The sequence below is a fragment of the Primulina tabacum genome, chromosome 1 (genome assembly GCF_025594145.1).
Source record: "Primulina tabacum isolate GXHZ01 chromosome 1, ASM2559414v2, whole genome shotgun sequence".
NCBI lineage: Eukaryota > Viridiplantae > Streptophyta > Magnoliopsida > Lamiales > Gesneriaceae > Primulina > Primulina tabacum.
The window spans coordinates 13,977,919-14,122,097 of NC_134550.1; the positions used below are offsets into that span (position 1 = coordinate 13,977,919).

The window sequence follows — 144,179 nt, forward strand, 5'->3', positions numbered from 1 at the left end:
AGAATTTCCACTCCTCTGTCATCTCAGGTCTGAATCTGACAATCTTGTGAAAACAGTCTACGGTGGCTCTGTACTTAGTCAACATGTCAATCCCGACAATACAATCAAAATCAGATAAACCAAGTACAACACATTCTAAATCGATCTCATGCCCTTCAAACTGTAGTATACAATGTCTAACTGAAGTTACAGATATCAGACCACTTCCCAACGGAGAAGAAATAGACACTACAGTAGACAATGACTCTATAGGCAATGCATGCGTCAATGCAAAACGTTTTGATATGAATGTATGTGATGCACCTATATCTACCAATACATATGCAGGATAACCGCAAAGAAAACAGTTACCTGCAATCACATCGTCTGGTGCACCTTGGGCTTGCTCTTCCATCAATGCAAATACCTGAGCTTGTTGTCTGGGAGGTTGGCTCACTGTCTGGCCACCTCTGGCTCTAGGCTGGGACTGTGTAGGCATGGGCTGGAAGGAATGGACAGACGAAGCTTGCCTCTCAGGCTGAGTCACTGATGCTGATGACCCTGCACTCTAAAATCTCTGGGCACCTCTCTGGGGACAAACTCTGGCGAAATGTCCTTGTTGCTTACATATGTTACATCTGTCCATCACTCCCTGACACTGCTCTGTGGCATGTCGGCCTCCACAAGTAGTACAATATACACTTGTCACATCTGTACTCTGGCCAGGACCTCTCTGTCTTGACCCACTGGATCTCGATGAACTGCTCCCTGCTCTCTTGAACTGCTTACCCTTAGCCTTCAAAGAATCTTTCTTCTCACTACCACTGATTCCACTATCAAATCGAGGAGGAGGAGGTGGAAATTGTGTGGCGAACGGTGACGGTCTCTGACCCTGAACACTATAGGAAGCTCCTCGCTGCCTAATCAAGCCAGCCTCTGCTCCCTTCGCTCGATTCGCCCCGTGTTCACTAGGGTAAAGATATCCGGATTCAAACCATTTATGAATTGATCGGCCACTGCCTCATCATTCCCTGCTACGTAAGGTGCAAATCGAAGTAAGGACGAGAATTTGGCAACATACTCCTCTATGTTCCATTGCCCCTGTCTCAAGTTGGCGAACTCGACCCCTTTGTCTTTTCGATACGACACTGGAAAGAAACGTTGATAAAATTCATCTTTAAAGACTTTCCAAGTAATATCAATACCTCGATGTTCTAAGGCTCGTTTCGCCGTTAGCCACCAACTCTTGGCCACTTCTTGCAATTGATGCCCAACCAGCTTCACTCTACGTTCATCTGTATAGGCAAGTGATTCAAATAACATCTCTATATCATCCAACCAGCTTTCGCAATCCACTGCATTTTCTGTGCCTTTCAAAGTCGGGGGTCGGAATGACTGAAACCGTTTCAACAGAGTCTCCATCGGGGTAGCGGTTACGTCCATCTGGGTACCTGACGTACTCCCCTGTTCTGGCACTTGTCTTGCAGCTGGTTGCGGTATCCTTCTAGGCGGCATATCTGATTATCAAACAGATTAAGATACAATCTATACAATCTGTCTCAGCCCTCCTCTGATCATATACCTCTGATCCAGAATCGGTTCTGATTCAGTCTTTACAAGTATATGCTGTAAATCAACTCAGATACAATACAACATATAATAGGGAAAGCATTGAATCATGTTAGCACATCAAAAGCAAGGAAGAAGACTCAATCTACCCCGCTCATTCTATGCTATCTCAGTCTATAGAACCTACTGCTCTGATACCACATGTTGTGGGGACCCGGGCTCTAACTCAATTCCTTTCGGGATTAATAGGATCTTTATTCAAAAATGTGGGTCAAAATTTTGCTTTTTAACATTAATTCAAATGTAAACACTAAACATAATATCTTTCTTTATTTAATTACAACACATATAATATACATGTCATGTCTTACTACCAACACATCACTAGGGTTTAATACAAACCATAAACTACGAGTAGTACAAATCTAGTACAACATCACTAGTGATCTTCTGCGCCCGTGATCACCACGCTATGTCCATCTCTCATCTCTGTCGTGACCCTGATCCTGCCCCACCTGTTGTTATGCACACATACAGACATAACAACAGCCGGAAACTCCGGTGAGAACAAATCCCAGTATAAAACATGTATACATGCTGATACAAAATCATAAATCATGCATAAAAGCAATAACAATGGCTACATAGTCTATGAAACCGATCTATCTAAACATGCAACTCAAATCAAATCATGTCCTGACTCGAATCGACTCTACTCTAGGGATCCCGGTGTGAATAAGACGTCACTATCTGTCACCTACCCTCCCAATCGGGGTAATTGTACGTCTTATTCCTAGACTTCGGTCAAGTCTGTATCGAATATCTGCAATCGGAGTGAATCTGATCCGAAGCGTCGATACCACCGAACATCTAGTTTGGCAAGTCTGCCAATGACTCTCCTATCTCAAAGGCTTGAATATAAATCTATAAACAAGGCATCATCATATCAAGAGATTTGAATATAAATCTATAAACAAATCACAATCATATCAAAAGATAAACGATAATTCTAGTATGTGATTTTGTTGGGAAACTCAAACTAAATCTCATTTGAGTTGTGTCTTCCCCAAACAAAACATGAGTTATACCTTTCGTCGCACAATGTCTGTCGATGTCGAAGTCTCGATGACGAATCTGTCACTATCAAATCTGAAATGGAAATGTTGATACATATTCTATCAATCTCTAATCTCAATCAACACATATCCAATTCAATACTTGATCTCGGTACAATTTGACGGCATAAAGACGTAATTTCTCAATACCGGTCAATCCAACTCCCACATATATCAATAATTCATAGGTCTCAACTCATAATCATCATCATAAGCATATGATAGTACTCAAAATCTGCACAAGTTAACTTTAAACATGCTGGAAAATAATAACTATAGCATACAACATCCGTTCTTCGATCCGGTTGCATTTCCACGATATCAATCATCTCAAGAACATATTATCACAAGTATATCAGCATTTCTCCAACATGTATACTTCAAAACATGTTAAAACTTACCCAAACTTACATCCTTTTGCAGCCCTTAAAGAAAGGAGCAAGGTTCTATGCTTGGATTAAAGTTTGGATGTGTAATTCTTGTACAAACTAGCTTTAAAAGAAGAGAACTTTCCCTTTCCTTGAACTTTTCCCCTTTCTCTCGGTGGTCTCAGCTGTGCTAGGAGAGAAATGAAGACACACACTATATATATCTTGCATGTGGAGGGGTAAGTGTCATATTTTTCAAGTAACACGCATGACCGCGGGTGCGGTAGTTCAGGAACCACGGGTGCGCTCAAGCTTCGGCGGTTCATCCACTTTCCAAAATCGACGACCGCGGGTGCGCTACATATAAAACCGCGGGTGCGGTGACATCAACGCAGGTGCGGTTACGTTTGAACCGCGGGTGCGGTGTCATTTCTGTAAATACTTTCCAACTCTCTGTCCATCAACCGCGGGTGCACTCTTTCTTGGACCGCAGGTGCGGTGACCCTACTGTAAAATGACCAATTTTTCTGTCCATGCACCGCGGGTGCGGTGCTTCTCTAGGCGCGGGTGCGGTCCCTTTCTTCAAGCAACACTTCATCTTTTCATTTTATCCACATACAATCTAGGGCATTACACCTACTTTCTGAAATCTACTCACCAAAGTCACGAACACACACGCACAAATTAGAAGAATAAACGGTGGAAGCTTCAAGGAGATTTCAAGCCACGGTTCTTGCTCCGTTCTTCGCAATCGTCAACGGTTTTTCGTGCGTTTAAAACGCAAAGGCACGCCATATTCTTTTTTTACTCATCCATCACACCATAGTATTTATTTAATTGTGTTTTGCATGAAAAACAAATTGCACATCATGATATTTTCGTAACTATGTCTATGTTTGTGGTAAACTCTTGTGTTTTGGTTCAAAAATCATATTTGATTTGTGTTAAAGGGCTGCCATGGTTAGGGAATGGATTAAGGGTGTTTTACACAAAGTTTAGGGTCCTAGAAACACACCAAATAAGCTGCAAACTTGAATAACAAAAGCTGGACAAAAAAAAAACACGTAGGCAGCAACTAGAAAGAACTGTGAGTGTGGGTTGTTGTTCAAGGGGGTTCGGCTTTGGGGCTTGAGGGCTTGGCTCGGTCTGGGCTTGGAGCCAGGGCGAGCTAGGGACGGTTATGGGTCAGGGGAAGAGTCCTAGCCATGCTAGGACTCGAGACCATGGGTTGGGGAGGAGTCCTTATCAAGGAGGACTCCACCCGAGAGCTTCTATGGGCAGCGCAGGGGGATCGGCGTGTGCAAGGAAGAGGGGCTCGGCCAGAGGGTCTGGGCTGGGCTAGGTTAGGTCCTTAGGGTCCTAGGAGGGTTCTTGAGGGGATGGTTCAAGGAGTGGCTCGATGGGTAGAAGCCTAGCATCAAAAACGTGAGATTGAGGCTCATGACAGCAAGTAGGCGAGAGGTTGCTGTCCATGTTCAGTGGGTTGCTGATCACGTCCAGGGGCTTGGGTTGGTCTGGGTATGGTCTGGGCGTGGTCCAGGGTCAGTTGGGGTCAGGGTGGCTCGATGGTTAAGGGTTGGGAGGAGTCCTAGCCTAGATAGGAGTTCAATGGTTCAAGGACACTACACTCACACACTTGCAGAAACATGGGTCGACTTCCAGCAAGAATTTGAGCGGGTTAGGTTCATGTTTTGGGGCTGGGCTTGCACAGTAGGTTCCCTAGATGAGTTGGCTAGGTGTTGGCTTGAGGCGGCTCGGGCGTGGCTCGAGTAAATTAGGAGATGGATCGGTGTGGGCGATAAGGTGTCAAAAACAAAAATAATAAAACTAAAATTAAATCCAAGGGTCCACGGGGGTGGCTCATGACTTGGAAGGGTAGAATAAATATTAAAAAGACCATGTTTAAAATTTGGGATCAAAATAACGAGTTTTGGATTTATTCGTGATTTAATCGCCGCACGAAACGCTAATTAACGAGATAATTGAAAAGCCTAGTTTTATACTTTATAAAATTATGAAAAATTAGGTCTAAGCTTAAATAACTATTATAAGTCTAAGTTTTTAATTTGGGAATTTTCTATTAAGATTTGGTTTAATTCGGGATTAAAACGCATTAATACGTCACATTTAAATATTAAATTAAAAGTCATCGATTTAAGCCAAATAAAAATATAGAAAAATTTATGTAGGCTTAAATAATTATTTGGGACATTTTATAGTCAATGAAATTAAGAAAATGTCAAAAACGGGAAATTTTATGTCCAGGGGTAAAACGGTCATTTTACACCTAGAAATTAGTAAACGTCATGGCAGTGCCCTATTTGCTGTTGAATATGCTAGTATGATTATTTCACATGCTTATGAATTTTTATACGTTGATATATGATTTTAAAAATGTTCATGGATGTTTATGATTTTTAATATGTTAAGTTATGATTTTTAAATGTCTATGATTTTTTTTATGATTTAAATTGAACATTTAAAAGATATGTTGCATGCTTGGTTTCAAAATAAAAATGATATTATGCATGTTTTTATTAAGTGATGATAACCTGTTGAAGGATGTGAAGGGATTGTGACTACTGAATATGTTGGAAATATCGTGAGGGTTATGGTCCCAGTGGGAGCCCGACGATCGTGTTTCCTTGGATACGGATACGAATACGAATACATGATACGAATACGAATATGTTAATACGTAGGTCAAGGCCCAGTTGACCCGTGAGAGTGTTGCTGGTGTCCCCGCCGCCCAGTACTGTGGTTTTCTTTAGATGGATTCATCGCCCAATACGTTTAAGAATACGAGTCACAATCACGATCTGAATTCAACATACACGAACATGAATTTGAATATGTTAATATGAATATGAATATGAGGACATGAATATGTTGATATGAATATGGATATGAATATGAATATGCTTACGTTTATATGAAAATGTTTATGCATAATATTTTGAAAATGTTTTTATTTAAAAATTTTATGCATCATGAAAATGTTTACGAAAAATGTTTGAAGTTTATGCATCTTCATGAAAACGATATTTTAAGTACAAGTATTTTTCACTGTTATATGTTAACTGTATTATGTATTACTCGTTATCAAGAATATGACGTGTTGAGTTTTTAGACTCACTAGGTGTGATTGATGCAGGTGATATTGATTATGAATATGATAATGGAGGTTTTGATGGATGACTTTGCTGGACTGAAGGTGCACATAACCCGAGGACCGACGCTAGTTTTCCGCACTAGTTATTATTTCTGATTTTAAGTAATGTTAAAAATATTTTTACGTCTTTTATTTATGTTATGAGAGATTTTTGAGAGGTTATAGTATGGGCTATACTTTTCAAATAAAGTTTTTAGATTGGTAAAATGTTTGACGATTTTATGCTTTAAAATATTTTCCTTTGGATTTTTAAATGGCAGTTGGATGTTTATTTTTAAAATGATGTCAAAAATATTTTATGGTTCGGCCGATGCTAAGTGAGGTTTAAAAAAAAAATTTCTAGTACTTTTAAAGCAATAAAAAGGGCAGGACGTTTCAGTATAGTTGCGACACATATATGAGCCAGTGCATTGTAGTCGAGGATTCACCGCTCACCTGCGGGTGTGGATATCTTATGTGATCTGATGAAATTATAGTGCGTGGAATCTCTGGCCAGAGTATCAGATATACGTTAGAGAAGGAGTTCTCCAACCGTACATGCGATGCCACTATTTATAGTTATCACATAGTTATCGAATTAAAATATGCAACCCTCGGTGAACCAATGGTTGCAGATTCGATCGGGATATATGAGATGAAGGGACCGTGCTGTACGCTAATCATAGTCGACTGGTTCTTGCAGGCACTATCAGTGATACCTAGGGGATCATGGGGCGATGCTACTAGACGCTCTTACCATAATCCGATGGGTGCAATCAGAAATGAGTTCTGACATTCTTGATCAAGGTGTTGATGAAAAGAATGGGGCTAACAAGGGTAAGCCCGAATAAGAATAAATATTATTCTGAATCACAAAGAGTTGAGAAAATAAATTCAAGGAGTAGAATTTATGATATAGTAAATTCAAGAAGTTGAATTTATGAAATTTGGAGATAATAAATTCAAGGAGTTGAATTTATAAAATTTGTGGATTTAATTTATTAAACTCAAAAGTTGAGTTTATTAAATATTAAATTTTGGAGGTGATAAATTCAAGGAGTTGAATTTATAATTTAAATATTAAATTCAAATTTTGAATTTATAAGCTATCTAAATTAAATGTAATGGGTATATATATAATGAGCTTGTAGGAGTATAAGACCAACATACATATTATTAAGGTTTTTAATTGGACTTTAAAAGATTAATTAATTATTTAAATTAGTTGGACTAGAATAATTAATTGATTAAGCCCTTTTAGTACTTAATTTAATTAATGGACTCTAAGCTTATATATGTGTATTAGGCTTAGGGTGAAAAAGAATTCATTAATAATTTAAAAAATTCTAGCCTCCACCACCACATTATTCGAAAATCCTCCTTCTTCTCTCTACAAAATTTCGGCCACTTCATTCATATGTTACGTCATAATCTGTATTGACGATGCAAGCAGTCATCAAGCCACATGAGGATTTTGGGTACATGGGAACCATTGCGGCAGAGATCGGAGAGTTGAGCAAGGGTCCAATTGTATCACATCTATATTATATCATATGATCGGCTAACGCGGTGGCACATGTTATGGTAAAATTTTCAATTTCTTTTTCTACACTTCTATTTTGGGCGTCTGTTGATTTTCCATTATGACTTGACAGACTTTTGTATATGATAACTTTTGATTATTGAAAAAAGAATGTTCCTCGTAAAAAAATGTGTTGATTTGGACACTTCTCTATCTAAAATATTGACGGTCCGATTATTAATATTAATTATAAAAGGACCATTTCAAGGACTCTGGCTATCTCTACTTGGCCCTTTTTGTTATGTAGTAATTTCAAACTTAAATCTATAATTATATACTCTCATCATCAATACATTATAATTATCGAAGCATATATGTCCCTATCACTTCTTAAAAATCTTTGGTACGTGGTTTCCAAAAAATATGACTTTTGATTTAATAATGTGATCGAATGACTCGACTCCACACTTATAAAAAGTAGTCGATTTCTTCAAGCCCAAAATCCAAATATGGTAGGTTATGTGCTCGTCGAATTTTATATAATTCCAATCTTGAGCCTATTCGTAAAGAGATCAACTTTGAAAAAGGCACTTTTAAAAAAAATCCTATTTACTTTCATAATTAATTCGGGTTTTGTTTATTTATCTAGTCGAAATTTATTTTTAGTAAGCTGATTTTTTCCTTTCGTATATTTAGTAATTTTTGTCGGAGTACTTACGTGTCTCTCGATATTGCTGATGTGATGAAAGTTAGCGCTACACAGGGGTGGAGGTACAGCCTCCTTTAGCCCGGGTGGTCCAAATTTTTTTAAAAAACTTTGTATGTAATTTTTTGTATAATTTTGAATAAATTTGATATTAGTTCGGGTAGATCAATTTAAAATATTAAAGAATGTTAGAGTTTAAAATTCTAACTCGAGTAACGTTAGATTCGTGGCTTTGCCACTGACGTTACATCAACACTCCAATGAAAACGGCTCAATATCATTCTCAAGCAAAAAAAAAAAAAAAATTGCTCCATTTCCAAGCATTTTGATATGTGAAAAATGCTTTTTTTTCAGATCTTATTATGTCATACTGACATAACACCGAAAGATTGTTGATCGTTGCACGGAATATTGTTGAATTTGCGCTTGGATATTGCTTATATGTCTAGTCTTATTTCAACACTGGTAATGTAAAAAAAAAAAGAAGAAGCAATATTACTATATTAACATCCATTTTTGATGAATTCACGGATAAAATTAAATCTAAAACCCTTATCCAATGAAATTGTGGATTGCCCTTTTCAATCATTGTATAATTTTCTTGTTTACTCTTTTCTAGGAAAAAAAAAAGAATTATAAATTGCTAGTGTAAAAATAAATATCTTTCACAAAAAATATGTTTTTTTATTAGTTAAACTCGATTCATATTTATAATGAAAAGTAATACTTTTGACATAAATTTTTTTATGAGTTGTGTTTGAATCGGAGATTCGTCTTAGAAAATTAACACGTGAGACAATATATATATATATATATATATATATATATATTTATAACTATATGATATTTTTGGGATTCTTGGCCCTCCAATTGCGAAAAATCTCTGTAATTCTACGCGCGTAAGGACAATGCTTAAAAGATCGCCTACATATAACAATATGATAATTTTTAAAATTTTCATATAATATAAATAGCTAAATATTTCCAGATCACGGATTCGTATGATATTAGCACAAGAATTCCTCGTACAATACTCTAATATATATAGCTAACGAATCAGTCAAAAAAAAGTTGAGGTTTCTTGAATCACGACAGGTGCATCCTCGATGTGAGTTCGACAAACGCATTCACGCTGCAGGGGATCGTCAAGTCACCCGCCGGATGATTAAACCCGAATTCTTCTTCCGCTCGACGCAACAAGTCTTGGAACCAAGGGTGATTTAGGTATGATATGGGCACCACGAATCTCTTCCTCTGATACTCTCCTACATAGACCGCAAGATGGCCCTTCGGCACATCCGACTGGTTTCTATTCAGAAGGGATTGAAGCTTGTGAAATTGCTTGGCGTTCGCAATCAAAGAAGGGAACCGAATCGCCATGTATGGCTCGTGCGAAGGTGTTCGAATGAAAATTAAGTGTGCGTAATGTTTTGATCTTAATGGATGTGTATTTTGTACGGATGAGTGTATATATATATATATATATATATATATATATATTGGAATCGTATCAATTCGGGGACGGAGTGGATGATACCTTAAGAAGGGGTCTACCAGAAGAAGAAGCACATGGCCTTTGTCATGAAATATATGATATTAAAAAAATTTCTCGTATCTGTACGCATCAGCACATGTACCAGAAGCCCACTTGAACGTAATTATTAAAGTTCTCATTAAACATTAATAATGCGAAGCAAAGATATATATATATATAAATAAAAGATGCACATGCGTTGCATGTGTTATTATTATTTTTAATTTGATCAAATAATACTAAACAATTCACAAGAAATTATTTTTAATTTAAAAGAGTTGTTCAAATTAAAAAGAAAATTTTGTTTAGATTTTTTATATGTAAAATATAGAGTGATTTGATGAAGTTTTTCGTAGGATAAAAAGGACAATTATGGAATTAAATATTTTGGTGTCTTCTAAGATAGTTATTCTAAAAAACTCACATTTACTAATATAGTATATAATAATGTTTATATATATATATATATATATATATATATATATATATATATATATATATATATATATATATTATAAAAGATATGCGACTCAATTTTTCCGATTTAGGGCGGTCCGTTCTAAGATATAAAATTTTATCATTCATGGACGTTGAATTGATCCATTTGTAAGTAAAACTGATGATTTTCACCTAAGTACTAATCTAAAGTTTTTATGAAAGGATGATCGGAACATGAGGAAACGAAGGAATTTTTCCAGGAAGCATGTTCTCGGATCCTTCGATTTTTGGGTCTAAAGTCTTGAGCAAATAGGTACGTGGGAGGGCGTACGAAGATAGGCAAAACATGTAGGTTTGATGACCAGTTATCAAACCTTATTTCTCAGCGTAAATTACTTAGCTGTGATATGAACACTCCCCTCCCCCTATTATTACTATCTTTGTCCATTGGACAGGATTTATTAATGATCAATCGTGATAACCCGAAATTTTCAAGACGTTCTCTGTTCAAAGAGTCTCGTACGATATGCACCATTAGTCGATTTGACAAAAAAACAGTTGAATTTCTAACTATATTTCTCATTTCGTTACGTCTAAGGTGTCGGGAGGTTAGGCCTATATGTTGGGTAATACATCAAAACCACGACGATTATGATTATAATATAGTATAAAAAATACGGAATAAAATAATCAACAAGAATATAAAGATTTATGTGCTACTGCAAATCTTTATAGTAGGGAGAAAATTACAAGTATATACATAACACTCAATATCTCATAATCTAACCGAGAAATAATATCTCAAACTCACTAAAAAATAACACTCAATTTTTCTTCTCACTTGAGTTGCTATCTTGAGCTTGAGATGCTTAGAAAGCTTTGATGATATATTTAGCAAATAAGTTCTATATATAGCAAACTCTACGAATATGAAAGCCAAATGTAAATTCAAATTTTGCTAACCATCACTTGGACGGTAGTACGGACGTTCGCATTGGACAATATATTGAACATATGTACCATTTTCTTGCTTACAATTTTAGTCAAAAAACACATGTCCAAATTTTAACAATTCTCCAACTAGAAGATTTGATTTCAATCATGTCTTCACGTCATCAATGCAGTAGCTCATATATCATCTTTTATACTTATAGTCTAAACTGAAGTTGAACACAAGTTTGTCAATGGTAACAGGCTTTGTAAGCATATCAACTGGATTTTTACTTCTAGGAATCTTTTCAAGCATCAAGATTTCATCTTCCAGCACTTATATAATGAAATGGTACCAAACCTGTATATGCTTTGTCCTAACATGATAAACATGATTTTTTGCTAAATGAATAGCACTCTAACTGTTATAATGTAAGTGTAATTATCAAGCTTCTGACCTAGTTCTTCTAGAAAGTATCTCAACCATATCATCTTCTTGTTATCTTCTGTAACTGCAATGTATTCATCTTCAATAGTCAAAAATGCAAGCAACTATCTTTTGCAACTTAGATACTCAGTTTACTATCGTACCAGCTAGTGTGAACACATACTCAATATCTCATAATCTCACTCGAGTATAACCGAGAAAATAATTTCTCAATTTCACTCAAAAATAACACTCAATTTTTCTTCTCATTTGAATTGCTCTCTTGAGCTTGATTGCGTAGAAAAATTGGATGACATATGCAGCAAATAAGCAAATGAGCTCTATATATAGTAAACTTTTCAAATGTGAAAGCAAACATAAGCAATATTTTTTTGCCTGTAATTTTAGTAAAAAAAAACAAATTTCTAAATCTTAACATTATAGTCAATACTCAATCGACATCTCGAGGATTTGGTTGTATTTTTCCCGAAATTTGAGTTGTTTTCTGACCAAGGATGAGCGCGTCTGAAATTGATGGAGTGTGCTGTAACAATTAATTTTGGCTCAAACTTTTATTCATCAATACACATATATTTAATGCACCTCATCCACGGTTTTCCATGTGAACCTAGCAGATATATATACAGTACAGATATTTTAGAATGAAAAAATATCATTGAAATCTCAAGTCTTAATTTTGAGTTATTTTCTTTTTTTTTTCTTCATGTAATTTGCAGTAGTTACCTTTAGATGTTCACTTAATAAACTCCTAAACTAACATAATAGCATATAAACCATTTTAGTCAAAAAAATCGTATTGAACAAATCACGTGAGACACAATGCTCGCTTAATGTACTAACTCGAACATCTTGGAGACCTTAATTTTCAATTCTTTGTAGTTTTTTACGAACATCTCATATTACATCACATTTCCTACATCAACTTCTCAAGATCAAGCTTTGCAGTTTATATATTTGCATACTAAATTTTAAACAAAAACATCTTCTATTATAAAATGTATTATATAAATAACAGTTATTAAATAAGGTTTTACCAAAAATATATTATATTATAATTTCACATGCATGCCCATTACTTTAATATTTTCTGGTATACAAATAAATAGCAATAATTGTTCTTTTCGTTTTTTCTCTCCCCTATTTGCAATTTTAGGTCATATATATATCATTTTTCTATACAAGTACTTACATGATGTTGGACACATTAACGTCATATCCATGTCACACGAAAAATGACAATTTTTTTTTAAAAAAACTTAAATTCGACAAAATAAATTATCAAAATCGCAAAGAGCTAAACTTAAAGAAGAAAATTGAAGTTTTTTTGGAACTCGTATGATATGATTGTTGTGAATCGTGTTTTTTTTGCCCAAATGCAGCGAAAATTTTAAAAAATTTTGAATCTTGACATTCAAGATATTGTTTTGGACACTCGTATGCTTTCAATAAATATTCATAGGGCGTTTGAAACTTTTACCTCTAGTGAACAATTTTTACTTGACTCCAACTATTCCGGTATAAGCGGACATAGCTCTTGTTGTATATCTCTATGAACTTTCTTCAATCTTCTAATCCGGTCCATGACTGGTTTACTTGTTCCTCTTCCATCTTGCACTACAAAGTATAGAAGGATTTTACGTTGAGATGGTGGCCGAAAACAAGAAGAGTGAAAGAATGTGATTTTCGAAAAACTTTTGGCTTGGAGGCTAGGGTTTTCGAAAATTATGAGTATTCAATCCTATTAACCCTAAATCTAATATACATATATATAAGCTTAAGGCCCATTAATTAAATAAAATATTTAATGGACTTAATCAATTAATTATTCTAGTTCAACTAGTTTAATTAATTAATTAATCATTTAAAGTCCAATTAAGAACCTTAATAATTTGTATGTTAGTATTGTACTCCTACAAGCTTATTATACATACACCCATTACATTTAATTTAAATCCTTTATAAATTCAACATTTGAATTTAATATTTAAATTATAAATTCAACTCCTTGAATTTATCACCTCCAAAATTTAATAGTGATAAATTCAACTCCTTGAATTTATTTCTCAATGTTTTCTATAAATTCAACTCCTTGAATTTATTATCTCAATGTTTTATATAAATTTAACTCCTTGAATTTATTATCTCAATAGTGACAAAATAATCCAGTACTTGTGTTACCCTCAATGGTTCAGAAATACAACTAGCCGTGGGTTCACAACTGTGGGGCCCCGGGTCCGATATCTAATACTAATAATTATAATTGTAACAAACCAAATGATTTAGTAAATACATAATTTGTGGTTCACAAATTCACATAAACATCGTCAAAATAATTTAATGGTCTCAAATGTTTGAAATATAATTTTCAACATGCCAAAAAAAAGTAGTGAACCAAAGAAATCCAAACATCATCACATAACTCCTAAGACCCGAGAATCCCACTCTAACTCGTATCTCCTCGCCTGGAGCTGGACTCTGGCATCCCAAATCTCGCCTCACCTACCGTCAAGCACATGAAAACAAGAGGTAGCCGACGTGCCGGTGAGTATAAACTCAGTATGATACAATCAATAACATATGAGAATTAACATTTCAAATATCTCATATAAAATTCATAAAGATGCAATATAATGCAATGCATGATCAGAAGCTGTGAGCTATCAATAAATCTCAAGATCAAGTGAATCATCTGGTCATAGGGTACCCAAGGGAATAGAATCACCCAGCAACATCCACCGACTCATCCGCTCGGGGTGGGGTGCTGTGTTCTACAATCCCAGGACTATGGTGCGCCTATAGAGAGTGTTCAAGCCATAGCAGCGACCTCCGCATACACTATGCCAACTCAACTATAGCCCCATACGTCCAACAAATCAATAAATCAAGGCGACCTCCGCCATATCAAATCTGAATCAAAAAGTGGCTCAATATGCAATGTAATGATGCAAATCAATATCATCATTTCGATATCATAATCAACTCATCTCAATACAACAATCATCATCAAATCACCAATAGTTCATCGAGCCATAGAGTGTTCAATTTAAAATAAAAATGATACTTTTACCTCGTATGTTACCAACTGTAACATACCTTTCAAATATTACAAAAAGAAGATCGAAATGTGTAGGTGAGAAATCTTGAACCTTTGAATTCTACTATAACTCAAGAACTTTGATCATCTATCAAAACAAAGTAGTTTCTGTTCAAAATTCATAATTAATTCAATACTGCTTCGAATCAAGATCCTATGCCATAAAAACATTTATTGAATCATTTTATCAAACACATGACATGCGTGCTAAAGAGTTAGCTCATTTACTTTGCCCTTACCTTCAATTTCATTTCTTTTCAAAATATCAATACAGACAATAATAATACCATCAATCATTATATTAAAAACTTTACCTCAACACTCAAACCAAACAACACATTTTTTTCCCTTCAATCACTAAACCAAGTAAATAAGCTTTCTTACCTTGCTTATAAACTCTTGAGGAGAAGAACTTCTAATCTCCAAGCAAATATTAAGGCTTCAATCAAAGATTAATGTCTTGGAAGAAATTGGATTGAAGGAGAATGAAGAACCCTAGCTCTAAACCAATGGAGAGAAAAGAAGGAGAAGGAAAATGAGTAAAAAGATGATCCCATTCGACTTTATGCCTTCCCAAACCTCAAAACACGCGGCGCTCGGGCGGTCACATATTACCGCCCTAGCGCCGAACTTACTGTGCTTTTGGCTCGTCTTCCCTAATGATTTGAACAAAACTCGAAACAGGAAAGTTATAGCTTTATGTCTTATCTTTCTAATGAAAGAGGCCTAACATCAATTGGATCAATATACAAAACATTATGCTAAAAACCACAACTACTGCCACATTTTTCATACCGTTTCTGCACTTCCATTACCTATTTAGCTCAAATTCCACCTTTGATTCTACCCCTCCATTATCTATTCCATTCTATAACATTCATTACCATTCATACCATAATGTAAAGCCAAGAACCATCACAACTACTGCCACATTTTTTTTAAAATTCAGGCATTACAACAACTCTTTGTGATTCAGTACATAATATTTTATTCGGGTTTACCCTAATTTTCCTCATTCTATGTATCAACAATTGATCATGAGAATATCAGAAATCATATTTCTAATTAAGCCCATCAAATCATGGTAAGACCGTCTAGTGACATCACCCTATGATTCCCTAGGTATCATTGATATTGTCTGCAAGAACCAGTCGGTTATGATTAATGTACAGTGCGTTCCCTTCATCTCATATATCCCAATCGAATCTGCAACCATTGGTTCATCGAGGGTTGCATAAGAATTCGATAACTATGTGAGACATATTTGAGAATAAATAGTAGCATCATATGTACAATTGGAATTCTCCTTCCCTAATGTACATATCATACTTTGACTGGAGATTCCATGCACTATTATTCATCAGATCACACAGGATATTCACACTCGTAGGTGAGAGGTGAATTCCCGATTACAATGCACTGGCTCCTACATGTGTCGCAACTGTATCAAATCTCGGCACCTGATGACCCTCCTGGAGTCAATAAACGAGTCAAATCACAGCCTTATCATATAGAGCCTCATTGTTGTCCCGGGTCGTAAGGACTAATGATGTACAATCATAACCACAGACTTATCTTCTCGATGAATGATAACCACTTGGAAAGTCCCAAGGAGAGCAGTTCGATATAATCATCATATGACTACTCATCTGCATGTTTGGATATCTCTATGCCATTACCAAGAAATGCGGTACACAACATCACATATGCTAGTCTCGAGATCAAGCAACTTTTATCCATGTTTTATGCGGATGAATCGACTATGAACGAATTTAGATTATAGAGCGTTTACAAATGAGTTTCAACATCGAATTACGATTCATTTGTATTAAAGTAAAATCAAGGTCTTTATCTATGTTGATCACATGAGTATACAGATAAAGAAATAACAAACAATGAAATAATGAATTATATAAAAATAAAGATCGTTTATTACAACTGAGTTAATAAATTCTCTAGCCAACAGTTGGATTACAAGCATCTACTCTAACAATAATTGCTCCTTAATTTTTTTTTTATTTAACAGGCAGAGATCATCATCATAACTGAAATTGTCATACGCGCAAGACGTAGTTTATACATCGCCATCTTGATAATGATATTTAAAGGTTATTGCTGCTAATTGAGCCTAATTGGAAGGCACCGTCGGGCATAGGGAGTGAGAGGGGGCCGCTTTAAAATTAATGCTCCTGTCTGCTAATCATGCTTATATTGATAAATCATATGTAAATTCCATGCCGTTGGTTATAGTGCATGGAAGCTTCGGCATACGGTCCTCTCATTGTCTCAAATGTTTTCTTACTTAATTTATGGTCTTTTTTTTCCATCCACCATTTTTCTAAATAATTTATTCGAATTAGAAACCCTAATCCGAAATCCCATTAACTCATGATGATCAATCTTCATTTGGATGATTAAGCGGAAGCATGCATGGATCCATAATGTTTGATTGCTCAAATTTCACACCTCAATTTTCGAAATTCATCTCCAAAATTCTGCTGCAGTCATCAAAGTTCTGTCCAAGTTCAGAAATTCGTTTCTCTTGCTCAGGTGGTCAGAATCTGATCTCACCGTCCAAAATAAGCTTTCATATGTTTTGAATAACATATCCGAATTGCAGCAAAATCCAACGGTTAGTTTTTCGTTTATAGCCTTCTCAAAAAAACTGCTCAAATTTTAGGCTAGAAACAACATACCTACGATTTTTCGTCCATAGGCAAGTTAAAATGATTTCCAAACCCGATCTCCACCGTTCATAATTTATTTAACGAACTTGTGAATGTACAGTAAAATTTGAGCCCGATCCAACGGTTCAATAAGGTGCAAGGAATTTTAAAAAGAGACTGATTTTTCGGTATATGTGCTGTTGCGTTTTCGAAGCATGATTCTTCTCTGGTTTTCGAGTTCTTTACATTTTCTTCCAGTCTAAGATAAGTGGGCTTGTTTTAAAGATTAAATTTCGTTTATGAATATTTATTTCGTAGTTATAAACGCTTCCGCAGATTTGTATCGTTTTCAGAGTTACTATTGTAAAGACGATTCCATTTTTGTGGCATTTATGAAATAAACTGGTTTTGGTTTATACTGTACTACAAGGCTTGTTGTTTAGGAGTTATGTGATTGTTGAATAACGCCGGTGTCGACTAACCCCGGTCTCGGGACGTGACATTTAAGTGGTATCAGAGCCGTCAGGTTCATAATCCAGTTGGGAAAAAAAATCGGTCAGATTTTGGCAAAGAGTCGATCTTGACCCCTTCGGAACGGCCCAACAAGTAATGTTCACAACTTTGTTGTGAAGCGTGGTCCGAAAACGCGAAAACATTCATTTAGATCTCCGAAATCACGTTTTTGCTATTTTAGAAAACTTTCGTAAAACTCACAACTTTTCATAGGAAACTCAGAATTTAATTCCGCCAACTGTTCTGGAATCCTCTCGACGTATTCTTTCTATCAATGGTCAACATACAAAATTTTTATTCTCGGAAAATTTCTCGAAAAATCTCATTCAACACGTTTTTTTTGTGCTAGTTAGAGGATTTTTATGGAATTTTATTATGAGAACAATTAGTATTTGTCTATATTGTTAGGAATATGCATATAAGAGATATATTGGCATAAGCTTTCAATTTAAGATTAAATATTTGACTCGGGAATGCTAAGTTAATTATGAAAAACTAACAAGAGTATATCTGATATAAGAATTATATAATAAGTTTTGGGTATTTCAATAGAGAAGTTGATTTTGTGTTAACAGTTTACTGTGTGGGCATTAAGTTTGAGTTATTAATAATGTTAAGCGTTAACTTTAAATATTTAGGACCATGGAATATCTTATGAGACAATATCCTCATATTAATAATTTTTATTGTTTTGGGATAACAAGTAGGCTACGACCTTACGTAAATAAAAGAAGTTATGAGATATTGATTGGTATCAAAAAAAGTATAGTACAATAAGTTTTGACTTTTTTATGATACTAAAAATGATTCAAAGAGAATGAGATTCAATGAAATCTTTTGTGTTAGAGCGTGATAGGCTCATGATCTTGATGGAAGTAAGATTTAGTAAAAATAATTATTTGAGATAACGACTAGGTTATAATTTTCGGGATTTAAGTCAATAAGCTATAAATCGATATTGTGTTAAGTTCAATATTCTATATGGGTTTTAATTTTTGAGATTGTAATCGGGATAATTTAAGATAAGATAAAATTAGTATCAATTCGCATATGTTTAGTGTCAACTTGATTCAACTCACTCCGGTAGATTTCGACGCCATCCTAAGGATGAACTGTTTATCTAAGAGCAATAGTAGATGGCCATAGTAAGAATGTCAAACTCTAAACCCCGAATCAAGAAGAAATCAGGTACCATAGCGATGCCAAGGAACAGAAATACATTTTTTCTATTACCCAGACTTGGAAAGCTATAATATCGAGAGAATATGTTTATCTAACAATGGTGAACAAAGTGCAAGAAGGAGATGAGCTGAAGTTGAAAGATATTCCAGTAATAAAAAAATTTTCAGACGTTTTTCCAGAAAGACTTCTTGGAATGTTCTCGGACTAAGAAATAGAGTTCGAGATAAATATGATACCGGTGATGCATTAATCTCTAATACATTGTACCGAATGGCTCAATGAACTCAAGGAGCTAAAAGAATAACTCCAATAATTGTTAGACAAAAAAACGGATTAGGCCAAGTGCATCTCTTTGGGGAGCCCCGGTCCTATTTGTAAAGAAGAATTATGAAATTATGAGATTGTGGAGAACTCTATAAGATCACAATCAAAATTAAATATCTTCTTTCAATGATAAAAGATCTTTTCGATCAATGTAAATGAGCTACAATCTTCTCCAAGCTTGACCTGAGGACATGCTATCATCAGCTATAGGTCAGAGCACAAGACACCCCAATGTCAGCATTCAGAATAAGGTCATGTAAGATCAAAATCAGGAGTATAAGTGGACCCAAAAAAAGTACAGGCAATTTTAAATTAGCCGAAACATAAGAATGCAACCGAAATTAGAAGCTTCTTTGGATTACCAGGCTATTAGCGGAATTCGTCGAGGGCTTCTCTTCAGTAGTCGTATCACTGACGAGACTCACAGAAAAGAACTATGAATTCAATTGAAGAGAAAGATGTGAAAAGAGTTTTCAAACATTAAAAGAGAATCTAGCATTTACACCGATGTTGGTATTATCTACTGTGGACTTGGATTTTACCATCTGTGGTGAACCATCAAAGAAAGGTCTCAGATGCGTACTCATGCAAGACAGGCGAGTCAACTGTAGCTGCATGAGCAAAATTTTCCTACTCACGATCTCGAGTTGGCAGCAGTGATCTTTGCTTTGAAATTTGGAGACGACATCTCTACGATGTCAAGTGTGAAATATTCACAGACCACCAAGCCTCAAGTAATTTTTTCCATCAAAAAGAATTAAAAATGAGGCAAAGAAGGTGTATATAGTTACTCAAGGACTATGACTTGACAATAAGCTACCACCCCGGCAAGGCAAATAAGGTAGTCGATGCTTTGAGCCGGAAAAAAAAGATGGGTAAGATAACCTAACACTACTCTCTGCGCAACCATGCCTTCGGGAAATAGTCAAGTTAAATCAAAGTCGAGACACGACACTAGAAAAGTTCAATGAACAAGTTAAGGAAATAAAGTCGTCAGATTTTACAGTGGATCCAGACGGAATCTTAGGGATGAGAGAACGATTGTGTGTGCCAGACATCGACAATCTTCGATAGGAAGTTATGTAAGAGGCGCATGAGTCAACATTCCAGATCTATACCGTCAGTACAAAGATGTATAAGGATTTGAAAGAAAGTTTTTGGCGAAGCAGAATGAAAAGAGACGTCGCCGAGTTATATTTAAGTGACAAGTATGCCAACAAGTGAAATTCGAGCATCAACGACTGGAAGGACTACTGCAACCGTTAGAATCCTAGAATGGAATTGAGAACATATTTACATGGATTTTGTTGTAGAATTGCCAAAGTCAGTACAGAGTCACGGTGGGGTACGTATAATCGTAGATAGACCCACAAAATATGCGTCCTTTCTGCTCATCCAAAGGAATTATAATATTGACAAGTTAGAAACTCTATACATGGATAACATTATACGGCTACATAAAAAGCCTCCAATCATAATGTCGGATAGAGATCCAAGATTTGTGTCACGTTTGTGGTAGAACTTTCAAAAAGCTATGAGAACAAAAGTTACTCTTAGTACGACTTATCACCCTCAAAATGATGGTCAAACAGAGAGAATGATTCAAACCCTAGAGGGTTTCATAAGGGCATGTGCCATAGACTTCGGTAGTAATTGAAATAAACATCTACCACTGATAGAGTTCGCTTACATTAACAGTTATCACGATACTATTGGAATGACTCCATTTGAAGCCTTTACAGACGGAATGTCAATCACCGCTGTACTAGAACGAAATAGAGGAGATATCCATAACATGCCAGAACTATTCCAAGCGACAATGGAAAAATTGGCCATTATCAAAGACAAACTCAAGGCTGCATAGGACCAGCAAAAGAGTTAGTCTGATATTAAAAGAAGACCAGTGGAATTCACAGTGAGTGAAAAGGGCTTATATAAAGGTCTCACCAATGCAAGGAACCCTTAGATTTAGTAAATCTGGAAAAGTGAATCATCGGTAGTAGGACTATTCGAAATTCTGGAGAGATAGACACATTGGCTTGCAGAATAGCATTGCCACCAGATATGTCTAGAATCCACATTGTATTTGACAAGTCCAAACTAAGGAAACACATCCCGAACCCAAGCCATGTTGTGAAAATTAAACCGCTCATGATCAAAGGCAACTTGGGGAAAGAGATGAAATATGAAGATGTCTCTAATCATATTGTGGACATCAATGACCAAGTACTGAGACGACGTATCATTCCCTACGTCAAGGTGCAATGGTCAAACCACACAGAACGAGAAAAATGCTTGGGAGTTTGAAGAGAAAATGCGCAAGAAATATCTCTACCTTTTTGAAAGTCAAGCCGACTCAAGTTTCGAGGACGAAACTTCTAATAAGCAGGGAGAGATGTGAGAACCCAAATTTTTGGGCACATAATTAATTAAATATAGACGTATATAAGAATTTATTTTCGAGTTATAATAAATTCGAAAATATAAATAATAATGAAAATCGAAATCCAGTGCAAGATACACAGTAAATTAAGGCTGAATATCCACCCATTTGGAAGGAAATATTACAAACAAGGTAGTTTTTTCTCAAACAGGAAGCATCCCAATATTTATGTAAGGAGTATCTCAAAATTTATGGAAGGAACATCTCCAAATTTTGGAAAGAATATCAATCGAATTATGGTAAGATTTTCAACTCACCCCTATAAATATGAGTACCCTCCAATTCAAATTTCATACCTCAATTTTCGAATTTTTGCTTCAAATTATCGAAATTCATCTCCAAAATTCTGCTGCAGTCATCAAAGTTCTGTCCAAGTTCAGAAATTCGTTTCTCTTGCTCAAGTGGTCGGAATCTGATCTCACCGTCCAAAATAAGCTTTCGTATGTTTTGAATAACATATCCAAATTTCAGCAAAATCCAACGGTTAGTTTTTCGTTTATAGCATTCTCAAAAAAACTGCTCAAATTTTAGGCGAGAAACTACATATCTACGATTTTTCGTCCATAAGCAGGTTAAAATGACTTCCAAACCCGTTTTCTACCGTTCATAATTTATTTAACGAACTTGTGAATGTACTGTAAAAGTTTGAGCCCGCTCCAACGGTTCAATAAGGTGCAAGGAATTTTAAAAAGCGACTGATTTTTCGATAGATGTGCTGTTGCGTTTTCGAAGCATGATTCTTCTCTGGTTTCCGAGTTCGTCACGTTTTCTTCAAGTCTAAGGTAAGTGGGCTTGTTTTACACGTTCTTCTTCTACTCCGTTCTTGTGTTTGTCATACGATTTTGAGCACTGTGAGGAGTCGACTGTATATGGGTGGGAATCCCAACCATGACGCACCCTTGCGCGGTAGGAGATATAACCGCTATACGGCCTCGCCCTCTTAGAGGAGTAAAAATTAGGGACTGATATCAGTAAACCATAGAAAGTAGATGAATCTCAGTGCTGGACAATGTTATACATGTGTTATGAATGATGTTATGCAATATACCAAGGTTAGTTACTCTAAATCTTTCAACTTTATTAATATAATAATAATAATATATATAGTATAGACATTTGCATGTATTCAATCTTCCCGTCTTCCCTCGTCTATCGAAATCTTAGCAAAATTATAACATATATATCTCCCATTGTCATCCTTACTCTTTCGTTTTATATCTCGATCGATCCATCGATCTTTGTATAATTATTGTTTCTCATATGCATATGTATTCTCGTATTGATATCTATTCATATTTTATGGAGCATTGAACAATGGTGGTGAGTTTGTGGGGAAGCAAAATGAGGCATTTTGTGGTAATAATGTCCCAACCTACCCATTCAACCCCACAGGACATATGCAATGTCCTTTGAAGTACTCACTACTTGTGGGCCTCTTTATATATAATTGAAAATTATATGTATCCAAATACTATTTGATGCAATTTGCAAATTATTGGATTCTCTCAGAGAGATATATATATATATATATATATAATATAATTTTATCGTTGATCGATCAATTCTGTGTGGTCGGATTTATTTATTTAGATTTTTGTGGGCAAGGTCACATGCCACTTAAACTCTAAAGGTCCCCTTTTATAAATCTTTAAAAAGAAAAACATAATTCTGAAGGTTTAATTTACAACTTTTTCAAATTTATATGATCAGTCTTTTCAGGCTACATTATATATTATATTACTGATAAACCATCGGAAAATGAATATATACTTTATAAAAAAAATATATGATATCCAAACATGACTATGTATCTAAACATTTGATAGCGAATTATGAATGCTATATATATAATTTTGTTTGTAAACCACCACATATTATTACAATATTAGATAAATTTGTTTTTTTTTACTTTATTCAAGAAAATATTATATTATACACAATAAAGTCCTGTATAAGCATTGCGCGCGCATGCATAAGGCCGCTCGTATAAATTAAAATTAGAGGGAATTAAAATACATTTTTTGTTTATAATATTTGGAAGACGATTGATTCATTGGCATCAGTTCGAGTAATTATTCTTTTCAGATGAACAAAAATGGATCTTCTCAATATTTGGAGAGAAAAAAAAATAATTATTCCTATCAAAATGCAATTTCATTCAATCGTTTTCTTAACACGAACATATTTGATCATTTAAAAATTTTGATGGAAACATAATTTTTTAATGAGAGAGACTTAATTTAATATGTGAAAATATAATGTATAATCTTTATAAAAAAAATGTGATTTTGGTGTAATTTTACGTAAAATGATGAAATATATGATTACTTGCGAAAGATTTCGGGATAGCGCGCAAAAGAAGATTGATTTATGTCGCATTCATCAGATGCGCCTCTGATTTGATTTACAATTCTTTCCCACCTGATGTATTTTAGTAGTCAACCTCAAAATCGGAATTTGGATCACGATTGCTTCACCATTACACTAATAATCCAACGACTTTACAGATGAAACAATGGACTACCAAATTAGAAAATAACAAAGAAAATAAAACCCAAACCTACAAGAATCTTACAGGAAGGAAAAATACATACTAACATATCTTGAAAATTCTTATGATGAATTTAGTAAGGCGACGAGATTTCGAAAATAATCTTCGGTACATGGTATCGTGAGATGTCCCAACGGGTGATGATACCCGAACTCTTCTTCCGCCCAATGCAGCAGTTCTTGGAACGATGGTTGGTTCAGATACGATATGGGCACGACGAATCGCTTGTGCGATTCGCCTACGTAGACCGCAAAGTGCCCTTTCGGGACGTCGTGACTTGCTGTCGAATCCGGACGTAGCTTTCCCTTGGCTTTCGACTTGATTCCCATCTTGATGATGAGAGTATAGATGGCAAAATCTTGTGAAAATATGCTAATCGGGACGTGGGTTTGTGAAGAGAATTTGTATGTGGGGAGAAAGTCTAAGCCTTGAATGGAGTTGTCCAAGTATGAAGCCTGGGAAGTTGAGTAGATAAGGAAGTTGGGCGACACATTAAGTGAGGAAAATGGCATGCAATCACATGGTTTTGACTAAACTGTTGCAAGACATTGTGGCCTACCACTTTAATTAGGGAAGCAACAATTAGAGCTGCGAAGTAACATGAATTAATGTGTGTGTAATATAAATTATTTACATTAGGTTGTTCAGAAATTAGACTAGTTAATAACATCTAATCGTCGAATAGTTTTTGAGGAAAATGAGTGACTTTGATGTCCGTCGGATCTTCTACAAGTAAGGTTGTATTTGGATGAACGTTGGATCAAGCTCTTCTCGCTTTATTAATTATACGTTATAGTCAGCGTTTACACGATGCAACTGATATTTTTGACGTATAACAGCTCAAGTATTATGTTTCAATCTTTTCGTTTCCAATGGTACATTCAGATTGTTTAAACTGCTGTGATCGTTGTGTTAGATATTTAACATAATGAAGAACTAAATTCAATCTACATACAAACATAATAATTGAAGATTGATATTCAGAAATATAAGTAAGAACGAATTCTAGCTAATGATCATTGATGTTGAATTTGATATAGGAACTGTAGAGTTTACACAAACTGGAGAAAAAGATATCTAAATATTTATACAATTTTATAGATGATGCATTTATGAATAACTGCATTGATTCATGGACCTTGTATGCCACTATTTATATATTTCTCTAAGCATCATAAACAAACTCTAGATTTGACAAATTTTGATGATGTTCATTTGAGATATGGTAAAACAAATATCGAAATATTTACCATATTAACATAGATAATGTTTCACGCCTTTAGGTCAAAAGATCATTAATTTGGTAATAATGTGTTTAATGACCACTTTATTTTTCTTAACATATTCTTCAACAGCTATAATACTTTATGTCGATATACTTAATTTGACTATTGTTCTAGTCAAAAGGACTACAATTGATTTTTTGTAATATAATCTTTATGACTTAGACATGATATTTAGAATTCTAAGCTCAAATAAAACTCCTTAAAATAAATTATACAATAATGATTAAAAATAAGAAACAAATTTAGACTCCGTTGGAAAGTAATAAATTACTTCCAAATTGTCATATCATTAATATATAGGCATGTAAAACTTTAGTAACATGAATGTATCTCATAATATTTTTTATTCTTTCAGTTGTCAATACCTTGATTACTCTGATAATTCTCTTATAAATTCGGCTCCCACTAATCTTCTGATAAACATAATGACTCACAATGTTCTCAACAAAACTCAATGTAATGTTAGACTTGTTCCATTGTATATTCTTTTCTTAAGTGCTAACTTCAGCTCAAGTGGATAATCGATCAAATCAATGAGATCCTCAATTTCAGAAATCCACGACCAAGCTTTTTCGATGCATTCAATACCAGAATAATGAGGTGGATGCAAGGTATGGAAACATGAAACTAACTCATCCATCATAAGCTTCTCTAACTGACCAACTGCTTGGTTCACATTATCATTATCAACACGAGTACGAGGTCTACCACGTCCATGACCTTGACCACGAATCCTACCAATAAAGTTTCACTACCTTCTTTCATTCTATGAATATACCAATTACTGATTAGACTGGTAATACACAAACCACATAAACACATACTCATGCTGGCAAGTAGGATACACAAGCGCAATGAACATTTTAGTGTCAAGACTCCAGTGTCCTAGACTCTAGATCGAGCGTATCTCAGTTTATGCTTTGATACCATGATGTGAGGCTCAATAATTAGAATTAGAATTAATTGTAAACAATATTAATTTAATTAAAATCTGCAGAAGAAAATGATTTAAAATACTTAAAAATGGATATCAGTGCTTGGAAAATGTTCGGCATGACCTCTCGTAAATAAGACATACCAAAAATTTAAAATACTTGTAAAGAAAAATGACTCAAAGATGACGTTGTGGTATTCTTAATGTGAGGCCCGGGGCCGAAGAGGGCGGGGGTGATCGCCGGTGCCATGAGGTGGCACGGACAATGAGCGGCTCTTTGCAGGCTTCTAGGTGGAGGGAACATGGATGAATCGTTCTTACACCGGAAATAGAGGATTTTGAAATTGTTCAGGTATGAGACTATGTAGTTGAAAAGGGCTTAAAAAATTTGATTTGTAATACTCATATCAAGAAGGTGCATTTTCTTTTCGGTAGCTCATCACATAAGAATTCCAAAGTTAAGCGTTCTTGACTTGGGGCAATTCTGGGATGAGTGACCTCCTGAGAAGTTTTCTAGGGCGCGTGTGAGTGAGGACATAAGCACGCTGGAAAGACTTGTCTTGATACAGTGATGACAGTCATCGAATCTAGAATGTTACACTTAAACAATCAGACATAAGTGCCAAGCAGACACAAATCAACAATTCATATGCAGCAATTCAAATATAACATACAAGACTTACATCAACATAAAATAAATCTAAATCCACCACAAGCTCAACTTTGATATCCTCGACCTAACAAATAATAAAATAAGCCGAATAATTCCACAATTTAGTAACAAAACTAAAATAATCCAACTTTTTTAAAAAAAACTACTAAATTTGAATTTATTTTCTAAAATCAAACTTTGACGATTTAAATTATTAAAACCTCGTTTCAATATTCTACCGAGTCGCATATTATTTCGAATAATTCTCAATTTTACGATTAAAACTAACATTCCCAAAAAAAATCAACAAATCGTTTAAATTTCCAACGTAGCGATTTTATTCAACTAATTATAATTCAAATCAATTCCAACAACTCTAATAATCAAGATATTAGTCATAATTTCCCAATTTAATCGCAAAAATCAATCCGACCAAATTTATAGGCATCATCGAATTATACCTTAAAGAATTCAAACAATCGAACATACAACATAAACCCGATATATTCGTCAATATAACATATTACAATCAACGAAACGAAGTTAAAGCAGAGCGGTTGAAATTCTCACAATCAGCCGCTTGCTAAAGAAGTTTACAACAATTAGAAAATACAAAAAAAAAAAAAAAGAAAAAGAAAAAAAAGACTATTCTACCATTAAGCTCCAGAAATAAGAAACCTGAAGATAACAAAAACTGGCACATTTTTGCACCTAATCTGGGCAAAAAATTAAATTTTTATGTGAACTATATCGAAGTTAAAAAATTTTAAAGTTATTAATTGCGGTTTTATTTTATCGAGCTGTATTTTGTTTCATTAAAAAAAATAGAATTGTCGAGAAGGGTTTCTTCGAAGAAAAATTTGTTGTGTCATGAGAGATCAATTAAGATGTTCGTACTTTATATATCATGAATTAATAGATAATACAATCTGTGATATTTTTCACACACATATAATAAATGTAAGAATTCAAAGAATTCATTTGTTTATTATATTAATCCTTAAACTTTTAAGGATATACAATATAAAACTCGCACTCGCACTCGCACTCGACCATAAGTGAATGTCGTTGGAAATTTGAACATCTACTAATAATTTTTTTCCCAAATTCATCTTTAAATATAAATTTCATACTCACGAGAAATTTAAGATCCGATTCCAGCAAGTGTCACTAATCCAGACGCAGGTTTCAAAATTGTCCCGAGCCTAAAATCACGAATAAGACCATTAGAAAGGGGCCAAGAGGGTGTCCTCGCGTAGCCCCTCCAACGCTCAAGTCAGAGACTGAGGATATGAATGAAGAGCAGCTAGGGGTGCAGTTGGAAAACAATATAGTGAATGAATTATCATACTCTCAAATCTGGTATTTATAGGAGAATATCTGGGCCCTTGATGGGTATGTCTTCCATTTAGGCTAGAGATGGACAGGGGGCATTGGGCCCATCCATGGGTATCACCAGTCTCCTCCTCCCGAGTCGAACTGAATCGTAGCTTCAAAGTTCGATTAATTGTTCTCGGTTTACAACGTGAGAGTTGTGCACTTTTTCCCTGCTGCTCTTAGTTTCCTTAAGTTTGAAAACATATCAAATCGAAACCATGTCTGCGGCTCGCCCCTCAACAGCTGGGCCCTCACGCCTGCTCAACCCTCGGCATCCGAGCTCTTGCCCTCGCCTTGCACACCAGCTCGCCATAGCAGCCTCGCCCCATCGCTTTCCCAGCCGCCTCGCCATAGTACTCCCTCGCCCCGCAGCCTGCACGGACGCACATCGCGCGGCCTCGCCCCTCCTCGCCCAAACACCCCAACAGCTTCGCCCTTGCCTCGCCCCTCACCCCAGCAACTCTAGCCCCTCCTCGTGCAAACACCCCAACAGCTTCACCCTTCGCCCGAATGCACCCTCACTAGCACGCTCGCCCTTGCCCCAAAGCCTTGCCCTCGCCGATCACCGTGCGCCTCGCCCCAAGCCACGCTCCAAGCTTCACCCTCGCCATCCCCCGCGCACGCCAGCGCCCAGCCTCATCATCACCCTCGCCCTCGCCATGCACGCCAGCGCCCAGCCTCACCCTACAGTTTCTCGTCCAAGCGCACCACGCTCGCCCTGCCGAAGCGCTCGCCCTGTCGAAGCGCACGCCCCAGGGGTCATCGCCCTCGCCCACTCGCCCGAGCGTGCGCCACGCTCGCCCGGTGCGCCCTCGCCCCCAAGCCTCGCCTCTCCCTCTCGTCCCCGCGCCTCTCCCCTCCTCGCCTAAGAGCCAGCACGCTCGCCCTCCTCCTTCGCAAGCCCTCGCCCTAAGATCTCTCGCCTCGCCCCTGCACCAGCCTAGCCCAGCACGTCGAGCGCTCGCCCTGCATAGCCTCGCCCTCCGCCCCTTGCGAATGATTGCGAGGTTTCTGAAGAGCTTTTGGGAACTTTGCCCCCAAACCCCCGGTTAGTTTGATCCCCGCGACCTGACCGGGCAGGTCGATCCCCGTAATTTTTGTAGCGTCAAAAATCGCTCGTTATCGACAAACCAAATAATTTTTTCTAATAAGGTATGCCTTTGACAAGGTCCTCTACTAAGATTTTGAAAGAAAATAATTTTCACTTTCCCGTGCCATTGACTCCTCTGCTAAAATAGTTCTTAGCAGGAAAAATTAAACTTCAATCTTCTCAGTACTAACTCCTCTGCTAGGCGATGACTTAGCATGAAAATAAAACTCTCGCCTCATCATCTCGTAACTCGTCTGCTAAACCGGGTCTTAGTGTGAAAATAAAACTCTCGCCTCATCATCTCGTAACTCCTTTGCTAAGCCGGGCCTTAGCAGGAAAATAAAACTTCTACCTCCTCACCCTCTGAGTCCTCTGCTAGGTGATGACTCAGTAGGAAAATAAAACTTCCACCACCTCACCCTATGACTCCTCTGCTAGGGGATGCCTAGGCAGGAAAATAAAACTTCCACCTTCTCACCATCTGACTCTTCTGCTAGGGGATGACTCAACAGGAAAATAAAATCTCCATCTCCTCACCTTCTGACTCCTCTACTAGGCGATGGCTCAGCAGAAAAATAAAATTTTTCTCTACTAGGCGATGCCTTAGTGGGAAAATAAAATTTTTCTCCTCTACTAGGCCATGCCTTAGTAGGAACATAAAATTTTTTTCCCCAACTTTACTCCTCTATTAGGCGACGTCTTAGTAGGGAAAATTAATTTTCTCCTTCCCAACTCTGGTCCTCTGCTATGTGATGCTTTAGCAGGAAAATTTAATTCTCCTTCTCCACTCTGCTCCTCTGCTAGGCGCTGCCTTAACAGGAAAATAAAATTATTCTCTTCCACTCTGCTCCTCTGCTAGGCCATGCCTTAGCAGGAAAATTTAATTCTCCTCTTCCACTCTGCTCCTCTATTAGGCGATGCTTTAGCAGGAAAATAAAATTTTTCTCTATCCCAACTCAGCTCCTCTGCTAGGCGATGCCTTAGCAGGAAAATTTAATTTTTCCCCTCCCAAACTCTGCTCCTCTGTTAGGCTATGCCTTAGTAGGAAAATTTAATTTTCTCCTTCCTAACTCTGCTCCTCTACAAGGCGATGCCTTAGTAGGAAAATTTAATTTTTCTCCTGTACGCTGCTCCTCTACTAGGCGATGCCTTAGTAGGAAAATTTAATTTTCTTCTTTCCCATCTCTACTCCTCTACTAGGCGATGCCTTAGTAGGAAAATAAAGTTTTCTCACTTTCATAATACAACAACATTCATGAAATGAAATGAAGAACTTGATTTTATTGAATTCCAACTATTTACAAGAGAAAATTCAAAGATGAAATACATCAACGATAAATCCAGAATGATATTTCCTAAGGTGGTAAGCATTCCAAAGCCTTGCCTTGAGCATTCTCCAAGTAATAAGCTCCAACATTAAATTTCTCAATAACTCTAAAAAGACCCTCCCACTCTGGGTCCATCTTTTCCCTCTGCTCTTCTTGTACCTTCAACAATGCCAAGTCACCCACTTTTTCTTTTCCTAATCATGTTAACCTCCACACGCGCCCTTTATTCATCCTCCCTAACTACCGCTTCATAACACCGACGCGTGACTTTTTGGTCCTCGCGCAAGACTCCAACTCCTTTTCCCACAGGAAACTTAAGCTTCTGATGATAAGTGGAAGCTACGGCTCTAAAATTCTTCAGGGCTGGTCGTCCTAGAATTCCATTATACGCTGACGGGATATCCACCACGGTGAAGGCTATCATTTTTGTTATCCGCCGAGGATCAGTCCCCAAGGATAGGGGAAGAACAATCTGACCCAAAGGTGGGATGGCGTGTCCTGCAAACCCATACAGCTGGGTGGAGATCGGCTCAAACTCAAATCCTTCCACCTTCATTTGATACAACGTGCTCTTGAACAAGACGTTTACGGAGCTTCCATTATCAATAAATATCCTCGCCACATCATAATTGGCAATGATGGTCGTCACCACCAAGGCATCATTATGTGGAGTCACCACGCCTCGGTGGTCTTCCGGCCCAAAGATGATGACGGGGTCTTGTGGTGAGTCTGCACCCCTAGATATCTCAAAGTTCTCCATCCTTCTCCCATGTGCCTTCCGAGCTCGCCTAGAGTCTTCATTAGGAGCACCCCCCGAGATCATATGAATCATTCCTCTCGTAGGGTGGTTATCCTCATTCATTCTCATCTTCGGTTCGACGGGCTCCTGAGGGACATCTTGATCTCGACCTTCCCCTCTCCGCTCCCCGAACCTCTGATTTATCCACGGAGGGCCTTGACTACGCCTAGGGGACGGGCGAGACCTTTGTCGACTCCCGGATGAGGATCCTTCTCGTCTATCCAGCGAAGGCAATCTAGCACTGCTCTCAACCCTTTGCGACTTCTCCAACCTCCCATCGGGCTCCTTCACCTCCATCACCTTGTCACGACTCCTCTCTAGAGGAACATGGGATGAGAATTCTCCTCTGCCCCTAGTTTTATCCTCCTCCCTCTTGCGCGCACCTCTTTTCCTACCTCCTCTTTCCGCTCCCTCAACTCTAATTCCCCCAGGCCGCTGCTCCATCCTCTTATGCCGCTGGGCATCTTCTAGATTTACATATTTTTTCGTCCGAGATAGCAGATCATCATAACTTGATGGAGGTTTCTTGACCAATGATTTAAAGTACTCCCCTCCCCTTAGTCCTTGGGTAAAGACACTTATCATGATGTCAGGGGAAGCATCTGGTATATCCAGCTCTGCATTGTTGAAACGCCTGATAAATTCTCGCAGAGTTTCAGTTTCTTGCTGCTTCATCACAAACAAGCTCAAATAATTTCTTTGGTGCCTCTTGCTGCTAGCGAATCTATGCAAGAAAGTAGCGGAAAAATCCTCGAAAGATCGTAGAGAGTTGGGCTGCAAGGTGTTAAACCATTGTTGAGCTGACCTCACCAACGTGCCCAGAAACACCTTACACTTAACTCCATCTGAATACTGATGCAACAGAGCTGCGTTCTCAAACCTTCCCAAATGTTTTTCTGGGTCAGTAAGACCATCGTACTCTCCCACATTTGATTGTCGGAAACTTGGAGGAAGCCATTCCTCCAAAATGGCAAGGGAAAAAGGACTCTCTTTCCTGGACACTGGAGCTCTGTTTCTCAATTACTGCCTCAACATTCTTATCTCCTTCTACATCTACACCATCTCGGGATTCTCCCCGCCTTGGAGGGGTTGCGTCTCTTCAACCCTGCTCTGATGACCCTGGGCATTCTCCTCTCGCTCCTGGCGAGTGGCTTGTCCTTCAGCCAGCGTAGACTCTTGGTTCCTCTTCATGGCCTTGTCCACTATCTGAGTAATAAATTGGCCCAATTGTTCCAGGGTCAAGTTTCCCACGTTCTCATTGGGAGGGGGTTGCTCGGCCTCGGTCTCGTGACGAGGCTGTTTGGATCTTGTCTCCTAACGAGGTTGTTCGGTTCTTGTCTCTTGACGAAGTTGTTCCTGCCTCGTCTCAAGACGTGGTTATTCCTGCCTCGTCTCAAGACGAGGTTGTTCTTGTCTCATCTCAACATAATATTGTTTGGATCCCATATGAGGACGCGACAATGCTGTGTTAGTTCTTCTGCTCCCTCTCCTACTTGCCATCTCTAGGTCTCAGCTCAAACTTCCCACAGACGGCGCCAAGTGATACTAACGGAAAATTTAGGGTCCGATTCCAGCAATTATCACTAGTCCAGAGGTTTCAAAATTATTTCGAGCATGAAATCCCGAATAAGATTGTTAGAAGGGGGCCAGGAGGGTGTCATATCGTAGCCTCTCCAACGCTAAAGTCAGAGACTGAGGATATGAATGAAGAGCGGCGAGGGGTGATGGTGAAAAACAATATAGTGAATGAATTATCATACGCTCAAACTTGGTATTTATAGGAGAATATCTGGGTCTTTGATGGGCCTGTCTTCTATTTGGGCTAGAGATGGACCGGGGGTAGTGGGCCCATCAATAAAGTATCAAAATTGAATAATTTAAACGGTTTTCAGTAAAATAATAATAATGATATAATAGCCATTAATCAGTTCACTGGGCATTTTGTTAGTTGATTACGGACATATTGGAGAGTTGAAGACATTTTGTTCAAAGGAAAAATCTAAAGTAATGATTATATTCTTCCACTACTACTTTATTATTGAAACTTGGGAGAAACATTTGACATTTAAAAATGAAGTAGCCCATTATCTTTGAGTCAATAAGAGGTCCCTTTTGTACTCGCAAACCTACTAGTTAGCTAGTTCATCCATGGTGGAGGCTTAATTGAGATAAAACACTTTGATTCATGTTGCCATATTATCATTTGGTTGTTTTAAGTCAACCCTTTTTGGAGGTACCTATTCTAGTGCAAAAAAAAAAAAAAAAACTTTTTTAAGAATCGGTACTTATATTTTTTTCACTTAATCGAGAGAATGGTTTGTTAATAATTAAGTTTTGAAGTTGATATTTCGTCTTAAACTTCTTACGTTCTGTCATATAAAAAGTTGGTTTTCGTTCCCTATAGCTTTTGAGTTTTTTTTGCAAATTTTACCTGATTTCGGCCTAAAATTTCAATGCCGAGTGAGATTGTTGAGTTGACTCAGGCGATCACCGATGTAGCACATTAAAAAAAGAGAGGAGGTTTTTCCGAATTGTGAGAAAAATTGTTGTGGTTGCCATATTGCCATGCCATGATAAAATAAATAATACAAATAACAATATAGCAATAAAATTTGAAACTTATTGATATGGCGTCTAATTTGGGCCAAATAGAGGACCAAAAATCTATATAGCCGGCTAACTTACAATATGATTTTATCGCGGTTTTATATTTAAAATTAGGAAAATTTGTATTTTTTGTGTTGTATTTATGTAATTTTGTGATTTCGATTCCCTATATTATTGAATTCAGTTTATTCATGCATCTTTAGATTTTTGTCAATTTTATCGCTACATTAGTGTCACATTAGCACTACGTCAGGAAAAAGACTAAATTTTTCAAAAAAAAAAAAAAACAAAGATGATGAACTAAAACTGAAATTCGACAACCTAGAGGACCAAAATCGTAAAAAAAAAAAAAAACACACACACACATACAAAGCTAAACAAGTAATTTTTCCTTAAATTATATTTATAATAACGATTATATAATTTGAAACCATTAACTAAATCGTATAATAAAGTTCTTTCATCAAGTCTCCGCTATTGTGTCGCCAACTTTGACAAGCCAATCTCTATCCCGGAGCACATATCAATCTTGTTCCCTTGCTTCATAAACTAATTTTAGGACAGCACCGAAATATAATATAGCTATAATTACAAATATTAGTTTAATTCAAATATTTTCAACCACATATCTTATAATTTGTCATGTAAAACCGAACGTTTGTCACTTTACCAAAAGTTATAGCTGGTAGTAATTGTACAACTCAAATATTTTAAATCGCACAACAGTTCAAAAAACACAATTCAATCGCTCTTCCTACAGGAACAATTATTGCACCCAATAAGACATGATCATGTGTCGGCATGTCCGAGTGACTCACATTTCTACAAGGGGCAGCAAAAATAGTCAAGATCATTTCATCCACACAAAATATATCATGCTTGCTCAAAATTACCTAAAATTGACTTAAGCCTAATCTTAGAATATTTCTCCAAATGCCCTGTACCAATTTTGTTACACCAAATAGGAAGGTGACGAGCACTAAATCTACCTCGTTCTGTATCAAGTAGGACCGATCGTTCCAAATCGGATTCATTGAATCGTATCGAAATATATATACATACGCAAGTAAATGGTAGGGACTTCTGTTCTTCACCAAATATGCAAGTCTAAATTAATGGTCATGAGTTGGAAACCAAACTCATGTGATTCCTCATGTGCCAAAGTCCCTCACTTGGAGCCTTTTTTTATATATCGAATATTGATATTGCGTATGTGCCACGACTATAGTGTTTTAATATCACAACTTTGATCAAAGTTATTGTCCAAATCCATATATATAACTCTCAAGAACTGAAGCCGATGTGAGGCATTTGACATTATATGCAACTCCATATGATGCGATGCAGCAAACCTTTTTGACACGTCGGGATCACTCCAAAGCAAAATAAGGCGTGTTTCGATTTTGAAGGATTTTTGGGGGATTAAAATTACAACTCTTTGGGTGCAAACAAAGCCAACATACAAAATTCATTTCTTTGCCAATATTTTTGCAGTGTTTTTCAGTCAAATTTCATCGTTCGAGTTACAAATTTAGTGTTCTACCCTTTTTGGTAAATTTTAATTTGGTAATAAATTGGATGAGGAAATTCGAAAATTCGTTTCAGAATTCATTTATTTAATTTTATATTTCCTAGGTGTAATATTATCTTTTCATTTCTCCTCTCTCATTGTTTTATTTCCTTGAATCAAGTTATGACATGGATGCTTGATTGTTCGGACGGTTATTTCCAAGTTTGGGGAAAAAAAGAAAATGGATTTGTAGGTGATGGGATCGGGTTGGGGGAAAATCGTTAAACTACAATAGCTCGATTTTTGAAATATTGAACATCGATGAATTAAATCGAGTTTGATTTTTAAACTAAGCGGAAGACAATTGAAATAATCCTTCGTAGAAACCGATTAAATATTTTGTAAAGTATTTAAAATATATTCAAGTTGAAGGTGTGAAAATATTTTAATTGAAGCATTTTATCAAATATTTGATACGCAATATTTTGGTATTTGAAGAACACATAAATGCTTCAACAATGCATCTTTAAAATAATGGAAATGATAAGTAAGTGCAAAAAATAAATAGACACAAATTTGTTTATGGATGTTCGTAGACTTGAAATGCTCCTACGCCACTCCTTCTTCCCCTTGGGAAGGATTCACTAGAAGACTTTGATTTATACAACTCTTTGTATAAACCCACTGAACTTAGGACTTACACTACTGCCTAACTGAACTCCTAGCACTCAACTAGACTGAAGGCAGCACCTCTTAGCCAGCATTTGTTTAACGTCTTTGTGCAAAGAATACATACACAAGTTTAACGTCTTTGTGCAAGAATCATTCAACTAATCTTTGAAGTTCAACTCTCTTGTATATGTGTGAGTGATTGTGTGTGAGAAATTTATCCTTTACAGTGTACATATCAAATGTATCCTCACACAAGGGTTTGTGCTCTCAACTAGCTGATATCTTCATACTAACTGCACATGCTTTGAATCCTCTTCAAAAGCTCTTGTTTGATCTTCAAGATGTTGTATGTATAGGCCCACAACACTGATATATAAGTTAGACACAAGAATATGACCGTTTGGAAAGTATTTGTACTGTTTCTGAGCTGAACATTTCCCTGAGCCAAAACTGGTCAGCTAGTCAAATTTGGTCAATTGTTTCACGCCCCGAGACCAAGGTTAGCCGACACCGGCATTGTTTTACAACCACACAATTGAAAACAACAAGCCATGTAGTATAGTATAAACCAAAAATCGGTTTATTTCTCATAATCAATCATAGAATTTTCTTTACAATAGTAACTGTGAGAACCTGAAATTCCAGCAGTAGCAGAGCTAGAAAAATTCCAGCAGCAACTCATATTTCAGAAGATGGTATTTTCCAGCAGACCAAAATCCAGGAGACAAAATCTAGCAGACGGAAAAGATGGTATTTTCCAGCAGACCAAAATCCAGCAGACGGAACCCAGCAGCAGAAGAGTTCAGTAGCGAGATTCCAGCAGATAGCTACTGGTTCTACTCAGGACTTGTAACTGAAGCATTTAACATGGAATAAAAGTTGTTAATGGAAGATTATGGTCATTAATTGGAAGGCTAACAACATATTTTGGCCTATAAATAGCACCCTCAATCTCTGAAATAGTTGTTACCAAAATCTTGAGTTATCACTTGAAATTAGAGCTAAGAGAGTGCATTTATCGAAGCTGTAAAATCCAGTAGCGAGGCAACCAGATTTCCAGACTTCAACCGAAATTCTTTAAGCAAATTATTGTAAGTGAGCTTATGTATAAATATCTTGAAATCCGTTTGATAACTCTGTTTTAAAGTTCAGTTTCTGTATGTTTAATTTCTGATATACGATTTTGAAGCACTGAAACTCCCTAGTAAACTAATGGTAGGAATATATATTCTGAACATTTCTGAATTCTGATTCTGATTCTGGCCTCACCCCTTAAAGGAGAGAACATTTAGGGGACTGATATCAGTTTAGCCATGAAATTCACTAACGTACTCAGTGCTTATTAATTCTGATTTCTGTTTTGAAACCTGTGATTTCTGAATTCTGATTCCTGTCCTGTTCTGAAAATACGAGTTTTCTGTATATTATTGTATTACTGTTTCTGTTGAAAACGATTTCGAAAACTGGGAGTTATTCCCGCCCATGCTTACTGAGTGACAAACATATCACTCACCCACTAAACCCATCTCAGATAAAAGCGAGGAGGAAAAGTTAGAGGAAGAAGAGCAAATTCAGTTCTGGGGCTGGTGAAGAAGACAGTTGTTTATTAGTTCTAGTTTATGTTTATTCCGCTGCATCTTTTAAGATACTGTTATATTTGGTTTTACATTTCCGCTGTAAAACATTAATGATTCGAGTTGTGTCAGACAATGAATTATTTCGCATTATGAATAAAAGACTGGTTTCTGAATTTTTTACTTCTGAGGCTTGTTGTTTTCGAATGTAAATTTGAGAGCAACGCCAGTGTCAACCAACCCCCGTCCCGGGACGTGACATTGAAGTGGTATCAAAGCAGGTTTCATAATCTGGGGAGGAGGAACTAGAAATAATAAGTTCTGATAGACTTCTGGAAAATAAGTCCTGAAAGTTACTGAAATAAGCTACTGTAATAGACTACTGAAAATTAACTACTGTAATAGACTACTGAAAATATAGACTAACTACGTACAGTTGGGAAAAATCAGTAGGGGGAAACAAATCAGAATGCAGTAGAGCTGTGAGTATTTCAGCAGCATGTCTGAAATGAAAAAAAAAATTTCAGTAGAACGAAAAAAAAAACAGTAGGATCAGACTAGTAGTCTGAAACCAGAAGCAGTAGATGGAAACCAGTAGATCTGAATGCAGAAGACTGGGTTAGTAGACTCGGAATGCAGCAGACTGGTTCTAACAGTGCTGGAAAGCAGCAGACAGTGCTGGAAAAGCAGCAGACTGATTGCAGTAGCATCAGAGTTGCAGTAGATAGGGAATTCCAGCAGGCGAATGCAGTAGACCTTGCAAATGGCATGGAAGTTGAGGTGTTTTTCGCGCAAACTTCAAACGGCCATAACTTTTGATCCAGGAGAAATTTTTACTATTAAAAGTAGGCGTTGGAAAGCTCTCGACGAGGAGAACCTAACCTAGAACTTACAATCATTCTAGCACCGCCGACGAACCCCAAAATCCTTCGTTTAGATAGGGATATCATCATTTCCGTAAAATTTTCCAACTTTTCAAAACTTTGAAGAATTTTCATTTCCAAATGGCTTAGCATTTTTACCCCAAACTTGGTACCATTCATGTTCTTGATGTGAAGGATTTTTAGTAAAATTTTCACGCCATTCTGAGACCAAAAAATTTTTGATCCATTTTCTTCTACTAAATGTTATAGGCATACTGATTCTGTTCATTCCAGTAATTGTCTATAGTTCGACTTGTATTCTTGATATCATTTCTGAACCTTCACTCTCATGTTTTGGATGTAGGATATGGCTGACCAAAGTAGCTACATTAAGAGCTTAGAAAGGAAGCTAGAGAAACTAAAAGAACATAACTACTGCCTAGAGCTGGACAAAGATGAATTAGAGCGTCGAGCAGAACACTTGAGAGGTGATGTTCAACGTTATGCTCATTATTTGCATGAGGCAGAAGAGAAGAATAGGAGAACTCAAGAAGAATTCGAAACCTCCCAAAAGACTGTGGCAGAATTCATCGAATTACGTGATACACTAGTTGAGAAGATCCAAATACTCAAGGATCAAAATCACCAACTTGTGCACCAGCATAATCAGTATAGTGAACAGACTGATGCAAAGATTCATGAGTTGCAGAGTACTGTTGAAGTTCTTAGTGACCAGAATGCAGTTCTGCATGGTCATATTGAACACCTACAAGCAGTAATAGCCAACCAAGACGAACCTGAGGAGGATCTCGAAGAAGAAGAAGAAATCGAAGAGGATCCTATGGATTTGGGATTAGGAGAAGTGATAGATTAGAACATCAGTAGTGGTTTTCTTTGTAATATCACTTGTTCCTCGCATTTCTGTTTTCAATTTCGATGTTTCGTTGTAATTGCATTTTATTGAGAAATCAATGAAAATTTACTTCTATCCATTGGTTTCATATTTAATTTTGAGCAATTACTTAATCATTTTGCTTCCTTTGTTTAGTCTCTATTCTGCCATCAACCTTAGAACTTTCGAATTGTAGGAAATGGACGGACGACCTATGAGAAACAACAGTAACCCTCGTTACAATAACCGCAAAAATAACCGTAATGATGAGGATGCACATCAACAACCCCCACAGCAACCACCAGCAGTTGGCCTCAGTCAAGCGGACTTGATGGCTATAGCCACGATTGTGGCAACCACACTACAAGGGTTGGTGAACCCCAATGCGAACCAGCCACCGCCACCACCTTCAGCTCAGAATGGGACTAAGCAGCACTATGAGGCTCTCCGAAGAGCAAGAGTCCCAAACTTTGATGGAAGTTCCGATCCCGAGGTCGGACATAATTGGATGAAAGAGGTGGAGAATCATCTTCGACTACTTGAGATTCCACAAGGGATCAGAGTAGATGTTATTACACCTTTTCTTGTGGATAAAGCAGCCAAATGGTGGGAAGGAGTCTCACCAGCTATGGTAAGGGCGGGACCTATCACTTGGCAAAGGTTCCTAGAGGCCTTTCTGAAGCAGTACTTCCCGACAGCAGTTCGAGTGCAGAAGCTGTCAGAATTTGAAAGCTTGCTTCAAGAACCAAACATGACAGTGGTGGAGTATTCATCTAAGTTCCACTCATTGGGAACTTACTCCCCAACCATCATGGGAGACGAGGCCTTGAAGATGCATCGCTTCAAGAAGAGATTGAATAGCCGTATTCAATCTGCCCTTGCCGTTATCGAGCCCAACAGTTTTGATGAATTGATGGGAGCCGCCATCAGGGCTGAGAATGACATCAAGAGGCGTGAAGGTGAGAACAAACTCAAACGTCCTCAGCCAAGCCAGTACCAACCGAGCCAGCAATTCAAGAGGCCTAGGTTTTCAAGCAACCAATTTACCAATGCTCCATCCAAAGGAACCACTTCTTCTCAATCAAGCAAAGAAGGAGTCAAGTGCCAAACTTGCGGATTCATACACACTGGTGAATGTCGTAGGAATTCTGGAGCTTCTTTCCGTTGTGGAAAGATGGACCATCGCATTGTTCAATGTCCTCTTCCAGATCCAAGGAATGGACCAGCAGGAGGAACAACTCCAAACAAGCCTAAGGAGAACAAGCCAAATGCTCAAGTTTATGCTATCACTCAAGAAGAGGCCGAAAACTCAAATGATGTCGTGGCTGGCACCATTCTTATCAATAATATACCTGCTTATGTGTTATTTGATTGTGGTACTACGCATTCATTCATGTCTAAGAGATTTGCCAAGAAGTTAGGAGCTAAGCCTGATAACTTAGAAGAACCATATAGAGTAGCAACTCCTGCAAATCCAATTTTAGAAACTCGCACTCTATATCGGGATATTGATGTTCTCATAGATAATCAGAATTTCAAGGCAAACCTGATTCAACTAAACATGGTGGAATTCGACGTAATTTTTGAAATGGATTGGTTAGGCAAGAATCATGCTTTAGTAGACTGTCATGGAAAGACGGTAACTATCCAAGCTCCACGCCAAGAGAAACTTTTATTTCATGGCAAGACAAAAGAACGAAAGACTCTTCTTTCTGCTTCTCAAACTTGGAAAGCCATGAAAAGTGGAGAAGAAGTTTACCTAGCTATGTTAAGCGAGGTAAAGAAAGAAACCACACTTACGCTAGAAGAGATTCCGATAGTACAAGAGTTTCCGGATGTATTTCCTGAAGAACTCCCTGGTGAACTTCCCGACCGCGAAGTGGAATTTGAGATTAATTTAGTGCCCAATGCTACATAAATCTCAAAAGCACCATACCGAATGGCTCCGGCAGAGTTGAAAGAACTCAAAGAGCAACTTCAAGAATTGTTGGATAAGAAGCAAATCCGACCAAGCGCATCACCGTGGGGAGCTCCTGTCCTATTTGTAAAGAAGAAGGACGGAAGCATGAGGATGTGTAATGATTACAGAGAGCTGAATAAGATCACAATAAAAAACAAGTATCCGCTTCCAAGGATAGATGGCATGTTTGACTAACTCAAACGAGCTTCAGTCTTTTCCAAGCTTGACTTAAGGTCAGGCTACCACCAACTGAAGGTCAAGACAGACGATATTCCGAAGACAGCCTTCAGAACAAGATATGGACACTATGAGTTCATGGTAATGCCATTTGGGTTAACCAATGCTCCGGCAGTATTCATGGATCTCATGAACATGGTGTTCAAACCATTTCTTGACAAGTTTGTTGTGGTATTCATCGACGATATTCTGGTATATTCGTCAAGTGAAGAAGACCACAAAGAACATCTTCGTCTCACCCTCCAGACGCTGAGAGAAAAAGAACTCTACGCCAAGTTCAAGAAATGCGAATTTTGGCTAGAGAGCGTCACATTCTTGGGACACATAATATCAGCAGCAGGAGTATCTGTGGACCCTAAGAAAGTAGAGGCAATCTCAGATTGGCCTAGACCAAAGAATGTGACAGAAATTCGAAGCTTCTTGGGATTAGCAAGCTATTATCGAAAATTAGTTGAAGGATTCTTTTCAATAGCCATACCCCTCACCAAGCTCACACGGAAGAACTCTAAATTTCAATGGAGTGAAAAATGTGAGCAAAGCTTCGAGACTTTGAAGAAAAAGCTTACATCCACGCCAGTGTTGGTATTGCAAACTGAAGGCAAAGATTTCACCATCTAGAGTGATGCATCTAAAGAAGGTTTAGGATGTGTACTCATGCAAGAGGGAAGAGTGATAACATACGCGTCAAGACAGTTGAAGCCGTATGAACATAACTACCCAACGCACGACCTCGAACTAGCTGCAGTGGTATTCGCATTAAAAATTTGGAGACATTATCTTTATGGAGCCAAGTGCGAGATTTTCACCGATCATCAAAGTCTCAAATATTTGTTCACTCAAAAGGAACTAAATATGAGACAAAGACGATGGATCGAACTCATGAAGGATTACGACTTGACGATAAGCTACCACCCAGGCAAAGCCAACAAGGTAGCAGATGATTTAAGTCGAAAGAATATGAGTAAGGCGATCCTGACCTCACTTTCAGCACAACCATGTCTTCGAGAGATAATCAAGATAAGTCAGGATAGAGATTCCGCTTTGGTGAAACTAAAAGAGCAAGTTAAAAAAGGGAAAGCACCAGATTTCGAGACGGATAACAAAGGAATCTTGTGGATAAAAGGACGACTGTGCGTACCAGACATCGATAACATTCGACAAGAAGTAATGTCTGAGGCACATAAGTCGAAATTTTCAGTCCATCCTGGCAGTACAAAGATGTACAGAGATTTGAAGAAAAATTTTTGGTGGAGTGGAATGAAGAAAGACGTGGCAATGTATGTTTCCAAGTGTCACGTGTGCCAGCAAGTCAAGGCAGAGCACCAAAGACCTGGAGGACTTCTGCAACCTCTAGAAATTCCAGAATGGAAATGGGAACATATCTCCATGGACTTTGTTGTCGGGTTACCAAAGTCTAGACAAAGTCATGACGGCATCTGGGTAATCGTAGATAGACTCACAAAATCTGCGCATTTCTTACCTGTCCGCATGAATTATAATTTGGACAAGCTAGCCACATTGTATATGAATGAGATCGTACGATTGCATGGAGTTCCAGCTAGCATACTGTCAGACAGAGATCCGAGGTTTACATCCCGCTTTTGGAAGAGCTTTCAACAAGCTATGGGGACCAAAATTACTCTTAGCACGGCCTATCATCCTCAGACCGATGGTCAAACAGAGAGGACAATTCAAAATTTAGAAGATATGCTGAGAGCATGTGCTCTAGACTTCAGTGGTAATTGGAGCGAACATCTGCACTTAATCGAGTTCGCGTACAATAATAGTTACCACAGCAGCATTGGAATGGCACCATACGAAGCTCTGTATAGACGAAAGTGTCGATCACAACTGTATTGGAATGAGGTAGGGGAAAAAGCAATTGTTGGACCCGAAATGATCCAAGAAACAGTGGATAAAGTCGCTTTGATCAAGGAGCTATTAAAGGCATATGTGAAAGTGTCACCCATGAAGGATGTAATCCGATTCAATAAGGCTGGGAAACTGAATCCCAGATACGTCGGACCATTTGAAATTCTTGAGAAAGTGGGAACACTTGCTTATAGATTAGCACTTCCACCCGACATGTCAAGAATTCACAATGTATTCCACGTTTCGCAGCTGAGGAGATATATTTCTGATCCTAGTCATAACCTTGAAGCTGGACCACTGTTGGTTGAGGGAAATTTAAATGAAGGACTGAAATATGAAGAGATTCCAATTCGAATTGTGGATAACAAAGACCAAGTACTGAGGCGAAGAGCTATTCCATATGTCAAAGTACAATGGTCCAACCATACCGAAAGAGAAGCTACTTGGGAGTTGGAAGAAAAGATGCGAGCACAATACCCTTATCTCTTTGAAGATCATGCATAGCCAAGTTCCGAGGACGAAACTTCTCATAAGGAGGGAGGGATGTGAGAACCTGAAATTCCAGCAGTAGCAGCAGCTAGCAAAATTCCAGCAGCAACTCATATTTCAGAAGATGGTATTTTCCAGCAGACCAAAATCCAGCAGACAAAATCCAGCAGACAGAAAAGATGGTATTTTCCAGCAGACCAAAATCTAGCAGACAAAATCCAGCAGACGGAACCCAGCAGCAGAAGAGTTCAGTAGCGAGATTCCAGCAGATAGCTACTGGTTCTGCTCAGGACTAGTAACTGAAGCATTTAACATGGAATAAAAGCTGTTAATGGCAGATTATGGTCATTAATTGAAAGGCTAAAAGTCAGATTTTGGCCTATAAATAGCTCCCTCAATCTCTGAAATAGTTGTTACCAAAATCTTGAGTTTTCACTTGAAAATAGAGCTAAGAGAGTGCATTTATCGAAGCTGTAAAATCCAGTAGCGAGGCAAGCAGATTTCCAGACTTCGACCAAAATTCTTTAAGCAAATTACTGTAAGTGAGCTTATGTATAAATATCTTGAAATCCGTTTGATAACTCTGTTTTAAAGTTCAGTTTCTGTATGTTTAATTTCTGATATACGATTTTGAAGCACTGAAACTCCCTAGTAAACTAATGGTAGGAATATATATTCTAAACATTTCTGAATTCTGATTCTGATTCTGGCCTCACCCCTTAAAGGAGAGAACATATAGGGGACTGATATCAGTTTAGCCATGAAATTCACTAACGTGCTCAGTGCTTATTAATTCTGATTTCTGTTTTGAAACCTGTGATTTCTGAATTCTGATTCCTGTCCTGTTCTGAAAATACGAGTTTTCTGTATATTATTGTATTACTGTTTCTGTTGAAAACGATTTCGAAAACTGGGAGTTATTCCAGCCCATGCTTACTGAGTGACAACCATATCACTCACCCACTAAACCCATCTCAGATAAAAGCGAGGAGGAAAAGTTAGAGGAAGAAGAGCAGATTCAGTTCTGGGGCTGGTGAAGAAGACATTTGTTTATTAGTTCTAGTTTATGTTTATTTCGCTGCATCTTTTAAGATACTGTTATATTTGGTTTTACATTTCCGCTGTAAAACATTAGTGATTCGAGTTGTGTCAGACAACGAATTATTTCGCATTATGAATAAAAGACTGGTTTCTGAATTTTGTACTTCTGAGGCTTGTTGTTTTCGAATGTAAATTTGAGAGCAACGCCGGTGTCAACCAACCCCCGTCCCGGGGCGTGACAGTAACTCTAGAAACGATAAAAATCTACGGAAGTATTTATAACTTGAATTAAAAACTCATAAGAACATATTCTTAATTAAAATTCTTCATGTGTCCACTGTCAGCCCAAAAATGGTGTATGATTCTTCTTTCTCAATTTCTTCTTCTGATTTATCTGGGAGGGTAGAGTAAGGGTGAGTGATATGGTCGTCACTCAGTAAGTGGGGACCGTTCGAGCGCAACATAAAGAAATGCATAAAAATTCGAAACACATACCATACATAACGTGAGACCCATTTACTCTAATGACAATTACTTTATCAAACAATAATTATTTGATTTATAGCAGCAGCGAAAAAAGGCTTTAAAATACTTTAAAATGGACCTAAGGGCCTAGAAAAATTTTGGCATGAACTCTCTATAAGTAGGACATCCCGAAAAAATCAAGCAGTAGTTTATATCAAAATATACTCCAACTAGAGTCATTAAAACAAAAACCAAAGTCTAACAACCTATAGCCGCACTGGTCAGGACTAAGAAGAAATTAGAACTTACCAAGTACTCATCAGATCATAAAAACCATAGAGTTGACTCAGAACATCAAAAAAACAACAAACTATCATTACAGATACACATGGCATCTCCTCAGAAAATAAACTACAACACAAGACTGAAACAAACTTCAATACATACATATAGACTAATTGGGAGACTCCACTGAACAGAACCAAGCAATCCAACTCAATCCCGAGCTCCACTGGCGAAACCTCGGCTTGATGCTGCAAAACGACTCGGGAGATCTACCATGTTGCCCAAAAGCATCCACAGCAGCCCCCGCAGTCAACAACTGAGGTTAGGATTCTGGTATGAAATATTTCAACAATAACAACAATAAACATAAATCATGCATAATCATATAATAAAATGTAATATGCAATGCATGAACGGCTCAACGATAATCGGGATAACAGAAGCCAATAAACGATACGATAACAACTGGAATAATGCTCGACCAATAACTCAGTGGAGCTACATCGTCATGCAGCTAAACCGCCCTGCTAAGTATACGAGGTATGCCAGGCTGTGCTGAATAGCACCCCTGACTCGGCCTCCATACAACTGATACGATACAAATGGACGGCACAACAGAACGAACTAGACGGCACAATCCCAACGCGTTCACCTCAAGAGACTACACTAACCACGGGATTGTTCAATCACATCTATGGTCTCATGTGTATAGGCCTATCAGCCACACCATAATCCCGAGTAACAACAATGCCAGATAACAACAGATATCAACAACGGGCTAACAAGAACGATAGGACTCAACATGAATGTCATAACATCATGTCCTACACTAAATGCCTATAACATGTCACAATAATAAACATATACCGCAACAAAGACATTTAATAATTTACAACAGTCAACAAGTCATAGATACGATCAGTGCAACACATAATGATAATTAAACATAATTTATGTTTTACTGTCGTATGTTACCGAGCTGTAACACACCTATACAAACTTCTCCAATCCAATATCGACTTTACTTCATGATCCTCAGCCTGAACAAAACAACAATAAGCCGGTCATGAAAACTACATTCTATTCCAATGTCCGATTTGGCACTAAAGAGCATAAAATTCATATCTCGCTTACTATTAACTCAAATCTATATCCTCAAATTGGACATGAAAGAAAACTCAATTATCTAAGTTTTGCCAGTTGAAACTATCTTCTGAATATCAGTAGATTAATCTCAGAATTTGCAAGAACACACTGCCACTCACCAATTCTCGGACAGAAAATCTCCTACTGAGCAGTTTCAGTAAAACAAGCATAACTTGCTCAATTCGTACTAGAATTTAACGATTCAAGTCTCATCTCAAAGAAAAGGCATAGCTCTACAACTTTCATTTTAAACAAAAATCCAGAATCCGAGTACACAAAGGTCATAATCCCAAATTACAGAAGGTATTCTACACAACTCAATTGCAGAATTCGGCTTTGACACATTTTGGTAGAAAAATCATATCAAATCCGTTTCTTATTGGAATTTGGCTTTCCCAATGGCTACAGAAAGGTAAAAAAGAGATCTAGAAGTCAAATTTGAACTACAAATCGAGATTCTTAGTGCACAATACACAAAATCCGAAATTCAGAAGCACAAAACTGAACATTCATACAGAACCCAATAAGAATTCCATGAACAAAAATTGAAACCCTAGGCTTAGAGATTATCTTCAAAAGCTTCCTATGAACTGAAATGAAGCTAGAAACGATCTATAAACACTCTAAGGAACCAAGAACTCGCTCAAAACCGCTTGGAAAGAAGCTGTTAAATGAGCTGGTTTTTCTTCGATTCATTTCAGGAAAAAAACGCCATGGCTGAAGCTGTTGGATGTTGGCTCGCAGCGCTGATCTACGATGGCTGCGCGGTGCACAGTGGTAGCTTGAAAGTGGAGTATGGTGGCCGATGAGAAGCAAGGTGGCGAAGAAGGATTTACGGGATTGGGGTTATGTGTATGTATACACACACACACACACACATGTATACATGTATATTTAGTTACTAAAAATAGTAACACATGCCCAATAATCCCGGTTTTAAATTTATCTTGATCTTTTGTATCGTATTAACTCCGATATTCTAAAATACATATTTTTAACACACCTTAATTTATTTGGCATAAATAATTATTTTAATTTACAACTCAATAGTTATTCTAATTATGCCAAATTACCAAATAATTAATTACAGGGCCTTACACTTCTATTTATGTCAAATTATCGGATAATTAATTACAAGACCTTACACTTATCCACCCCTTAAAGCAAATTTCATCCTCGAAATTTATGTTTATACACATACATCTTACACACAATACAAAAACATCAATACAATACTAAGAATCAAACAGATATGGATAAGATGCTATCATCTTCTCTTATGTTTCCCACGCTGATTCTTCTACCCCATGCCTCGACCACTGAACTCGAACAAATGGTATAACTTTATTGCGTAAAACTTTAAAGATTTGGTGTAACTCGAACAGATATGGTGTCATGCATTCTTGGCCAGTATTATTTCCACACCTGACGCACCCACCCCGTCGATATCTGATGTACCAGTTTTCAAATATTTTCCTGATGTTTTCTCTGACGACATCACAGGCCTTCCACCAGAGAAAGAGGTGGAGTTTGCCATTGACCTTGTGCCAGGCACTATGCCAATCTCTAAGGCACCGTACCGTTTGGCTCCAGCAGAGATGTTAGAGCTCAAACAGCAAGTGCTCTTCGTAAAGATGAAAGCATGAGGTTGTGTATCGATTACCAAGAATTGAACAAGGTATTGATCAAGAACAAATATCCATTACCAAGGATCGAGGACTTATTCGATCAGTTACAGGGAGATACAGTGTTCTCTAAAATATATCTACATTCTGGGTATCATCAACTGAAGGTAAAGGATGCAGATGTTCATAAGACAGCCTTCAGAACTAGATATGGGCACTACGAGTTCTTAGTGATGCCATTTAGACCGACGAATGCACCAACAATTTTTATGGACCTAATGAATCAAGTATTTCAGCCCTACCTAGATCAGTTCGTCATAGTGTTAATTGACGACATTCTTATATGATCGAAGAGCCATGAGGAACATAGTCAGCATTTGAGTACAGTTTTGCAAGTCCTGCAGAGTCACAAATTGTTCGCAAAATTCAGTAAGTATGAATTCTGGTTGGAGAAAGTAGCATTTTTGGGACATATCATATCTAGCAGTGGCATTGAGGTGGATCCAGCTAAAGTGGCAGCAGTAAAAGGTTGGGTTGAGCCGAAGAACGCATCAGAGATCTGTAGTTTCATAGGCTTGGCAGGCTACTACATGAAATTTATTCAGAGGTTTTCCTCTATTGCAGTGCCACTCATTTCATTGACTAAGAAAAATGCTAAATTTGTATGGAGTGAAAGATGTCAGAGGAGCAAAAGGGCTTCGGTACTTTGAAGAAAGTTCTTATCACATCGCTGTTTTTAACCATTCCATCAGGGCAAGGCAATATCGTGTTATATATCAATGCATCTAAGCTCGGTTTAGGCGCAGTATTGATACAGCATGGTCGGGTTATAGCATATGCCTCCAGAAAGTTAAAGTGCATGAGAAGAATTACCCTACTCATGATCTTGAGTTAGATGCCGTTATCTTTGGGTTAAAGATATGGAGAAATTATTTGAACGACGAGAAATACCAGATATTCACCGATCACAAGAGTCTCAAGTATTTCTTCACGCAGAAAGAGCTGAACATGAGACAAAGACGGTGGTTGGAGTTAGTAAAACACTACGATTGTGAAATTAGCTACCATCCAAGGAAAGCTAATGTTGTGACAGATGCTTTGAGCAGGAAAGTAGCAGTCGTAGCACAAATGTCAGCACATAGATCTCTTCAGTCAGAGATTCAGAGGGTTGGCCTAGAAGTTTATCCTAAGGGCAGAGCTCCCAAGTTGTTTAATTTGACAGTCCAATCTTCTTTGCTATATCGAATCTGTAGAGGTCAGATTTCATATGAACAATTACAAAAATGGAGACTGAAGGATGAAGCCAAGGGCAATGTACTCTACGCAGTGTACAATGGTATTGTGAGGTACAAAGGAAGGATGTGGGTTCCTAGTGTTGATTCGATCAGAGATGATATTTTGACAGATGCACTTGCATTTCCGTATTTCATCCATCCAGGGGTTACCAAGATATACAAGGACTTACAAATGCTGTATTGGTGGCCAGGGATGAAGCGGGACATTCGTCAATTTGTATCTGAATGCCTAACTTGTCAGTAAATGAAAGCAGAGCATCAGAGGCCAGTAGGGATGCTTAAGCCGCTCCCTATTCCCGAGTTGAAATGGGAGAATATCACCATGGATTTCATTGTTGGATTGCCGAGGTCAGTCTGATGATCTAATGTCATTTGGGTTATAGTGGATCGGCTTACTAAATCGGCACACTTCTTACCGGCGAAGACGACTTTCTCCATGACGTAGTATGCAGAGCTTTATATTCTGGAGATAGTCAGATTGCACAGGATCCCAGTTTCTGTTTGTCTGATAGGGACCCGAGATTCAAATCGTCTTTCTGGAAGAGTTTACATGCAGCTATGGGGACGAAGTTGCTATTCAGTACGACATTCTACCATCAGACAGATGGCAAGTATGAGCAAGTGATTCAGATATTGGAAGATTTTTGTTGCGAGCATGTGTGATCGATTACCATGGGAATTGAGAATCGAAACTACCTCTAGTGGAGTTTACCTACAACAATAGTTTTCAATCATCTATAGGTATGGCTCCCTACGAAGCACTGTATGGAAGAAAGTGCAGATCGCCGATTCATTGGGGTGAAGTTGGTGAGAAATCAGAACTTGGCCCAGAGATTGTTCAGCAGACTGCAGACGTAGTGGTGAAGATCCGACACAGAATGAAGACCGCCCAAAGTCGTCAAAAGAGTTAAGCTGACAAGAGAAGAAGGGGTCTCGAATTTGCAATGGGAGATCACGTATTCGTGAAGATAGAACCTATGAAGGGTGTTACGAGGTTTGGGAAGAGAGGCAAGCTGAGTTCGAGATTCATTAGGTAATTTGAAATTCTTGACAGAGTTGGGACACTTGCTTATCGTGTAGCTCTACCACCGAATCTGGCCGGAGTACACAATGTGTTCTACGTTTCAATGCTGAGGAAGTGTATGGAAAATCATTCACATGTTTTGAGTTATGAGCAGTAGCAGCTTGCTCTAGATCTGTTATATGAAGAAAGACCTTTCCGAATTCTAGACAGACAGGAGCAGAGACTTCGGAACAAAGTGACCAAGTTGGTCAAAATCCAGTGGATGAATCAATTAGTGGGGGAGACCACCTAGGAGGCCGAAGCAGATATGAGTAGTCGCTACCCAGAGTTATTTGGTAAGATTTAATTTCGAGGACGAAATTTATTTAAGTGAGGGAGGAATTGTAGAGCCCAAAATCAGAACACGTAAACCCATGTATTTATTAAATTGTTAAATCATTTATTTAATTTTAAAATGATTTTAACGATGCATGATTTATGATTTGCATTATTTTAAATTATTATATGTTTATGTGATGCACATAAAAACGTTTTCTTGAGTTTTATGTTTCAGGCGAATATTTGATGGGATCGGGAAAAGAAACCGGTGACGATTTAGACAATTTATGATTATTGTGGTATTTTATTTCAAGTCAAGAAATTGTTATTTTAAATTATTTATGAAATTTTAAGCATTTCAAAGCCTAATTTAATTTATTAGATGATTTTAAGATTTTAAACTTTTCAAAAATACTAATTTGAATTTGGGAATTTGAATCTTGAAAATTTTGTACTTAATTATTTTATTAAATCTTTCAGTGAGATTAAATAATTAGATTATTATTATTATTTTATCACTAATTATTTAACTAAACAATTTTTTTTATCCCCCAATGAACCCTCACTCACGCACACACACCACACATACACGCACGTTGAATTTGAGAGGAAAGCTAGGGTTCTTGAGCCCTTCCTTCAGCAGCCACCACTCCTTGTAAATTTAGGTAGATTCACGTTAATTTTCTAGCAAGAAATCGTGCCGCAAGTCCTCCCGGATCAGTTCTCGCATCTCCTCGCTTTGTTATTCGTCGTTTCGTGAGTTTAAATCATCAAGGCATGTATAATCTTTCATTTTTCTGCATCGATCTTGTCATAGTAAATATTTTGATGCATATTGTGTGTAAAAATCCATTTATGTTATGCAAAGTTTGAGCAATGATGTTTGAAACGATTTTTGAACAGTTTTAGATCTCAAAAACCGAATCTGCTGTCATTTCGATTCCTGCAAATTTTTGGTCGATTTTCTGGAATAATTTTCAAAATATAAAATGTAGTAACTTTCGATACCTTTGATTTGACATAAATTCGTAACTTTCGGATAAGAGACGAGTGAGTAATGATCATTATCGTGTGACTGCTCAAACTGTGTTGTTATCAAAATGCGTTCTTCATGTTTTCTTGAGGTTTATTGGTTGCAGGCTTTTTTGTGAACCGCCGGGTGATCACTGCTGCGTTTAGGCATGTTGAGTGTTGTGATCAGATGTTATTTGACGTTTCGTTTCGGGTCGGTAAGGGTTTGGTTACAATAGAAGTCGTAGGGAAGTGAATTATTCCGAATTTCGGGTTTATGAGATTGTGACGCGTTGTGGTTGCGTGTCATTATTTGGGGACTTTGGGGCATTTGTATTGGTTTGAGTAAATGCCATAGCGTCCTAGGATGGGTCTCGAAGTTAGTCCATGGTTGGTTCGAGTCGGTTGGACGTGGCTTAGAGTTTGGATCAAGAGTCATCTTTGGGGAAAAGTTGCACAGGTCGGGTGCCACGGCGCTGCCCCTATGACGCCGCAGTGCTAGCTTTTCTTGGTTCTGGAGCGGCGGCGCTGCCCCTGTGGCACCGCGGCGCTAGTGCTCCAGCGCTTGTAGTGCCGCGGCGCTGGCACATAGCGCCGCATTGCACGGCGCTTAGGCGCTAGTCTAGGGATTTTTGAGCTACTTGTTAGGTAGTATTGGAATGTGTCTTCCATTGCTTGGGAAATATTCATACTCCGTATCAGGATTGTTTCAGGTTTTCGATGTCATGGTTTAGTATGATGATTAAACATGGTCAAATCCCGAGTGGTCCAGAAAGTCATAAGTTATTTAATTACTTCGGTAGTGAGTACGATTGGTACGGTTCAGTTATGAAATTTAAGTTGCATGATTAACGTGTTAGTATGTATGTGCAGCAGTAGCCCAAGCGAGATCCAACGAAGGCCATAACGCTATGTAAGTATATTCGAAATGCAAAAAGAAAATATTTTATGTTTTTGAGGTATCGAAATATCTTGTGACCAATTATGTTACGGGTTTGGAAGCCGAAGAACGTGTCTGGGGACCTCTCCACCCCGGTAAAGCACGAACGGGTTTTGATCAGGATTGGAAAGCGGTAAAGCATGACCAGAGACCAATCCACCCGGTAAAGCATGACCGGGGATCTTATGTATATGGAAGTGGACGTTCGGTCGAAAGGCTGTGATGATCCCTGCCAGCCCAGTACTGTGGTTTAGTCTGATCAGGCGCATTATGTTATGATGAATCACCTGCTTTGAAACATATCTCTACGCAAAATGATGATGATTATGCATGTTCAAGTATGTATGATGCAGTAAGTTTATAAAAAGTTTATGAAATGATGGTACGTCTAATTCTATGTAAGTATGTTCAAAGTTCGAGTATGTATGTACTACTTTAAAATGCATGTGGGTTTATTATGTATTACTTGCTATTCTCAGTTTAAGCATGTTGAGTCTTTAGACTACACTAGACTTGATCGATGCAGGTGAGGACGAGTACGAAGAGGTGAGAGACGGGGACCGGTGAATTGGCTCAGACGGTGCGAAGGACTAACCCAAGGACTGTTAAAGTTTCAAGAATTTTATGCATGTTAAATTCATATACTCTGATTTTAACGAAATTACTTTAAGTGGTTTTAAACAAGTACTTGTCGTGAGCTCATTTACATTTCAAATGTTTAGTCAAGAATTTTATTTACTACTACTTTTTGAGAGATTATTATTTATTTAAGAAAATTTTATTTTTCCACAAATTTTAAGTAGTTTTAAAGTACGGTACGTCACAATAATAAAATGAATGAGTATGAAAATATTCATCCACCCCTAACTCAGAACATAATGTGAGGAAAATACGGTCCTCAGGTTCGCGTGCACACATCCAACTCCACCTAGTCAGTCTTCAGCACCTCCAATCCCCTGATCAATATGCTCACCTGCATCATTCACACCTAGTGAGTCTAAAGACTCAACACACCTGTAACGTTATAAATAGTACATATACAAAACAAGCAACATTGAAAAGTACCGTATAAAAATACATTTCATGATCTTAAAAAGTCTTAATCATAATCATGACATGTCGAAGCATAAACATGTTCATAGCATATCTCATCATCTCAATATATACGTGTTCGTTTTCTTAGTTTGAATCTCGTTCATTATTTGTGACTTTCGTATCATCGTATAGGCGATGGATCCATCTACGTATAACCGCGGTACCCGGCAGCGGGGACATCAGCGACAATATTACCCATCCACTGAGCCTTGTTCTTACATGTCATCGTATTATCATGTCATTGTATTAGTCACAACCAACTCTCATCCTTCAAATCATGTCATCTTATACATCACTTATAAAAATCATGTATATACGAAAATTTTCTTTAAAATCAAGCATGCAACGTATTTTTTCATATTTACATAAAAATTAATATTCGTGATATCATAAACATTTAAAACATGTCAAATCGTGTTTAGGGCGCCGCCAGGACTACTAACTCGAACTGGGTGCAAAATGATCATTTTGCCCATGGAAACCCTAATTGACCATTTTACTCCGGGACATCAAAATTTCTACCCGAAGTCAACCAAACTCCTTAAAACACCTAAAAACATATTATAAGCATTTCTCAAGGGTAACCTCGAGCCCGTTCCGTAACTTATATGATTCGTTTTAAAACTTGAATCGAGTCCCGGTTTTAACTCGAATCAACTTGAAACTTAACCAAATTTTTGCCAACTCAAACCGTGACTCGAACCTACACAACCAGCCCCTAAACCACTCTTTCCAGATCTCTTAGGACCTACGAACCACGCCTAAACATTGCGCACAAGTCGCAACCCTAGTTGCACCAACCCACGTTTTATAGATCCTAGCCTAAAAGCCAATGTGTCCAGCCCTCAACCCGACAACCTAGGACTAAGACCGAGCCAAGGAAGCCCCTCCTGGACCATTCAACCTGCTCCTACAACCCCTTGAAATCGGTTGCACGCCCTTCCCCCGAACATATATAACCCGATCCTAGTTGCCGTCGAACTCCTCTTAGCCCGAGACTAGCCATGTAAGAACCTCCCCTAGGCCTCGGTTTGGACCCTCCTGGACAGCACCATGGCTTGGTTTAGTCCTCCTTGGCCGTGCATCTCCTTTCTTTACACTAGACCAACCAAAACCCTAGCCGCTCAAGGAGAAACGATCGGCCCTCACTACATTCGTGGACAACTCGAGACTCCAGTTCCTAGACTGCACCTTCATTCCTATCGTTTACAGCTCCCTAGCAACCCAAGTCGGCGGCCCCTTACAAAGCCACAAAGAAAACGTGAGTGTAACAAAAGAATGCACTTTTCATGTCAAAGCTTTGCAACAAAATGACACCCCCATGATAACAAAAGAATGCACATTTCACTACATTCGGGGAAGGAACTTTTCTTGAAACCTAGAGAAAAATCGAGAAGGCTACTGGTTTTTTTTCGAAAAAGGAGGGCTGCTAAATGCAGGAGGGGGCGGCCATCTTGAGTGTTTTAGATATAGGGTTTAGTTTTAAATTTAAGCCATAATATAATACACTAATGTGCCATTAATTAAAGGGTTAAAATGGTTTTGGATCCATTAAGCACTAAAATAAACCCATCAAGCCCAATAACGCTCTCGAAAAATATTTCATTTAGGTACGTTTTTGAAAATATTGCCTGAACCCTCAGAAAGTCCCTTTGATTCGCTAAATTTTGCGTACCGGTTAAAAATATGACTTGGGGAGTTAAAATACTCAAACAAGGTCCAATTTTGAAAATCACACTTAAATACACCTCATATTAATTAATTAAAATTAATTATTTAATAAAAATATTTTTCAGATTATCTCCGTCTCCTTTACTCGTTCGAGCGTGAAATGCAATTTAAAACCCTAATGCATGAAACATTAACAAATAATGAAATAAACACCTATCCATGCAATGATCGTACATTCAATGCTTAAAAATCATTAAACACATATTTTAAATAAAACCCTAGATTGCATGCAGTCAGGTTATGTACTTCGAATTTCCTAGACCTTGCAGTTTCTTGGGCACAACTTAACATCCAAAATAAATTGATGGGACTTGATGAATATCAATAATTATTATGACTGTTTTTTGACGTGTTTTGATAAAACTGTGGAGTAGAATTTTATTTTAGGAAATTTTCGAGTGATGCTTATTATCAATGCTCACAAGTCTCGTGTACATGACTATCAGTGCAGACAGATTTTGAGCAAATCCAATGGACTAAATCACGAATCAATGGTCGGAGGTTTTAAGTTTACATACTTAACATTGCAAAGATATTTTCACCAAATTCAATGGATTAAATCACGTATCAATACTCACGTGTCTTAAAGTTTACATATTCATCAGTCAAAAAGATTTTGATTAAATCCAATGGACTAATCACGTATCAATGCTACACTACAAGAAAAATGATTTTCCGCAGAACATCATCAACAGCGTGCATTAAAAGCACGCTGCGAATAGTACTTTTAACGGCGTGCATTTAAAGCACGCTGCAGAAAGTAATATTATATATTATCCGCATCGTGCAATAATGTGCGCTGTTAATACCCTATGCATTCACGGCGTTCATTAAAAGCATGCCGCGGAAAATGGATGCGAATTTTTAAATTAGCTTCCGCAGCGTGCTTTAAATGTGTGCCGTTAATAACATATACATTAACGGCACGCATTAAAAGCACGCTGCGGAAAATAACATTATAGACTATCGCAGCGTGCAGTAATGTGCGCTGTTAATACCGTATGCATTCACGGCGTGCATTAAAAGCACGCTGTGGAAAATGGTTGCGAATTTTAAAATTAGCGACGGTACCATCGCTAATTTAAAATTTGCGACGAACCGTCGCTAATTTTAAAATTCGCGACAGTTTATTTAACCGTCGCTATTTTTAAGGACGGTATACGATAAACCGTCGCCAATTTTTTGCTATTTTTAAGGACGGTATACGATAAACCGTCGCCGATTTCAAATCGGCGACGGTTTAGTAAAAAACCAATCGGCGACGGGTCTTAACCGTCGCTAATAGCGACGGTTTGATTGAAAACCGTCGCTAATACTCGCAAATTGTCTATAAATATCCGACTTCCGTTTCACTTTCTTCCACACAACTTCACTAACACTTAAATTTTTTTTTCTCATACGATTTTAATTATTTAGATACATTTTTTTCTTTCAATTTTTGGTTAATTTTTTAAGTGTTAACTAAGATCATCAGTCAATTTATCATAGTTGTATTGTAGTTTTTTTTAAATTTATTAATTTATAAAAGTAAATTTTTTTTCTATTTTTACGCAAACTTTCGCGACGGTTTTTAAACCGTCGCGACATGTAGCGACGGGTTTGTAACTGTCGCTAAATTTAAGTACCGTGCATTAATTTAGCGACGGGTGTCGTCGGATTTAAACCGTCGCCAATTAATGATGGTTTGTCAAAAATCGTCGCTAATATTTAGATTTTTTTTTAATATTAACGGCGTACATTGCACGCTGCGGATAGTAGTATTAACGGCGTACATATGCACGTCGTTGATAATAGTATTAACAGCGTGCACATGTACGCTGCGGATAATCTTGAACTTTCAAAAGCTTGCAACTTCGCAGCGTGCAATGTGCGCTGCGGAAAGCGAATTTGCGCGCTGCGAAAAGCAATTTTTGTTGTAGTATTGGTATTTAATGTACATTTTTATCAATGCAAAGTGATTTTAACCAAGTCCAATGCACTAATTCATGTATCAATGCTGACAGATATTAAGTTTACATATATATCAGTGCAAAAAGATTTTGATCAAATCCAGTGGACTAAATCACGTATCAATGCTCACAGATCTTAAGTGTACATATTTATCAGTGGAAAGAGATTTTGAGCAAATCAAATGGACCAAATCACGAATCAAAGCTCGGAGGTCTTAATTGTACATATTTATTAGTGCTAAGAGATTTGTTTAAGGAAGTTGGAAAGTAAACCTTTTCTATCTATATTTTTCTTCCTTAACTTAAGGAAGACAACACTAGAATACATCTATAACATACATCAAGATAAAGTAAAATCTGTGATGCTAAGTGAGATGTTCAGATCACACAGCAAGATAATTTACATAGAGCTGGTATGGGTGCAACGTTTGATCACACATCATGAAGATTTACGACGAACCCCAACTATACATTCAGATCATATAACATGACGATTTATAGCAAGGGCCAACTATCCACCCAAATCTCATAGCAAGACATTTACAAATGAGCAAAATACAACACTCGAATGTGAGTTTACCAGGGATTTTGGGCTTGTTTACGAATATTCCCTATTAAAGATTTTACAAGAGTGTGAGTGAATGATGGGATCAGCACAGTAGATAAGTAGCATGATTTGAATAAATAAATAAATAAAAGGCCTTTTAGCTGAGTATTGCCCGATTTTAAACAAGGACTTTATGGATTAGTCTCAATTTATCCTTTCTTATATATTTTTACATGTAGTGGATTACTTTTCTGAGCTAAGAATCAATTAATTCTGATGATTAAATTTTTATTTTATTTTATTCATTCGAAAACAACATTAGTGTTTGGGCTAAAAATAATTAATTATGCAAGCCCAATTTAATTCTGAAGTCCAATTAAATTATATAAGCCCATAACAGATTAATTCTTATCAATTCAAACCGATCACAACGTGGGAGGAAAGAAATGGAGATCGTGCGAAGGTAGTGGGAAAGATCATGGGCTCATGGGAGAGTGGAGAGAAACGGCACAGCGCTGGGAAGAAAAAGACATCGGCACACAGAACTAGAGAAGACACAACTCAACACGCACAAAATCTGCAAAAGCTCACGGCTAAATTTCCAATCTTCAAGAATTAGTTTTCAAACTTTCCAGTACATTTCTAGCATTTTACGTCTTCTCATTTTAGATTTCAGCAAAAAGTTATTATATTTTTCAAGTTTTGATGAATTCCTACAGTTTTATAAATCCAAAATCATGTCAGAGATTTATTTGCATCGATTCACAATAGTTTTTCTTTATTCTGGCATTGCATTTGTTTTAGGATACTATAACTGACGGTCGAATTTAGAATTCACGTCGCTTGACTATTTAGAAGTTAGATTTTATCATTTTCACACAAGTTGGTGCAACTTCGCACCTGGCACGCCCGCAAACATCAATATTGTGCAAACATATTTTTGGCACGCCCGGTGGGACCATCACTATGCCGCCAAGGAGAAAAGAAAACGTCAATCAAGGGGATGAGGAGTCTCAACCAAGCTAGGAAGAGGTTCACTCTCCATTGACAGAGCAGCCAGCCGCTGAAGAGCCGACCAGGGAGTTGGACTTGCATCCAAGTAATGTTCCAGAGGTGTATGCTCATATTTCAAATCGGTTGGTTGAAGAGTTGACTGCGATGAAAATTGAAGAAATATCACAAGCACTGTCCAAGGCTGTGTCTGATTGCTTGAAGACAGCATTGGGAAAACCGAACCAGTCAACCAACAAAGAGCATGATGTAAGTGAAAAAGAAGGGATCCAAGGAAGTAATCAAGTTCATGAGTTTGACCAGGGAGTGGGAAACTCAAGGGCCGGCGATCCTCGCCTCCCGGAGTTTACTCTCCCAAATCAGCCAGAAAGAAGGTATACACCACCTCACAAGAGAGAAAAAAGCCTAGGAGCGAGGGCTCTGCTATATCCACGTGCTCATAGAGTGGGGAGCTCGAAACAACCAGTTACTCAAGTGTACAGCGTGACCAATCCTCTATACCAACCGAGAGCGCATGAAGATATGTCACACATGGATTATCAAGGAGTAGATGGGGGCTTCCCAAGAGGTAATTTTGGTTTAAATGCAGGGTTTCAAGCTCGGGGAGCAAATTACTACCATCACCAACTCCCCGCTCGGAACATGCACGGGATTGATCCAGAAATGGTGAGAGAGGCTCTTCAAGAGCTATATGGGCCGGCCTTGAAACAGATTGGCCGCCCAGAGTTCCACAGACCCTATCCAGACTACATAGACGTGAATAACCCGTACCCAAGGGGTTATAGAGTTCATGATTTCAGTTTATTCTCCGGGGAGGATGGCCAGTCCGGCATGGAACACATAGCCAGATTCACCATCCAGTGCGGGGAATTAGCCAACTTAGAGAACTTCAACAATCTAAAGTTGCGGTTATTCCCGAATTCCCTCACTGGGACTGCATTTGCTTGGTATGCCTCACTCCCCAGAAATTCAGTGATGAATTGGCAAGAGAAGAAAAGACAATTTCACATTCAATTCTATAGAATAGAGCCAGAAGTGTGCATTGCCGACTTATCCAGAGTCACTCAAAAGAAAGGAGAGTCGGTGGAATATTTCATAGACAGGTTCAAAAAGATAAAGAATAGGTGCAAGATATTTCTACCTGAGACCGAGTTCGTAAAGATGGAACAAAAGGGGCTGGATTTTGAATTAAGGAAGAAATTCCAAGGTATGGAGTTCAGGGATTTCTTTGAGCTAGCCGCCAAAGTGGTTGAATATGAAGAACTCTTGCGGGAAGAGTCATACAAGAAGAAAACTGCTATGGGGTCTTATTATCAGGAGGTGGAAGACGTGGCATTGGCAGAAATTCGATCAGCTGGTTCTTGCACAATTCCCCTGCTAAAAAAAAAGCCAGCAGAACTTGAAAAGAAGAACAACTCCCAACTCCCCAAAGACATGCAGTATATATTTGATGTATCAAAGACCGAAGAAATTTTTGATTTCTTGGTTAAAGAAAAATTCATCACTTTTCCAGCTGATCACAGGATGCCACCCACAGAAGAGCTGAAGGGACGAGAGTATTGTAAGTACCACAACTCCTACAATCATGCTACGAAGTCTTGTTGGGCGTTCAAGAACATCTTGCAGGACGGAATTAACAAGGGAGTCGTGAAGTTCCCTAACAAACAGGAGTCTATGGCGGTGGATGATAATCCTTTTCCCCCAATAGCTTTGGTTAATGTGAATATGACAGATTTGAGGGATCTTCTCAATGAGAAAAGAAGCCGATCCTTTGCAGTGAAAGACCGAGTAATCAAAAAATGCTGGATCCCAAAGGGTCAACTGTATGAAGTTACTGGAAGGTATAATACCGATCGACTAAGAACATTTCAGAAGCGTTTAACTAGGAATGTTGGCGAATCCGCGGCCTCTAGGCCGAGGAACCAACATTTCCTTGAAAGATCGTGTGTGAGAATCAAAAGTTCAGAGGGGAATCATCTCATGATCAACACCAAAGGTACTCGGACAGGAGAAATACATATGAAGTTGAGTCACAAGGGGTGGAAACCAGGAAAATATCAGTTGATCAAGACAGAGAGCGAAGTGCATATGACATCTCAAAAGGAAAAATGATTGAGAGCAGGAGAGTAAAGCCCAGATACGTCCTTCCAGCTAGAGGGGAGTTCAGTGAGTCTTGGAGAGTGGCCCAACACAAAAAGTTTCATAGGCCACCGACTAGGACTCAAAAGAGACGGCTGTTGAGAGAAAGAGCTATTACAAGAAGAGAGGAGTCCGGTAAGTTGAAAAATGAACCCACAATTGATGTTCCAGTCTCCACAGTGGGGAGTAAATCCAAGTTTGGAAGATCGGCTACTGAGGATAAGTTTGTGGAGGATGATGATGATTTGTTAAGCGAAGAGGATGATCAAGCAAGAAAAACAATTAATTTTTGCGTTGGAGAATTTCACATCACCGTGGATTGTGCCACAGGAGTGGTGATACTACCCGAGAGATTTAAAATGATGGAAAAAGAGGATGGGGAGTTGATGCCCTAGGAATCCGTGCAAAAGAAAGAGCATGCAAATAAACTCCCTGAGGGGAGTTCAAGAGTGATTATCCAGGAGGGCCACCCAAATAAGCCTCAACAGGTAATACTTGAGAAACCTACACCGGCCATGACCAAGCACATAAGGCCATTGTACATCAAAGCCCGTGTCAATGGGAAACCAGTATCTAGGGTCTTGATTGACAATGGCTCAGCTGTGAATGTTCTTCCAGTAAGAATGTTGAAAAGTCTGGGCAAAAATGAAGAAGATTTGATCCCTACTTAGGTTTCTGTTGCTGCGTTTACCGGGGAAACCACCAAGACCATTGGATTATTCCCCGCTGATGTTACTGTAGGGAGCATGTCGTATTTATGTGCATTTTTTGTGGTGAACTCATCCGCCAACTTCCAAGCGTTGTTAGGCACAGATTGGATCCATACAAACCAGTGTATCCCATCCTCAATGCACCAACTGTTGTTATTTTGGAAAGGGGATGATGTGAAGGTTGTAGAAGCGGATAGACAGCCGTTCCAAACAAGTGCAAGTGCAGTGGAGGCCAGATATTACAATGGGGATTTTGGGCCCATCAAAATCCGTAGCAATAGCAAGAAAGAAAATCCATTGTACATGCAGACACCAACTCCAAGCTCTTTGTTGGAAAGAATCCTCAAGCCTACTGTTATCGTGCCGCTTAGGCCGATAATTCAACCGCTAATTGAGAAGGTTGATGATTGATTTGAACCAAAAAGGAAAAGAGGTGGCTGCAACCTCTATATGGAAGGCACATGTGCAGCAGGTACTGAACAAATTAGAAGAGGAGGAACCATGGACACCTATGGAACAGAGGTCGTCCAAGAAAAGGAATACGAAGATGATGAACTCCAGGTTGATGAATTATTGATGGCGCCATCTCAAATAGAGGATGGCCAACATGAGGTAAAAGACCCGATAGAAGAGATCAACTTAGGGGAGCTTGATCATCCTAAGCTGGTATATGTGAGCACATTGATGGAAGAAAAAATTAAGCAAGATTTGATCAGCTTGTGAGAGAGTCAGTATCAGTTCGAGATGAACTCTTATTCAGCAGGGAGTTGGCCTTTGGGCCACTTTGACATACCTTTGTTTTTACTACTTGCATATTGTGAAATATGGAGAACAAAGTGGACTCTATAGCCACTTTCAGGGACCAACTTTTGTTTGAACGGTGATAAGTCGAGTCCACAATAGCTTTCGGACTACTTGAAAAGAAATTAAGTCTGTCGGGGAGTCGGTCTTATGGCCACTTGTACATACATTTGGTTGATGTTTTTATTTTTTTTATATTACGAGAAATCATTGATAAGATAGGCTACACAGCCACTGTATAAATGGGTTGCTGCATGTGCAGTAACAGGCCCGTGAAGTAGGCCTTGAGGCCACTTAGACTATGGCAAGAATGAAACACACCGAGCGGGGAGTTGAGCTCACCAAGCGGAACAACGAATAATAAAGGGAGAATGTAAGAGAACAAGGGTGATATGCGAACCCCAAGAGGACCTAGAAGTTGACTTTGGAAGAAAAATAGGCTAACCAGCCATTTTTGTATATTTTTAGCTTCACGTTGTAAGAGTTTATTCGAAATAGGCCTTAGGGCCACTAATGTAAATATTTGTTGGTTATGGTTCAAAAAATAAAAACGATCATTCAAGTTGGCCAGGAGGCCACTTTTATCATATTGAATTCATTTTATCTCAATAAGAGATCAGGAGAGGAAATAATCGCGAGCGGGGAGTTTTAAGCCAACCTATGGTTTTGATTGAAGCTATTGAAATGAGTTGGGTTAAGTGGATTAAGAATGAATAGAAACTCCTTCTCAACATCCAATCCACAACATCACATACAAACCCACCTTCATTCCACATCCATCGCCCAACAACCACAACACCAAAACAACAGTCAACAAATCAAAAGCGGAGTCACCGCATGCGAGAACAGTAAGTAAACGTGTATGCGGGAAAGGGGTCCGACTGAAGTGCAAATGCATATACGTGTATGCGGGAAAGGGGTCCGACTGAAGTGCAATGCATATACGTGTATGCGGGAAAGGGGTCCGACTGAAGTGCAATGCATAAAAGCTAGGGACGAGGGAGTCGTCTTGAGTGGATGCAGCATGTAAGAGCATATATGAGTTGAGAGTTACCTATGTTGCAAGATACCCCAAATGACAGCAGGGCTTAAATGTCAAGTGCACCAGGGAGCTGAGGCCAACCCATGGCCAATCTCAATCCAGCATTACCTGTGAAGAGCAAACATGCGAACCGCATTTACAACATGAGACTACATACCTATTCTTTTCACCGCCTGTGGAAATGGCACCAGAATGAAGAATGCATGCAGAATGAGCTTTATTGGTCTCTTGGGCCCCCAAAGGTCCTTCAAATCAATAAAAATGGCCATGATAATTCCAAATCCAAGGAGGGATGGAAGCTACAGAGGGCAAACATGCAATATAGGTGTCGGTGGCTGTAGTTGATGTGTCCACCAGTTCAAAAGATGTTAAAACCTGTGGGGATTTCAAGTTTGTGTCGAGAAATGATGTCCTCTCCTGCTCTGCGACAGAAGGGGAAAAGTCCAGTACCCTGCTCCCAGATGATAGAGGCAAAGCTACTGCTATCACGAACAAAGCTCTTGAGGCTTTCCTCAGCAAAGTTCAAAGTGATAACATTCTTGCTGGAGTTATCGGGCTTGGTGGCAGTGGATGGACATCTTTAATTTCCTCTGGTTTTCCGTCCCTTCCCATTGGAATACCAAAGGTGATTTATTAACTGTGACCAGTGGCAATGCCGAACCATATGTTGGAACATCGGATTTGGTGTTATTTCCATCAGTGGTGGATGTTTGTGGCATTAACACTGTGAGTAGATCGGTGTTATCTAATGCCGCTGCTGCTTTTGCTGGAATGGTGATGGGACGGCTAAAACTTTCCAAAGAATCAGCCACTGATAATGAGAAGCCTACATTGGGTATAACAATGTTCGGGGTTACAACTCCTTGTGTCAATGCTGTCAAAGATAGATTAGCTCAAGAAGGATTCGAACCAATAGTTTTCCATGCCACTGGTATAAAAGGAAGGGCTATGGAAGATCTTGTCAAAGCCGGACTTATATAGTGTGTTTTGGATATCACCACAACCGAGGTAGCTGATTACATTGTAGGAGGAAACATGGCATGTGACAGTTCACGTTTCGATGTCATATTAGATATGAAGATACCCTTGGTTCTAAGTGTTGGTGCCTTAGATATGGTGAACTTTGGACCCAGAGCCACCGTACCTTAAAATTTTCAACAGAGAAAGATTTACTAACACAATGAACATGTTACACTAAAGCGAACTACAATTTATGAGAATATGAAATTTGCAGCTTTCAAAGCAAAGAAGTTAAACAAGTCATCATCAAAGGTTCGTGTCTGCTTGCCAAAGATGGGAGTTTATGCCTTAGATGCACCAGACAAGGCGTTCTATGATCCAGAGGCTACTGGTGCTCTTATACATGAAATGCAGAGGAAAAATGGTTGACTCGACGGTGGTTGCCGTGGATCTTCCGCTGAAGCCTCCATCAACTACTGAATTTGGTTCGGCGCGATCGGTTCCACCCATCGACACAACATTATTTTCTCAACAGCAACCCATCGACAGCAACTGTAATTTGGGCGACAATGTTGGCTTGAGAAGAAGAGTAACCCTTGGTAGTGGAGTCACGGAGAGGCGCCGGATATGATTCCTGAGCCATCTTGAAATCTTCAGCAACTACGGTGTATGGGAGTCGACGGCGGAAGCGAGACGAATGGATTCCAAGTAACAGCACGCTTCCTCACTAACAGAGGAGAGCAATCAAACGAAGAGCAGGGAGCGCCGAAGCGGGAAGAAGAGAAAGGGCCAAAATTGGGGATTTGAATTTGAGAAGAAATCGGCTGTGAAGAAATCCAACGGAGAATTGGGCTCGGCCCAAAGTTGTTAGCCCACTTCACGATAAATGCTTGCAGGCCGCTCCAAATAAACAAAATGGAATTGTCTTTTACATACAAGCATTTTGGCCCACGGGCCAATGCTTGCGGGGGGCAATTGTTTGTGCTAAAAATAATTAATTATGCAAGCCCAATTTAATTCTGAAGTCGAATTAAATTATATAAGCTCATAACAGATTAATTCTTATCAATTCAAACCGATCACAACGTGGGAGGAAAGAAATGGAGATCGTGCGAAGGTAGTGGGAAAGATCATGGGCTCATGGGAGAGTGGAGAGAAACGGCACAGCGCTGGGAAGAAAAAGACATCGGCACACATAACTAGAGAAGACACAACTCAACACGCACAAAATCTGCAAAAGCTCACGGCTAAATTTCCAATCTTCAAGAATTAGTTTTCAAACTTTCCAGTACATTTCTAGCATTTTACGTCTTCTCGTTTTAGATTTCATCAACTCTATTTGTTATATTTTTATGTCTTGTAAATTTCTACGGTTTATTGAAAATATAAACAATTTCAGGGATTTATTCCTCAAATTCCAATAGTTTTCTTCATTTTGGTGTTATAGTTGTTTTAGGAGATTAGAACCGACGGTCAAATTTAAAATTCACTTTCGTTTGTTTTTAGAAGTTAGATTTTTATCTTTTTCAGACAAATCGGTGCACTTTCGCACCTGGCACGCCCGCAAATCAAATATTGTGCAAACAATTAGTAATTTTGGTAACGTCGGAAAATTGTGAGTTTGCTCTTTATTTTCATCTTGGTCTTTCATGTCGTCAAATTACAGTCTCAATGTATTACTTTTTTTTAACCGGTTTTGATCGGTGCTCACAGGCATATGCGGTGTCATGATGAAACTCTCCGTAAAAAAGGGGTAATTTTTTTTAAAAAAATTAAATTTATATGACTGAAACCTAATTTTAACAATAAAGATGACTCATTTTCGAACCCCTTCGTGTCCAAAATTTACCGGACTATTAACATATCCTTTTCAATTTGTGAAACCTCAATTATTCTTCTAAATTATTTTTTTCAATGAGCCCGACTAATTGCTAATTACGAGACGCAAAACCATCTGCTCTATTTTATGCTATAATTTTTTTATACATAAATTACGTAATAACAGTACAAATTAAAATATACATTAGGTGAAAATAGTATAAACAAATTCAACACCAGTTTCTCCAATATGGGCCAATGATAGCTGAAATTTTTGCAAAGTCAGATGGTTGTACCGAATCTATTTTTTGCGAAAATAATCATATACGATTTTTAAACAAAAATAATTTTACTCCACAATATACTAAAATTAAAATCATTTTTTTCTAATGTAATTAATTTTCCACCAAAAAATAAATATGGTCATTTTTTAAAAAAAAATCTGGATTTGGCTCAAAATACTGTTCAAGACTAGAATCATAAAGTTAATTTGGTCTCGATTTGCTCTGAATTGTACAATAAATTCAACTTCGATTCATTTAGTACCAACGTAGATACCAATTTTATTAAATAAACATTCAATATCCTAATATCAAACATATAATTGAATTGCAAATACGCATATGGTTTATCGTTTCATGAATAAAGATTTGTGAGCACGTCTCACAAACGACATATTTTATTATGAAATCAATTATTTTATCAGTTACAACTTTACCAAAAACTACGAATAGATCCGAGAAAAATTATTATATTCTCAATTCAAAAAAGATGACAATAAATTTAAAATTAGTAAAATTACGCAGTGGCTTAAATATTGTGTTTCAACCTATTTTCACATCATAAAAAATTATGTGAGAGATTCTTATGGTTCAGTTTTATAAGATAAATATCTGATTAGAACCAATCCATAAAAATATATCAAAATATTAGTTTTTAAAAATATATATGGATAGGGTGACTAGGAATCAATCAATAATGCTAAAAATTTCAATTATAAAAAAAAAAAAATTAAATAACATGATACTCAAGAAAATGAGTGGCCCGGCTTTCCAAATCACTCACCAAGAGTTCTTCCCTTTCAAGCTAATCGATACCCCTTTCTCCCTATATATATTATTGTATATTTCTGTATATTATCATCCTCATCGTCTATCTCTTTTCTTCAACTTTTTACCTGTAAACCACAGAACTTGAAATTTTCAGATATTTAAGGTAATAAATGGGCAGTCTAGAAATAGAGAAAAAGATAGTGGGATGGGCTGCAAGAGACTCCTCTGGCGTCCTCTCACCACATACGTACACTCTGAGGTACTCTTTGGTTGTTCGGTTCCATTTTCCTCTTGTTTTTTGTTCTATTCCGTGTTTTCTTGGCCATTTTTTGTAGGGTTTTTTGGGTAAAAAATGATTTGCATGTGCAGAAATACAGGTAACGAAGATGTTTATGTGAAGGTGATATGCTGCGTGATTTGTCATACGGATGTTCACCAGGTTAAAAATGATCTCGGCATGTCCAATTACCCAATGATTCCAGGGTATAGATATTTCATCCTCCTCGTTTATATTCATTCACTGGAAAATTTCAATATCGTTCGTGTATATGGTCGAAGTTTGGTATTTTATTTTTACATATTAAACGCAATGATCGGCATCATATCATCATTACCGAAGCAATTACAAGAGATATTTTCGTGTGTTCGGGCACATATATGCAGATTGCTTTTTCTTGTGCCTTCTGGATTTGTTTTTAATTGCGTCCATTTCAAGGCAAAATCATGAGTAAAAAATTTTAGATTGTTTTCTTTTACGTACACAGTATACTTTTGTGAGAAAGCACCACATCTTACGATTCTCCATTTTTTTGTTTCCATGAACACAAAGGGACATTTTTTGATCAACTGCATGTAATTAAATGGTATGATTTTTACACATATTTACACTAGGCATGCTTCACAGATAGGTTCGGACCGGAACCGACCCGGAACCGGTCCATTAAGTCTGGAAACGAATCCGGTAAGGAAAAACCGGACCCGAACCGTGTACAATTCATGGTTAGGTGGGTTGAAGTGGTTCAACCGGTTCCAAAATCCGGTTTCAAACCGATTCCAGACCGTATCCGGATCTGACCTGGTGTCGGAACCCAAATTTTAAAAATAAAAAATTAAAAAAGGCTGCAGATTTCAGTGGCCGTCACCGTGTACAAATAATTCGAATTTCGTGATTTACTGTCGATAATTTTAAATCAGCCGTATTAACAACTGTTAAAAATTTTAAATCGCCGTATTAACAACTGTTAAAAATTTTAAATCAGCCGTATTAACAACTGTCGATAATTTCGTTATTCGAATTTCGTGATTTACTCATATAAATAGTCGTATTAACAACTGTCGATAATTTTAAATCAGCGACGGTTTTTTTAAATCAGCCGTATTAAAAACTGTCGATAATTTCGTTATTCGAATTTCGTTATTTACTCATATAAATAGTCGTATTAACAACTGTCGATAATTTTAAATCAGCGACGGTTTAAAAAAAACCGTCGCTATTAGCGATGGTTCTTACTCAACCGTCGCTAATAGCCACATTAACAATTGTCGTTAATAGCGACAGTTTTTGACAACCGTCGTTAATAGCGACAGTTTAGTAAAAAACTGTCACTAATAGCGACAGTTTAATAAAAAAACGTCGCTAATAACGACGGTTAGACCAAAAACTGTCGCAAATTGTCTATAAATACCCGCATTTTCGATCCATTTTTCTCCATACCACTTCATAACACTTAAAATTTTTCTCTCTTACACGATTTTAATTTCGATTTAAGATATGTTTTTTCGTTTCAATTTTTGGTTAATTTTTAAGTGTTAGTTAAGATCATGAGTATTGTTATCATAGTTAGATTGTAAGTTTTTTTTAAAATTTATTAAATTATAAAAGTATTTTGTTTATTTTAACAAAAATATTAGCGACGGCTCAAAAATCGTCGCTAAATATAGCGATGGTGTTTACACTGTCGTTAAATTTAGCGACGGTGTCGACGGTTTTTAAACCGTCGCTAATATTAGATATTTTATGAATATTAGCGACGTACATTACATGCTGCGGATAATTGTATTAACGGCGTGCACATATACACCGCGGATAATCTTGAACTTTCAACAGATCAGTTGTGCATCATGCAATGTGCGCCGCGGAAAGCCATTTTTATTGTAGTGCATCATCTTCAAACCGTGGTGGTGGTGTAGGCGAATACGCTTCCGGCTTTGGTGAACATTTTGGCTACATGCATCCCCGACTTTGATGAATTCGAACATGGCCACGAGGATGAAGAAGCCATGGAACTCCCCAACAATGCTGTAGGGACGCCATCGTCTACCCGAGAAAGCAACACAGTGTCAACGAGCACGACGACAGCCGTGCAAAGCGAAGCAAAGTTTGGGATCACTTCGATATTGAACAACAAGGTACGAATAACTCTTTTGCCATATGTAAAATTTGCAAAACGAGATATTATTACAAAACGAGTGGTGGTTCCGGTAGTAACGGCACTTTGAAAAAATATTTAATTAATGTACATAAACTTGATCCTGATACGCTGCAACCATTCGGTAGGGAACCAACACATCAACAAATTAATTCGTCAAGTGGTAAAGCTTTCACAATACAAAAGAAATTTCTCGAAAAGTCATCGTAAAGTTTGTTACCAAATGTTGTCAACCATTTATAATAGCTGAACAATAATGTTTTGTTGAATTTACTAGTACTATTCAACTTGGTTTCATAATATTTCTAGGCACACACTTAAAAAATATTGTTTTGATATTTATAAAGAAACACTAAAATCACATCTTTCAAATACTTCTTGTAGAGTTAGTTTGACAACTGATATTTGGACTAATTTAAAATATGAATCTTATCTTATTGTTATATGTCATTGGATCGACGAAACTTGGACTATGCAAAAAAGAATTTCAAAGCTAGTTTATTTAGAATTGTCACACAACGCATACACTATAGCTAGATATGTTTTAAATGTTGTTAAGATTTATGGCATACAAAATAAAATAATGTCGATCACGTTAGATAATGCGAGTGCTAATACTCTTGCAAATAAATATCTTAAAGATTCGATAAAATCAATTTTAGATGGTAATTTGATTAATGTTAGATGTGCATGTCATATTATCAATTTATGTGTTAAATGTGCATGTGATGAGAATATGTCCACTGTAATAGAAAAATTCAAATTATGTGGGAAATTATTACGTGAAAGAAGATATGGACTTGACTGGAAAACACTAGTCGAATCAAATGGAATTAAATTTAAAAAATTTCATCTTCCCGTTGAAACTAGATTGATTTCTTTATATCACTTGCTTCATACTTTATTACGTTTTCAAGATTTAGTTACTCCATTTTACAATAATATTGCGGTAGAATCTTTAATGCTAACTGTTGAGGATCGGGTTGAGTTTAGAAGGGGGGGTTGAATAAACTCAACGACAAACTTAACCGATTTTTCGGAATGATGTGCTAGAGTCCTGTTAAAGATACTAGCAGATTCTTGTTCAAGTTTAAAGACCGGTAGATCACAAGATAATGTGCGGAAACGATCTGTTGGTTAGTAGGTGAAAAATAGTGAAACAGAAAAATAGTAGATGGCACAAAGTTTGTTTCTGGAAGTTCGAAAATGAATCTTCTACGTCTCCCCTTCTTCTGTTTCCAGAAGGTATCACTAAAAGACTTTGGTGAATACAATACAACAGTTGTACACACCCACTTCAACATGACTTACCCTTCGCCTATCGAAACTCTTAGTTTTACAACTCAACTTCTTGAATGATCTTAAGTTCTGGAAAAGACTCTTTTCCAGTTACAAATTCTTCTATCAATGAAATAGTGAAGTGAATAGCTTGAGAAGATATAACGAAAACAGCTAGCACAATATGATCTCAATGATCAAGAGTATGCAATGAAGCGTGTGTTGCTTTTTCAGTGTTGAGCTTTTGGGATGACTGAAAGTTCTAGCGATGCTCAAATGATATTCTTTGATTTAGATTCGTTCCACTTCTCTCTCTTGAAAAGTGCTTCGTCTCCATATATATAGACTTTATCCAACGTTAAAATCTGAACGGCTCTTTTGACTTTTCAGTGGTTCAGCTTTATTGCCGAAAATGGACCCTGCAGAATACATTAAAGCAATCAGTCTCAGTTCATGCTAAAAATGGTAAACCGTCTTAAATGTTTTCGTACAACATTTAATGGCATTTAATGAAGCAATAAATGCTAGTATCACGTTAATAGATCAACGGTAATATTTAAAGACTTTGAGATACGCAAAATTCTGTTGGTGTATATTTCGAGTTTTGTATCCCTTCTAGTTATGATTTTAGCTAAAAAGCAGTACTTGACAAGTGCTGCTACTGGTCTTTAGCTCGATACAAGTGCTTCTGGTTTTCTGCTATTTTACATCTACTGGTTTTGTACTAAGCCAGCATCTACTGGTTTTTACTAGCATCTCCACTTTTACTAGCATCTCCACAACAAATTTAAGTCTAACAATTTCCCTCTTTGTGGTGATGCCAAAACCTAGATGTTCCTTAGACGTTAAGATGAATAGATAAAACAGATTACGAAGCAGATAAAAACAGTTATTATCCAGAACAATCACGTAAAGCAAAAATTAGTTAAGACAAGAAAATAAAACTAATTTGTTCCAATATCTCTGAAAGTAGCTTCATCTGGATTTGGATCCCTTCCAGAAGAATGAGGTCTGATGCTACTCGCTCCAGTTCTATCTCCTTTCCAGAAGAATGAGGTCTGCTGCTACTCGCTCCAGTTCTATCTCCAGTTCTATTTTCTTCCCCCTTTTTGGCATCATCGGCAATGACCCTAGCAATTAAGTCATCCATTCGCCCAGATAAGTTGTGAATGCCATTAGTCAACATCTCCAGATATGGAGCCTGATTAGAAACTCGATCATTTAGAGCGGTGAGAGATTGAGATTGAGAATCGATCTTGGCATCCATTAGGTCCATGGTGGTGGAGATTGAGCGAAAAAGGCCATCATGCTCGGTGAGCCGGGTAAGTATGTCAGATTGAGCAATCATGAGCTGACTGGAACTTCTGGATATAGCTTGTCGAAAAACAATGGTTTCAGCATTCATTTTATGCACAGATTCCGCCGTTTTATGTATTTTCTTGGACATACGGTCTCGGAAAAATTGAGCACCACTGATTTCTACGGCATTCTCACGAGATAGCCGCTTGACTATATCAGAAAGATTATGTAGCTCCTTTTGTAGATTATCAATCTGAAACTCTAAATCAAATGGTTCCACAACTGGAGAAGGGGTTCTTGCAAGAAATCGTTGTTTAATGTCTTCCCTTCTGGCGATGCGCTCAGGAGACTGCAGAGAAGGAATAATAAGAGCAGTAGAGTGTGCAACTTCTGCTTGAGTGATAACAGCTGGTTCTGGTTCAGCAGAAGGTCCTTCTGAAGCAGTAGATTGATCTGTTGGCCTTTCTTCTGGTTGCTGCAAATTAGCAGCAGGTTCAGGTATGGCTTGTGGCTCAACAGTAGACGGTGAAGTATGCAACAAAGTTGCCATTTCAGCTTGATGAGCTTCTGAAAAATGCTCAAGCTCTAGAAGAGATGAAGAAGCAGTAGTCGTAACAGTAGCAGTGGCAGTAGCAGTTGCAGATTCTGGGATGGATTGGACTGGAGGATGATCAGCAGAGGTAGAAGTAACGGGCATTGTGTCATCCTGTGCTGCTTGAGTCTGCACAATCGATTCGATCACTTCATCAACCGATGCCAGATCATGAACAGAAATCAGAGAGGATGATTGAGTAGGAACTTCTTGAGGTGCAGGAGTACTAGAGACCTTGACTTTAGAAGAAGCTTTGGCCGGTTCCTCAACTGACTGAGTCTTCAAAATGGTGGGGACAGTGGTGACACTGAATTTTGGAGGCTGAGAAAAATCCTTTTCCTTAGTAACAATTTGCTCAGATAGAATTGTCAGCTGCTCCGACAAAATTTGAATGACATTCTGATCATTAAAAGCAGCAGGACCAGTAGAGTCAAAATTTGACTTCAACGTTGTCAGAATAGTGTCTATCTTCTGCTGTTTGATTTTATCCAGAATGTAGCTTCGGCGATTGATGGCTTCTATCACATTTTGTGTGTTGGCAGCAGCAAAAACCTTTTTCTCATTTTTCACAGTTTGAGTATAAACACCAGTAGTTTTCAAAAAATTGATTGGATGGTAGACTCTTACCTTGAGCCAATCGTCAAAGAATTTCATGTCTTCTCTGGTTGAATTATCAATTTCTTCCAGATGAATATCAATTGCTTTTGAATGGTTGATGTTGCCACCGATGACTGAGACAACTTAGTAATCTTTTCTTTCCCTTTTTCAGAAGTAGCAGGGACTACTGGTTTAAAAGAAGAACAACCAGTAGCAGATTCTCTAATGACCACACCAGAAGTTGGTCTGAAACTTGGACCAGTTGAAGGCCCTGATTCAACGGCTTTAGCTTTGGTGGATGGGACAACTGGTGAAAAAACTTGTCGAAGAGGAACATTCTCTAATTCAGCAAGAGCTGCTGTTTTCTTGATGCCGATGGTGGTGCGAGGCTTCTTCTTGGATGGGGTGGGAGGCAGTGAAGCTTGTTGAGTGGGTGCTGCTGATTCTCCAGATTCCGTTTTGTCAGAATCAGACAAAACCACAGCTCTTTTTTTTATTTTCTTCTGCCCCTCAGTCTGAGATTCCCCAATCTCCTTCTTTATGGCCACAAATTCACCATCTGTTGGCTTTGGCCTTAAGGCAAGCACATTATCAGCATAAGTCATGGTGACCGAAGAGCCATCCTCTTCTGTTGTGCCAGGAAAGCCAGCATCTTTCAACATCTTACTGATTTGCACAGCAAATCCAGTACCTTTCCTTAGAATCATATCCTTCATAATTCGAAACAGAAAGCGACCCCAATCCACTGTCTTTTCTGAAGTGATGGCCACATTCACTTGAACCTTTTCTTTGGTCAGTTTGTCGAATGTTCCAGCCTTAACCAACAAGGCTTTTTCCACGATATCAGCGAGTACCTGGTACTCAATTTTTAGTAGCTTCTTGAAGCAGGAAGGTGAGAGCTCTTCACCAGTAGCTGAAAAGATGGTTAAAGCAGTAGACATTTCTTCTTTTGTGATATCCGAAAGCTCGGAAGGTCCAGAAATCAGTAGAAAGAAGGTGGAACCGAGAAATGCAGCATCAATGGAGATTGATGCATCTCCCTGTGTGTAGTTAATCTTTCCTTCGACAACTTCTGCTTTGGCATAGAAATCTAGAAGAGCAGACTTGTAGATAATAGCAGGCGATTCCAAGAATTGGCGAAGTCCAGATTTTTCCAATGATTTGAACATCTTAACAAGGTTCTCATCCTTAATGGTGAGAACAGATGCAAAATTCACGTGTAGTCAGATCGCCGTCTCTTTAGTTTCCTCGAAACTCTATATAAATGCCTACACATTCACAAACTAAGTCATTCATTTACTAAATTAATTCAAATGATAGGTGTGGATGATCTCTCGGAGTCTTCTCCAGAGTCAGAATCAGCAGAGGAATTCCAAAGACAACTTGAAGTCTTTTGTAAGCAGATGTTTGAAGACATCTTTTTCCAATACATTGGTGCTGGCAAGACCCAAGCTTGCTGGATTCTTTTCGAAGAAGACCATCCTTTTCCAAATTATAAGGATTAGGAAGAAAATCCTCAGTTTAGAAATCCTTATAGTCTTTAGATAGGTTTCTGCTGAAGTACTTTGCAACAAGAAAAGTACTTCAAGCTGTTGATATCCACAAATTTAGTAGATAAACTCAATGTAATGCTTCTGGTTTTATGAAAGAATGTTCTTGTTTTTGACATATTTTGTTTATCTACTGCTTTTAATGAATGTTAGACAATAATAATGAAAATAATAAAGGATAAGAAAAACTTAGTATGTTTAAATCAGAAGACGGTTCTGTAGACTTGAGATTTTTCACTTCTGCATCGTTCAATGTACTGGAATGGTTTCTAATAAAATTTCAGTTGAAGTACTTGGTGTTCCTTTATTCCTTTCTGCAAATAACTCAATGTTAACTGAATAAAATAAATAACTGATAGATAATGATATAAATTCAGAAGGAAGTTGGTCGTCCTATGATAGCTTCTACTGAAAGATAAAGAATGCCTTGTTTTGTTAAAAAGACAAATCACCTTCTGCATCTGACAAAAATAACATATAATCGGAATAAAGTTCCCCCTAAATTAATGTAATTATTAAATGTCACATCTTGGTAAGTGAACCGTCGATGGCTTGATTCAGAACGCTTCGCATTTCACGCTAAAGTTATGATTACCTCGATCTCTGGAACCTGGTTTATCATCTATAAATACAGGCATAGAGGTTAGCCATACAGTCACTTTTAAACAAAATGGCAAAAGAGAATATTCCTGATTTGGCCGAGGAGTTCATGAAAGAGGTGACCGCTGCAAGGAAGCAAGCGATTGAAGACAAGGTGCTGGAAAAAGTACTTGCCACCTGGACTAAGGTTCAGGAGCTTCAGTCCGCCTTTGAAGATGGGTTGTTGGCTACTGCCAAACAGCTGGTAGCAATGGAGAAGTATTATCGACGTCTCCATAGTGCTAACAGCGAAGATGTCTTCTCTGATGATGGCGTCTACCTCCTCATGCTCTTAAAGGAGCAGAGGACTCTGAAAAAGATTGCTTTTTCAGAGGAGTTTCTACATACCTCCACCGGAGAGCTGACCACTTGGTTGGCATTCTGGAGGGAGTACGTTAAAAAAGAAGTAAAGAATGTACGCCCCCGCTTTTATTATTTATGAAATTTTATATTTTGTCTACTGATTGTCTCTTTCGCTCAGATTTTATTTTCTACAAACTAAGACTGAATAACCAAACAAAATTAAGCCACAATATATATAACTGAGATGAAGATAACAAATAATTAAGTTAAGTCTATCAATCCAAGTGTATTTCGAAAATAAGAAAACTTATTCTCAGGCAGAGGTTTCGTAAATATGTCTGCTGCTTGCTGATCAGTAGGAACGTATTCCAGACGAATGTTCTTCTTTTGCACATGATCTCTAATGAAATTATGTCTGATATCAATGTGCTTAGTTCTGGAATGGAGTACTGGATTATGCGATATAGCAATTGCACTGGTATTGTCACAAAATATAGGTGATTCAGAGGCTTGAACTCCATAGTCTTTAAGTTGTTGTTGTATCCAAAGTATTTGAGAACAACAGCTTCCAGCAGCAAGATATTCTGCTTCTGCAGTAGACGTGGCTATGGAAGTCTGCTTTTTGCTAAACCAGGAGATCAATCTATCACCAAGAAATTGACAAAAACCACTTGTGCTTTTCCTATCCAGTTTACATCCTGCATAATCAGCATCTGAGTATCCAATAAGATTAAACGACGAGTCCTTGGGATACCAGAGGCCTACATTTTGAGTTCCTTTCAAGTACTTCAAAATACGTTTAGCAGCAATATAATGAGATTGTTTGGGGTTAGATTGAAATCTCGCACTAATACAAACAGCAAACATAATATCGGGTCTACTGGCATTAAGATATAACAATAAGCCAATAAGACCTCGATACTGAGTTACCTCTACTGGAGTTCCCCCTTCATTTTTATCAAGTTTGGTAGACGAACTCATAGGAGTGGAAGCAGCAGAACATGCTTCCATCCCAAACTTTTTCAGTAGTTCCTTTGTATACTTAGCTTGATTTATGAAGTTTCCAGTATCAAGTTGCTTGATTTGAAGTCCTAAGAAAAATGTTAATTCTCCCATCATGCTCATCTCGAACTGTTCCTGCATTAACTTAGCAAACTTTGCACATAACTTTGGGTTAGTTGACCCAAATATGATATCATTAACATAAATCTAAACTAATAATATGTGCTTGTTTTTTACTAGGGTAAACAAAGTCTTATCTACGGTACCAACGGTGAAATCATGATTAATAAGAAATTGTGAAAGTGTGTCGTACCAAGCCTTAGGTGCTTGTTTCAGACCATACAATGCTTTGTGTAATTTAAAAACATGATTCGGTAACAGATGATCAGAAAAATCTAGAGGCTGTTCGACATAGACTTCCTCTTGTAGTAAACCATTGAGGAACGCACTCTTCACATCCATCTGATATACTTTGAAATTTTTGAAAGTAGCAAAGGCTAAAAATATTCTGATAGCTTCGAGCCTAGCTACTGGTGCAAAGATTTCATCATAGTCTATTCATACTTCTTGTCTGAATCCTTGTGCAACTAGTCTTGCTTTGTTTCTTACAACTGTTTCTTCCTCATTTAGTTTGTTTCTGAATACCCACCGGGTTCCAATGACAGCTTGGTGAGATGGTCTAGGTACTAGAAACCAAACTTTATTCCTCTCAAATTGATTCAGCTCTTCTTGCATAGCTTCTATCCAACTGGGATCCAAAAGAGCTTCTTCAATCTTCTTTGGTTCATCTTGAGAAATAAAAGCAGTATGCATGTATTCATTCATCATCTGTCTTCTGGTCCTTAGCGGAGCTGCTGGATTTCCAATCACCAAAGATGGAGGATGAGATTTTCTCCAAATAAAAGGATTTAGATTATCTTCGTACAAAGCATTAGATTGTTTTGGAATATCAGCTGCTGGTTCTCGAAGTTCAGTTGCTGGTTCTGGAATGTCAGCTGCTGGTTCTGAAGTGTCAGCTGCTGGTTCTGGAGTGCCATCTGCTGGTTCTTCTATATGAATGTCTGATTCTGGATTTTGAATATCCTTAACACTTGCTTCTACATCATCTTCACTGTCTAGTTCCAGATGAACCCTGTCTAACCGGTTACTTAGATTAGATATGTTAGTAATCTCGGGAGCACTGCTGTCTTCATCAAAGACAACATGAATAGATTCTTCAACATTGAGTGTTTTATTATTGAAAATTCTAAATGCCTTACTAACTGCTGAATATCCAAGAAATAAATCAGTGTCAGATTTTGAATCAATTGCAGCTAAATGATTTTTACTATTATTGTGCACAAAACATCTACAACCGAAAACATGAAAGTAAGATACATTCGGTTTACTTCCTTTCCATATTTCGTAAAGAGTCTGATTGTTTCTCTTGTTGATCATTGTTCTGTTTTGTGTGTAGCAAGCAGTATTAATAGCTTCTGCCCAAAAGCGCTGAGAGATGTCTGAATCTGCTAGCATTGTTCTAGCAGCTTCTTTAAGTGTTCTGTTTTTTCTCTCAGCTACTCCATTTTGTTGAGGCGTCCTGGCAGCTGAATATTCATGATGAATGCCCTATTCGTCTAGATATATCTCAAGAGCCTTGTTAGTAAATTCAGTACCTCGATCACTTCTGATTCTAATGACAGAGACTGATTTCCATTTTAAATCTTTTTCAGAAGTTTGATCAGGAGGCTACTGGTTTGATCTTTTCCAGCAAGAAAGATTACCCAAGTAAATCTAGAGAAATCATCAACAACAACAAGGGTTTATCTCATTCCCCCTAAGCTCATGATAGAAATTGGACCAAATAAGTCCATATGCAATAATTCTAAACATCTTGATTTGCTGCCTTTATTTTTGAAACTAGATCTTACTTGCTTACCAAGTTGACATGCAAAACATACATGATTCTTAACAAATTTTATGTCTGGAATTCCGTCGACTAAGTTCTGCTTTTTGAGATTGTTGATAGACTTGAAATTCAGATGATTCAATCTCTTGTGCCACAGTCAGTGTTTATCACTTAGAGATGCAACTAAACATGTAGGAACAATGATATGATCTATGTTCCATGAAATTTTATAGGTGTTTCCTTTTCTAACTCCGGTTAGAACAGTAAAGTCATCAGCATTTTTGATTGTGCAAGTGTGCTTCTGGAATGCTACTGAAAAACCACTATCACATAATTGACTAATACTAATCAAGTTATAACAAAGATTTTCCACTAAGAGAACATCCTTAATAGTGATGTTACCATGGATAATCTTACCCTTACCCACGGTTCTACCTTTTGAGTTGTCCCCAAAGGTTATTTCTGGACCAGCACAACTCACTATTTCTGATAGTAGACTTTTCTGTCCAGTCATATGTCTGGAACATCCACTGTCCAAATACCATGTTGAGCTACTGATCTTGGTTTTCTTTACCTGTACCTGCAAACACAAATTTTATTATCTGGTACCTAATCTATTTGGGTCCAAGCCTTATTAGTCCCTTTGGAACCCACATTTGTACAATTCTTGTACTTCGGGTATCCATGGAGGTGTGTGCAACGAAGGGTCTGTTATTTCTCACATTATGCATCTTAAAAAGTTGTTCTTCCCTTCTGTTTCTATTGTCTGTCCTGTATCTCTTTTGAACAGGTCTAGAATTGTAGTACTGGTAGCTGTTAACCTTCATAGAAAATTGTCTTCCTGAGTTGAATCCTCTACTGGATCCAGAACTCTGGTCAACTCTTTCCTTAGGTTTAACATAACCCAGACCATAATGCATCCTGTTGTTCATCTGATTTACATTCCTCTCAATTGAAGCAGTAGGTACTTCTGGTTTCTGTACCACGCTGGATTTCACAAAGTGAATGTACTTCCCTTTGCACATATCCAGTTTTGGCTTAGTATTCGTTTCAGAAGTGCCTTCATTATTACAAAATCCGAGACCACTCCTGTCTCCAGATTGTTTTTGTAACTCTTGCATCTTTTCGAGTGAAATAGAGGACTTGTTCCAAGCATTTACCAGTAGCGATAGCTTCTGATTTTCCGAAAGCATCGTCTAGTAATCTGCTATTACTCTTTCATTCTCAGTTTTTAATTTACTCATCTCAACTTGTAGATCATTACAGCTGTTTACTTGCAAGCAAGTTAACTTACTGTTCTGATCTCTTAAGTTCTGATTTTCAATTTTAACTTCCTCGAATGATTGAGAAAATCTAGAATACTCTTCTACCATGTCGTGTAATGCATTGACTAAATCAGTGCGTGTAAATTCATCAGAGTCAAAGTCAAATACCTCTCCGGATGTCGAGGTTGACTCAGTATTTTCCATCAGACATTTGATCTCATCTTCATCACTTTCACTTGCATGGCTTTCAGAATCAGAAGATTCAGAACTTGAGTCTGCCCATTTGGACTTACTTTCTTCTGCAATCATTGCCTTTCTGTCTCTTCTGGTGTTTTTATCATTGCGTTTGACACCCTTCTTCTTCTGGTCATCCTTCTTTGGTTTTGGACAATCAGCAATAAAATGTCCAACTTTTCCACAGTTAAAGCATGCCATATCACCAGAGGGTGATTCCTTTTTGAAATTGCGGTTGGGACTTTGAAATGTTCTGTGATTCTTTTTCATGAATCTGGAAAACTTCTTAACAAATAATGACATTGCGTCATTGCTTATCTGTTCAGCACTTCTCTCAGAAGTATTCTTTATAGCAGTAGCAGATGATGAACTTGGGACAACTGTAGCAGTAGTAGCTGCGAGAGCTTTGGTTGGTGGAATTGCTAAGGGCTCTTCTCCACTTCGAACTTCAAGTTCAAACTCATATGCCTTCAGATCTGAGAACAAGTCATGCAGTTCCAACTTGTTTAGATCCCTGGAAGCTCTCATTGCTATCGTTTTGACGTCCCAATCTCTGGATAGGGCTCTCATTACCTTTAATGCAACTTCCCTGTTGCCAAAATCTTTCCCAAGAGCTGTGAGTTCATTGACAAGGCTGCTGAAGCGTTCATCAAACTCATTCATAGTTTCTGCAGCCTTCATCTTCATATTCTCAAACTTCTGCATGGCTACAGAAAGTTTGTTTTCCTTAGTTTCTTCGTTTCCTTCACAGATCTGAATCAATTTTTCCCAGATTTTCTTTGCAGTAGGACACATCTTGATTTTGCTGAAGGTATTCTTTCGAGTGTCTTGTACAGAATGTCCTTCGCAACGTTGTCAAGATTGGCTTTCTTCTTGTCCTCACTTGTCCATTCATATCTTGGTTTTTCCAGCATCTGAGGTGCGCCTTCGGTGATAGCAATAGCTGGATTTGGCTTTAAGATCTTTAATGGACCATCTGTGATGACATACCACATGTCATCATCTTGAGCTGCAAGATGGGCTTGCATTCTGATTTTCCAATCATCAAAGTCTTCTTTTGAGAACATTGGAATTTTGCTGAAGTGAGCCATGTCTGTTAAATATTTTTCAGAACAAGAATAACCTGCTCTGATACCACTTGTTGAGGATCGGGTTGAGTTTAGAAGGGGGGTTGAATAAACTCAACGACAAACTTAACCGATTTTTCGGAATGATGTGCTAGAGTCCTGTTAAAGATACTAGCAGATTCTTGTTCAAGTTTAAAGACCGGTAGATCACAAGATAATGTGCGGAAACGATCTGTTGGTTAGTAGGTGAAAAATAGTGAAACAGAAAAACAGTAGATGGCACAAAGTTTGTTTTTGGAAGTTCGAAGATGAATCTTCTACGTCTCCCCTTCTTCTGTTTCCAGAAGGTATCACTAAAAGACTTTGGTGAATACAATACAACAGTTGTACACACCCACTTCAACAGGACTTACCCTTCGCCTATCGAAACTCTTAGTTTTACAACTCAACTTCTTGAATGATCTTAAGTTCTGGAAAAGACTCTTTTCCAGTTACAAATTCTTCTATCAATGAAATAGTGAAGTGAATAGCTTGAGAAGATATAACGAAAACAGCTAGCACAATATGATCTCAATGATCAAGAGTATGCAATGAAGCGTGTGTTGCTTTTTCAGTGTTGAGCTTTTGGGATGACTGAAAGTTCTAGCGATGCTCAAATGATATTCTTTGATTTAGATTCGTTCCACTTCTCTCTCTTGAAAAGTGCTTCGTCTCCATATATATAGACTTTATCCAACGTTAAAATCTGAACGGCTCTTTTGACTTTTCAGTGGTTCAGCTTTATTGCCGAAAATGGACCCTGCAGAATACATTAAAGCAATCAGTCTCAGTTCATACTAAAAATGGTAAACCGTCTTAAATGTTTTCGTACAACATTTAATGGAATTTAATGAAGCAATAAATGCTAGTATCACGTTAATAGATCAACGGTAATATTTAAAGACTTTGAGATACGCAAAATTCTGTTGGTGTATATTTCGAGTTTTGTATCCTTTCTAGTTATGATTTTAGCTAAAAAGCAGTACTTGACAAGTGCTGCTACTGGTCTTTAGCTCGATACAAGTGCTTCTGGTTTTCTGCTATTTTACATCTACTGGTTTTGTACTAAGCCAGCATCTACTGGTTTTTACTAGCATCTCCACTTTTACTAGCATCTCCACAACAAATTTAAGTCTAACACTAACTGACGATGATTGGAATATTTTGAGTAAATGTGTTTCTTTGTTAGAAATTTTTAACGAAGCAACCGAGAAATCTTATGGCGTTAACTACCCTACTTCAACAATGCTTCTATGTTTGCTTTTCAATATGTTTTATAAATTTATTGAATATCGTGATGATTCTGTTATGCATGATTTTGTTTCAAATATGGAAAACAAATTTTTAAAATATTGGGAAACTATCCCAATTGTGCATGGTTTAGCAACATTACTTGATCCTACTAAAAATCAAAGAGGATTAGATGTGTTTTTTTAAATATTATGCTAAATTTCTTCGGAAGAATGTTGACGATCAAAAGAAGTCAATCATGTATTCTCTCCAAGAATTGTTTGATTTGTATGCTAGTGAACAATGTGATGAACCGAGTACGCAGCCGGAGGAGATGCCGACATATAAAAGCAAAAGTGGAGCACTGAACTTCTTTCAAAGTTTGAAACGACAAAAGTTGAAAGGAAAATCGGTGACAACAACCAATTAAAATTAGATCCAAATTTATCTAAGCCAATATATTGAGACTATAGATAATTTCGATTTCTTGATTGGTAGAAAGTAAATTCTAAACTTTATCCAGTGTTAGCTGCAATTGCAAGATATGTCATACCCATTCAAAGTTCAAGTGTTGCTTCTGAATCAGCATTTTCAGTATGTGGAAGGATCATTGGTGAACAAATAACTAATTTAAAGCCAGAAACACTTTCCATGCTAACTTGCCTACAAGATTAGTTTGCAGCCGAAAAAAAAAATATGACTACCGACGCAATCGATGAATTTCGAAGCTCAAGTTTCAATGAAGATCTAGAATATTCAAAATATATTTTAATAAATCGTGATGAATTTTAGCTTTTCAATTGTAAATCAATCTTTCAATTATTTTATTTTTATGATTATTCAGTATTATTTCAACTCAAAATACTAAATAAAAAAATTTTCATTAATAAAATTAATAAAATATTAAAAATAATAATATTCAGACAAGGACCTCGGAACCGGTCCAAACCGAACCGGAACCGGAACCGGTTCCGACCGGTTCTGGCATCACCCGATCCGGAACCGGAACCCAAGAACCGATAAGCACCCCTACTTTACATTGTGATGTTACATAGGCATGAAGTGGTTGGTGAGGTGTTGGAGGTTGGATCCGATGTGACAAAGTTCAGGGTGAGATCGTTGGTCCTACGTGCGACAATTTGAGATAATAAATATGAAAATAAAGAATAAACAGGACACGGATATTTACGTAGAAAAACCTTACAAATTATTAGGATAAAAACCACAAGCAAGATGAAAAGAATTCCACTATAATATTTTATGGCGTACAACTCACTCACTGTGTTTCTAAAGAGAACACACATTCTCTTAATACATGATAACAAAACACCTCACAATATTATAGAACTAAGCACTCAAATGCTATAAGATAAGAGAAAACTCGAAGAAATGATTCTTTTAGAATGTGGGGAGTGAGCTCTATTTATAGAACTCCCCGTCAATGTGAAGACGCGTATAAAACGCGTCGTCTGAAAATTCCGTCAAATATCAAATTTGACAATTCAAAGCTGCTTTATTCAACCCACATTTAATGCAACCTAACATGTTATCGACATTTTTCTCACTTGGAGATTTGATTGAGAATCAAATACATCTCCACACATCTTTTCAATCTTGTCATTCCCTGCTGTTTACATTTTCGTTAGGCCACTTGAGGATCTACACCACTCAATTTATCAATGTTCACTGGCTTGGTCAAAAAAATCGGAAATGTTCTTTGTTGTATGGATCTTTGGCATATCCACTCTTCCTTCTTCTACTACTTCCAACAAAATGAAATTGAACCCCAATGTGTTTCGTACTGGAATGAAAGGCTGGATTTCTTGATATGTGCAATGCACTCTGACTGTCACAAAACAAAGAAACATTCTCTTGTTTTTTTCCCAATCTCCTCCAATAACATTTTAATCCATATTGCCTCCTTGGAAGCTTGAGTAACAGCCATGTATTTTGCTTCTGTCGTAGATAACGCCACAACTGTTTGCAGTTTTGAAACCCATCTTACTGCTCCCCCCTGCAAGTGTAAACACATAACCGATAGTAGATTTTCTCTTATCATGATCACCTGCATAATCTGAATCGACATAGTCTCTGAGTGTAAAATCTGATCCTCCATAACATAATGCAACATTTGAGGTATCTTTAATGTATATAAGGATCCTCTTAACCGTGCTCCAATGCTCTTGTCCAGGATTCGCCATATACCGACTAACTGGTCCCACTGCTTGAGCAATGTCCGGTCTCGTACAGATCATGGCAAATATCAAACTTCCCACTGCTGATGCATATGGTACTCTATATATCTCCATCCTCTCTGCTTAACTGCTAGGACACATCTCGGAGGATAACTTGAAGTTAACAAGAATAGGGGTCAAAATTGGCTTATTATCTTGCATGTTAAAGCGTTGCAAGATTTTCTTCAAATAATTTTTCTGGAGAGCCAAATCTTTCTGTTACTTCTGTCTCGGTAAACTCGCATTCCTAGAATCTTGTTTGCTGGTCTCAAGTCCTTCATATAGAATTCCCTAGCCAACTGTGCCTTCAATCCTTGGACCTGATCTTTGTTGGGGCCTGGTACCAACATGTCGCCCACATACAACAGCAAAATGATATAACCATCACTAAACCTCTTGAAATATTTAAAAAGTTCTGCACTTTGTTGTATCTAAGGATCATGATATAGGAATCAAACCTCTTGTACCAACACCTCGGCGCCTGTTTGAAACCGTACAGAAATTTGTTTAATCTGCAAACCAAGTTCTCTTTGCCTTTTTGCACAAAACCTTCTGGCTGGAGCATATAGATTTCTTCTTCAAGATCTCCACGAAGAAATGCTGTTTTCACATCTAGCTGTTCTAGATGTAGGTCAAACACTGCTCTGACTGTTGTAAGCCAAACCACAAGAGAAAATATCTCATTGAAGTCAATGCCTTTTTTCTGAGCATATCCTTTTACTACCAATTTAGCATGATATCGCTCCACTTGGTTATCTCTATCACGCTTCATCTTATAGACCCATCTGTTTCCAATGGCTTTCCTCCCTTGTGGTAGCGTAACAAGATCCCAAGTGTTATTCTTGTCTAATGCCTCCAACTCTTCTTTCATTTCTATCATCCACAAGTATACATCCGAGCTTTGAGTAGCCTCGTGGAAACTCGATATCTCACTATCCTCTGATAATATACAATATGCAATATTTCTTTTAGTGACATAATCTGAAAGCCAACCTGGTGATCTTCTGTCTCTTGACTGCCTCACATTGGAAACTTCAGATGCAACATGTTCTTGTTCTTTGTGCTCTGGTACTACTTTACAAAAAATTTGACCTTCGTCCGTCTTATTTTCCACCTAAAATATAGTAGTTTCTGAATTCAGTATGCATTTGTCTCCCTTTACTCTATCTTTCTAGAAGATAACATCTCTGTTGATGACAAGCTTGTAAACAGTAGGATCCCACAAGTGAAACCCCTTAACTCCATCAACATATCCTAAGAAGATACATTTTCCGGATTTCCAATCCAACTTCGATATTTCTTGCTCATTGTACATAACGTACATAGGACTTCCAAATATAAGCAAATGATAATAATCAATCGGCTTCCCAGTCCACATCTCCATCAGAGTCTTTAGATCAATCGCCATTGAAAGAGAACGATTGATAATATAACAAGTGGTTTTGACTGCTTCAGCCCAAAATGACTTATCTAGACCTGCAGTCCTCAACATACCTATTGTTCTATCTAACAAGGTTATGTTCATCCGCTCTGCCACTACATTCTGTTGAGGTGTGTAAGCCGTCGTAAACTGTCTTTTGATGCCCTCATGTTGACAATATCCATCAAATTCATCACTGGTATATTTTTCTCCATTGTCAGTCCTCAAACACTTGATTTTCTTTTCAGAATCAAGTTCAGTCCGTGCTTTGAAATCTTTGAAGATTTGGAAAACATCTGATTTCTTCTTGATTGAATACACCCAACATCTCCTAGATAAATAATCAATGAACGAGATAAAGTATCTCGCTCCTCCTTTACATACAATTGGTGCTTGCCAAACATCCGAATGAATCAGCTCCAATATGATTTTGCTTCTGGCAATAGAAGTGTCAAACATTAATCTGTGTTGTTTACTGGTGTCAAACTTCTCGTGAACCAATTGATGCAACAGCTAGTTCAGCCTCTTTGTGTATTTCTCCCAAAAGTATATACAGATTTGCAGCAACTTTTTCCATCTTCATAACCACAAGCGCACCCTTCACAACTTTCATGATCTCGTTCTCGATATGGGTTTTGCACCCGATGTCATTCAATTGTCCCAAGTACGAAAGATTTTTCATTAGTCCCTTCACATGTCGTACCTCTTGTATGATGCGAATGATGTCATCAAACATTTTTATTTTGATAGTACCGACCCCAACGATTTTCAAGGCATGATCATTTCCCATAAATACGGATCCTCCTGAGACTAGTTCATAATGATCAAATCATTCTCTCCAAGAAATCATGTGCCACGTCGCTCCTGAATCCATTATCCATGTGTCACAAAATTTGTACCTACCTTCTACAACTGTTACCGCTTCACTGAATAATATTTCACAACTGTCTGAAGTACTGCCACATTTCCTTGAGAACTCTTCTCGATACTCATACACTCTTTTTTGAAGTACCCTTTACCGCCACATTTAAAGCGGTAAATATTTTTCTTTTTTACTTCTGGACTTTGATCTACCTCGTCTTTGGCTCCTACTGGAGTCACGGTCTATAAATTTTCCTTTTATCATCGGCAAAGCCTCTGCCTGCTTTGAAGTTACCAACCTATCTTTCTTATTCTTGCGCCGGCTTTCTTCTCCTAGAACTGTAGTTAAGACATCATCGAATTTTAGAGAGCCCATAAGAATATTGTTGGTTATGTTGATGATAAGTTGATCATATGAATCTCGTAGACTTTGAACTAAAAGGTTCACACGTTCATTTTCCTCTATTTTATGTCCCATAGAAGTGAGTTGGACAAATAAAGTATTTAGTGTGTTGATATGGTCGGTCATTGATGAGGATTCCGCCATCCGAAGACTATAAAGCCTTCTGTTTAGGAAAATCAGGTTGTGTAGCGACTGAACTTCGTCATCTTTGTCAGAGTATCCCAGATAATTTTTGCTCTTTTTATCTGAGATATACTTGACAATACTTTGTCTTCTATAATGTAAATTGGCAACAACATTAATATTCATCTAATTCCAGTTTCCATCGTCCGTAATTTTCACCACTATATCTCCAATAGGCGCCAAGCAATTCTCTTTTCTTAAAATTGCTTGAATCTTTATTTTCCACGGCATAAAATTGTTTCCATTGAACTTTTTTATGTCGTACATGCCCGCCATTATATCTACAACAATTTAGTAGACTGAACAAAATAATCTCGCCTTGATAAAATAATCTCAAAAAAACTTTTCTGATCTAGAAGATCAGTCTAGGCTGCAAGCAGACAACATACTCAAAATTTTAAGAAATTTTAAACCAAGGCTCTGATATCACTTGTTGATCCCACGTACGACAATTTGAGATAATAAATATGAAAATAAAGAATAAACTGGACACCGAGATTTATGTGAAAAACTTCTAAAAATTATTAGGGTAAAAGCCATGGGGAAGATGAAAAGAATTTCATTATAATATTTTATGTTATACAACTCACTTGATGTGTTTCCAAAAAAAACACACACACTCTTTATACAGAAGAACAAAACACCTTACAAATATTATAAAACTAAGCACTCAAATGCTATAAGATGAGAGAAAACTCGAAAAATAGATGATTTCAGAATGAGGGGATGGAGCTATATTTATAGAGCTCCTCGTCAGTGTGAAGATGCGTATCATCTGAAAATTCCGTCAAATATCAAATTTGACAATTCAAAGCTGCTTCTTCATTCAACCCACATTTAATGCTACCTAACATGTTGTCGACAGATACATGGTCGGAGTTGGTTACATCGTGGGATGCTGTGGGAGATGTAGGCCATGCAGTTCCAAAATCGAGCAATATTGCAACAAGAAACTTTGGTCCTACAATGATGTATATTGTAATGCCCGGTTACTCGTACAAATGATAAAATGCGTTTATGTTGTTTATTATGTAGTTATTAGCTCATTAGATTTCACGTGATGATTGAGGTATCAATATTGAGATTGAACATGATTTTTATATTGTTCATGGTGTATTGAGAATGAATATATGTCTAAATAGTGATAGTAAGATGTGTAGGTAGAAATAGTGTAATGAAGTTGGTACAAAATGAGATGAAAATATGGCCGTTTTTACGGGTTTTAGCATAATGATTTGAATATTGATTCAAATTGTGTGAGGTCACCACCATTAGAAAGCTAAGATATAATGCTACAACTTTCATGATTTGGGTTTTGTACAACTCATTGTGGATGACAAGCCAAAAGCGCCCCGAAGTGTGTCGTGTGTATCGTCATTCCTTCACTGACACATGTTGGGAGAATGGGCATATCTTTTTACTCAGACCTCCAAATGACATGAAACCAGTTGGAGATTCAGGCCAACCATAGAGCTACAACTATCATGTTTACCACTTTTTCATAATATGAACGGAAGAGACGTTTCTGGAGCGATCTTTGATGAAATAGTGTGCAGGACAGAACATGTGGCGCCCGAGCGGTAAGATTTTACCGCCCGAGCGCCGGTGCATTTCAAGCTCGGTATTTTTTGAACATTCCGCGCTCGGGCGGTAGAAAATGACCGCCCGAGTGCCCCTGAGTATAAGAAAAGATAAACTTCGAAATTCTGGACATCTTTATCAGTTTCCTTCACTTCCTTACAGCATAAGATCGAGAGAAACAAGAAACCTTCCTCCCAAAAAGTCCTTTTCTTCTTCTCCTTCATCATTTTGAGGTTAGAAGTTCATTCTCCATCACAAGAACATCATATAGGTGTAATTTTTCTTCTCTTTTAGTTTTTCTACATGTAGAGGATTGATTTTCACCTAGTATATACATAGTTATGGGTTTATTGATGTATTTGACAGTATAGGAGCAAGAAACATCGTCTCAAACCAGTGTTCTTAAGCTTGGACTGTAAGTTGGCATGTTCTTAAAGTAATACATGAGTAATATTATGATTTCAAATATTTCCCATTGATTATTGCTATATGTACATTGTTAGTATCTTATTGATGAAAACATAGCACCATATTCCATTGTTATGTATTAAATATGTAAGAAACTCATGAATATTGATGATGGGTGCTATGTTATGAACATGAACATGAACATGGAAGGAAAGGACTGATTTTTACATGATATAGAGCTTGTTGACATCATAAGTGGTTTTAAGTCCACCAAACCTATTGGCCAATATATGTTCATGGGGCGTGGGGTTGCCAAAGGTTGCTCCCTGACATCCAACACAGTAGTAGCTATATAATAAAGCAAGCACAGTAGTACAGGTCAACTAATGAGGCTCAAGTACAAAAATGAACATGAATATATGCTATGATATGACATGGTTTAAAGATTCATTGTTGTCACGACTTGATATGTATGTTCCTTCGACGCATATTGATACGTACAAGTGCCAACTTATTGAGTTTTATAAACTCACGTAGCTCATGTATTACAGGATCAGGTAGTGAAGAGACATAGGATGCCGGTTTGCCAATGGATGCTTGTGACGTGCCTCACCTTGACAAGAACCGGGACTTATTATTGAATAGCTTCCGCATATGTATTGTACTAAAATATTTCAGGGTTTGAATAAGTGTTACGATGTTTATGATGATACAAAGTATGCATGTATATGAGAATATGTATTTGTATAAAAATATGGTGCATGGTTGTGTATGAAAATATAGTTGATGTTGTTGTATATATGGTATTGCTTGAGTTTTTGGTTTAAACAAAATGTAGGGACATCATGTCAAAATTTTTATAAACCGTTAAATTGATGCCCCTTGTTTGGAATTGCTTCATTAATACAGATATATCAGTCAAATCCTATTTTGATTATGGTAATCATGTCAAGTATAGGTAAGGGTGTGACATTTTAGAGTGGTATCAGAGCCCATGGTTCTTCGACAGGGAAGACACTGCACTTCATCCACACATGGGGAACTCGGCAAGTAAGTATCTTTGTATCCCATAGTTTATGCTAAGTTATGTGTTTCTACGTGACATATATGTAGGTTAAGATAAAAGACCATGCCACCTAAACGCAAGGTACATGAAGGAGAGTCATCTAAGGGCAAGGCCCCAGTAGTCGAGGGTGAAGGCAGTGCACCACGACCTATAGATGATTTTGCTCAGCTGCTCTAACAAGCGAAAGTTCATGGGGAGCAGATACAACAATTACTTGAAATGCAACGGACTAAACATGAGCAGGCACAAGTAAAAGCCATGATACCAAGACAAGGGCATGTTCACACAGATGTGTATGATCGTTTTCGACGTCTAATCCTCCTGAATTCATGGGAAGCACCGATCCGGTAGTAGCAGAAGAATGGATTAAATCATTGGAGTCCATCTTCTCCTACCTTCATATGGAAGATGCAGACAAAATAACGTGTGCCATATTTTTATTAACAAAGCATGCAAGAATATGGTGGGAGAGTGCAAGGGTGGCATTACCAACGATACCATTGACATGGAAAACTTTCAAAATCGTGTTTTACAATAAGTATTTTAGTAAAGATGTACGAGCCAAGAAAGCCAGTGATTTCCTTAATCTGAAGCAAGGAACCATGTCAATGGCGGAATACATACAACAATTCGAGGCTGGAGTCCAATATGTACCATATATTGCACAAGATGACACCAGTAAGAGCGAATACTTCATGCTGGGACTTCGCTCTGATATTAAAAGAGATGTACGAATGTCGAAAGTTGCTACATACGGGGAGATAGTAGAAAGAGCACTTATGGCAGAACAGGATGAACAAGACATTGACAGAGACAGGCAACAGCGAAGGCAGCAGTACTCTCAGAAGAGCCAAGGAACAAGACAAGGCAAAAAGATCGATAACAAAGGTACTAGACCCGAGGAATCCCGTGGCAAAGGTCCCCCTCCACGTAAAGAACAAGACAGACCACCTTGTCCTAAATGTGGCAAACTTCACGGCGGGAAATGTATGCAAGGTTCCAATGTATACGGATACATCGATGATCACTGGTATGTTCTTGATTTCTGGTATTACTGCTATTGTTTTACTAGATTCAGGAGCCACACATTCCTTTATTTCAGAATCGTTTGTAAGAGACCGAGCATTACAGCAAGTACAACAGAGACACAACTCGCCATAGCCTTACCTTCCGAGCAAGAATTACAGACAGATCAGATTGTGCGAGGGTGTCCAATATATGTCCAAGGCCATCAGATGTATGCTGAATTGATAGTTTTGAAAATGGCCGATTTTGATGTGATATTGGGAATGGATTGGCTCTCGAAGTACAGAGTTACTATTGATTGTGGCATAAAAATGATCAAGTTTGCACCAGTAAGAGCTGAACCATTCACAGTAGCAAGTGCAGGTATATCCTTACCTCTTTGTATAATCTCTTGTATGAGGCTTGTAAATTGCTACAGAAGGGATGTCAAGGATATTTAGCATCTGTGTTAACTATTGATCCACCTGTTTGTGAATTAAAAGATACATATGTTGTTTGTGAATTTCCAGAGGTATTTCCTGATGAGGTAACAGGCTTACCCCCAGATAGGGAGATCGAATTTGTAATTGATGTTGTGGCAGAGACTCATCCGATCTCAAAAGCTCCTTATCGATTAGCTCCTACAAAAATGAAAGAATTGAAAGAACAGTTACAGGAGTTGCTTGGTAAAGGGTTTATTAGACCGAGCTTTTCACCGTGGGGTGCACCTGTTTTATTTGTGAAGAAGAAAGACGGTACCCTTCGTCTATATATTGATTATCGGGAGTTGAACAAAGTGACAATCAAAAATAAATATCCACTCCCCAGAATTGATGATTTGTTTGATCATTTACAAGGAGCTGCCATATTTTCGAAGATTGATTTACGATCAGGCTATCATCAACTAAAAGTGAAATCAGATGATATCTCAAAGACTGCCTTCCGAACCAGGTACGGGAATTATGAATTTCTTGTAATGCCATTTGGACTAACGAATGCACCAGCTGCTTTCATGGATTTAATGAATAGAATTTTCAAGCCATTTCTAGACAAATTCGTGATTGTGTTTATAAATGATATTCTCATCTACTCACGAACTGTAGAGGAGCATCGAGAACATATGGAATTAGTTTTGAAAACTTTGAAAGATAAACATTTATATGCCAAATGGAAGAAATGTGAATTTTGGCTTGAACAAGTAGCATTCTTGGGCCATATCATTTCAAAAGAAGGCATATCAGTGGATCCAAATAAGATTGAAGCTGTTAATAACTGGCTACGACCTACCACTGTCACATAGGTACGTAGTTTTCTTGGGTTAGCTGGTTATTACCGTCGGTTTATAGCAGGATTTTCTAAGATAGCATTGCCTTTGACTGCGTTAACACGAAAGAATGTGAAATTTGTATGGAATGAAGAATGTGATCGCAGTTTACAAGAGTTAAACACAAAATTGACCTCAGCACCGGTCCTTGCTATTCCAGAAGGATCAGGAGATTTTGTAGTGTACAGTGATGCTTCGAAACAAGGTTTAGGAGCAGTTTAATGCAGCACGGGAAGGTGATTGCTTATGCCTCAAGACAGTTGAAGGAATATGAAAAGAATTATCCCACACATGATTTAGAACTGGCAGTAGTGGTATTTGCATTGAAAATATGGCTTCATTATCTGTATGGTGAACGGTGTGAAATTTACATGGACCACAAGAGTTTGAAATATTTATTCACACAAAAAGAATTGAATATGTGTCAACGACGTTGGTTGGAATTAGTGAAAGATTATGATTGTGTTATTAACTATCATCCAGGTAAAGTCAATGTTGTTGCAGATGCATTAAGTCGAAAGTCCAGTTCTATTGCTGCAATGCAAGTACAAGAACAAATTTTATGGGATTTACAGAATTTGAAGATTGATGTTATGCCAAAGGGCACTACAATCCAATTATCATCTCTCATGGTTCGACCAACACTTGCAGACAGGATCAAGGTCGAACAAAATGCAGATAATGAATTCCAGCAATTGAGACAGCGAGATGAGGATAAAGGACATTCGAACTTTGAATTGAACGGGGAAGGAATATGGACATATCGGGATAGATTGTGTGTGCCAAAACAAGGAACGATCAGAAACGACATTATAATTGATGCTCATGCTACTCCCTATTCAATCCATCCAGGAGGCACAAAAATGTACAAAGATTTGAAACCATTATTTTGGTGGCCAGATATGAAAAAGGACATTGCTCAATTTGTTGCACAATGTCTAACTTGTCAACAGGTCAAGACTGAACATGAAAGACCAGCAGGACTCCTGAAACCATTGCCTATTCCTGAATGGAAATGGAAACACATCACGATGGATTTCATTCTTGGTTTGCCAAGAACACAAAGAGGGTTCAATGCTATATGGGTTATTGTGGATCGACTTACGAAATCAGCTCACTTTCTTCCTGTGAATACCACATACACGATGAATCAATATGCTGAAGAATACATCAAAGAGATAGTGAGGCTTCATGGCATCCCAGTGTCCATTGTATTTGATAGAGATCCAAAATTTATGTCTGCATTTTGGAAGAGTTTACATCATTCCATGGGAACTCGATTAGCATTTATTATAGCATTCCCTCCTCAAACTGGTGGACAATCAGAACGAGTGAATCAAATCTTAGAAGATATGTTGAGGGCTTGTACTATTGACTTTCCAGGTAGTTCGGACAGTAAACTACCGTTGGCTGAGTTTACATATAACAATAGCTATCAGTCAAGCATTGAAATGGCACCATATACTGCATTATATGGTAGAAAATGTCGCTCTCCGGTACATTGGGATGAAGTAGGAGAAAGAAAATTATTAGGCTCTGAATTGGTACAACAGACAGCAGAGTTGGTAACCAAGATCAGAGAAAGGATGCACACAGCCCAGAGCCGACAGAAAAGCTATGCTGATGTACGACGTTGTCGACTGGAATTTCAGGTCGGTGTCCATGTATTTGTAAAGATATCACCATTGAAGGGCATTTTTCGTTTTGGTAAGAAAGGAAAATTGAGTCCAAGATATATTGGTAAGAATAGGAGACAGGGTCTACCGAGTTGCTTTACCACCGAATTTTTCAAATGTTCATAACGTTTTTCATGTTTCCTTGCTACGAAAGTATTTGGCCAATTCTTCTCACGTTCTTTATTATGAGCCATTGAAGCTTGCATCAAATCTCTCGTATGAAGAACGGCCGGTCCAAATCCTCGACAGGAAATCAAACGTGTTACGAGACAAATAAATACCCTTGGTAAAATTGTTATGGCGCAATCATGCAATTGAATAAACAACTTGGGAGCGAGAAGACGAGATTCAACAAAGATATCCTGAACTATATGGTACGTCAAATTTTGAGGACGAAATTCTTTGAAGGAGGGGAGAATTGTAATGCCCGGTTACTCGTACAAATGATAATAATGCGTTTATGTTGTTTATTATGTAGTTATTAGCTCATTAGATTTCACGTGATGATTGAGGTATCAATATTGAGATTGAACATGATTTTTATATTGTTCATGGTGTATTGAGAATGAATATATGTCTAAATAGTGATAGTAAGATGTGTAGGTAGAAATAGTGTAATGAATTTGTTAGAAAATGAGATGAAAATATGGCAATTTTTACGGGTTTTAGCATAATGATTTGAATATTGATCCAAATTGTGTGAAGCCACCACCATTAGAAAGGTAAGATATAATGCTACAGCTTTCATGATTTGGGTTTTGTCCAACTCATTGTGGATGACAAGCCAAAAGCGCCCCGAAGTGTGTCGTGTGTATCGTCATTCCTTCACTGACACATGTTAGGAGAATGGGCATATATTTTTACTCAGACCTCCAAATGACATGAAACCAGTTGGAGATTCAGGCCAACCATAGAGCTACAACTATCATGTTTACCACTTTTTCATATTATGAACGGAAGAGCCGTTTCTGGAGCGATCTTTGATGAAACAGTGTGCAGGGCAGAACATGTGGCGCCCGAGCGGTAAGATTTTACCGCCCGAGCGCCGATGCATTTCAAGCTCAGTATTTTTTGAACATTCCGCGCTCGGGCGGTAGAAAATGACCTTCCGAGCGCCGCTGAGTATAAGAAAAGATAAACTTCGAAATTCTGGACATCTTTATCAGTTTCCTTCACTTCCTTACAGCATAAGATTGAGAGAAACAAGAAACCTTCCTCCCAAAAAGTCCTTTTTTCTTCTCCTTCATCATTTTGAGGTTAGAAGTTCATTCTCCTTCACAAGAACATCATATAGGTGTAAGTTTTCTTCTCTTTTAGTTGTTCTACATGTAGAGGATTGATTTTCACCTAGTATATACATAGTTATGGGTTTATTGATGTATTTGACAGTATAGGAGCAAAAAACATCGTCTCAAACCAGTGTTCTTAAGCTTGGACTGTAAGTTGGCATATTTTTGAAGTAATACATGAGTAATATTATGATTTCAAATATTTCCCATTGATTATTGCTATATGTACATTGTTAGTATCTTATTGATGAAAACATAGCACCATATTCCATTGTTATGTATTAAATATGTAAAAAACTCATGAATATTGATGATGGGTGCTATGTTATGAACATGAACATGAACATGGAAGGAAAAGGATTGATTTTTACATGATATAGAACTTGTTGACATCATAGGTGGTTTTAAGTCCACCAAACCTATTGGCCAATATATGTTAATGGGGCGTGGGGTTGCCAAAGGTTGCTCCCTGACGTCCAACACAGTAGTAGCTATATAATAAAGCAAGCACAGTAGTACAGGTCAACTAATGAGGCTCAAGTACAAAAATGAACATGAATATATGCTATGATATGACATGGTTTAAAGATTCATTGTTGTCAGGACTTGGTATGTATGTTCCTTCGACGCATATTGATACGTACAAGTGCCAACTTATTGAGTTTTATAAACTCACGTAGCTCATGTATTACAGGATCAGGTAGTGAAGAGACATAGGATGCCGGTTCGCCAATGGATGCTTGTGACGTGCCTCACCTCGACAAGAACCGGGACTTATTATTGAATAGCTTCCGCATATGTATTGTACTAAAATATGTCAGGGTTTGAATAAGTGTTACGATGTTTATGATGATACAAAGTATGCATGTATATGAGAATATGTATTTGTATAAAAATATGGTGCATGGTTGTGTATGAAAATATAGTTGGTGTTGTTGTATATATGGTATTGCTTGAGTTTTTTTTTTAAACAAAATGTAGGGATATCATGTCGAAATTTTTATAAACCGTTAAATTGAGGCCCCTTGTTTGGAATTGCTTCATTAATATAGATATATCAGTCAAATCTTATTTTGATTATCGTAATTATGTCAAGTATAGAGTAAGGGTGTGACATATATACTGATGGAAAAGCCACTCAATGGGGGTTTGCTGAGGCTATGTATGGTTGTTGATCAAAAGTAAGCGTGGTCGCAACTAATTTAGTTCTTCTTGATTTTATCAAGTAATATTTGATCTTGTACGTTGCTATATCAAATTTGTTACTGTCTGGCTTCATTTCATGATATTAGAGTGAACCAGCTCACTAGAAGTCCAACGAGTTGCTAATTTGTACTCTCGTCTTCTTTGAATGGGTGTGAATCATTGTCCCTTAAATAGCAAGGGCCGAATTTGGTTTTTGTCTTCACTAGGAACGTTAAATCCGACATGCTGATATCAACATGTCCTAAAAAAAGACTCCCTAAACTTGACTAGTTTCACAAAAAAATTGGATTTGAGTTCGAATTTTGGCTCCATTTATTATCTTCATACAAATGAGCCGTTTTTCTTTTGATAGGTTTGTGGTTAAAATTCCTAACGGTAAACAGGCAGCACCACTACTATGTGCATGGATGATAATTTACAGTCCCCTCAACCATTTCGGGCTCAAATGGAGCGGCCTAAGAGGGGGCATCATGGGACTTGGAGGTGTTGGATACATGGGTGTGAAGATTGCGAAAGCCTCACATTACCGTGATAAGCTCTTCCGAAAATGAAGAGACAAGAGGTGTTGGAACACCTAGGCACGGATGATTACTTGGTTAGCTCAGATGCAGCTCGAATGCAAATACATAATTGTACCGGTACTCCACCCATTGGAGCCTTATCTCTCTTTGTTGAAATTCGATGGAAAGTTAATCTTGATGGGGGCCATCAATACTCCCTTGCAGTTCATCACCCCAATGGTCATGCTTGGTGAGTTCCTAAATCCTCACTTATTTTTCTCTGATTTTTTCTTTATTATGTGTATGAACTCAATATTTGATCCTTTCACTGCATTATGTAGAAGGCATACCACTGATGCCCACTGGTTAGAACTTATCGAGTCCCAACAAACATTATCTTTTTCCCCTTCAATCTCTCCAAGAAATCCATATATATGAAAAATAGCTTAAAATTGAAACTCAAAATCTACATCTTCCCGGCCCGATTTCTATAGTAAATGAAAATGAATTAAACAGACACGTATGTAATTAGGAATGTTGCAACCATTTGGTTGCCATCTATATTTCAGGTAGTGGTGATCGGGTCGACCGTACTTCAGGCAATCAAATTCTTTTCGGATAAACGGGCAGTCAGATGAGTCGTTAAGAGACAATAGGTATGGGTCGCACGAGGTTGATCCTTGAATGATCAGATAAATTTCTGATGAGTGCGTGCTTGAATAAGCGATGAAAGATGAAACTTTAAGTGTGTTCAAGATCTTCATATATGCAAGCTTTCACTACAAGAAATTTCACGTTCAACAACACTCAAAAGACAACGGTTTTATGAAACCGTTGTCTTTTTCCTTTTAACAACGGTTTTAACAAAAACTGTTGTCGTCGTGAATTTTTCCTTGTCAAAGACAACAGTTTTTTAAAAATCGTTGTATTTTATGGGTCAACGACAACGGTTTTAGCAAACTATTGTCTATGGACGTGTTTTTTGGTTGCTAAGACGACGGTTTTCAATACCGTTGTCTTTGTGCTGGTTCTTTATTTAGCTAAGACAACGGTTTTGTTAAAACCATTGTCTTTTATGGGTTACGACAACGGTTTTTATACCGTTGTCTATGAGCGGGTTTTTTTAGTAGCTACGACAACGGTTATTAATACCGTTGTCTATGAGCGCGTTTTTATGTAGCTAAGACAACGGTTTTAAAAACGGTTGTCTATTAACGTCAGTGAAAGACAACGATTTTTGTTAAAACTGTTGTCTTTTATGGGTTATGACAACGGTTTTATACCGTTGTATATGAGTGGATTTTTTTAGTGGCTACGACAACAGTTATTAATACCGTTGTCTATGAGCGGATTTTTAGGTAGCTAAGACAACGGTTTTTAAAACCGTTGTCTATTAACGTCAGTGAAATATAACAGTTTTTTTAGTAGCTACGACAACGGTTTATAAAATCATTGTTATGTACATTTTTAGGGCCTAAGACAACGGTTTAAAAAAAATTGTTGTCGATAGAAGAAAAACTGTTTATTTAGCGACGGATTTTCTTCAACCGTCGCTAAATATAGCGTAAAACCATCGCATTATTAAATTAGCGATGGTTTTAAGAAAAACAGTCGCTTTATTTAGCTATGGTTGTAACAATAGCGACGGTTGTAACCAAACCGTCGCAATTTTAAATTTGCGAAAATAAAACCGTCGCTAATTTAAAAATCGCGAAAGTTGTTTAAAGCACCGTCGCTAATAACGACGGTCTTATCACGGTTCAATAAGATCTGTCGCAAATAGCGACAGTTTATGACAAAATCGTCGCTAATAGGGACGGTTTAAACAAAAACCGTCGCAAACTAACAATAAATATCCGCGTCTTGGATCTATTTTCTTCCCACAATAAATTTTCCTTTCTTTCACGATTTTAATTTCCCTTCAATTATTGATTTCTTGATAAATTTTTTAGTTTTAGTTAAGATTATAAATATTATTAGTTTAGTAAGATTGTAAGTTTTTTTTGTCACATTTATTAAATTATAATTTTTTTATTTTACGTAAAAAAATAGCGACGAAAATCTTATGAAAAACCGCCGCTAAGCATATGAATAACCGTTTTTAATTAGTGACGGAAATCATATGAAAACTGTCGCTAATAATATTAAAAACCGTCGCTATTGACCTTTAACAACGATTTCTCAGTGCTACGACAACGGTTTTTCTCCGTCGTCTTTAGACGTCTAGGACAACGGTTTTTCACCGTTGTATTCGAGCGTACTCTTTAACCATAAGGCCTTTAATAACTGTTTTACAAGAAATACGACAACGGTTTTTCACCGTCGTCGTCTTTAAATGTCTACGACAAAGATTTTTCACCGTTGTCTTTGAGCACACCCTTTAACCACAGGGCCTTTAACAATGGTTTTACAAGACCTACGACAACGATTTTTCACCGTTGTGTTTAGCCTTTTTTTCTAGTGTTTGTGATATAGCAATATTTTTAGGTGTCCCTCGGCCATCCCGTACCTTCTATAGCTGGTTGGACAACTTGCAACTTTCACCAAAACCAGAAACAATACAATATGATATGTAAGGATAAAACGAGGCTCAGAAGAACTGATTTTGGCTTCTCTAAATATGCAGAAAACCAAGGCGAAGACCACAAAAATTTCTCGATCAAAACCTCGGTTACTGATAACCAACTCAACCCTAAGCAAATAGCCCCTACGCACACAGCTCACCACACATAGTAGGAGAACTTAACCAATGCTAAAAATGACACTGATCGAGACAGCACAAGGAACCGAGGGCAGTTTCCAATCTCAAACACACTCTCGTATATCACTTGAGGAATAGAGAAGAAGAAGAGAAGAGAAGAGCTCACATGCACCAAGCAAAGAGCACTGCACGCAGAAGAAGAATGAAGAGTACAGCGTAAACTTTCACGCTATTGCCTATATCCCAAAACTCACATTTGGCTGCTGGGAACAATCAGTATTTAAAATAACAACCTAGTAGGCCAAGTCTTTAAGGGAATGGGCTTTGGGTTATTGGGCTTGGGATAAAGTTTGGCCAAACCCAACATTTCTCCATCTTTCGGCCCAACGCCGGTTCACTGGACAGGAGAGTCACCTACATCCATCATCATTGCCCCACTTGCAGAAAACACAAAGTTAATACAAGTACGAATTTATTGCAAACACCAAGTAAGCTACATAAAATAACAGAAACCGAACACATCAGTCAGAAGTATCAAAATTTAAAATTTTTAAACAAGATCTGAATTTTTCAATAGACAAACACTTAGTTCCCATATCATCAGGATTAAATTGAGAAGGAATTTTTTCAAGATAGACTATAATTTTTGCAACCACGTCACGAATGTAGTGGAATCTAACATCAATATGTTTAATTCTATCATGAAAAACAAGATTCTTACACAGTTGTATACCATACTGGCTATCAGAAAATACTATAACTTCACCTTCAAGAAAATCAATTTCAGAAATAAGGCCTTTCAACCAAATAGCTTCTTTTAAAGCTTCAGTGACATCAACATACTCAGATTCAGTAGTTGAAGGAGCAATAATGTGTTGTAATTGAGATTTCCCGCTAATACAAGCACCACACAATGTAAACACATAAGAAGTTGTTGATTTTCTATTGTCCCTATCATTTTCATAGTTAGAATCCACATATCCAACCAATTTAACACCAACATCAGATTTGAAAATTTTAAAACATGCTTCACAGAACCATTCAGATATCTCAAAAGCCATTTGACAGCTTGCCAATGGTAAACACTAGGATTAGACATATATCGACTCAAACAACTCACAGAATATAAAATATCAGGCCTCATGCTAACCATTAAATACATGACAACACCTATAGCATTTGAATTTGGCACATTCTTCATGTTTTTAAAATCAAAATCAGCTTTAGGAGATTGTTCTTTACTTAGAACAAAATGACCAGCTAAAGGTACATTGACTGGTTTTGCATTCGACATGGAAAATTTACACAAAACTTTCGTAACATAAGTATCCTGATTCAACAAAATGACAGAACGTTTTCTATCACTATAAATGTTAATGCCAAGACTACATTTAGCATCTCCTAGGAATTTCATATCAAATTTAGTACTCAAGCAATTTTTGACATGGTCAATAGTTTTTACACAGGAACTCAATAGCATATCATCCACATAGATAAGTAAGAAAACAGAAACTTTAGCATTCTGTTTGAAATACAAGCAATTATCATAATTACTTCTAGTAAAATCCATAGAGAGCATGCATTCATCAAACTTTTTGTTCCATTGCCTCGGAGTTTTCTTCAATCCATACAAAGATTTCTTTAGCAAACAAACATGATCAAAATACTTAGAAACAACAAAACCATCAGGTTGCATCATAAAAAAAATTTCATCAAGTTCACCGTGTCAAAAAGAAGTTTTAACATCTAATTGTTTCAACTCCCAATCAAACTGAGCAACAAAAGCAATTATAATTCTCACAGTAGTAAACTTTACAACAGAAGTAAATATTTCAGTACAGTCTATCCTTTCCTTTTGCGTAAAGCCCTTAGCCACTAACCTAGCTTTAAATCTAACAGATTCATATTCATTCTTGACCTTAAATAACCAATTATAGTCCACAACAGAATAATTTTCAGGTTTAGGTACTAGAATCCAAGTGTTGTTAACATGAAGTGAATTAATTTCTTCATTCATCCCATTTAACCATTGCATAGAATTTTCAGACTTTAAAGCCTCTTCATATGACTTAGGTTCAAGTTTATCAATCGATTCAAACACACTAAGTGCATGAGGAGTCATATAAAAATCGTCAAAACATTGTGGTTGCCTAATATTTCTTCTAGATATATCCCTAGCCAATTGATAATCATTCAAATCACTAAGATCATTTTCAGGCATATTTTCAGCAATTTCTTCATGCACATCAGCATCAACTTGATTATCAAAAACAGTTTCAGACAGATTTTCAGGCAAATCATTCACATCAGGAACATTCTGCACATTTTCAGAATCATAACTTGGACCAAGTAAATGCTCCACCTTGTTTGGAGCAGTGGTAGGTTTAGGAATAGGTAAAGGAACAGATAAACAGGAAAATTCAAACTCAATGAAAACAACATCCATACTGATTAACACTTTAAAACCAAGTTGGTCCCTTAACCACATTCTATAACCCTTAACCCCATCAGGATAGCCAAGAAAAACACATTTCACATACCGAGGTTCAAGTTTGTCATTTTTCTGATACACAAAGCAGAACAACCAAAGACTTTCAAGTTTGCAAAATTAATTTGCGTACTAGACCACACAGATTATGGACATTTATCATTCAAAGGCACAGAAGGAGACATATTTATCAAATAAGTAGCAGTACAAACAGCTTCACCCCAGAACTTTTTTGAAAGACCAGAACTTGCAAGCATACACCTCACATTTTCAAGTAAAGTTCTATTCATATGCCCAGCTACACCATTTTGTTGAGGCGTATAAGGGAGTGTCATATGTCTTTGAATACCAGATTCAGTACACAAATTGTCAAACAATTGATTACAAAATTCAAGACCATTATCAGTTCTTAGAATTTCAATTTTCCTGCCTGTTTGATTTTCAATCAAGGTTTTCTAGTTTTTAAACTTTTCAAACACATCAGATTTGTTTTTCATTAAAAACACCCAAACGTTTCTTGAAAAATCATCAATAACAGATAAAAAATATCGATTCCCACCATGTGTGGGCACACTAGCAGGACCCCAAACATTAGCAGGCAAATACTCAAGTATTTCAGAAGTGATAGAATGCTTGAGAATAGAGGAATTAGAAAACGTCAGTCTAGACTGTTTACCAAAAACACATGCATCATAAAATGACATACAAGACAATTTGTCACTACCAAAATAACCATGTTTGTGCAAAAATTTGAAGACCTTTAGAACTCATGAGACCTAATATTTTATGCCACAAATCAGTTTTGTAACTCAAGACAGTGTTCACAGAATTTGCACACGAGATTCAAATTCAGCATAGCAAACATACGAGGTTTTCTTTTTAGCCTCTTTGAAAATCACCAAAGATCCTTTTATAATTTTCATAACCCCATTTTCCCATCTACCATGTAAACCGTCATCTTCCAATGCAGCACGGGAAATCAAATTATGACATAAATCGGGAACATGCCTAACATTTTTCAAAGTCAACACATGACCAGAATCAAATTTCAGTGAAACATCACCAAGATCAGCAACTTGACACAATTTTTCATTTGCCATAGAAACAGACCCATGCTTTACTTCTTTATAACTAGAAAACAAATTTTTAAATGGAGACATATGGAAAGCGCAAGTAAAATCAACTAACCATTCATTTTTTCACACAGAACTTGAATGCAGAGAATTCACTACAGACACATCACATATCTCAGTCACATAAAATATCACCCATGTTTTCACTACAAGAAGCCATATTAGCATGGTCATCATTTTGATTTTTAAAATTTTGGTTTTGCTTATGCCTAGAACACTCTTTAATGTGATGACCAGTTTCACCACAATTATAGCATTTTGTATTCTTGGGCTTCGACTTAGACCTTGATTTGAAGGTTTTTGATTTTGAAATCTATTTTGAGACCTTCCTCTAATAAACGTTACCTCACCAGAATTATTACCACCCTTATTGGTTTTTAAATCAATATCTTTGCTCTTCAAGCCATTCACAAGAGTTTTTAACTTTATCTGATCTCTATCATACTTAATGGCAGATTTAACATCACTACGTGAATAAAATATAGCATTTAAAAGAACAATAGAGGTGTAATCATAAATATGTTTATCTCCAATTTTATTAATGTCTTGCACTAGTTTGGTAAACACATCAAGATTTTCATCAATGTCTTTGTTTAAATCAATTTTGAACCGGAAAAATTTATCAAGCAAAAACAATTTACTGCGTAAGAAGTTTCAGTATAAAGTTTTTCTAATTTTTCCAAAAAGTTTCTTAGCCGATTTCAATTTACCAACTTTTCTAACACAGAGTTAGACAAGTTCAAAATTGTAGACGAGTAAGCAAACTCATCATTTTCAGCCTTTCTATCGGTAGTTTCGGTAGCTGAATATGAAAGGTCTATCGCTTTGAAAACCTTTTGTTGTATCAAAATACCTTTCATTTTCTGTTGTCATATTGAAAAATCTGTTTTTTCGTTAAAAGGTTCGAGATGATATCCAGTCATAGCCGTTTTTTAAAAAAACACAACAATTAATCAAAAACAACAAATTTTCACACAGAAAAAATTTAAATCACACAAGATCAAAGCGAACACGGCGGAAGCAACTTTTAGCCACGGAAATGGGAACACAACAATAACCAACAAGCACATAAAACCTAGAGTTCTACCAGCAACAAATCCCAGCACATAAATCTGTGGCAAGCGGTTACGCTACTAAAGCAGTAAAAGTGGTTCCAGCCAATATACCAAAGCGAAACCTTAAGTAAGAGTTTCAGATTCCGATGAACCCACGGCGACGGCACGAGGGGCAACAACCAATGACTCTGATACCACTTTTAGGTGTCCATCGATCAACTCGTACCTTCTATAGCTAGTTGGCCAACCTGCAACTTTCACCAAAGCCAGAAACGATACAATATGATATGTTAAGATAAAACGAGGCTCAAACGAACTGATTTTGGCCTCTCCAAATACGCAGCAAACCCTATTTTACGACTTTAAAAGAAAATGAAAAATATTTTTAGGGATGTGACTTGACTGTGACAAAAGATATGATTTATGATATATGATTTTATGGGGATTTCGTGAGGGGAAAAGGCCCCAGAGGGAACCCATTTACGGGAAAAGGCCCCAGAGGGAACCCATTTACGGGAAAAGGCCCCAGAGAGAACCACTTGTGGGAAAAGGCCTCCTAGGGAACCCGTCTATGGGAAAAGGCCCCCGAGGGAATCCCAACGATCTTATTTCCATAGTGGAGCCTAGTCCACACCCCCATGGGGCATGTGGAGCTAAGACTGCAGTCGACCAAAGGATAAAAGCTAGTCACTTTAAAGGATCAAATTTCACCCAAAATGATATATGATTGAAAGCTTATGATAAAAACGATTCCTATGATATATGATGTATGATGAGGATTAAAGCTATTTTAAAATGATTTATTTATGCTTGAATAATTTTAAATGATTTATTTATGTTCAAAAGTTTATTTTAAATAAAAGTATGATTTTTAATGCATGTGATTGTATATGTATTATTTGCTATCCATGTTTAGAACGTGCTGATTCTTTAGACTCACTAGGTTTGTATGATGCAGGATTTGAGATTTTCTAGAGGCGGTGACGATTGAGTCGATCGAGTACAACAGTACACACCCGAGAACCTTTATGTTTCTGCACTAGCTTATTAGATTTATGATTTAAATATTACGATCATGATTTTTATTAAAGATATTTTTATGCTTTAATTATTGGTAGTTGATATTTTTAAAGGTCAATTTAGGAAGTTTTGGTTAGGTGATGACTTAGGATTTATTTTATGCACTTTATATTTAAATTGTTAAATTATTATGACCTATGATTATGTTAAATTATTTTATTTAGTAATTTAGAATTTATGATTTAAGATTATCGAGGTCGTTTCATCTAATGTCACAGACTTAGTTAGCATTCTTAGTTCATGTGTGGCATTTAACATTCGGCTCCGTGCGTATTAGTAAATCAGCCTTAAAAAGCGATCTTGGTGATTAAGTGTATAAACAAGCACAAGTAGCTTGAAGCGATCTTGGTGATTAAGTGTGTGTATAAACAAGAACAAGTAGCTTGGAGAATTTATAAAAAGAGAAAGTAATACATTTGGTTGAGAGTATAATGTTTTATTAGATTTTGATTGTTGGATTAAAAATGAGCTCCTACACCTTTATATAAAAGTATTATTCTATGTACATTCTTGTAATGCTAGAGCATTACGTATTATTCTACACAATTGAACATTCTGTGTTTTAAATAAAATGTTTGCACAAGATATATGGATTTTGATGATAAATTTGAGAGTTTAAATCAAGTAAACAATTTGAGAGAATTAAATTTCCTCAAATTAGAGTAAACATTTATGTTTTTCGTTTTTTTTTTTTTTTGGAAAAAAGTGAATAAATGTCACAAACCAGATTTTAGTGAACATAATTGTCGGATTTATTGGAGCATAGTGATAAGTGAGCACAGGGACGGATCCAGGAATAAAAGTTGGGAGGGGCTTGAAGTCAATATGATAAGTTATATATTATTAAAAAAAATTTACATTATATCGTTCAACGAAGTTGTGCCCTACGAGATTTTAAAACATAAAATTCATCAATAATAGAATTTACATCAATATGTTTAGCTAAATCTCGTTCCATATAGAGTGTCAAACAATCGGCAAGAAAGTCATCCTCCATTTTATTGCGAAGTGCCGTCTTCACATGCTTCATTGCTGAAAAAGCCCGCTCAGTAGTGGCAGTAGACACAGGTAATGTCAAAACAAGATGAATCAATCTAGTCAACATAACATAAACACTTGACCGTCCACTCTCGGTCAATTGCTGACACAACTCAACAAGTGTAGAAACCTTTAAATTCTGCATCACATCAAGTTTATAATGTATCAATTCATACTCCAAAGCAACAATTTCTTGATCTGTGAAATCTCCAGAATAAAACTTCTTCGCAAGCTTGCAAATATCATCACTGTTAAATGAGTCAAATGAATTTTTAGGATCTAAAGCTGTACTAAGAGAAAGAAGTTCTACCGATGACTCATTGAACCGAGTATTTAACTCCATCAAAATGAAATCTATTGCTGCATTAAAAACATCAAAGTGGTAATGATGTTCTATTGTATTTTGCCGACAGGAACGTCCAATCTTATATAGACAATCAAGGTCAGGTACATCAATTTCATTTCTTGAGCAAAAAACTTTAACTTCCTGAAGAAATTCATTCCACTCACATTCTCTAAATTCTTGAAGGCAAGTTTTGGTAGTAGTGACAAATGTGATAGCAGTCAAAATGTCTTGAGATTTTCTTTGAAGAATTTGACAAAGAGTATCTGTTGTTCTCATAATTTTATGCATTAAGTGCAAAATAAACACAAATTCAAAGCTTGCCATGTTTCTGTAAATCCCCCGAACTTCAGCCTTAACTCTTCCATTTGGAGAATAATCACTGAGAACTTCAAAAACTTTGCAAGTTGCAGTGTACATACCTATCAAGCTTTTTACCGAATCATAGTGAGAACTCCAACGAGTAGCTCCTGCTCGTTGCAAATTACCAATCTGGTTTGCACCACTTCCAGAATCACGTTCTCCAATTGACAACATATACTCAATTTCATTTCTTTGTGCAGTATGTAATTCAGCAATGCGCTTTAGTAGAAGAAGTGACAATATTAACAATATTGTCCAAATGAGAAAAGAATTCCCAAATAACACTAACATCCTTAGCTGCAGAAACCAATGTCAGTTGTAAACGATGTGCAAAACAGTGGACATAGTATGCATAGGGACAATCTTTGAGAAATAACGCTTGAAGTCCATTCCACGCTCCACGCATATTGCTAGCACCATCATATCCTTGGCCTCTGATTTTCTTAACATGGAGATCATGATGAACAAGAACATTTGATATCTCATTTTTCAAATTCATTGAGGTAGTGTCCCTAACACTTTTGAAAGCAAAAAATCTTTCTGTCAAAATCCCATGATTGTTCACAAACCTCAATATAATGGCCATTTGCTCTCGTTTAGATATATCTCGGGCTTCATCAACAAGAATACAAAAGTATTTATCTCCAACTTCTTCACGAACCATCTGTCGTACTCTATTGGCCATAATATGTAAAATCTCTTTCTGAATTTCTGGAGCGATATATTGGGCATTTTTTGGAGCATTCTCAAGCACAACTTCATCAATTTCTATATTCATTTTTGCAAAAGCCTTCACCAATTCAAGAAAATTTCCACGATTAGATGAAGATAGAGATTCATCGTTACCTCTAAAAGCACAACCTTGAAGTGCTAGCCAACGAACAGCTACAATTGAGGTGCTCAAACGCAGACGATTTTTCTCTTTTTCCTCTTTAGATTGTGCATGCATCACTTTATCAATATGTTGTGAGGGCCTCATCAAATTTTCAGCCCTTCTCTCACACATAGTATGAGGTGAAGAAGCTGCAGAACCAATATGGGCAAGAAAAGCACATGTTTTTCCTTGGTTTACCCTTTTCCAATTGTCAAATCCTTCATTGACCAATGCCGAGATATTAGATGAATTAACATCATTCAGGAAAAGAAAACAATAGAAACAATATGCCTTATTTGTTGAAGGCGAATACTCCAACCAATAAAATTTCTGAAACCATTTTTTCTGAAAAAGACGATTCTGGCTTCCAAATTTTGTACCTGGATACTCCAACATATCTGGTTGATAAGGCCCCATATTTAGATATGAACGTCTTATCTCATCTCGTACATTAACATGATATTCACATATCTGTTTTCTTTTTCCCGGATCTCGTTCAATAAAAGTAGACGAAGACTGATGATCGTCTCTAGGAGAGGAACATGAAGGAATTTGGATATTGGGAAATAGAAGACTTTCACTGGATTGATGTTGCATTGTAAGGACCGTAGGAATTGAAGTATCTTCACTAGCTTGACGATCTCTCTTCTTAAAGAAAGAGGATATCAATGTTTTTCCTTTCTTTGCAGCAGATTGATATTCCATTTTGAAATAGTTCAATTTATAATCCTAAACAAGAATAAAATAATTATTAAACAAATAAACAAGTAATAGTCAATCAACAACTCAACAACAAACAATCAAGAAACCACAAATCACACACAGAGAAGCTATAAAAAACAAAATAAAAAATGTATAGCCGATTCTTACCTGGATTGTTGCCTTGCCGATGAGCAATTCGATTTCTTCGGGAGTCCGCAATTCTATTCTGTCGCTAAAGGGCTTGGGACTTGGGAGAGAAATTTTGTAGAATTGAGGTGGGGCGGATCAGAGGATAAATTTGGTTAAAAATAGGATCAAATATATCCGTATATATCTCAAGGAGTACCTAACATTTTTTTTAGGTTCCATTTCTTAAAAAATAATTTGATTAGAAGGCCAACAATTTAACTCGACACAAAATTGATGTAATTACAGTGGCCCATATAAAAAATAAATTTAAGTCTATGGAAACCTAATATAAATACCAAAATTCCAAATTAACCGTATCAAATTTTGAATTAATAAATCAATCTGATTAATTATTTCCATCCATCCGAAATTTGTATACAGCTTAGCCAAAACTCAGAATTGCAAATTAACTCAAAATTTAACTATGAAAATAACTCGATCGATCAACCCTTCTTTTCTTCATGGCCTCTCTCTTTTGCCTCCGGGCCTCTTCCATTTTTGACTGAGGACCGAACGAAGTCCCCTTCCTGGAGTCCTTGCGTGAAGGCGGTAATCTTAGTTTCAGGAGCGCAGAAAGGTACTTCTAAAAATGCTTTGTTGAATTTGCGGATGTATGCACCTAATGATTCGTCACTTCCCTGCTTTACTTCAAACGTATTGAAAGATATCTTTTTATTTCTCTTGCTAATACTGAATTGATGCAACAAAATGCTCTTAAAATAATCAAAAGATCGTATGCTCAGAGGCTCGAATTTGTCAAACTAACATTGGGCTGACTCCATCAACGTGGTCAGGAAAGCTTTGCACTTTATCCTGTTGTAATAGTAGTGCAACATGACCATATATTCAAAACAGGATAAAGTGCTCCTCGGGATCTGTGTTTCCATCAGACTCCCTTACTTTTGCTTATTTGTAATGGGTAGGAAGAGGCTCATTCAGTATATAGATGGAAAAAGGACATACTTTTGGCTGGAATTATAGGGCCCTAGAGGACCCGGCCTGTCTTTCCGGATTTTTCACTTTCTTTCTCAAGTCTTCCAATTCCTCGGCCATGATAAGAGCCTTGGAACACTCCTAGGAACTTTCTTCCCTCCTAGTCTTGTCCTGAGGAGGGGACTCATCCTCAGACCCTTCTTCATGGTGAATATGGTTGCTACTAGGAGGTAACTTCTCTATCATGGCTTTCTGGATAGCCACTGCTACACACTGAGTTAATTTCTCTTAGTTGATCACAAAAGTTTGCTGAGGTGGTGGATTTCCCTGGGAAACCTCTGGGTCTGAGAGCTCCCTCTTAGAACCATCTCTCCGGGTTGATTTCCGTGTGGAAACCATATATACGCCTTATATCTAGTTTCTTACATATGACGCCAATGATATCGACCATGTAAATCAGGTTGAGCTAAGTGGGCGATTATACCGGGTCGGACGGCTTTCTTCTCGGGTACACTGGAGATCAAGTGGAGAGTACCCGGAGAATAGAATCTGCACACTTAAAATATTAAAGAATGTTAGTGGGGCGTCGAAAGGTTTTCCGGCGTGACCACTACAACGTTCAAATTAGTCAAGTGTTTTACGCAAAAAAAAAGTGTGTAGAGAGTATGCTTTCTAGCGAAAAATTATCTGAAAAAATTAGTGTCAATTAAACCTGGTATTTGTAAAGGAAAAGTTTGCTCATGTCCTGCTCCCTGACATTGCCATATCAGACAACATATACCAATCCTGATCTAGTCACATCATCCCTACATGTACTGAAAGACATGCAAATGATATCAAAAATCATGGCACCACATACTTATGAACCCGAGAGTGACACATGTACCAAGGTGCTCAGGTAGATGATCATGATGTGAAGCCCCGTCCTCTGACTTATCACTCTGCTCAGGCTTACACTATCCGGGCTCACCCGTACTCGTGGTGATCTGGTCTGTCTCCCTGGTTGGTGCTTTTTTAGCTGCCCAATTTTACCACAGCCTAAGTTCTAAGATGACACGGTCACTGCTGGGAGTTATCACTACACAATAGAACATTCTGTGTTTTAATAAAATGTTTGCAAAAATCTCAAATATAATTTAATAGATTTAGTGTGAGAATTTAGGAGTATCAACTTTCTTTACGCACAATATATATGGATTTTGATGATAAATTCGAATCCACCAAAAAGAGAATTTAAATCAAGTAAACAATTTGAGCGAATTTAAACATTTGAGCGAATTAAATTTGTTCAAATTATAGTAAACATTTAAATCATATTTTAGTGAACATAAGTAGGGGTGGGCACGGGTCGGGTTTTTCGGGTTTCAGGTAGTTTGAATTGGGTACCAATTTTTTCGAGTAGCATTTTCATTACCCGAACCCAATCCGATTCTGGACACTACCCGCCTTTTCGGGTACCCGATAAGGTCGTGTTCGGGTTCGGGTTTGGGTTTGGGTAGGGGTCGGGTTCGGATTTCTTTCTGACAAAATAACATTTTCTCATTTTGTGCCTACCAAATAATATATGATGAAAAAAGGCTTATCACAATAATATTTCTACAAAAGTTAAACACAAAAAATATTTATTTCAAAACTTAGAATGAGTATTATAATTAACAAATCTTTAAATCGAGCATAAACTATTTATATGCATATATAAGAAATTAACAAGTCTAATCTTGAAATCCAACTTAGATCTTTACCAAAAAAATCAGAGTCAACTTCTTGTTTGACTTTCAAAATATCATCTGAATGTTTCATCACCTAACAAATATGTAAATTTATTAACAAAAAAATGAACATCATAAAACAAAAATAAATTATACCAATAATTCATGTTTTTCATCGATGGAGGAAACAAAATCCATAATATAAATAATAATAAGATTCATACGCATAAACTTCCAATCTTGAATTGATTACATTTTTTTTCACCTTTATCCTTGAATTAGTTATGATAATCAAACATCAATAATAGAGTATCAACACCCAATTTTGTCAACTCTGCAAAATAAACAAAGAAAATAAAATGTTAGTACTTCAAAATGTTGAGATAGATATAAAGTAAGTAAAATTAAATTAAAATACATTTGTCAATCATTTCGATAAAGTAAATAAAATAAATTAAAATATCTTTGTCAATCATTTCAGCATCACACAAATCTTCTTCCATATTAATTGGTTTTAAATCACATCGAAACCAATTGAGCACAAATGAGACATTGAACTATATTGGGCAATAAAGAACTCCTAAAAGTACACGTCCTCCGATGCTAAATGCAGCTTCTGAAGCAATGGTGAAAATTGGAACCGCCAATATATCTCGAGCCATTCGAGAAAGAATGGGAAACCTGGCACTATTATCTTTCCACCATTGCAATATATTAAAGTTTTTTCTTTCCTCCTCAAAATCTTCAGCTAAATATTTCAACTCAGACTTTACTACTTCACCTTTTCCTCCACTCTTATACATCTTGAACTCTTGCTTCAACGACAATCTAATAGCCATTTCAGACTCATCGTCCGCCTCACACGAGTGTTTCTTAGACATATCTTGCGAGCCAAGGGTGGAACTATTTTATGAAGAGCATAAACTTTTAAAAGTGTCTGGAAGTTTATTGGAATGCCTTAGTTTATAATCATCAAACAACTCGTAAAGGCCAAGTCTCACTTGTTCTTTCATGGTCTCATTTTTCCCAACACTGCCATACATTCTATCAAAAGAAAATTCAACAAACTCCTACTTATGTCGCGGATCAAGGATCACAGCATAATATAAAAATCATATTCATTTTTAAATTTTTCTCCAATACTTATCGTATTTTTCTTTCATTCTTTGGCCATCAAACTTAGTTCCAAGTCAGCACTTTCCAACCATTGCTTAAGAAGCATGTCAACCTCACTAATTTCATGAAACATAATGTTCGATGTAACATACAAAGAACCAGAAATACGCAAAGTGAGTTTGTAAAAATGTTTAAAAAATTTTAGCAAAAGCTTGGATCTTTCCCAATGCTCATTTGGAACCCCATCATATGGCTTTTTTGAAAGATCAATTCGGAAAGCAAGATCGACTTCATCATAGGCATCAAATGCTCTTTTAAGAAATATTACCGACTCCAACATTAAGTATGTTGAGTTCCATCTAGTGGGCACATCAAGAGTCAAGAACTTATTTGTTTCTAATTTTTCAAGCTGAACACACTCTTGAAATATTTTGTACCTGGATGGAGCTGCACTCCGTATGTACCTAACAGCTCCCCTAACACGATAAGTAGCTACATGCTCATCATTTCCTTTCAAACCATCTTGCATGACGAGATTAGTAATATGTGCAATACACCTTACATGAACATATTTCCCACCCAAAATATTGTTTCCCCAATTATCAAATTTCTTCTGCAAATAAACAATTGCCCCATCATTCGAAGATGCATTATCCACAGTGATAGAAAAATTGTACCTATATTCTAATCAAGTAAACGTCTCTCAATACATTTTCCTATTTCTTCACTTTTATGACCAGATATTGGGCAAAAATTCAAAATCTTTTTATGTAAGCTCCAATTTGCATCAACAAAATGAGTGAATTGATGTCCATGTATATGTGGTAATGCACATCCTTTGACAATTATCATTTATGAACTGCTCTAATTTCGCTTCTTCACTCAAATACGACTTGTAAATTTCTCTTGTTATTATCAAATATTGGACATGCAACAGACAAAAAATGTCTAAAACCAGGGTTCTCAACAGTCTTGAATGGGAGTCCATCCACAATCAACATGTAACACAATGCATCTCTAATATTTTTTGCTCAAATCTCCAATTTACACTACAAGAAAATATATGTTTAACAACACCCAACAAAAACCGTTGTCTTTTGTCTTTTAACAACGGTTTTAAGGAAAATCGTTGTCTTTTAGTGTTTTTTAAGCAAAAGACAACGGTTTTCTAAAAACTGTTATCTTTTAGCATTTTTTTTGGGAGTGTGTTTTTTTAGGGTCAAAGACAACAAAACCGTTGTCTTCTATCGTGTTTTTTTTTGGACAATCGACAACGGTTTTAGAAAACTGTTGTGGATTAGCGTTTTTTTGGGGCTCAAAGAAAACCGTTGTCTTTCAGCGTTTTTTAGGGTCAACTGTTGTCTTTTAGCATGTTTTTTTGGACAATCGACAACGGTTTTCCCGTTGTCGATTAGCGTGTTTTTTGGACAAACAACAACAACGGTTTTAATTAGCATGTTTAAATTAGCAATGGTTTTAACAAAAATCGTCGCTATATTAAAACTTTCGCAATTTTTAAATTAGTGACGATTTTAACCAAAACCGTCATTAATTTAAAATTTGCGATAGTTTTATTAAAAAAACGTCGCTAATAGCAATGGTTTAATAAAAAATCGTCGCAAATTGTCTATAAATATCCGCACCCTCGGTCCATTTTCTTCACACCATAAATTTTTCTCTTTTAGACGATTTTAATTTCGAAATATGATAAGTTTTTCGCTTCAAATCTTGGTAAATTTCTAAGTGTTAGTTAAGATCATGAATATTATTATTGTAGTCAGATTGTAAGTTTTTTGACAGATTTATTAAATTATAAAAGTAATTTTTTTTTACGAAAAAAAAATCGCGATGGATTTAGTCAACCTGAACGTCGCTACTTAGCGATGGCTTAGTCAAAAAACCGTAGTTAATTTTAGCGACGGTATATACAAAAACGTCGCTAATTAGCGACGAAAACCATACCATAAACCGTCGCAATATGATTCCTACGACAACGGTTAAAAATCCGTTGTTGTTTAACGTTTTTCTTGTAGTGTAACAAGAGAGGCCTCTTTATGACCTTTATGAATTGATTGAAACGAGAGTCTATTTTGATTTGTTTCAACCTCATGTGGTTTCTTCTTGCATGATTCATAATGGTTTTTAAGGGGTTTAGTGCCATGAACTTTTGGATCGGCTTTAATCTCTCTAGCACAATATTTGCATCTACCTTGTTGAACATTCTCATTTTCACAAAAAAATCTTTCAAATTTTTCCCACCATTGTGACCTAGACACAACCGCCCCAGTACGTTTTTTGGAATCACATAATTTATCTTCCTTCTTATCAACATTATCATCAATGTTCATACTAACCTCTTTGTATAAGTCGTCACTTTGTGGTTGTATGTTTGGCGAAGAAAGAGTTTCAGATATTCCTCCAAATTCCATGTATTGATAATTTATTAGTAGAATATTGCACTTTCTGGTTCCAAATTGTTGTAGCCCACAAGATTCAATACATCGCTACATCAAACAAGAAAATCAAATTGTAAATTACTAGGGGGAGGGAGGCAGCAGCTTGTCTAAGAAAAGATGTATGTCATGATTCTTTGTAAAACTGGCCAGAGAAAATGGTTCTTTGTCAGATTTAGTAGTACCTAGAAATGGTCGTAATATTATGTTCTTTTATGTTACAGGAGAAATATCATAGCCAGCATCAAACAAGATAATGCTACATGCACTCGCCTTGGGAAGAACCTCGTTGCGATAGAAGTAGCAATAGGAGCCGATAAAAGAAAAGCACTCACACACAAGAAATCATACATTCATCAACATGGTAAATAAAACCGAGTTTCAAAAGGAGCATTCACTTTTATTTCTCCATAGGTGGCGAGGCACCCACGTAAGTTAAAGAAATAAGTTTTTCTTAAAAAAAACATACGCTTAGCCAGTAATGGCGATCAATTTATGAGCAAGGGGAGGCGGTGAGCTCAAAGCTAAAGGCGTAAAAAACAAAATAAAAATATCAGCAGCAACACAATGACATCCCTAAAACAACACAGAAAACACATAGTGAACAATGTTGCAGACTTTCGAGAATAACAAAACCAGCAACTGTAAAACACCGACCGAAGCCAAGCTTCGAGCAAATCCAGTGTCGATTTCAATTGGTCTCCAAGAAACAACGATGTAATTCGAATTGGTTCTCCTAAACTCCCAGGAATGCCGCTCACAATCACCAACCCTCATTCTAAGTAGAGGTCAGTAATTACGATGCTTTGGAATGAGTAACGTACAGCTTTGGAAAAAAATTGTAATAATTGATTAGTTGTGGTGCAACATTTTGCAAAATTGGTTTCCAATTTATTAAACTGGACCGGTCCAATTATAAGCCTATAATTTATTTTTTAAAAAAAAAAACAATCGGGTTCACGATCGGTTAATTCAGGTAGCAACTTTATATCCGAACCCGATCCGACTAAAATATAGTCGGGTTCGAGTAGTACCCGAACCCGACTAGTTACCCGATTATACCCGAAATTGCACCCGTTCGGTTTCGGGTCGGGTGGAACCCGAAAAACTCGATCCGATTGCCCCCCCCCCCCCCCCCCCCCCCAAACATAAGGGTCGGATCTATTGGAGCATAGCCATTAGTGAGCGTATTTATAATATATTTTTCTTCCATTAGGTTATTAACTGAATCGAATTTTAAACCACTGAATTAAAATGTTTCTTCTACCAATGATAGATCAATTATATAAAATAAATCACCAAGTCAATTTGATATATTAAAAAATAATATTTCTACAAATATGGAAAGATAGAAGTTCCTACACAAAAAAAATGTTTAGATTTCATGCCTTAAAATAAGAATTAAACAATTTAACTCAACACAAAATTGATGTAATAACAATGGCCCATAAAAAATATGAAGTCTATTAAAACCTAATATAAAAATTCAAAATTAACCGTATCAAATTTTGAATTAATAAATCAATCTGACTAATTATTTGAATCCATCCAAAATTTGTATACAGCTCAGCCAAAACTCAGGATTGCAAATTTACTCAAAATTTTACTGTGAAAACAACCAAAATTTCCAATACAAAACCAACAGGTCTTCCTCAAAATTAATTACAGTTTTAATCAGAAATTAAAATATTTAATCATTATTAAGCTTACTAATCCCAATCCGTTTCACCCCAGCAGTTCGAGACCCTCCGCCGTCACCATCAACGTCGCCAAGGCAAGAAAGGTAATTTCTCACCTCCGTTCTGATCAGTTCTTGCATAATCCCAAGCAACTCTGGCCCAAACGACAGCGTTCCTTTATTCTCCTCCGTTTGTATCTCGCTGCGGTGGCGGCTCTGGTGGTGGTCCACCCGTGTCGGCGGCGTCGATGAATAGTCCTCCTTCGCAGCTGAACTCTCCGTCCATGGTAGACAGAGAGTCAGCTCAGTTAGCTCGCCATCCCCAGTTCCCTCATTGTCAACCGCCGCCGCCATGATCGTTGATTCCACCGCCGATGCCGATGCCGATGCCTGGGATAGGAAATTTAATTCGATAGGAGCAACCCCATCAGTTTCTCTATTGTCTGCATCCGGGGGGCTCATCGCCACAGAAACATCGCCGCTGTCAGCTCGCCTCAGCACCTGCGCAGGTCTCTCCTTTCCACCGCCGCATCTCCGCTTCAGAGTCGAGTTCCAGTGGTTCTTGATCGCGTTATCCGTACGCCCATTAAGCAACCTCGCGATCGTCGCCCACTTGTTCCCAAACTTGGGATGCGCCTTGAGGATGATCTCGTCCTCCTCCGCTGAGAAGGAGCGGTGCTCCACGTCGGGACACAGCTGGTTGCACCACCGCAAACGGCAAGACTTCCCTGATCTCCCGGGAATCGATCTGCTTATCAACGACCAGTTCCTGGCACCATGCTGCTGCACAAGCTTCTTCAACATCCCATCCTCCTCCGGACTCCACGTCCCCTTGATCTTTTCGCCGCCACCGTCCTCCGCAACCATTGTTCACGTAAAACCCTAACACCAAAATTAATAATTATTATTAATAATTAAAAATTTGGATCCATAGTCACATACAGTTTGTGTGTAGGGAAAAGGGGGGTTCCTGGTTCATATATAAAGGGCGGATTAGGGTAACCGGAAAAACCGGTTAAGTAGGAAGGAAGGAGCGTTACGAAAACTGGTTATAATAGGTTGGCAGTTGGTGACAGCTGGAATGATTGATTCAAAAATATGACGGTTGGGGATTAACTATTTTGATTCGTGCCGTTATGGAAGTTGCTTTTGAATTGAGATTAGGATTTTTCTCTTTCCCAAAAATAATAATAATCACGCGTGGATAGATTTGAGAAATATAGATATAAATTTTATGAGTAGTTTTTTTACCGGACCATCTCACAATCTTTATTCGTGAGACGAATCAATCATATCTATATTTATAATAAAAAGTAATATGTTTGATATAAAAAATAATACTTTTTCGTGGATGACCCAAAAATAATTACATCATTACATACATAATCACACACTAATTTTCAATATTTTCAACACTCCCCCTTGTGATGATGATCATGGTACAATGATTATCTTCATTGCGTGTTTTTATACTGCCTCATTAGAAATATTACTAGAAAAACTCATCGAAATAAAAACCATAGTAAATGAAAAAAATGTAGTCACGTAAACTCCTCCTCATGTTAACACAAATGATTTCTCACAAATTTCGTAGATTACGCATCCCAATGTTCTATATATGCTTTGTGAATATTGTCGTAGGAAGTGCCTTTGTGAAGATATCTCATGATTTTTCACTTGATTGAATGTAATATCAATATTTTTATTCTTCTTAAGCTCATGGATGAATGCAAAGAATTTAGGAGGAATATGTTTAGTTATGTCGTTTTTTATATATCATTATTTTATTTGAGTAACACATGCAGCATTATTTTCATATAGTGTCACATACTTCTTATCGAATAATAATCCGCATGAGATTTGGATATGTTGGGTCATTGATTTTAGCCACATACATTCACGGCTTGCTTCATGTAGTGGAATAATCTCGGCGTGATTTGATGAAGTTGTTACGGGTGTTTGTTTCTGTGAACGCCAAGAAATTGCAGTGTCTCTACGAGTAAATACATATCCGGTTTGAGAACGTGCCTTGTGTGGATCAGATAAGTACACAGCATCAGCATAACCAATCATACTTTGATTGGTATCTTCGGAATATATGTTTAATTCCGTTCCAGTGTCTCTTTGTTGGATATGAGCTAAATCTTGCCAATAAATTTACAGCAAAAGACATATCAGATCTTGCACAATTTACAAGATACATAAAGGCACCAATAGCACTTAGATATGGTGCTTCTGGATCAAGAATAACTTCATCATCATCACATGGACGAAATGGATCATTTTTTATGTTTAATGATCTAACAACCATTGAAGTACTTAAATGATTTGATTTATCCATATTAAAATGTTTAAGGACATTTTATGTATAATTTGACTGGTGAACAAATATTCCACATTCTTTTTGTTTAATTTGCAAACCCAGACAATATTTGGTTTTTCAAGGTCTTTCATTTCAAATTCTTCCTTCAAGTACAACACAACTTCTTAAATTTCCTTATTCATTCCAATGATGTTTAAATTATCAACATACACATCAATAATTAAGCGTTCAGATGTTGTTTTCTCAATAAAAACGCAAAGGTATATTGAATTGTTTACATATTCCTTTTTCATTAATTGGGGTGTATTCAATGTAGAGATTTAATGACTTTCAATGAATTTTTTTAAATGATAGATTTCCATGGATTTGGTAGATTTTTATTGATTTTTGTAGAATCTCACAGATTTGTAAACAGAATTCCATGGACTTTTGTAGACTTTTTGCAAGATTTTGATAGATATTTGCAAAAAAAAATTATAATTCAATTTAACAAAAGCAAAAATTTCAATATATATAATTTCTTTGAACTAGTAATTATTTAACATAAATAAAAACTTCACTTTGAAATAAATTTACTTATTTAAAAAGTAAATATGTTTAATATATGGAAAAAAATCACAATTCAATTTAACAAAATCAAAATTTCAATCCTCGTATCTATTCAACATGCATAAATAATTAATCAATAAATTTTTAATTTATAAGCATATATATAAATTTAATCAATATAGATAAATAGCTAATCAAAACATTATGAAATTTGATAAATTTTAAGCAGTTTTTTATGAAAAAAATCTAAGGTTCGTTATTGTAAATATGATCAACGTCACTCCACATTCTATTTGTTATAGTATCTCTCCATGTATTTGCATTTGCTCGTCGTTGTTCTTCAGTGTCAAATATTTGATCAAAGTTGTTATCCTCGTAAACTTGTTCTGATGAAGGTTGTGGAACTTCATTCTCTGGTTCAACTGGAAATTCATCAGATCGACACTCCAGATCCTGGTTTGACCATCATATTTGCTGCAATGCTATTCAATGCTCTCAACACTTTGTTGAAGTTTTGGCTAGTATTGTATTGTGATCGACCGAATATTTTACGAATCAAGCAATATCGAGTATTTTGACCGACAACAAGTAAAAACATGGCAAGCATTTCTTCAATACAAATATATCTTGTATCTTGCAATGGTGTTTTTTCTCTAAGGATGTTGCACAATTTTAAAAATACGTCAGGGTACATTCTATATATTTCTCGAAAGTTTGTTGGATCCTCTTTTAATATTTTATGGATATAATCGTATCCACTTGAAGTTATTGGTCGTCTATTTAAGGGACGATGGACACGTTCGTCATTCATGCTAGTTATATGCTTAGTTAGCACATAGAGGATCCCAAGAATTTCCTTCAACAAATACCTAAAAGTTTCATGTAATTTTTCTTCGAATTCCTCTTCTTCCATTTGATCTTCTACATCATGTACGTTGATATATGACATTTTAATGAACCACCTGATATCGACAAGGAATTAGAATAAAATAAGTCTATGAATTTATTGAACATCATTCCAGGTAAAACTCAAAATTTATATAAATAATCCAAAAATCCACAATCAGGAAAGAAATAAAAAGAATATGTCCAGAAATTAAATCACAATATAACTCATTATTGATCATGTCCCTAAAAATACTCATTCATTTAATTTATAATCTATCCATCCCGAACGCTCTTCAATTGTCATTTTCAAAAAATCCATCTTCTTTGATCTGGTGTTAAGTAAATCAAGCACTTTGTATCGAGTACGATTATCCAAATTTGGGACCTCTTTGATAGCATCCCAACAAGTATCACCTGCATTCCCTATTAATTCTATCTTAGAAACTACCTTCTCAAGAGTGTGAGATTTTTCACATATATAATTTGGGTCTGTATTATTGAATGTGCTTGATTTTGCTTCAAACTCAGTCCTATCTCGTTTTTTTGTAGTTGGTGGAACCTCTGAACTTCTGGGCTGAGGGGATAATGGTAAAGCAGAGTCCTCAAAAAATGGAAGCTGGTGTGAAGATTCTTGTTTGTCACTTTGCACGAATTCACCACTATCATAATCAAAGACATAATCATCTAATAAATTAGTTTCCTTATTTTCTTCTATATCAAATGTTCTTGCATCAGTATCATCTCCTAGTCCAATTGAGTATTTTTCAGTACCAGTTCCAGTCCCGACCGCAATTCTCAAATCTTCATAATCCTCAAAAGTGTCTGTCCGATAATGTTCATGTTTAGGATGAGACTGGTAAAGAACAAAAAACAACAATTGTTAAAACTAGTTATAATTCTAATTATAAATATAAATTTATTATTTTAACTCAAAGACTTTTACCTTGAAATAATCCTCCCATATTTCATCTTTAGCAGTGAATTTCTTTGTCACAGAATCTCATCCAAAACCAGAGTTATGACGTATAAGCTTACAATAATTGTTGTATCGCTGTTTGAACCACTTTAAACGACTTTGATATTGTGTAATAGTCTTTTCACATCCAAGTTTTTCGTTTAAAGCAGGAAGTATTTTTTTCTCCACAGTTTTCTTGTTAAATACTCCATTCTTATCATGCCATCCTCGCATAACGGCATCAACCATGATTTTTAGCAATTCATTACTCTCTTCAGTCGTCCACACATTATATTTTGCTTGTGAATCTCCCATTGTAAGTATTACTTGAGTATGCATAAGATATAAAATATACGGTGATAAGAAGCAAACAAGCACATACATTTTACTAGATATTGACCAAAATAAGTAAAAAGATCTAGAGACAATGATAAAGTGTGATACAAACAATCAAACAATAAGGACTAACAAGAATTTTAAGAAAGAAGCTCCTATGTTCTATGCTTTTCACAACTACATGATATACATTGATTTTAAGTCAATGTATTAATTCATAAATGGACTATACATGTGATGTTTTTTACTGTGCCACATTTAACAATGCAACAGAATTAATATTATTGAATACCTTAAATATATCAATATTAGATATTAATATGTCAAACTTACTCATTATTATGATGATTTGGGAAGCATTGGTTTTCTCCTAGATAACGCGCCTTCTTTCAAGGCTATTCAAAAATTGTTAGGAAATTTGGGCATCATAATGGCATATGAATGAATAATATATGTTTGAATGCAAAACACACACATGTTGTTAGCCTATTGTTATATTTTGCAAAACCATCGGCTAAGATATAGCAATATGCTAACAACATGTGTGTGTTGTGTATTCAAATATATATTATTCATTCATATGCCATTATATTTTGGAAGGTGAGGAGCAAGATATAGATGCATATAAAAATTTATTTTAAGAAAACAAAGCCTCATCATATGATGCATTTCCTCCTCACCTTCCAAGATATAGATGCATATAAAATTAAAATAGATTTTTATATCCTAATTCCTGACCACTGTGAAATCATCCGCTAAGATTGAAAGATAGGACATAAAAATTGTTACTATCATTCAAAAACTGATAGGACATAAAAATTGTTACTATCAAAATTTCACATAATTATTTGAAATATAAAATATCCTAACATAAGACGAATTATAACATATGAATCCCATTTTATTTTCCGATCCGTAATAACAATCGTTAAGAATTATTGATAAGATAGTGATCTTAGAAAACCGGATATATTTTCCCCTGGTCGAGTAATGTCTAGTGGCCCCGACGTTATTTCCCTCCAAGAAATTAGTATACCAACTACCAGAAAGCTTCTCATATCTTTTCAAATCTTTGTAATTTATTGAAAAATATAACAGATATCATAATTATACAATAAAACATTATCATATGAGTACACAAAAAAAAATATTTTACATTTCTATTCCACCAGTATATTGATCATTTTCAAATAAATCATTTAGAAAATTTGCAGCATCAAAATGAGTTGAATTACTCAAATGGTCATTGTGTTCAGTAAAGTTGGTATCTTTTTCTTTTCCCTTGATTCATTCTTTATAAAGCTTACAAAAGTGCTCGGGGGCTCGACAAATACGAGGCCAATGTTCTGGAGTGCTGCATCTAAAACAAGAACTTTCAAAACGTTTTGAGTGATTTTCATTAAAACTTATGCTCTCATGATATCTTTTTAGTGGGTGGTTCGTGACGTCCTTTTTTTAGATAAGTTATAGAAGCAACTATCTCGATTGTTTTCAAAACCACGGCCGTGACCACGACCACGACCACTTCCACGTCCACGACCACGACCTCGATTTCGACGTCGACCAAAACCTTGTCTACGACTTTGATTTGGTTTCCATGTTTAAATTCATTTTTATTTACGACATTTACTTCTGGAAATGATGTTGATCCAGTGGGTCAGGACTGATGATTTCTCATTAGCAGCTCATTGTTCTTTTCTGCCACAAGAAAACATGCAATAAGTTCAGAATATCTCGCAAATCCACGCTCTATATATTGTTGTTGTAGAGTTATATTTGATACGTGAAAAATGAAAAATGTTTTTTTAAGCATTTCTGATTCCGTAACCTCATGTCCACAAAATTTTAATTGCGAGATTATTCGATATATTGACGAGTTATAATCACCGACTTTCTTAAAATCTTGGAATCTTAACGTATTTCATCTATCACGGACGGTCAGAAGTATAACTTCCCTTTTATGTTCAAATATTTCCTTAAACCTTTCAATAAAACCATGAGATCTTTTTTAATGAGATATTCATATTTTAGTCCTTCATCAAGATGTCGACGCAAAAATATCATAGCTTTTACTTCTTTTTTTATGATGATGAGATACTATTTTCTTTAATGATCACATTTAGACCACATGACTGAAGATGCATTTCTACATCGAGAGTACATGGCATACAATTTTTTACCGTAATGTCAAGCGCAACGAATTCGAGTTTTGCCAAATTTGACATGGTGATACTAGAAAAATTAACAATGCATTTTATTAGTTAAGTTCTAAATCTATTAATATGACAATACAAAGTAAAAGATAAATTATAAGTACAAGCATACTTAAAAATAAAGAAAAACATGAGGCGGATATTATCCGATAAATACAAGACTAATGAGTGTAATAACAAAAAAATTATACAAAATAACCTATAAAGAATCATCATCTTCTTCTTTGAAAAATTGATGAAGAAAAATGATGTGATCGGTTATCGGCACCTGCGAGGGTGCTTCAAACACAATATTCTCAATGAGCTGCAATAGCCTGTGTTCAAAGAATGTATATACCAATGAATTAAATCTAATTTGGTTTTAAACCAACCAGAAAATACTCGAAGTAATCATTCGTTAAGAAAAACTGATTAGTTTAAAGCTTTTAGTTTGTGTAAACCTATTAACTGAAATAAGGGGGATAAGTTCTTGCTTGTATCAATTAAGTTAATGTGAGAACTGAATTGATATCAGCTCGAACTGATCAAATCAGTTTAAAAACAAAAGTTTAACAGTTAAATACACAAGATATGTCTATGGATGTTCGGAGACTTCAACTGCTCCTACGTCACCTCTTCTACCACCTCGGGTAGGATCCACTAGAAGATTTTGATTTATACAACACCTTGTACAAACCCACTCAGCTTAGGACTTACGCTACTGCCTAACTGAACTCCTAATCTAGACTGAAGGAAGCACATTTGCAGCCAAAACTTGTTTAACGTCTATGTGTCATAGACTATATATACAAGTTTATTGTCTTTGTGCAATACTCAATCAGCTTATCAATACGCTCTATTCTCTGTGTTTATGTGAGTGATTTTGTGTGTGCGTGTGTGAGAACTGATCTATGAATACAACACAAAGGTTTTCTCACACACTTGAGAGAATTATGCTTCTAATCTAAGTTGATAGCACGTTGAAGTGTTCCCTCAACTTTGGGCTGGTTGCTTCTTGTAAGCTGATATGCATACTTGTTTTTCCACACCCTTTCTTCACACACTTATATTTTTTGATGGTCTTGATCTTGTATTTATAGAGGCAATGTGATCGTTCACCAAGACTCATCGAATATGTTCATTGCAGTTTAAATCTGTTCCTCGAGATTTGTGTCTTATCCTTTCTGACAGCCATTCTGGAACGTCTCGACTTTAAGCTCTGCTGCAACGTTCATTATTGTCATTTGACCAGACACTTGCTTTTATATCGTTGTGCACAGTTGGATTCCACTTAGATAAGCTTGTCGTGGTTTGCAAGCTGGTCGGCTCATAACTGATGCTCTGAAGTGGTCAGCTGAACTGATCTTGAACTAGTGCAGTGAAATCAGTTGGCTTATCAGTAGAACTGATTTCTCTGATTCAGTTGAACTGGTTAGCTGGGGCTGTTCATCAGTTGAACTCTTCATTTTCTGGCCGTGCTTCTGAAGGTCTTCAGCTGAGCCGCCTATCAGCTGAACAATCAGTTGAACTATTCTTGATATATCAGTTGGCCTGGTTCAGTTTGGTCAGTCAATTGGCACTTTCAGTTGGCAAATCGATAGCTTCATTTTTGGCTCGGTAACTGATCAATTAGAAGCCTGATCAGTTTCAGCTTTCTACGCACTTAGATAAATTCATTAAAAACAAAATAACAAGTTTTGTTAACATCAAAATCAAGATTGCTAACATAAATATTCCAACAAAATTTTTTTAAGGAAGAAGAGTACGTTTGGAGTGATTGAATGTGTCTGTTAAATCATATTTATATGGCAAAAACTAGCCATTTATAACTGTTTATAAAAATCAAAAATCTTAAAAAAATAAATGTATTTATATACATAATTTTATGGTAATAATACGATGTATATAATATTAATCATGTTTAAATAATTATGTATATCACATCACATTATTATATTGAGGTGTCAGAGAATCTTTTTATATAATACTGTGACATTATTCAAATATACATATATAATTATTATATAACACAATAAAAATATATAAACAGTGAAATAATCACATCACATTATTATAATGAGGTGTCATAAACTCCTTTTATATAATAACATGATATTATATATTAAATATATATACAATAAAAATAAATAAATAGTAAAATAAATATTATTACTTTTGAATATTGTTACATTTTTCTTGTGTTTAGGAAATTGAAAAAATATGGAGAACGTTAGAGTTTCGTACTGATAACGTGTTAAAAATAAAAATTTACGATAAAATAAAATCTCAAACTCACGAAATATACTAAGCTACACACTTTATAAAATTTTCTTTACTCAATTGTATATCTTCTTCACAAATTGAGAGACATATTTATAGAATCTCTTTGAAAATAATCTAATAATAATTATATCATTACATATATTATCACACACTAATTTTTAATATTTTCAACTCTTATTTTCAACCGTAAATCTATAGTCTTCTTCTTATCATTACATTAGCAGCATCATCTTTACTGTTTTTATTGTTGTTATTATTGTTATTATTATATATACAATTTATTAAGATAGAGACATTAATACTTAACTAATATTTGGTGAAATTTTTAAAATTTTAAAATTACGTCACACATTTGATTATAGCTAGAGATCCAGTCACATGCAATGCTGTAACATTATAAATAAAAATCACGTAAATAAAAATTTAAGAAGGTAAAGAAATAAGGAAATATATGTTGAAGTCACATTGACCTCCCAAATTAATTTCGATCTATCTATCTTTTATCTTTTAATAATATAAATTAATGAGTATTTTAGTAGGCTACAAATGTGATTTGACGTTGAAGTCACATTGACCTCCCAAATTAATTAGTATAATGGCCTCAAGTTTTATATATAATATATACTATAGTATATATTCTTGACGTACGTTTTACGAGTTTATACAATATTTAAATTTTTTTTGAAGTTCTATCTTTAATTGAAATTATCAAAATTGATTGGGGGTATTTTGCCAATTTATGGAATTATCCATAAAAAAATAGTAAAATTGGAAAAAAATAAGGTGAAAGGCCACACCAAGAGAAAAAAAAAACAGTCTACACCACTCCATTTAATATATATATGTATGTAATGTATATAATATATATATGTAATATAATTTTTTATTTCATTTTAATCTTTCAAAAAACAAAAATATTTAATGTTATCATTAATATGTTGAAGTAAAAATTGTAGTTAAAATTTACTAAATAACACCATGACACTTTTTAAATATATATATAACAAAAACATATTTTAGATTCCATAAAAGGAAAAATGGGAGTTTTATTGGATGTAATTTATTAGTTCAAGTTTTCTCAAAAATGGGTGGAGGAGATGGTGAAATTTATGAAAATATAAAAGGTAATTTGGAGAAGTGTCATGTTAAAATAATTTTTAATTTTTTTTTAAAATATTTAATTTTTTTTATAAAAAATTAGGGTCACGGTCACCCCAACATTTTTAAACAACTTATAAGATGTTAAATAACTTATTTTGATTATTTAAAAATTGTTTCGAAAAATTTTGCCAATTTTAGAGCTTATATGTTTCAAAACAACTTATAAGTTGTTTTGTAGAGTTTATAAGCTTGGCAAAACATCATATAATCACAAATTTTATAAATTTGAGATTAACCTCTTAGAATATTTATATTACCTTAAGTTTTGGTGATTGACAAAAAAAAAGCATCAAACTGTTTCAGGATTTAGTCGTTCTCTTTTATGTAAAACATATTTTTCAGACTGTTGGATAAATTTAGATTTTTCAAGCCGTTTAGAAGTTCAAGCCGATATGTCAAAAGACAAACCGCTGAACAAAATATCATCTAACAAAGTTGGCCGATCTGAAAATCTAATGTAGTGCAAAGATTCAAACCGTGTTATTCCAACCTCATTACAAACAGACATTTTTGAACATTTCCAGGAGGATGTCACAAGTCAAGCCGTTCAAATGAATTCTACACATGGAAAGATCACACAATATTCTACCAATCCCCGTAGTGATAAAAAGTTACATATTTGGTCTACGCTTTGTCATCTTTTCAATAACATGTACTTAAATTCGCAAAAGCAAGATGAACACTAACAAATATTTAATGATACATATGGCGATTGAAAAAAATGTTCATATTGTCCGGAAGTAGAACAGATGATCGTTGAAAGTAAATCCGATCATTGAAACTTTTCAACTATAAATATACAGAACATTCAAAGTAAAGAACAATGGAAACTCCGAACAATCAAGTCTTCCAGTCGCTGAATTAACAAATTCCACAGTTTTAGATCGTTTGATCACACTTAATAGATTACATTTAAGGCTACTCAACCAAAGCATATGTTTACCAGATCAATTCAGATCTTCAAGTATCAACATGTGCAACCTCAACCAAGTTAAGCTATTACAAAGCGAACCGTTGGGTTATTGTTATCTGTTGTATTGTCTGGCGAACCAAGAGTTTCTAAACATCCAGGTTTTGTAAAGTGCTCACTAAGAATTTTAGTTTAAATAGTGTGATAAGTCTTCACTGAAACGGGCTGTTACAAAAAATTGTAAAACCATAGTGTTTTAGTAGAAATCTTTTAAAGTGGAAGAAGGGGTGATATGTGAGTTTTATCTCCGAAAATGCACAAAAATCATGTGTCATTTACTTACGCACTTCCAATTTCTTCACATTCAAGTTTTTTGAACTGTTCCTTGTTAAACATCCAACCGTTTATTTATCTCTTGCCAAATCGGACGGGCCGTTTCCACACTTACTCTATTTTTAAGTGGTTCAGTAAAATTAGTTGTTTAAGAATAGTTCTTAACATATTTAAAAATTGTTAAGAACACTTTCAAGTTCCAGATTTTTTTAAAAGTGTTTATTCATCACCTCTAAACTCTAACTCGATCCTAACAAGTGATATCAGAGCGGATTTTTTTAACTTTGATAAATATACTTTCAAATCACATCGTTTAACAAGATTCTCATGTTTTTAAAGGAAGATTATGATGATTGAAAAATCAAAATGCATGCATATTTAGCAGCCCAAGATGATGACATGATGAATATTTTAAAAGCAAATGTAGTCGTTGCAGTATCTGATGCTGCTCCATAGATGATGGAAGAACATCGATCTGAGTGGACAGCTAAGGACAAGAAGAAGACTAATCTCGATAACGTGGACAAGGATATCCTTTATAAAAATTTAGATAAAAATATATTTATTAAAACTAAAAATTGTTCTATAACTAAAGAGATATGAGAAATATTGACTCAAGTATGTGAGCCAATGACCAGACCAAGGAGAATAAGCTAACGTTGCCATCTAGAAGTTTGATAGTGCCAAAATGAAGCCCGGTGAAACTCTAAATGAGTTTGATAAATGATTTAGCAGTATCATTATAGCACTTGCATCGCTCAGTAAGGAATATTCTAACCGTGAAATTTATTTTAAGGTAATGAGCGCACTTCCCATAGAATGAGATGTAAAGTACTGACCATGAGGGAATCTAAAGACCTCAACAAACTAGAGCTGAATAATTTGTTTGCTAACCTAAAAGCTTAAGAAGAGTTTGAACTAGGAATCAGGAAAGAACAGGAGCCATCAACTTCTCAACCCACAAAATCTTTGACCGCCACAACATCGACTCCAACCGTTAATGAAGAACCCTCTAGCAAAAAAACTGATAACCAGATAAACAATGAGACTATGTCTTATTTGTTAAGAAATTTGGTAAATTCATGAAAAAAATCATTCCAAATTCAATTCTTATCATAAAAAGGACCAAACTGATGAAAATCAAGGTTGCTTTAGTTATTGGAAAAAAGATCATTTCAATGAAGATTGTAATACGACAAAGATGGATGAAAAGAAATCATTTGAGAAACGACGGTCCAAAGATGAAAAAATATCTTTCCAAAAGAATAAAGATCAAAGAGAGCTTGTTGCTGATGAGACGAAAAACAAGTGAGCTGATTCAGATTCAAAACAATCTAGTTCAGAGACCTCAACAAATGAAAGTAATAATAAAAAAGTTCAGTGTCTCATGGCAGATGTTGAGCCAAAAATTTTTGAAATTGAGCTAGAAATCACCTACGACACGGTATTTAATTTTGACTTAATTGAATTTACACGTGAAGACCTTGTCACAAAACTACATGACATGGTAGATGAATACAAAAGACTCTCGCAATTATTCCCTTAATCCAAGACAAAAAACCAAAACTTGAAATATAAGTCCACTAATTCTAGCTTCTTGTACCGAAAAGAGGCTGACAGTCTGAAAGTAATATTTAATTTGTTAGCAGCTGCAAATGATGATGTGAAGAGATTTTTCAAAGCAAAGTTTAAGGAAAACGAACAGTTGGAACTTCTAGTCAATGCTTGGAACAAGCATTCTACTTCCATAGAGAAGATGCACGAGTTGCAAAAACCAGTCGATAATAGAACTGTGTTAGGGTTTGGCAGTAGTGAATGCAGTACTTCTTTCAGAAGTACTCAATTGTGTCTAAGTAAGGGCACATAAAAAATGAAATGATTAAGTTTTCAGATCTAACAAAATATGTGACCAGCTGAAGTTCAAACAGACCGGAATGTAAATCTTGAGAACAAAGGCATGCATCATGGCTTAGGTTACATTGAACCTGATAATTGTAAGTCCAATCGGACATTATTCTGTGAAAGAAAAATCAAATTATTACCACAATTGTCGACCGGTTCAAAAGAGATACAGATTGGAAGGAAAGAATGAAATACCCAAACAACATTCAATAAGAGAGATAACATAATACATATAACTTATTTATGCACATAATCACACTCTATTGGGAACAAACAGACAATGAAAAATATTTTCGGATAATTCAAGTATGGGTCCCGAAAGGATTAATCCGTTCATGACCCAACTAGTCTTGGGTACCAAAGTCTTATCTTGATTATTGTAGGTACAAAATAATATGATTCTTAAATAATTTATATGGTTCTTGGACATAGGTGTTCGAGGCACATGACTAGTAACATCAAGATATTATCAGAAATAAATGATTACAACGGACTTAGAATCAAATTTAGTGATAGTTCCAATGGTAAGACCATGGGTAAGGTTAAGATGGACTTAGAATCAGATTTAGTGATAATTCCATTGGTAAGACCATGATTAATGGTAAGATTACCAATTGCAAGGTAATCATTAAGGATGTGTTATTGATGAAAATCTTTTGTTACAATTTGATTAGCATAAGTCAGTTATGTGATAATGAGTACTCTGTTGAGTTTCAAAAGCACACTTGCACTGTCAAATCTGCATATGGTGACATCATGCTAATCGGTTTAAGAGAAAAAAAATACTTACAAAGTTAGCTGGAACGATGATAACATAGATGCTCCTACTTGTTTTATTGCTCTGCATGGTAAAAAGAACGAGCTTTGGTATAAACGAATTAATCATTTAAATTTCAAATCTATTGCATTGCTGGAGCAATAATAACCTAAATGCTCCTACATGTTTTATTGTTCTTAATGGTAATAAGATCTGACTTTGGTATAAACGGCACAATCATCTGAATTTCAAATCTATTGTCAATCTCACTAAACAAAAAACTGGACTCTGGGTTGCCTAACACTGATTTTACAAAAGATTAAGTATTTTCTGCATGTAAGCTAGGCACGAAGGTCAGATCAACCTTCAAGAACAAATGAAGTACCTCAACAACTCAAAATCTTGAACTTCTACACATGGATATATTGGGACCAATAGTTTTGATGAGTCTAGAGAAGGAAGTACACCCTGATATTTGTTGATGATTTTTCAAGGTTCACATTGGTGATTTTCCTGAGTTCCAAATATCAGACCACTGCCCAATTAATTAAGCTCTCGAGGAGATTACAAACATCGAGAACTGTTATGGTGGATAGGATTAGGAGTGACCAAGACACTGTGTTCACAAATAGACTTATCTCAACCTATCTAGAAGATAATGACATCAAGCATGGGCTTTTGCCCGCTAGATCACCTCAACAAAATGGTGTTGTTGAGAGAAGAAACAGAAGACTAAAAGAGACAGCTCAAACCATGCTATCAGAATCTAAAATTTCTCTAAGGTCTTGGGCAGAAGATTTCAACACCACATGCTATTCATAGAACAAATCAGTGATTAACAAAAATCATGGAAGGACTCCTTATGAGATCTAGAAAGGAAAACAACCAGAAATATCATACTTTCGTGTCTTTGGTTGTAAGTGTTTCATTCATAATAATGGTAAAACACATTTTACCGCTTTTGATGCTAAATTTGAATATGGTATGTTTTTAGGCTACTCAACAGTTAGTAAAGTTTATAGAGTATATAATTATAAAAATATGACCGTTGAAAAATCTGTGCATGTAGTATTTGATGAATCATCTATTTGTCATGATAATAATAGAAGAAAACTGCAAGATTTAAGTAACATATTAGATGCTAATAACCTTGACTCTAATAGTGATCATGATATAGGCTTAAAAAGAACATTGGAATTAATTCTGAAGGAATCCAGCCTTCCATGAAGAAATGCACAAAATCAAGCCATTTGAGAAACTGAGTCAATGGACAATCACCAACCAAAAGTTCATGAAGAAGAAGATGATGTTTAAATCAATGAAGATCCAACCACTCAACAACCATATCGAAAACTATTTGGACCGAACCTTCGTGGAATAAAAATCATCCACTCGAGCTAGTCATCGGTAACTCAACCGCTCTTCTTAGAACTAGAAAAAATATTATAAAATAATTCATGCATGCCATATTTGTTTCACAACTTGAACTTAAGAAGATTTATGAGGCTTTAGTATATTCAAATTGGATAGAAGATATGTAAGAAAAACTTAAATAGTTTGAGAGAAGTAAGGTTTGACATCTAGTTCCTTGACTAATTAATATGAATGTGATTGGAACTAGATGGATTTTAGGAATAAAATGGATGCAAACAGTTCAATTATAAGAAATAAAGTTGGACTTGTAGCTCAAAGATATAGATAGGAAGAAGACATAAACTTTGATGAATCATTTGCTTTTATTACTAGACTTGGGCTATTAGAATATTTCTTGCATTTGATGCATTTAAATATTTCCAAAATTATCTAATGGATGTTAAATCAACATTTTTGAACGGTTTGCTTAATGAGGAATTTTATATTGAACAACCACCTGGCTTTGTTAATCACATTAATCCTAACTATATTTACAAACTTGATAAAGTTTTGTATGGTCTAAAACGGTCCCTTCGTGCATGGTATGATACTCTGGCTAAATTCTTGCTTGAGAATGACCTTGCAATTAGAACGGTCAATGAAACTTTATTTAAATTTGTTAAAGGTGGTCGTGTTTTACTAGTATAAATATATGTTGATGACATCATTTTTAGTTCCACTAATCAGAAATTGTGTGAGAAATTTTTCAAGTTAATTCAGGAAAAATTTGAAACGAGTATGATGGGAGAACTCATATTATTTCTTGGGTTGCAAGTCAAATAGCTTGAAAATGATATTTTCATCAACCAAGCGAAGTATAAAAAGATCTACTAAAAAATTTTGGCATGGAGAGTTATGTTGTTGCCACAATCTCTGTGAGAACTCAATCAAGCTAGACGAAGATGAAGTGGAAACATCAGTCGAAATTACAATGTATAGAAGCTTTATAGGATCACTTCTATATCTGACCGTAATCCGCTAGATATCATGTTTTCAGTTTGTCTGTGTGCTCATTTTCAAGCTAATCCTAAGCAATCTCATTACACTACAGCCAAACACATACTTAAATATCTTAAATGCACTCAATGTGTGGGTATTCAATATCCCAAAGACTCAGGTTTTAACCTTGTTGGATACTCATATGCAGATTATGCAAATTGCAAAATAGACGGAAGAGCATCAGTGGTTTATGTCAATTCTTTGGAGACCGAATGAAATCTTGGTTCAACAAGAAACAAATTTCCATTGCCGCATCATTTTTTGTTCCACTAATCTCAAATTGTGTGAGAAGTTTTCTAAGCTAATGCAGTACAAATTTGAAATGAGTATGATGGGAGAACTTACATTATTTCTCGGGTTGCAAGTCAAACAGCTTGAAAATGATATTTTCATCAACCAAGCTAAGTATACAAAAGATATATTAAAAAAATTTGGCATGGAGAATTATGTTGTTGCCACAAATCCTATGAGCTCCTCAATCAAGTTGGACAAAGATGAAGTGAGAATATTAGTAGACATCACAATGTATAGAAGCTTGATAGGATCACTTCTATATCTGACCGTCGACCGGCCATATGTCATGTTTGCAATTTGACTGTTTGCTCGCTTTTAAGCTAGTCCTAAGAAATCTTATTACACTGCAGCCAAACACGTAATTAAATATTTTAAAAGCACTCAATGTTTGGGTCTTTGGTATCCAAAAGACTCAATTTTTAACCTTGTTGGATACTCAAATGAAAATTATGCAGGTAGAAAAATAGACTGGAAGAGCAACAGCGGTTCATGTCAATTCTTAGGAGACATGTTGATATCTTGGTTCAGCAAGAGACAAACTTACATTGCCACATCAACAGCTAAAGCAGAATATCTAGTCGCTGGGAATTGGTGTGCACAATTACTCTGGTTCAACAATTGAACCCAGGACCTCCAGGCATAAGTACCTAGATTCTTAAAGTGTTGGTACCAGTTAAGCTACTGATACCAACACTTTAGGAATCTAGGTACTTAAGCCTGCAGGTCTTGGGTTCAAGTATTGTGGGAGGCGAAAGAAACCACTTTTCAAGAGTGAGATATTCTATGAGTGGCGGTGCTACTTTGGTATCTATAAGTCCTACCTACTATTGGATTTGAACCAATGACTCCCTCCGTAATGGGAATAGGTTAGGGCTCATGCTGGACCGTCCTAACGACCCATGACCAGTAGTGGTGCATGGGTATGGGCCGAGGCTCATGTTGGTTCAGCCTAATGGCCCATGATCGTTACACGCATACTCAAACTCCTGGCATTCTTGCACACTTGGTCTCGTGTTTTCTAATCGTTCCCGCAGAAAATTTCAAGACTCTTTCTTCAATCTATCAAATTTAAAACTTCTCACAAAAAATTCTTGAAATAAACTTTGTTTCAATACTAGCCATGAAAGATGAGCCCATGGTCACCATGTTCAAGATGCTCAAGGCTTGAAGCCTTAGGAAGTTTATGAGATGCAGTGAATGATACTCAGGAGACGATGCTTAATGAAATTTTCTCTATAGTACATTGGAACATGGATCAATTATCTCCTCAATTCAAGGATCATCTCTCTGTATCACCTAGAAGTTGTTCGCATAAATGTTTGATATGCCAATGTTCGACAATAAATCTTTCTCATTTCTTCCGGAAGGTAAATTTGCTCATTGTAGGGAAGAGTTATATATATTCATCTCTCCACTCACTGCTCCCACGAGCCAAAACAAAGATATGAAGGTGGAGTTTCAGTTGCTGATAGATATTGTGGCCAATCTGTTGCTGGTCAAAGCAGGATCTTTTGACAAAATCACAATGGAGAAACTCCTTGTCATGGCCATCATTGTTTCCAAGTTGGTTGTCAACAGATCTGATATTATATTCAAGATTTTCAATGCTATGGTAAAGAAAGAAGGCCGTTCACTAGTATTCGTATATGCTATTTATTGGAACAGTTAAGGGTCAAAATGGTAGATGTGTTATGCCTCACAAGGTAAAGCTATTAGACTGGAATTCGGTAGAGTCCTACCAAGTGAAGAATATTCCAACAGCTCTTTGGATGTTGGCTGATAAGATTAAAATAGGCGAGGAAGAAAAAGAAGAAATTCTACAAGTCGGCTAGGACATCGGCTAAAAAAATCAAACGAAAATTGTTTCTCATCAGATTCTAAAGAAGATCGAGAGAAGGTTCCTCTCAATCAAGTTTTTTCCGACAAAAAAAAGCGACAAAGAGGCCCATAATCAAGAGGATAAATTTGCTCAAGCATATAAACACTACTTCGGTTCTTGCACCAATCTCATTCGTTCTCATTTTTTCTTTGTCAAAAGGTATCACAATTGCTGAGCGTAACACTTCTTCTACTCTTTCAAGGCTACCTATGATTGATCCAAGGAAAAAAGAAAAGAAATCCATGTGCCAGCTACAAAATTGTCCACTGTGCAACTTGGCACCAACCTGACTATGGATCAGGTCAATAAAAATGCTAAAGAAAAAATGATAGAGTTCGATCGTTGGGTATACTTTCGGACCACTGTAGATTTTGCTGTGATCCAAAATGGAAAGAGGGTTAAGGAAGTTGCTACCCTCGAACAAAAGATCACAACTACAAAAACTCAAAACGACAACGGATTTTATCTGTTGTCATAGGTCATTTAAAATTGTTATAACTGAGGGTGTTGTTGAAAGTGCGACGGATTAGTGCATTAGCGACGGATTAGTGCATTAGCGACCAATTTTACCGTCACTAATTAGCGACGGTTTTTCATAAACCATCGCTAAAATTAGCGACAGACATCATAAAAAGTTGTCCATAATCAGCGAAAACTGTCGCTAAAATTAGCGACAGACATCATAAAAAGCTGTCCCTAATCAGCGACGATTTATTAAACCGTCGCTAAAATTAGCGACGGACTCTATGGAAACCCGTCGCTACTTTTAACGACGGTTTACATGATATCCATCGCTAATTTTTTCAGTAAAATAAAAAAAATTACTTCTAATAATTTAATAAATCTAAAAAAAAAAACTTACAATCTGACTATGCTGAAAATATTCATGATCTTAACTAACACTTAAAAATTTACAAACAATTGAAGTGGAAATTTTTTTACCTAAATCGAGACTAAAATAGTCTGAGAGAGAAAAATATTAAGTGTTGTGAAATGGTGTAGAGGAAAATGGACCGAAAATACTGATATTTGTAGACACTTTGCGACGATTTTTGGTGAAACCGTCACTATTAGCGACGGTAATTTGATAATAGCGACGGTTATTTATTAATCCGTCGCACTTAGCGATAGTTAAGCAAAAACTGTCGCGATTAGCGACGGTTAAACAAAAACTATCGCTATTAGCCAACTGTCGCTAATTTAAAAAATGCGACGGTTGTGCTTAAAACCGTCGCTATATATAGCGACGGTTTTGAAACCTTCGCTAAATTTAGCGACGGTTTGAGAAAAACCGTCGCTAAATATGACAAGAGTTCAATAAAACCATTGTTGTTTGTCTAAAACCGTTGTCGATTGTCTAAAAAACACGCTAATAGACAACGGTTTACAGAACTGTTGTCGTTGACCCTAAAAAATGCTTAAACCGTTGTCATTTACTTAAAAAAATGCTATACGACAACGGTTTTCACTAAAATCGTTAAAAGTATACGACAACAGTTTTAGTGAAAAACCGTTGTCGTAGGTGCGTTGTAGAATATGTTTTTCTTGTAGTAGATGCTCAGATGAGCAGAACTCAAGTTATCAATGAAACTCTCCAATATCGAGAATTCAATGAGATGGAACTAAAAGAAAGTCTTTTGCACCTCTATATTTAGCAACAGTGTGAAAATTTTATGGCTCACAGCCTAACTGGCAAAGATGGCATAGCCGTAATAAGCCAATTTGCACTATTTTGGTCCGTGAAGATCAAGTTGAAGAGACAGAAATATGAGCTGTCGGTAGCTGAAAAGGTTGAACTTGGAGAAGGCCAGACTGGTACAAAACCGATCGACGAAGAAGTCTAGCTGGAGAATTTGTTGCTCAGGCTGATGTTCAAATAACTGACAAAGAAATTCAAGATGGGGGCAAGTCAGTGAAATCTGCTACAGATTCTCCTCAATCTTTTCTTCCCCAAATCCAAATTCCAAAAAATATCCGAGAGGTTCCCCTAATAGCTATGGATGAAGTTATCATATCATTGTCATAGTTTGACTTTGATCAATCCAAGATCGATTCCTCCTGTCCCATGCTTCAAGAACAAACCGATGGGCTAGAAGGAGTTTATATGGAAGCAGAGGCCACTATTGAATCAATTCCAACTTCTCCGGCCGGTTCAAAAATTCAAGCAAATCATACTCTTTCTACCAAAAATTTGACCACCTCAGATGTGGTTGTTTATAGTGCATAACAGGTACATCAGAAGATGGTGGCTGAACAACAGTTTGAAGATCCACAAATTCCAACCGACGTCGCAACTGCTGATCCACAAAAATAAGGCCATTCTATTCATCTTCTCCATCAGCTACAACTCCAATCGGGTTTTTTATTCTTGAAGAAGGCTCTACGTCCAATATCAGTCTAAATGTCTTTTTCGAGTTCAATAACAATTCCTCCAGTGTTCTACTAGATCTGAATCACTCTCAAAACAAGAATCTATCCACAACCATCAATGTTGAGGTCAAGCAGTTTTCTCATATTATTGCCTTTGAACATTTCCTGAGATATATTCTACTTGATCATGGTTCTTTGAACAAGAACTCCATGCTTCCCACCACTGATCTAGCCACAGCCAAGAGTCAGAATGAAAATTTGTTTATCACTCTATCAAGTCAAATAACACGATCTTAACAACGCTTGGATGCCCGGTTCGATCATATCCAAACTACTATAGTCAGTCAGTTGCAAGAAATTTTTGATCACATATGCAACGTGGTGATGTCAAAAAGAGAAAAGTCGTGGATTAAAGAAATATGTAAAAGCATAATATACGTGCTGACATAGCTAAATTTGAAAAAGACAAGAGACGATCTGAAGAAGATAGGAAGAAAAGGGGTGGAGGCAGTGGCGATTCAAAATTAGAAGATAATTTTGTTTTAACTTTGTGGGTGTATTAAGATTTTAAATTTTTTTTACTCACCTGTAAAATTTTCATTTTATTTTCTAAATTAAACACAATTAGTGTATCCTTAAATCTCATTTGTGATATCTTTTGTAACTAATTTATAGTTTTGCAGCTTGGTTTTCTCATCACCAAAAAAGAAAAAAATTGTAATAATATTTTCATTTACCCTTAAGTTTTGGTGATAAGCAAAATAAAGATTATCAAACTGTTTAAGGATTCAGCCGTTATCTTTTATGTAAAATTGATATTTCAGACCACTGGATAAATTCAGGCTTTTCAAGCCGTTTAGGAGTTCAATCCAATATGTCAAGAATTCAAACCGCTTGACAAGAGATCCTCTGACATAACAGACCGGTCTCAAAATCCAATGTAGTGCAAAGATTCAAACCAACTTATTCCAACTGCATTACAAACATAAAGTTCTGAGCATTTTAAGAGCATATTGCAAGTCAATCCGTTCAGATGAATGCTGCAAATGGAAATATCACACAATATCCTACCAAACCCTGAAGTTACAGAAAGTTAGCTATTTGGTCTATGATTTGGCAATTTTACAAATAGCATGGACTCGAAGTTACAAAAGAAAGAATAACATTAAAGTGCATTTAATGATAAGTATGGCGATTGAAAATGACTTGTCCATATTTTTGGGAAGTAGTAAAGATAATTGTTGAAAAGTAAATCCGAACTTTTGGAGATTTTCATATATAAATTTGTAGAACATTCAAAGTGAAGAACACTGGAAACTCTGAACTATCAAGTCTTCCATCCGCTAAATTAACAAATTCTACTGTTTGCAAATTTTCAGATCTTTTGACCACACTTAACAACTTATATTTAAGACTTCTCAACCAATGCACATGCTCACCAGATTAATTCACATCTTCAAGGATCAACATGTGCTACCTCAACCAAGTTAAGCTGTTACAGAGCCAACTGTTGGTTTATTGTTATCTGCTGTGTTGTCTGGCGAACCAAGGGTTCTTAAACATCAGGCCTTGCAAAATAATTACTAAGAATTTTAATTTAGGCAGTGTGATAAGTCCTAGCTGAAGCGGGATATTACAAGACGTTGTAAAGCTAAAGTCTTTTAGTAAAAACCTTCCTAAGTGGAAGAAAGGGTGATGTAGAAGTTTTATATCTAAACATCCATAAAAGTTTTGTGTCATTAATTTACTCACGCACTTCACATTTATTACATTCAATTTTTCCGACCGTTCCTTGTTAAACTTCCAACTGTTTATTTATTTCTAGCCAAACTGGACTGTTTGGGTATTTATTCTATTTTAAAGTGGTTATAAAGGAAGTTGTTCAAGAATAATTCTTACGATCTTCAAAACTATATTGAACATTTTAAAGTTCTAGAAGTTGTTAAAGAGTTTACTCATGTGCTCTAAACTCTAACTCGATCCATACATAACCTATGTTATTATCTTTTTAAAAATATTAAATATTTATTTATTTATATCTAGATTTTTGAAATGGTTTTTCATGATCTTACAACTCATAACATAAAAAGTTTTATAAAGAATAACTAATTAAAAGTAACCAAAAACTATTGAACACCAAAATTAAAAGTAAAAAAAATTATTTGCCAAGTTCATGCTTATTTAAAAAAAGGGTTATGTTATGTTTATAATTTTGTAATGAACGCTAAAGATTAAATTAGTTTGTATAGCACTCTATGTTTTTCTTTTATAAGGATAAAACCACGACGCTATCTTTTAGTGTGCACTTGCTAATCTTAGATTAATGCAAAGTCCGCAATAAAGTTATCCAAGTAAAACGTATTGAGCAAACTATGTGTGATAAGTTCACTCGATATAGTATTATTATAAAGAATTAACTTCTAATCATTGATCAAATGCTTACATATTTCACCAATTCATATATCTATTAAAGCAACATCACCTTATTGTTTTATGAAACAATAATAGACATCATGTACACAACTATTTTGTGTTGTTAGCCGAATATATTTAAAAAAACAATATAAATATTTTAAATATATAAATTTTAGAATACATAACATATTCACATGACTGCAATCATTTTAACCAAAAATAATTTACAAAACCCTATTTAAAGAATCAATTTAACTAACCCTAAAATTCCTAATGTAATTATAAATTCTCAATGATTTTTATTTTTTTTTTATCTAACACCAAAACTACGTTTTATGCATAAAGTGTTAAATAATAATAATGTATGCTATATTATATAGCGTGAGGGCATTAGGTAGCTAGTTTTGGTGTTTTGGTGTAACTTTATCCACTTTTCAAAATCTTTTAAATTATTAAAAATATTTTTTAATCTATATTCATACTACTAAATTTTTATGCGATTATATCATTCCTAATGAAAATAGTATTAAAATTCATTTATGTTAAACTAATGCAAATGATCCCGTTTAGAAAATTATTTTAATTTACAAATACGCAGCACTAGTAAATAATAAAGAGAATGGAATTGACATTGAAATCAGTGGTGATAAATAAATTAGTTAGGGATATGCACGAAGAAAAAAGGTTTGACTGAGCAGTAGGTTTGAGGAGGTTGAAAGACTTGAGATTTGTTCATTAAATTGGTTGACTTGAATACTCTCTTGGTTCGGTCGATCCTACCCCTGCGGGCACTGCCTGTAGGGGTCGATCCAACGGCTCAGATATTTTCGAGCCAATTTTTTTTTTTTTTTACATGGAGGTGGGCCCGGATCACTCATATGGAGTGATCCGGGCCGTTCATTGCCCGTGCAGACAGTGCCTGCACGGGTAGGTTGGAACAAACCCTCTTTTAGTTAAGTCACGGAGGAGACTTTACACACTCTCTCTCTTTCTCTTTTTCTGGTAAAGTCAATCAAACATTTTATTTGAAGAATTCAATGAAACATTATTGAATTATTTATTGCGCAGAAAATTTTGGATTGTAATTTAATTTGTAACTATTGACTTCTGGCTCGCC

The 144,179-nt window shown here is 36.5% G+C and overlaps 5 protein-coding genes and 2 pseudogenes across 5 annotated transcripts; 2 read left to right on the plus strand and 5 right to left on the minus strand.

The window, feature by feature from the left end:
• Positions 1-9,367: 9,367 nt before the first annotated feature.
• Positions 9,368-9,979, minus strand: LOC142518185 (auxin-responsive protein SAUR23-like). Its single transcript, XM_075620908.1, has one exon. The coding sequence runs from the start codon at positions 9,788-9,790 to the stop codon at positions 9,497-9,499; it is 294 nt and encodes a 97-aa protein (XP_075477023.1). The 5' UTR covers positions 9,791-9,979; the 3' UTR covers positions 9,368-9,496.
• Positions 9,980-31,227: 21,248 nt separating this feature from the next.
• Positions 31,228-33,190, minus strand: LOC142505374 (uncharacterized). Its single transcript, XM_075618343.1, has 4 exons — positions 33,057-33,190; positions 32,110-32,993; positions 31,445-31,698; positions 31,228-31,359 (listed from the first exon to the last, which is right to left on the minus strand). The coding sequence occupies exons 1-4, from the start codon at positions 33,188-33,190 to the stop codon at positions 31,228-31,230; spliced, it is 1,404 nt and encodes a 467-aa protein (XP_075474458.1).
• Positions 33,191-63,457: 30,267 nt separating this feature from the next.
• LOC142505383 (toMV susceptible protein tm-1(GCR26)-like) lies at positions 63,458-66,368 on the plus strand (annotated as a pseudogene).
• Positions 66,369-68,698: 2,330 nt separating this feature from the next.
• On the plus strand, positions 68,699-99,618 carry LOC142505389 (cinnamyl alcohol dehydrogenase 1-like; annotated as a pseudogene).
• Positions 99,619-108,490: 8,872 nt separating this feature from the next.
• Positions 108,491-111,317, minus strand: LOC142518194 (uncharacterized). The gene is made up of 2 exons (XM_075620916.1): positions 111,194-111,317; positions 108,491-111,052 (listed from the first exon to the last, which is right to left on the minus strand). Exon 2 carries the CDS (start codon positions 111,026-111,028, stop codon positions 109,658-109,660), a length of 1,371 nt encoding a protein of 456 aa, XP_075477031.1. The 5' UTR covers positions 111,029-111,052; positions 111,194-111,317; the 3' UTR covers positions 108,491-109,657.
• A 7,565-nt stretch (positions 111,318-118,882) lies between these two features.
• Positions 118,883-120,062, minus strand: LOC142542087 (transcription factor MYB73-like). Its single transcript, XM_075648528.1, has one exon. The coding sequence runs from the start codon at positions 119,968-119,970 to the stop codon at positions 119,116-119,118; it is 855 nt and encodes a 284-aa protein (XP_075504643.1). The 5' UTR covers positions 119,971-120,062; the 3' UTR covers positions 118,883-119,115.
• Positions 120,063-123,116: 3,054 nt separating this feature from the next.
• Positions 123,117-124,133, minus strand: LOC142505409 (uncharacterized protein At2g29880-like). The gene is made up of 3 exons (XM_075618385.1): positions 123,965-124,133; positions 123,807-123,862; positions 123,117-123,716 (listed from the first exon to the last, which is right to left on the minus strand). Exons 1-3 carry the CDS (start codon positions 124,131-124,133, stop codon positions 123,117-123,119), a joined length of 825 nt encoding a protein of 274 aa, XP_075474500.1.
• Between the last annotated feature and the right edge of the window lie 20,046 nt (positions 124,134-144,179).

Bases quoted from the DNA above. Each gene is read 5' to 3' on its own strand.
- LOC142505409 (XM_075618385.1), bottom strand. From the start codon at position 124,133: ATGGGAGATTCACAAGCAAAATATAATGTGTGGACGACTGAAGAGAGT. The intron at 123,863-123,964 runs GTGAAAAGACTA...GTTTTGGATGAG, and splicing joins TTTAAACGAAAAACTTGGAT to ATTCTGTGACAAAGAAATTC. The intron at 123,717-123,806 runs GTAAAAGTCTTT...GTTCTTTACCAG, and splicing joins TATGGGAGGATTATTTCAAG to TCTCATCCTAAACATGAACA.
- LOC142542087 (XM_075648528.1), bottom strand. From the start codon at position 119,970: ATGGTTGCGGAGGACGGTGGCGGCGAAAAGATCAAGGGGACGTGGAGT.
- LOC142505374 (XM_075618343.1), bottom strand. From the start codon at position 33,190: ATGAAGAGGAACCAAGAGTCTACGCTGGCTGAAGGACAAGCCACTCGC. The intron at 31,699-32,109 runs GTCGAGATCAAG...ATGGGTTTGCAG, and splicing joins CGGGGAGCGGAGAGGGGAAG to GACACGCCATCCCACCTTTG. The intron at 31,360-31,444 runs GTAGTTAGGGAG...GCATTGTTGAAG, and splicing joins CGCGTCGGTGTTATGAAGCG to GTACAAGAAGAGCAGAGGGA.
- LOC142518185 (XM_075620908.1), bottom strand. From the start codon at position 9,790: ATGGCGATTCGGTTCCCTTCTTTGATTGCGAACGCCAAGCAATTTCAC.
- LOC142518194 (XM_075620916.1), bottom strand. From the start codon at position 111,028: ATGGAATATCAATCTGCTGCAAAGAAAGGAAAAACATTGATATCCTCT.